The 143,055-nt window shown below is 50.0% G+C and overlaps 2 protein-coding genes across 4 annotated transcripts; both read right to left on the bottom strand.

Annotated features, from left to right (window-relative positions):
- Window positions 1–28,153: 28,153 nt before the first annotated feature.
- On the bottom strand, window positions 28,154–62,859 carry FBLN7 (fibulin 7). Its single transcript, XM_034763960.1, has 8 exons — window positions 62,165–62,859; window positions 49,507–49,666; window positions 41,177–41,347; window positions 35,073–35,198; window positions 34,121–34,258; window positions 32,199–32,336; window positions 30,311–30,449; window positions 28,154–28,924 (listed from the first exon to the last, which is right to left on the bottom strand). The coding sequence occupies exons 1-8, from the start codon at window positions 62,237–62,239 to the stop codon at window positions 28,552–28,554; spliced, it is 1,320 nt and encodes a 439-aa protein (XP_034619851.1). The 5' UTR covers window positions 62,240–62,859; the 3' UTR covers window positions 28,154–28,551.
- Window positions 62,860–78,827: 15,968 nt separating this feature from the next.
- On the bottom strand, window positions 78,828–136,625 carry MERTK (MER proto-oncogene, tyrosine kinase). 3 transcript variants are annotated; one of them, XM_034763957.1, is made up of 19 exons: window positions 135,281–135,415; window positions 125,633–126,074; window positions 123,083–123,183; window positions 122,593–122,766; window positions 116,343–116,429; window positions 113,391–113,506; window positions 106,965–107,148; window positions 105,310–105,461; window positions 98,906–99,059; window positions 97,126–97,279; window positions 92,556–92,641; window positions 91,938–92,033; window positions 90,890–90,970; window positions 87,519–87,611; window positions 86,675–86,793; window positions 84,829–84,938; window positions 84,167–84,326; window positions 83,510–83,646; window positions 78,828–79,700 (listed from the first exon to the last, which is right to left on the bottom strand). In XM_034763957.1, exons 1-19 carry the CDS (start codon window positions 135,381–135,383, stop codon window positions 79,205–79,207), a joined length of 3,045 nt encoding a protein of 1,014 aa, XP_034619848.1. In that variant the 5' UTR covers window positions 135,384–135,415; the 3' UTR covers window positions 78,828–79,204. The 3 variants fall into 3 exon arrangements, with proteins under 3 accessions (XP_034619848.1, XP_034619850.1, XP_034619849.1); XM_034763959.1 differs by lacking the exon at window positions 135,281–135,415 and adding an exon at window positions 136,498–136,625 and having other exon boundaries at window positions 79,205–79,700; XM_034763958.1 differs by having other exon boundaries at window positions 79,205–79,700; window positions 98,906–99,056.
- Window positions 136,626–143,055: the final 6,430 nt, after the last annotated feature.

Below are 143,055 nucleotides of genomic sequence, written 5' to 3'. Positions count from 1 at the left end.
AAACTCTCTCCTGTTTGATGCCTGCTGCGTTCCAGAAAACGGTACTGTGTGCATTCTTTGTAAATGCCCAGGATTGCCTCAAAGAGATACCTGACTCCACCAGCAATCTCTCCTCTAAACAGAAACAACCCGCAAGGGCCTGCATATTGGCTGCTGGCCTCGGTTAAAAGGGGTAACACAGCATTATTAGGATGTGTGTTATTAAAGCTATTTTTGTGTTCCTGGAATTACAGAGACACATGTGCCTGGTATAAATGGAACATCCAAATAAATAAATAAATGGCATTAAATACACTTCCAAAAAGTACCGAGTATTTTCTGAAAGCCCTGATTTGTCAGACTCTTGCCACATCCCCAATAAACTACAAGACGACATTTGTTTATTATTTTAGTTTTGCATTTATAACATTTGGATCCTGGAGAAAGACGAGTTCCAATTGCCAGCTGCTTGCCACACATATGGAAGCCATTCACACATGAGGCGGATATTGGGAAGCTAGAGAGGAGCTTACAGTAATAATTTGTGCTAGAGCAACTAGCTGATGCACATCATGCTCAGTAAATAAATCCAGAGTATTTATGGCTCCGTTATTTTCCATGAGTTATTTTTTATCTTAATTTCCAAGTGCACATAAGTACAACCGCAGCGCCCAAGACGACAGCTGATGGCACTGGTGTGTTACCTTCATCTGTAATGTAGTACACCTCTACCCCGATATAACGCGACCCGATAGAACATGAATTAGGAGATACCGCGGTAAATCTGCGTTCCGGGGGGGTGGAGAGGGGGCTGCGTGCTCCGGCGGATCAAAGCAAGTTCGATATAATGCGGTTTCACCTATAACGCGGTAAGATTTTTTGGCTCCCAAGGACAGCGTTATATGGGGGTAGAGGTGTAATTGGACAGATACAGTGGCTTGACTCTCAAGCATAATGTATCTTTTTTCCTGGACTAAACAGGGAGGTTTAAACTGGAGTTGTTGTCTTGGTGCAATTAACAAAGAGTCTAATGGTTACCAGTCTCAAAGAACAGACCGGACAGTTTAATTTACCTTATGGTACTGAGTCAGTCCCATAGGATAGTCGAGCACAATTGCACTGATGAGTTTCTATATCTGGTCAATTAGCCAAACAGCCGAGATTAAGACAGACAGGGCTTGCCGACCGTTTGGCATGGAACTGGAGCCTGCCCTTCACTCACCACCTGGGCACGCCTGGTGCCAGTTGGTGGCAAAGTCTCTTGCTGGACCTTCATGCTTTCACTTCCTTTCTGCAAAGCCCTTGGTATGTGTTTAGATGAGGGTGAGAGCTGGTGCTGGAGCAAAGATGGAGAACGTGTTTTGAGGTTAGATGCCTGTTCTGCCTATGAGCAGATATGGGGGAGGCAGGAATCTCTGCGTGGAGTTCTCTGTCCCATGCCATGCAAGAAGATCAGACTGGATGATCACAATGGTCCCTTCTGGCCTTGAAAACTATGAAGCTACACTCCTGGGAGGATATGGCTTTGAGAAGGGGCTTGTAGGTGCCTGAAGCAGGAGACACCTGGTGGCAAGGAAGAGAGCGAGCAGAGAGTTTAACAGTGCCCAGATAGCCATCACCAGCAGCGTATTCCCATTGCATTCATGGGCGAGATATTCCTAGGAGATCAGTGCCCAGCACTCCCCGTGCTCTCAGTGGGAGAGGCTGCATGCTAAGTGCTTGTGAAAGTCTGGCCCTGCATGGTCCCAATGAGGGTTTGACGTTCGGTAATTCTTGCTGGGAAGGAGTGGTACTCATCTGTAGCCCCATAATCCCCCGTGGCCTTTGATTAATTAACTCGGGGAAGAAAAATCAAATGCACAGCTACAAAACAGGGACTAGCTGGCTAGGCAGTGGTACTGCTGAAAAGGATCTGGGGGTGGGGTTACAGTGGCTCACAAATTAAATAGGAGTCAACAATGTGCTGCGGCTGCAAAAAAGGCTAATATCATCCTGGGGTATGTTAACAGGAGTGTTGCGTGTAAGACACGGGAGGTAACCGTCCCGCTCAACTGGGCTCGGGTGAGGCCTCAGCTGGAGCGCTGTGTCCAGTTCTGGGCACCACACCACACTGGAAAGGTGTCGATAAACTGGAGAGAGGCCAGAGCAGAGTAACAAAAATGATCAAAGGTTTAGAAAAATTGAGCGATGAAGAAAGGTTAAAAAAACTGGACACGTTTAGTCTTGAGAAAAGAAAACCGAGGAAGGACCTGATATCTGAAGACTGTTATGTGAAGGGCTGTTATAAGTGTAACCCTTCTGCCAGGCTGAGTTGATAGCAGCAAGGGTCGGGTTCAGTACATAGGGGTCCCCTCCCAACAGTGTAACACAAAACCAGCTCAAGCCCCCACCCAGTGACCTGGGAAAATCTTACACACACCCCTGGGCACCTCGAAGAGGCAATACTTCCCCTCTCGCAAGCACAGAGTCTCGGGGTAGCAGAAAATGTTTAATAACATGAGGTAAACGACATAGCATTAAATGGGGAAAACACCACAACTAGAGTTCATAGACCAAACCATGAGCAAAGACCCACCCCAGCAAATTGGGTCATGTCCTTTCCCATTGGTTCTTGAAACCGGCAACCCAAAAATAACCCAAAGTCCCAAAAGTCCAACAACCCCCAAAGTCTCTGTCTGGTCAGTACAGCCCCAGAGTTCAAAGGGGGGCACGCAGGGTGTTAAGGGGCACCTTACGTGATCTGAGGCCGAGGCTGACCGGCCGCCTCTCCGTGGGGGTTCCGCTGCAGCCTTCACCACAAGCCAGTCCACTTCCACCAGCCATCCTGTGAGCTGCTCCTGCTGTCCCACGAACTGCTCTGCTCTACCAGCTGCTCTGCTCCGCTCACTGACCCATGAGCCGCTCCAGCCGTCCCCGCAAGCAGCTCCGCTCTGCTCTGCTCGCCATTCCTTGGGCCACTCCAACCATCCCTTCAAGGCTCCGCTCCGCTCTGCTAGCTGCTCCTCCAGCCGTCCCCGCAAACTGCTCCACCAGCTGCTTAGCAATATAGCTTCAGGCTCCCCCGCTAATTAACACAGCACTCAGTGATCTCAGCTCTTAGTAACTTTAGCTCTTTTGTGATTTCAGCTAGTAGTAGGGGAGCCCCAGTGCTGGTGCACCATTGGCCCAAAGTGAATTCAGCTCAGCAGTCTGTAACTAGACTCCGAATGGAATCAAAGTTAGCTCTGACATTCAACAGTGGAGAGAGGAGGAGGTACAATTGGTGTTTCATGCTCACAAAAGGGGGCCCACACCACCAGGTACAAATACCTGCCCCAACCTCTCTCAATTCACTGAGTTTTGGAACCCATGTTCCTCGTCTAGTGAGTGCTACTTAGGTGATGGTGAGACCCTCTGTCATGAAATAGTTTCATTGTCCTTGATTCCCATAATCAGGGTAACAACACTTTATTCCTTCTTCCCCAATAACAGAGAAACTGGGGATCCCACAGCAGCCAAAGTGACCATTTGGGGCTGCTGTGGGCTCATGCTAGGCGGGGTGGGTGTGCCTATGCAAACAAGTTCAGCCCCTGAAGATATTTTCCACACTAGCCATAATTCACCACCAGATTTCAGGGTAGAGCTCATCCTGACCCTGCTTACATAAGAGGACCATGATCAGTGTTCTCCATGTCCACTGAAGGTAAGACAATTTGCAGCATGGGAGATTCAGGTGAGATATTAGGGAAATCTTTTTAACTACAAGTGTAGGTCAGCTCTGGAACAGGCTTCCAAGGGAGGCTGTAGAATCCCCATCACTGGAGGTTGGACAAACCCCTGCCAGGGATGGTCTGGGTTTACTTGGTCCTGCCTCAGCGCTTAAGGTTCGTTCCAGCCCTACATTTCTACGATTCTTGTCTGTAGCTTAGCTACTCAGGGGGTAGGTAGTTTAGACACAACACAGATAACACCCCATATTGCTTGAGTTTCTGCAACGCACAAGTGGGAACAGATAGTGCCCCTCATTTGGACTGGAATGTTCTTCCCAGAAGATCCAATGTCTGGCAAGGTGAACAGGATTATTTTGTGCTTATTAATTTGGTACACTCCTTATTACTATCTGCAGTCAAGGGCATCACCTTTCATGAAAGTTAATTCTAAACTAGTCCTGGTGAATGTTTGTCTCATGGGCGTGTCTGGAAAATGCAGAAACCACCACTAAGCAGTCTTCTAAAGGAGCAGCAAGGTATGCAGACAAACTGAAGAATTTAAATACAAATCCCATTTGTTTGATGTATATTTCAAGTAAGCTTTCTAAGTGACTGAAGAAATACTTCACAGCTCACTACCTGATTTTATTTAGCACAGAGGTCAATGGTTACATTGGGATGGAGAGCAAATTCATATCCTTAATATAAATATTATTTGATATATTTTATTTCCATTATAAGCCCAGTATTAAGGGATTTAAACTTAGTCATAAATGATTCAAGTGTGGCTAAAACCATAGGGTGTATCAGTGAGTTTGTATGAAAAATGTGTTTACTTTTTTAAATTATGAAAGCGTTGGTCACAACTCCATGTTATGTTTGAGTTCAGTTTCACACTTAAACTGGAATTCAATCTCTATTATGCATGAACAGCGTATCACTTTCTCTTTCAGGACAGAACAAATTTTCTGAGAATTTACAAGTAACTGTTAATTGATTTATGAATGAAAACTGAACTAAGAAGTGGGTGCTTTAAGAAATGTAGCAGCTGATGTCAGACATTTTTGGTCTGAAATGATCTCAGGCACTATATATGTACGCAAAAATTGGCTGAGAAGTTACGTCTTCAGTAGATCTGATACAATGAGTAGTTTTTAAAAAGAAACTGCCTTACCTCTGTCTTGTAGGGAGACCATTAGGAAAAAATATGAAAACAATTCAAATGGGGCTTTGAAAATCAGTTTAATCTAATTTGGGACCACAGTATTAAAATGCATCTATCACCATTGCATGGTTATTGCATAATGTCACTGTTGGGAAGAATTAAGGTTGTTTGTCTGTCTTTGCTATGAATTTCCATACCTCCCCCTGAAGGTGTTTATTTTTAGTTTGGCTCTTTCCAGTTAAGGTTATTCTTAAATCAAGATGGGGCGAGTTGTGCCTTTCTCTCTGCCTTAGGGAGCAGGTTGTTCTCTCTCTGTTCTGGGTTTGGTGTGTCGTCGTTCTAAAGTCTACGAATGAAAGCAGGGCCGCCCAGAGGATTCAGGGGGCCTGGGGAAAAGCGGGTTAACGGACATAAAAAAAGGCGCCACCCGCTGTGGCGCTTGTACTCACCGGGCAGTGCTCCGAGTCTGCGGCGGCGGGTCCTTCAGTCACTCCGCGTCTTCAGCAGCACTGAAGGACTCTCCACCAAAATGCCGCTGAAGACCCGGAGCGGGTGAAGGGCCTGCTGCCGAAATGCCGCCAAAGACTCGGAGCGGGTGAAGGGTCCGCCGCCGAAATGCCGCCAAAGACACGGACCGGTGAGTAAAAATTTAAAAGGCGCCTCTAGCCAGGGAAGGGATTCTCAGCCAAATTGTCCCACTTGCCCCGCCCCCCGGGCGGCCCTGAATGAAAGTATCTTACATTGCAGCCTTCCAGCAAGATTATCTATCTAACATCTCTGTCTATATGATGTGAATATAAAAGAGGCACACTCGTGGCCGTGCTAAGGCTACGTCTACACTAGACACACGTTTGGTGATGGGGTGTCCGCAGTGGAAAGCACACCATGTCCACGCTGCAGTGTGTAGCTACACGGGTCAGTGAAAGGCTCTGGCAGAGGGGAGAGACTGAAGCAGCTGCCCACTGCTGGAGCTTCGCACTGTGGCAAGGAAAGGGTCTGGCAGAGGGGTGGTAGACTCTCTCCGCTGCCTCCCCACTCGCAGAGCTGTGGGGAGCTGGTAACCTTTCCCCACTGCCCCCTCCCCCAGGCAGCTGGAGTCTTTTTCTGCGGCGGGAAAAGGCTGCAGCAGCGGGGTAGCAGGACACTACCCAGCTAACACTAGCAGTGTAGACAGGAGGCTCAGGCCAGTAGAGAACATGTAGGATACTTACTCACGTGCTTCGGGCTTAATCCACGGCTCACGGTCTACATTGCTATTTCTACCCTGGAGGTGGGGTGGAGTAACACCGGTATGGACGTTGCGCACTGCCGCAAGAATCCTGCCCCGTGGAGGCACCCTACGTTCTCCGGGGTTACCTCTTTTAGCCCATTTAGAAAAAGCACATTTATAGCAGTAGGATATGGATGCAATGCCTACATCAGGTCACAGCGAATTCCAAGAAATTACAATCCTGTGAGATCTAAACCAGCCTCTGTGTCCCGTCCAACACAAGTTGGATATTTGCTCCTGCTGCCCACAGTCACGGCCCAGGTCCCCGTCATGAGGCTTTCACGGCTTTAATTTTTATGCTCTAACCTACTTTATTGTGCAAGTATGTGCAGCAGCCTATTTATGGCTTGAGGATCTGAGAGAAATAAGACGTGGGTTGCCGAGTCCTCTGCCAGTGCCCCATGGTCTTGGCTCACCAGCACTGCAGATGTGATTGCGGCTGCTAAAACCTGCTTTTTCTTTTACTAACACATCCGGGGGAGCAATTATTCCAAGAAAAACATAGACCTCGGCTTCCTGAAGCAAAAATAATTTTATACGGGTGTCTTCAAAATTCAAACATTTCACAGGCTCATGTCAACTCTTTTAGTAGGAAGGATGGGCTTGTGGCTGAGGCATGGGACTGGTCCCTCATCTTAGCCCCGAATGTTTTTGTCAGTATAAGCCAGCTTTATCCTGGTACTGAAATAAAGGAGAAAAGCAGAATTTGGCCCCAGTATTTTTTGCAGTGTATTTAAGTTTTCTTTGTTTAGTTTTGTTAATTTTTTTCAAGGGCAAATCATCTGCATTAAAAACAATTCCTTAGTGATCCATTAACCTGAAAATCCTTAATGTCTGACTCTGCACACGTGGGTAGTTAGGTAACGATTCAATTGATTAATTGTTGAATGATAAATCTAGATGCTGTAGACATGAAAGATGACAGGGGCTCCATGCACACAGTTACGGACGACTGAGCCCAGCTGTCCAGATGGAATTCTCAGTTCACAGACTCAGCGCCGTGGACTGCAGAAGAGCTCTAGGTTGGCTGTTGTGATGGGTGAGACCCCGGCGCCTGCATACAGATATCAACAGAGCTTCTTGAACATTTCATTGAGAGACGCCCAAAAGTAACCTGACTCAAGCACTTGTTGCTATCTACAAGGACAGGGTTAGATGGGGATTCTGGTGCATTTCTTTGGCAGTACCAAGCACCAAGGCTGTGCAGGAAGATTTCACAGGGACCAAACTATTCATTGTTCAGAGCTCACGCAGCAAAACCAGACGTTATTTTGATTCTTCTATAATGCCGTCTCCGAGGGAAAGTACTGGGGGAACTTGGGTGCAGGAGACAGAATGTAATTACCTACATTGGAAATTGGCCAGAACATTGGCATTCCCAACTCTGGTTTTATAAACAGTGCAATGAAACCCTGGAGGCTTCAACTGCAAAAACAAAAGTCACCCCTCTGGATTCCCTAAACAAGAAGCTTAACTTTTATTTAACAAAGAAAACATTTTTCAAGGAGCAAGAGGGGCAAAGATAGAAGTGTAACCAGCATCCAAAAAATCTCTTTAGTAGGAACTTTCCAGCATAGCTCTGGTTCCAGGCTAATTAATTAAACACAGATGCAGGCTACATTGTTAGAAACAGGCCTGAGCTGCAAAGTTTGTATCCAGAGCTGAACTTTCCCAATGCAGAGGGGTGTTTAGGTGTGGGGGATGTTGGTCCCTTCTCAGTCACTTCAGAGCCAACTCCCATTGAAACAAATATGGAGCCGATGATTAGATTTAATGGGAGTCGGATTGGGTCTTCAAAGCTGGCAGGAATACAGCAGGCACCTTCTGTTTTAATGAATCCAGGTGCAATAGACTAAAAAACTTGAATCACTAGATGAAAATATAATACACCATGCATAGCAGGACTATGATCCTCCCCTGTAAAACCACACCCTGGGAAAAAGGCATGCAGACCATGGTTTTCTTGTTTACACATTCAATCTGGCAGCTGGTTTTTAATTTATTTTACTCACGGAGGTGGGACAAATTGTTGCAAACAGTCCATCGTCTTTGGAGACCGTGATACAGGCCCAGAATGGGGTGTAGTCTGCTGAGCTTTTGACAAAGCCACCATGTCACAGAAGGCAGTTCTCTTCCTTCGTCCATCACGCAGCTGGAGATTCCAAAGACTTGTTTGCGCCTTCCGAGGTGGTGTTCTCCCCTCCTGAAACGGCCACACAGCACGAAACCTCAGCCCCTTTCGTAGGTGCCAAGGCCAGAAGGGATCATTGGGATCATGTAGTCCAAGCTCTGTTAACTGTGTTGACCGTCGTGTGTGAAGAGCTTCAGTGCCCCAGACATTTGTAGCAGTACAGAGGTAGAACTTACAGTCCCAGGTGTCGGACTGCCCACCGGAAAAGGCCCCAAGAAATCATGTCTCCAAGCAATAGACAAGCACCACTTGTATAGCAGGCCACAGAACCACGGCTGCTAGGATACAGTCTTCTGAGAGGTGTTCAGCATTGCCAGCGCCAAGCGTGCAAAAAGCACAAGTCACGTCCTGGTGAACCCTGAGATTATCTTAGAGAGAGAGAGAGAGAGAGAGAGAGAGAGAGACTCTCAGTCTGTAGCGTGCCAGTTGGGCCACTCACCTGGTCTGGAGGATCCCCAAGTTCAAGGCCAGAGGCGCCGACTTTCCAATGTGCCGGCCGCTGCTCCCCACGGCTCTGCCCCAGGCCCCGCCCCCACCCCACCCCCCGAGGCCCCACCCCCACCCTGTCTCTTCCCGCCCCTTGCCCCAAGCACACCCACTCTTGCTCCTCTCTCCCCCCCAGTGCCTCCTGCACGCCACGGAACAGCTGGTCGCGGCGGGCGGGAGGCGCTGGGAGGGACAGGGAGGCAATGATTGGGGGGGGCTGATGGTGGGTGCTCAGTTGGCACCTATGTTCAAGGCCCTTCTCCAATGACTACAGCAGCTGAGCCCCACGTCGGAGCCACATTCATTTTGACATATTTTAAATCAGGGGTAGCCAACCTGTGGCTCCAGAGCCGCAGGGGGCTCTTCAGAGGTTAATATGCGTCTCCTTGCATAGGCGCCGACTCCGGGGCTGGAGCTTTCTTTCCAATGTGCCGGGGGGTGCTCACTGCTCAACCCCTGGCTCTGCCACAGGCCCTGCCCCCACTCCATCCCTTCCCCTGAGCCTGCCGTGCCCTCGCTCTCCCCCCGTCCCCACCAGAGCCTCCTACGCACCGCGTAACAGCTGATCGCGGCAGGTGGGAGGTGTGGGGAGGGAGCGGGAGGCACTGATTGGTGGGGCTGCTGGCGGGCAGGAGGCGCTGCAGGTTGGAGTGGGGGGAGCTGATGGGGGGCTGCTGACGTATTACTGGGGCTCTTTGGCAATGGACATTGGTAAATTCTGGCTCCTCCTCAGGCTGGCTGCCCCTGGTCTAAATGAAACGGTGCGACTTTCGGTTTTATAACCATGTTTTGGTTTGGAATTTAGGTAGGCTTGTTGAAATAAAAAAAAACTGTAAAACAAAACAAAAACAAAATAATTTTGGGTCAAACAAAACATTTTGTTCCACCCCCAAATATTCCCCCCCCCATTTTGGGTGAGAAAAAACAAAAACGATGATTTGGATTTGACCCTAATTGAATTTTCTTTTGTTCAACCCCTGAAGCGACCGATCAGTTATTCACTCAGCTCCACCGGCTCACGTGCGTTATCAGGGGTTCTCTCTAGGACCACTGCCCTTTGTTTGAGGCAGGGGCTGCTTTTCAGGGCCACTGGGTTCCATTTATTTTATAGTTTCAAATTTGTGCAGTATCCAGTATCCCCACCGCTTGGTGATAAGTGATTTAAAAAAATAATAACATCCACCATAGGGTCAGTTACTGGAGTAATCCAAAATCCCTTTCTTGCTACTTCCCTACATAACACTGCCTTGCTTCTCTTGTAGAAGATCCCCTGTATAAAATAAAAGCTGGTTTTTTTGCACCCCCCAAAAATTGTTCTAAGAAAGCGTAGGCAATTGGATTTTGGCTAGAGAGACCAGACGGGTGAGGTAATCTCTTTTATTGGACCAGCTTCTGTTGGTGAGAGAGACAAACTTTCAAGCTTAAACTAGTTTCCCAGAAGTTGGTCCAATAAAAGATATTCCCTCACCCGTCTGGTCCCTCTAATGACCTGGGAGCGACACAGCTGCAATAACACCGCATACATAATGCAGGAGCCCGACTGGGCTAGGATAACTGTGAGGAGAAGCAGAGGCAAACCAAGACAAGAGGGATAATTTAAAAATTTTAGAACTGTACAAGGGAAAAAAATCCTAGAGTTGTACCAGGAGCATAAACACAGAACATTACCAAGCACTGACTACTTACAATAAACTATCAACACATTAACCTTTGTGAGCTTGTACACGCTTCTCTTCCTCATTCTGAGCAGTGAATACCAGATGCACTGTTATGAATGAGATTACCCTACAATATACTGGGTCACGTCAGAGAAGCATCAACTTTTCCTCTCCTTGGCTGTAGATCCAGCTCCATGCTTTCTGTCCTGTTTCTTTGCTTCTCTTCGGCTTGAAGTGCTCTTTAGATAACATGTTCCTGTGGCTCTACATCTTCGCACTGAATTTATCCACAAACAGGTGTCTTCACCTACTGGGCCCTGACTCTCCCATTAGGCACCTTTGCTCTGTGCTCCTTCAGTAGGTGTTCAACCAACCACTTTCTCTGTTCATATACTTCAGGTTCTTTGTGGGTGGGCGTCTCATGTGCTGTTTTCAGGGTCTGTTTTCATCTAATACAGCTTTCTGATCAGCTCCCTTTTTCACCCGTTCAATTTCCTTTCATGTTTTCCCCTTGACACGCTCTCTGGTACATCAGTAGATTTCACTTCCCTTCTCTAATGGGGTCTGCTCGTGTATCAAGGTCTACTTTTTTTCTGCTTCACCTGTGGATCTGGGAGTCACGTAGCAAATATCAGTGTACGTGGGGGCCAGAGTGAGAAACTCAGACCCTTACAAATGGGAAAGCTGGCAAGGACACAACCTGCCACCAGAAGGCAGCCCTGAATGACAAGAGGAGTAGGCAAGGCACGGAACCCTGGTGCCATGCTCTGCTTCTGCGCATGAACCATTGGCCTGGCATTCTCTAACTGCGCCAGGCTCACAGGCAGGGCCCGGTTTGGCATGAGTCTATGAGTCTATTTCACTGATGGGGCAGGGCAAGCAGGGGAATACAGAAATCTGTCTCTGCAGACCTGGGTTCTATTCCTGGGTCTGCCACTGGCCGGCTTGAGGGCAAGTCTCCATGGCTGTGTTCTCCCCATCTGTAAAATGGGGAGAAGGATACTGACCTCCTCTGTAAAGGACCTGGAGATCTACTGATGTGAAGTGCTACAGGAGAGCTAGCGGGTGATATTGTAGGTTATTGCAGGCCAGTTCCGCTAGCCTCTTGCTTTCAAGAGGAAGAAAGTTCACTCCAGAAAAGCATTTATTTTTAAAGAATTCCAATGGAAAACAAGCTTGCTATTCTCCAACATTCTTTTTAAACAATTCCCGGCTTTATAACGCCCATTCTTGCATCAAATACACGTATATTTAAGATTTATTTGGCCTAATGTGTTAGCTGGCAGCTATTTTGATACATAATGGGGTAAAATGAATGTTCAGCTGTAGTGCCATGAATATGTTTGTGATTCAGGCCTGAGCATGACTTACAAACCAGTTCCTTTCAACCTCACAGACGCCGGGGGAGTTCCAGCCAATCCAAACTTCCTGATGTATCTGAACTCAGCGAGGTAAGCCCTGAATCAACAGTAACGCTCCTTATTTAAGCCAGATACACATAAAACAGTCATTTCAGCACATGGAAGAGGAACGCCTACGCCTTGTGAATTCTTTATTGTCTTCGAGACTGAATGTCCCTCCTTGTGCTGCAATGAAGAGCTCCATTTTCAATTCCAAGTCCAGGGGGATGTCATGGGATAACCCCCATGGAAATCAGGTGCAGAGACACCGAGTGATTTCCCACCCAGCTCCCGCGCTCTCTAGTTACTCCACTGGAAATCTTGGAAATCTCTGCTGCTTAAATTACCATAAAATGCTGACAACTTCTTTTAAAAGCCATGACTTCCACGGATGGGGTCCAGCATTCTGCACTCGGTCCATATTCATTAATCCCAGGGCATGGGGATCAGAGGTGTAATTGCAGCTTGGGTGGGCACACCCACGCTCACTTTAACCGAATGAGCATGGCTAAAAATGGACACAGCAATGCGGGTGCAGCGTGGGCCGTACAACCCCCACCCCCAAGCCCTTGGTACATACTTGCTTTCCTAGCCTGTGCTGGGGTCCATGCCACCATGTGGCATGCTAACTCAGGGAGAACAGGGGGTTAAAAAGCCAGCTCCGAAGGGACCAGAGGAGTTTTGCGAGGAAGCGTGAGAGCCAGATACACCTAACAAACATTCTCTAAATTTATGCCTATGATCCTCCCCCACAAACAAAGAACAAACAGAAAACCCCTGCAAGAATCAAAAGAATGCAGGCAGAAGTCCAGCAGCAGAATAGGGGCGATCTAGTTTATTGCACTGAATGCAGCCTGGGTAAAGATTACCTGCCTTGTGTACTGCATTCAGTACAAGCAGCTCATGGCCCTCAGAGACCCAGTACTGGCTCCTGAGGGCAGAATGGCTGAACTGGAGGAGCACAGGGAGACAGAGAGAGGTGCATAGAGGAGACTTCCCAGGACACAGTAGAACGGTCCCACCCCTGGTCTGACAGCCTCGGTGCTGCTGAAGAGGATGAAAGTCTCATGGAAGGAGCACATCAAGCTGGAGTGGAGAGAAACAATCCAATAGTTGGGACTCTCCTTCCAGATGATGTCATGGTATCTGCAAGCACGGAGGATACCTCTCTGGGGGAGGGAACCCCAGTTATTAGGAAGAGACAGACAGGTAATATTTATGGGGGATGCGGGCATTAGAAATACAGATAGCTGGGTTTGTGATGACTGGGAGAACCACATGATGAATTGCCTGCTGGGTGCACAGGTTGCAGATCTCCCAAGACATTTAGTTAAGCTTATATGCAGTGCTGGGGAGGAGCAGGTGGTTGTGGTATGTGTAGGTACCAGTGATACAGAAAAAGGTAGAAGAAAGGTCCTGGATGCCAAATTTAGGTGGCTAGATAAGAGATAAAAGTTCAGGACCTACATGGTAGCATTGTCTGAAATGCTTCCAGTTCCACGCACAGGGCTAGGTAGACAGACAGAACTGCAGGGTCTCAGTGCGTGGATGGTGTAGGGAGGAGGGGCTTAGGTTTAGTAGGAATTGGGGAACCTTTTGGGAAAGGAGGAGCCTATGCAGGGAGGATGGGCTCCAGCTAAACCAAAACAGAACCAGATAGCTGGCATGTCAAACTAAAAAGGTTACAGGCGTTTTTAAACGAAGGGCTGGGAGAAAGCCAACAGGTGTGGAGGGGCACACGGTTCAGAGGGAGCCATCCCTTAGGGGAGGATCTATTACTGGGTATTCTCTATGTCCTACAGAAGAGGAGAAGCTAGAAATTGATAAAGTACAGGCAGGAACTGAAGAGAAACAGTCAAATAAAAAAGAGAGAGTCCTATTCAGCTACATCGCATGGAGGCAGGCAACTAAATATTGACAAATTTTATAAGTAGTTGTATACAAATGCTAGAAATCAAAATACTAAGATGGGTATTAAATGAGCGCTTGGTATTAAATGAGGATATTAACAGGCATTGCAGAAACTTGGTGGAACAATGATAATCAATGGGACATGGTAATACCAGGGTACAAAATATGCAGGAATGGCAGAGTTGGTCATGCTGGTGGGGGAGTGGAACTATATGTGACAGAAAGAGTCTCAAATACAGAACAAATCTTAAATGAATCAAACTGTACCATAGAATCTCTCTGGATAGGAAATGCCATGCCTGACCAATAAGGATATAGCAGTAGGGATACACTACTGACCACCTGACCAGGATGGCGACAGCAACTGTGAAATGCTTGGGGAGATTAGAGAAGCTACAAAACCAGAAAACCCAACAATAATAAAGGGGGATTTTGGCTAGCTGCATATTGACTGGGAACATGTCACCTCAAGACAGGATGCAGCGATAAAATTTCTAGACACCATAAATGAGTGCTTCATGGAGCAGCTAGTGGAGGACCCCACAAGGGGAGAGGCAGTTCTTGATTTAGTCCTACGCAGCACACAGGGTCTGGTCCAAGGGAGGCTATAGTTGAACTGCTAGGTAACAGCAGCCATAATGTAATTACATTTAACATCCGTGTGTGCATGGGGATACCAAAGAAACCCACCACAGTAGCATTTAACATCAAAAAAGTGTCTATACGAAGGGAACACTCACTTCTTGTGAATGCCTCTTGTGGCTGCATCTGGTACTGCAGGCCTTTCCCTGCTCCAGGCATCCCCTGTAGATTGTTAACCAGGTCTTCACTGCCTTGGCCCTCCGGCCAAGTCACTCTCTCAAAATGGAGAAACCCCTTTCAGAGTAGCAAAGAGTTCAACAAACTGTTGGCCCCACCAGGTCTTCAGCCCCATCTCTGAGCCCTTTCTTTGGCTTCTAAACAAGCCTTGTCCCCTTCTTGGGGTTTAGGCCATTTTCTCAGAGCCTGCCACTGCTCCAGGTTCCAGCCCGGGGACCCTATAAACAGCAGCCATGTACTGCTCCCTTTAATTAGTTGCTGCTGTTTTCGCTGGGCCTCTTCCCACCTGGCCCCTTTATCTTCACCCCTTAGCTCGGGTTACAATTCTCAGGTCCCCACTCCCCCAGATCCAGTAAATGCAACCAGGCAAACTCATGTGGCCACAGGAGACGACGACCACGACGACGACCACGACCACCACCACGACCACGACCACCACCACCACCACCACCCCCCCTCTGGTCCCAGCCAGGAACTGCTTCGCTCAGCCCCTTTGCTCAGTTCCTTTTATCTGAGCCTGCTGGGCTCTGATTGGCTGCTGCTGTACAGACTTTCTAGGCATGAATGGAGGATCCACCTTCACTGCTCCTTTCTTCCTCCACATGGCAGAAGATATAAAAGCTCCCAGCAACACCTCCATTTTGCCTCTTTCCTGCTCAAACCCCTGCACTATGGCGTTCTACTAATGGGAGCATTCTAAACAATGGTCTGAGGTCCTTCCAATGATTTGGAAGCAACCAGAGACTTATCAAGCCAGCAGTTTATCCCATCGCTGCTACAAGCCTGAACCAAGACCTTTGCATTTATTGTATATATTTGATTCCTTTAACCAATTTTAACTCTCACCTTTCTTCTTTTTCTGAACAAATCTTTGCATTTTAGATACTAAAGGATTGGCAACGGCGTGATTTTGGGGGTAAGATCTGAGTTATATATTCCTGGGTGCGTGGCTGGTCCTTTGAGATCAGAAGAACCTTTTATTTGAGGAGATTGGTTTTAAAGAACCACTCATCTCTAAGTCTAGTGTTTTTGGTGGATACAAGGACTGGACTATCTAAGGAAACTGCTTTTCTGAGTGCTTGTTAGCCAGTGTGGTGAAACAGAAGTTTACTTATGTTGCTGGTTTGGTATATCTCATGGGAGAATAACCTCCAGTTTTGTGGTGTGTCTGCCCTACTTCTCAGCCGTTTGTCCTGAATTTGGTATTCTCAGCTGTTACCCAAGAAGGCACGGTTACACTCTACCACAATGGTAAGACCATTAGTGGGTACTGTGGCCAGTCCTGTGTCCCTACTTTAAAAAAGATGTTGAAACATTAGGGAGGGTTCAGATGAGGGTTCGGTCACAAGAATGACTTCGGGCCTGGATATTCTGTTTTCCAATGAGAGCTACAGCTACACTGTGATAAAAGACCCGCACCATGGCTGCAGCTGGCCCCCGTCAGCTGACTTGGGCTTGCGGGGCTATAAAATTGCAGTGTAGACATTCAGCCTTGGGCTGGAGCTTGGGCTCTGAGACCTTCCTCCCTCAGGGGACCTCAGAGCCTGCAGCGGAAGGTCTACCCTGCATCCTGAGCCCCGTGAATCCAAGTCAGCTGACCCAGGCTCTGTGCCTCGGTGCCATGGGGTTTTCATTGCAGTGTAGACACAGCCTTAAGGAGACAGCTACGAGGCAACTTGGCCCAAGCAGCCAGAGGAAGCCGTTTGCAGTGCATAACAAAAACCAGGAGTTATGCGATGTATGTCGCTGGCACCTTATCTATTAACTAACTGTTTACCTGACTACAAAGAAAGCATTCCTGTACCTACACAGGGAGGTGATATCTGTAGCAGAGGGCTCTTTAATCCAGCAGGCAAAAGCGGAATGAGAATCCAGTGACTGGAAGATGAAGACAGCAGAGTTCAGACTGGAAATCAGGTGCATATGTTTAACAGAATAAAATCAACCATTGGGCCAACTTACCTAGGGAGGTGGTAAATTCTCCATCACTTGGCGTCGTTAAAGCGAGATCACTTGTCTTGCTAAAAGAGATGCTAGCATGGCCACAGATTCTGGGCTTGATGCAGGAAATTACAGGGTGAAGTTCTATAGCTGGTGCTATGCAGGTCAGACTAGCTGATCGTAACGGTCCCTTCTGGTATTAAAAATCTATGAGTATCCTGATAAATAAGAACAGTCAAGGCAGCTTTGATCTCTGATCCCAGTCCTGGGAGATGTAGCAAGACATACGAAGTTATCAAAGTCCCTTGGGCCCACATCTCACAAGCTGGCGCACTCCCACGTGATACTCTCTCCTCCTCTCACCTTACCTCTTTTTCCTCTCTCATGCCTTTTCCTTTCCGAGTCTCAATCTCTTCCTCCTCCGGTTTTCATTTCAGGCCAGACGATGACAAGTGGACTGATGCCTTGACAGCCACTCCACTCCACTCCCGAGATACTATCCTGCCTAAAGCATGGCAAACACTTTGACAAGTTTCCCTTAAAGGGCCCCCTGGGAACCAAAGGTTGGGATTGTGACATCACAGTGCTAGGCACAGCTGGGACAGGACCCGGCTAGAGTCCCAGTGAAGGATAACCCCAAGAGCAAAGGGTGCCTCACTGTAATGAAGCCCCTTCTCCTAGATGAAGGCCCATGAGGCTGCCCTGACCAGCATTTAAGTCAAACGTGTTGTTGACTCACAAGATCCGTGTTGGCGTAAATCTGTCGGAGATGCCCCGGGATTCCAAAGGAGGTAGGCTAGTAACAGCAGTCAAGACAGAGATGGGAGGATGTTTTTTGTGCCCAGCCCCCTGCTGCCACGTGCAGCCTCCCAGAGCTGAAGAGATGAGCTGAGGGAGATGTGGGTGAGACGGCCCTGGAACACACGACTGTCACCGCCTAAAAGGACATGACGGGCAAAGGGTGGGAAACAGAGCGTGTTATCCTTCCTGCTGGACCCAAAGCCACACAGCGACTCAGCAGCCTAACCAGGAATAGACCTCAGCTCTGAGTCCCAGGCCAGGCCCCTCCCCATAAGACCAGCTTGCTTAGCAACAATCAACGAGTAATATTTGGACATGTTCTATTTAAGGCGGCACAAGTCTGTAACATTGCATGTCCGTGCACACATCCCTTATGCTTACCCAGAGCTCTCTGTCCCTCTCTAGTGGCTGGGCCGGAGAGGTTATAAGTCTGTCACGGTCTTCGTGCTAACAGAGCTGTGCCTTTTACCTCAGGCAGGAGCGGCTCATGCTTTTAGCTCTAGGGATCCTGAGTTCAGTCCCTACAGCCAACAGCCCACCCAGGGCGTAGCACCACACACACACTCAGAGCACATGCGTGCCTGGACACCCAGGCTCTGATTCCCCACCCCATTACACCTGTTTACCCCCAGGCAGGGGCTAATGACTTCAGAGGAGTTACTCTGGTGTGCAGCTGCATTGACACACAGCTGACCCAAGCCTAGTTTTCACAGCTTTCCCGTCCCGTGGGACACCTTTTGCACTGCTCTCCACACCAGGACCAGCGAGCTCCTTGCATCACACTCTCCCGGAGTGACCTGGTGCCGAATGTTCCCGGGCCCATCAGCACCTTTGGTGGTGCCGGCTGGGGGAATGTTTGATTCCCTCTGCTCCAGCTCAGGGGTGGGAGTTCCAGCCTCCGTCTAGGCCTGCTCTTTATAGCGAGCCCAATAACGGCTGCCTTCAGGCTCCCAGGCGAGACTGAGCCCCTGGGAGAAGGGCGGCTTGCACACTAAAGTGGAAGCATTTGAACGCTTGCTTGGTTAGATTTACCAACTCTGCTGAACAGCTCCTAGAAACTGTGACTGAGGTTCTGTCTTTTCTCTATGGCTGACTTAAGCTCACATTCCAGTGCTGTCAGGCCTAATTTGGAGGGAAATTCACTTTTCTTCCTACTGTGCCCCACATCACTGACTCCTGTCCCATGTGTGCTGAGCTGTGGTATTTTGGTTCCATACAGCCTCTCATGGCAGCTGGGGAGCCTTCAAGTCACATTCTGAGACAAGCGTGTTGGAGAAAAGTGGCAAGGAATTCGCTCCTGCGGTAAAGCTTTGATGGCGGTGACCTGAGAGAGGAACCAAATTTGACTCATCCGGTAAGTACTGATTTTCTTTCCAGAGACAGAGCTGTAAATTTATTTAACAGAGACTAAACGAAGGACAGGCTACTCGGAAACCTAGAGGCCGGCTTGCTCTTTCCAACTGGAAGGTGGTCTGTATAATAGGGTTGTTTACTTTTTCCCCCTTTTGGCAAATAAAGGTTCCCTCTCTCCCAGATAATGGAATTCCTAATATTTTGGGTTGAATTCCAGATAAACCACAAGGTTCTATCCTTTGAAAGGGTTTAAGGTGTCATTTCTTGATATTAATTACAAAGCCCCAGTGCCCAAAGAAGAGGAATAACACATGTTGCCTCACAATACATATTTCTTGTGATTTGACAATAAATAACAAGCACAGTGTCTGTTAAAGAAGCATCCAAACCTCCTGGTCTTACTAAGAGTGGAATGTTCTTGGGTTGAGTTTAACGCAGCGCCAGTGTTTCACCCCGTTCAAATTGCAGCTCTATGCCTTGTCGTGATTAATGGGCCTATTTACGAAGATATTGTTTCAATCTAGTCTCTGACAAAGAGTGACTTTTGTTGTCTCCCACAGCCCATTTGGAAAAAGCGGAGCAGGGAGAAAGAACTGGAGTGTTTTCGATTTCCTACAGTTGATAACTCCCTGCAGATTTCTGGAAGAGAACAGGGAGCTCAACCAGTTTCCTGCCCAGTCTGACTGACATGACATTTCTGAAGCTTTAGGGCCTCTGCTTTCCATAATTAAGGACTTTAATATTTTGGTTTTCAGATCATTTCTGAAAGGAATGAAAGCCCTCCCACCCTCCCCTTTGTAAGGAACCATAAAACCAGATGCAACACTAAACAATTTGTAATCCCAGGTAATGCAACATTTTCAGCATGGAACGTTGGGCCCAGCCCTATGCTCCTTGTTCAGGCAAGTATGTAATTTCATGATTCTGTAACCGTCTCCACCCTGTTCTCTGTTCCCCTCCTTCCTCTTGTCAGTTATACACTCGTTCTGCTCTGATTTTCAGGGCATCGCTCATTGTAAGCAGAGCTGGGTGAAATGTTTCAGATGAATAGCTTATTTGCCGAAAATGCAAACGATTTGCAGATTGGTGCTCAGACCCAACGGGAAAAGTCAAAGTGTTTTGGTAAATGTCCAGTCAAAATGTTTTGTTTGGGTAGGCAACATTTCATTTGGCTTGGCAGGCATTTTCCCAAAAACTAGGGAAGAACGGCTAGTCACCAACCAGCCAAGAAGGAGGAAGTCCTGCCCCTACTGCCTCCCTGAAAAGCTTCAGCCCAGTGGTTCAGGCGCTCATCTGACTATAGACCCCATCTTCCTCTGGGCGCTGGCTACACACAATATGGCTTATGGCTGTGCTTTCCCTCCCTGGGGTAACCTGGGGTTGGCTTGGTGGAGGCAGCTGCCAGACTGCCCCTGGGGGTGATGGGATCAGAGCTCAGAAGGAGTAGGGGTGAAGGGCAGGGGTGATGTGTACAGCATGGCTGGATGGAAATGAATTGCTGTGCAGGGTGGGCCTAGGTGCACATGAACGGGCGGGTGTGGAATGTGGGGATGCATGTGCACGAGTGGCTCGGTGTGTGTGTGTGTGTGTGTGTGTGCGTGCGCGCGAGCATGCACGCAGAATGAGTGGCTCTATGCGTGCAGTGTGTGCGTGCAGAATGAGTGTGGAATGAGTGGGGGCAGTTGGCGTGCAGAGGAATGTGCTTGTACTGAGCGTATGGGTGGAAAGCGAGGGTGGAGGGACAGTAGGAGGGGATGGAACACCAGTTGAAAAGCATGGAGTGCGTCTGAGTAGGACAAACAAGCAACCGGTCTCTCAAAGAGAATCTACTGGCGGTTTGTTGGCAAATGTTGGCGGGTTTGCTTGGAACCCCTCCCAAGGATAAGGAGGTTTGTACCAGCAAGGTAAAGCAGAGGCCGGGCACAGCAGGGCAGATATTCCCCCGGACAGTAGCTGCAGTAACAGCTGTTGTTGGGTGCCGCCTGCACAGCTCCCCCTGCTGTGAGGCTAAGCACTTGTCTACACTTACATGCTGCCTATGTCGACAGGAGAACGTCTCTCGGCATAGGTTCCCCACCTCCCCAAGGGGCGGTAGCTATGGTGACCGGAGAAGGCCTGCCATCGACACAGCTCTGTCCACACCGGGAGTTAGCTCGGGATAACCACGTTGCGCAGGGGGGTGGATTTTCCATCTCTGAGTGACGTAGTTGTACCGACATAGGTCTGTAGGGTAGACTAGTCTTAAGGCAGCTTAGAGATGCCTGGCATTATTGACTGACTTACTCTGCAGATTGCTCTGGGTTTGGATGCAGGGCCTGGTGTTTCCTGGGAGCCTTGGTCACTGCCAGAGGCGTAGCGAGCGCCCTCCGTACCCTCCGACCGGAGGGGGCCCCGCAAGGAAGGGGGCCCCTAAAAGTGGCAAAATAAATACCGCATTCCAGTTTCTGCACTGTAAGGGGCCTCGCCTGGACATATGTTCGGAGGGGGCCACGTTCGGAGGGGGCCACGTTCTTTGTTGCTACGGCCCTGGTCACTACCCCTCATTTACATAAATGAATCCAGTTTTCAGCTTCAGGCTTGTTCCTCAGGCAAATAAACAGGCCAAAGGGAAACACAGAGGGGCCCATGCTAAAGAAGAAGCCAATCAGAATGAGTGACACTTTGGATGTTGCTTGATTATTCGGTCCTGTTTGCATAGCTTTACTCATTGGGTGATCTGGCCAAGGTTTGAATGCCAATCATTGCAACCTTTCACAACTCCCCAGAGAGATTTAATATTCCCGTTCATGATACCACGCGTGCCCTTTTGGGGAATAAATCTCAACCAAAATTTCCAAAAGGTGTGAAGTGTTTTATTCGTTTCTTGCAGCCAAAGACTATGTCATTGTTTAACCACTCTAAGCAGGGGTATTAAAGAAGCATGCACAATGTAGTGTTTTGTGGCTAACATCTGAACACACTGAAATTGAGAAACAGGTGCCTGACAATGGAAGCGGTGATAACTTGTAACTGTACGGTGTATGTGGAAGCATCATATCTACATATGCAAACCATGCAGGCTATTTCTGAATCAGCATTGCTGCCTTCTACAACCGCGTAAACAGAACTAAAAGCATAGGCTGTGGTTTATCAAAAATCAAATATTCACATCTCACGTTCCCTTAGCTCAAGCCCTAAACACGATCAAGATATATTTTTCCAATAAGGGAAAAAATTCATAGTCACTACAAAGTATTTTTGTTATAATAGTCTCATGGAGTTTTTCCTTAGGACTCATCCGTTAGGATAAAAAGAGCAATTAATGAGTGACCTAAATGACGCAGTGGTAGGAAATGTATGTGGCTTAGATTAAAACAAGCTATGGTTGAATTGTTCTGTGTCTTTGCTAAATGGTCAACTAGTGTAATGACTGTCAAGGGAAACTGTCACAATTGTTGACGCACTGGTGGAGATCTTTGATTCCTTAAGAAATCACAATGCTATCAACAATGCAATTCATAAGGCGACTTGGAGGATCAGAAAACAAGGCATACATTGACTTTTCAATGGATTCCATCACCCATTGGTTCATATGGGAGTGAGGTAGCCGATGATCTGGCCAAAACTGGATTGGAGTGACAACAATTGAGGATATTGATGCCCTATCAAAGGAAATATTAGCTGAAATGGTCAAAAGATGAAAGATCCCATGATTGATATCAAAGCAACAGCTGATTCACATGGCTATAAATTATGTACCCATGGTGTCATGTGGAATGAACATCCATCTCAAATGGTCCTTTGCAAGTCTTCTTCCTTCATCAAGATTCAGTCTGTCATCAACTTTCCATCTCAGCAGTTCTGAAGCTAAGAGGATGATGAATTTAAACTTCCATGGCAAGGCAATTGCCCCCAATAATAACCCTCCTTACCTAGGAGTCGCTCTCAGTCGCAGACTTACCTGTCAACAACATGTGAAGCAGGTAAGCCATAATATGAAGATTTGCATAAATATCATCCAAAAGCTAGAGGGTTCTAGCTGGGGTTGTGATCCTCGAATGCGAGAAATGGGAACACTGGCTTGAGTTTATTCCATGGCCAAGTAACGTGCACCTGTTTGGGGAAGGAGCTCACACATGGACCTCATTGATATCCAGCTAAATGTGGTTAGAAGACTTGTAACGGGCACCCTGAAGTCCATTCCACTGTGTTGACTTCCAGTCTTTGCAAACATCCTTCCTCCAACCATCCGGCGAGAGATGGCGACGTTGCACAAGTACAAGAAAGCTCTCACTGACCAAAAGCTCCCTCTCCTTGACAACCTGGTTCACACACCTCACACTCGTAAGTCTTGCTGACCATTCTGGGCAGCTGGAGAAGCTCTTCTGTCATCCAACTTCAACACAGAAGACACCTGGTGGATACAGGCTCTGATGTAAACAACAAGCTCCTCACAAATGATCCCACCTGGTTCCTTGCTCTGTCAAAGACAGTGGATGACCATCAACCATATTAGGATGTCCCATGGAAGATGTATACACCTGATGCACAAATGGAGAATCAACAATTCACCACAGTGTGCATGCGGAGACCTCCAAAGCATCAAACACATTGTGAAGAAGTCCTCCATCTTTTCATTCCCAGGAGGTCTAGCAAAGGTACACTCTGCATCTCCTGAAGCCCTCGAATGGATTTCTAATCTTTATATTAACTTGTAAATTTGCTATTTCCAGCGGAAAGAAGAAAAGTCAGTATGGGAGGATTTAGGCTTCTTAAATCCCTCAAAAATTGCATCTTCCAACCTCATTTGTGGCTGTCCTCGTGCTCTACATCCTTCAACCTCAGCTCTTTAAACCTTCTGTAGAAGGGCACCTTCTTCTGCACGTTGGACATGACCTCACCACTGCCGTCATCTTATTCTGCACTGGTGCAAGGCTTCAACTTGCCAGGATCGCCTCATTTTTGACAAAGCAACTCGGGAAATCACATCCGCTCTTGTGAGATTGCAGACAGGACATACTGCAGGAATGAAAATCAACAGCGAAGGGACCAGGATCTCTCCTCTGTGCATGCTTTAACCCTTGCCCACACTGTTCAATGTAATATTGCAAGGAAAGGGAAGCTTTTCAGATCAAACACCCTTCCAGAGGACCCCATGTGAGGCGCCCAATTCATTCTCAAACGTCACGGCCTGATATGATCATTGCGGGACATGATAACAACTGTCACAAGCCATTCTCACTGGAAACCATTCTAATTAACACACACGCTCTAAACAGACAGAATTGTTTCCCCTGCCCGGTCTCTCTCGCTCTCTGGCCTTAGGATAAACAACCTCAGAACAAGAATGATTTGAATGCTGTCACCTTATCAAGCCCAGAAATTTAATTTCCCAGTGGCTGAGCTACAAAGGCTGGACTCGGAGCCACTGAAGTCTGAATGTGATGCTGCCGTCCCGTACAGCTTACTACCATACGCTCCAGGCTGCATTCTCCTTCCTATTGTCCCAGAGCTGAGAGCGCCAAGGAAGCTCAAACCCCTCCCTGGACCAGCAGGAAGGAGATTAGATGCTGCAGGCTGGCACTGGGCTTCAGGGTTTCTGGGGAGCTTTTTCCTTCTGTCCTACGGTTCCCTTGTCTGCCTGAATCTTTTTACAGTGGGAAGAGGGCCCTTTGTGGACTGGCCCATTGCTCTGTGGCAGCCCCCTGATCTATTGCTATGGGGAGACGCTTGTGCTGATAATCTCATTTCCATTCCAGCACTTCATGGCTTGCTAGTTTCATTCATTTTCATGTTCCTGGCAGTAGCAGCTCATGGGCCTCTGAGCATGGGTGACTCCTCCCAAGGCCTGAGCCCGATCCAAATTCTGGTTGAAACATTGACCTCAGTTCTCCTCCCCTGTTTCTTTCTGAAGCTGTCACTTGTTTCCCCTCCCACCCCCGAGCTGTGACAGCCATCCCAGTGCTCCAGCTATGGCTGCAGTGGCTGCAGGCATGAGCCATGCCTGTCCTGGGGCTGCTCTAGGCTGCTCATGTGGGTGCACAGCTTAAATCTCCCATTCCTCCAAGGGAGGGCCGACCAGGTCACATCTGTCATGGACTTGGTCTCAAAATCAAGTCCAGGGCCACTCTCAAAACCGGACCGATATGTGCTGCTGCTTAGCCAGGCTGGATCTCTCGATATGCAGGTTCTCCGATTGGCACCCAGCCATCTGAGCGCCTCTTGGTTTTATGTTGTCCGAGGGACTGGAAAAGCCGTGCCCGGATATTGCGGGGACATGGCCAAAAGAAGCAGCATGGTTATGAAATCTAGTTTCGCCACAGGGCGTTTGTTCGCTCAGTCCAGCCGACAGTACTTACAGCCGAGTAGCTCTGGGGAACTGGCCTTTTCCTGAAAGGCGGGCGAGGGGTTTGGCTGCATGTGACTGGTTAAGCTCACACGCCCAGGCCAGCAGGCTCAAACGGAGCTCTGATAGGAAACGTGTTTATGTTCTTTCTCCCTCATTCGTTGCCTGGCACAGAGCTGGGAGACGGCGGCCTTCTGAGCAGCCGTGGGAACCAGGATGGGACACGTACAGTAAGTTAAGAAGATTTCGGAGAGCTCAGCCGTGACCTCCATATCCAGCAATGGTGATTGCCGGGGGGAAGCAGTGCTATTTTGTCTCTGCAGTTTCATTTACTCGACGAGTCAGTGAACTCCCTCCAGTGCCACAGAATTGGTTTGAAGCTGTGACACAACTCGGTCCTTGAAGGGGACGTGCCTAGAGCACTGGACTGGGACCCAGGAGATAATCAGCCACTGGCCGGCTGGGTGATTTTGAGCAAGCCCTTTCACCTCTCCATGACTCAGTTTCCTCATCTGTAAAATGGGAGTAAACCTCTTGGAGCTCCACTGATGACAAGTACGATGAAAACTGGGTATTATGATTGCCCACAAGGTGTTGTAAAGGGCCAGGCTGTGCTTTACTGCTCCAGGGATGTGAAAGGTCAAGCAGGGGCCGAGGTGCCAGGGGCTCCCTCATATCCCTGCGCAGCAACAGGGCACCAGTGCGTTCTCTGTACTCTGGTCCCCGGCCTCTCTGTGCTGGAGCGCTCCTGGAGCCCCCGGGGGAAGTGCACGTCTGCCCCACTGGCTGCAGATATCTGTGCTTGAACTGACAGGAGAGAGCCTGTCGTCTGTCTCCAGGGTGGTTGCATCTGGCTCTAACACAGCTGCACAGACCTAAGCCCGGGAGATGGTATCGGGCTGGTAGAAAGCCCACAAAGCAACGTCCCAAGTGCATGTGTATTTAGATTAAACACCAACACGGATTTCAAACTCCGGATGTAAATGGCTTCAGGATTACGCAAAAATAATGGGCCAGAGACTTAGCTGGCGTAGGCGAGCGTCTCAATGGAGCTATCCCCCATCTACACCGGTGGAGAATCTGGCCCAATATTGGTAGCACTTGCCAGGGGAAAGAAACGCCCAGCGTCCGATAGCTAACCACTCCACTACAGGGTTGTTTGTGGGCTGTGCACCAGGGATCTGATCCAAAGCCCACTGAACCCAAAGGCAAGATTCCCATTGCCTTTAGTGGTATTAGCTCAGGCCCCACTTGGGGGAAAGTCTGTGGGTTTGTGTCTCCCATGAATGTGCAGGGGGAGTTTCCATGGGGAATCGCCGTCAGTGAGTAGGTGCTGTGTGTCAGATCCTCCTATGTAGCCATGTGCGCATGGCCTCTAGTCTCCTTCCTGTGTCTGATGATACTATAGCATAAAAGGAAGGCGCATGAACCTCTCACCACAGGCTGCGGGTGCTGGAAAGAAACAGACACATTTCATCTTGTTGATGAAGGAAGCTTGAGAAGCAGCCATTGGAGTAACATGCTGAGGTACCTGAGTGATGAGAGCAGGCTTAAAAAACAAAAAAACCAACAAAAAAACCCCAATCCCTAGCTGGATGGCAGCTGAATGCACAACACTACATTGTTTATCAAGCCACTGAGCCAAATTCTTCCCAGGAGTAGTGCCAGTGATGTAACCTCGGGGCAAATTTGACCCATGAGCTTCTCTGGGGCTGCAGGTGTGAAACTGGGAGCAAAATTTGTCCCAAGCACTGTAAGATAGCACACACTATTCTGCATTCATAATGCAAGACATGGGGCATGGTAATGTCACAAAACCAGCCATTTTTCATTGTCTGATGTGAGCTACGGAAAAAAAAAAGTCTAAAAAGAGGCGGATTGGGTCTAACTTGTGAGCTCAGTACACATCTGGAGTAACTCCATTGAAATCAATGGAACTCTGCTGATTCACACCTGCTCAGGATCTGGCCCGTAGAATTTAATACAGAATGATCTCCTTTTGATAGCTTTTAGAACCATCCAAGGGCTCCATTAACAGGGAGGGGTCCATCAAACTCTATGGGAGGGATCAAAATGTCTATAGAACTCTTAGCATTTATTACAATCCAAAGGGTATTTTCATAAGAGGAGTTTAAACCTTAATTGCTTTCTCATAAATATATATTTTAACAAATACTCTTACTCTGAAATGTTTCTTTAAGAAGGAAAATAGCTTGTGACAGAGAGTAGAACAGGCCTTGATTTTTTATATTTTTTTAAGGACAAATGGTATCTCCATGTTATCTGTGCTGGGTGTTTTCTGATAATAAAGCCACAAATACCGTATCCCTTTTGGGGAGGAAGTCGAGGTAATATATACTGACTGTAATCTGTAATTGTAGCATGTTGTGCTATTGATATGGGTTATTTTGGTGCCATTTTACACTGTGCTAAACATGAGACTTGGATTCTAACTCTGGCTATGTTACGAGTGAAAGCAATCGGCGGTCTTAGTCTACTCCACTGGCGATCCAGCCACCCCACAGAACTCCCACACATTGTGGTGCAATTCAGAACTCAAGGAACTTCATCCTGCACCGTTACACTGACGGCAGCTTCCCCCCTGATTTGAATGGGAGCACGATCATGCCCTTGGTAGACCGCGCTCAGTAGCAACAAACGGAACTAGAACAACAGGAGAACTGGAGCCACTAGCCCGGAGCTGTCTTGCAGAGAATCTTACAGCGCTGGGTACCATGCCCGGCCTGTGCTATTGGCTCTTTGCGCTTGTGTAAGCTCCTATTCAGAAAATTGAGTTTTCTAAAAAATGTTCATGGCCTTAGTTAATTGACATCTACAGACTTCAACCCTTTATTGGGGCAGATGCCTTGGGACGCCTTTTGAAGGGGATTGGACCAGGACAAAGGAGTTATAAGCAACATCCGTTTGTTCAAAGATTTCTCACTAGCCTGTTTTTCCATTGATGGGGAGGCTACTTGTTGTTACGGTGTCACTGATAACTGTTGGGCATGTGGCCCATTGCTAGTCTGACTGCAGGGCAGGCCAGATTTCTGGGCGGGTGCAGCTGCTGGAGACCATGTGATTTCATTCACACTTCGATGGCAGTTTTCCATGTATGTGAGTGTAAAACCAGCCAGGAGACGGAGCAGACAAATCAACCTGAAATCTGATAGAAGGATATTTACTCTATGGAGGTTTATATAGGCTATAATCTGGATTTCATTGCTACATCTCTGTTACTATGATTAGTGTTCCTGGAGGCATGTGCTACAGAAGATGGTGAGAAGCAAAGTCAGAAATGTCCAGAGTCAAAACTTCTCAAGAACAAATGAGTCTGAGATTATTGCAAGCCCCATCCTGGCATTGCCAGAGTAATGTGGTTTGTCTTGTCTCTCAGCACTGGGCTTTTAAGGTCCTGTTTTTTAGAACTGCTGCAGCACCGTGGCCTTTCACCATTTCGAAAGGAAGGAATTTCGTTCGAGTCAGCGCTGAAAGAAAGCGAGGGATGAACAGGAACAGTCCTTGGGGCTGTGTATTTGCTGACTTGCAGAAATTGCGTTTCTTTAAAACTCATAGGGAGACACGAAGACTGTGATCTTGGAGACATGCTTCGCCTGGAAGGTGCGATCCAGATACTCGGACATGTCCACCTCCACCTCGATGGTCTGGGGTCCTTTCAGGCTTTGCACAAGGATCAGTTCTCCCGTCTGCCGGTCGGAGCGCTGCATCACAAAATGCCCTCGGTTGTTGCCCCCAATAATCCCGAAGCGCAGGCTGTCAGGCCCAGGCCGGCCTGGGGCGGAGGCAGTTGCCATGCGGAAGAGAGGGGTGGGGGTTATTAGATTGGAAGGCAGAGGGAGATAATGGAAGGAGATGGACTTTGGGGCATGATGACACAATCTGCTGTCCATTGGGCAGGGGTTGCGTTCACATTGGCTAGCAATGAAAGAAAGGACAAGGGTTAAGGCAGTCCTGGAAGCAGGAAAAGCCTGTGCACGCTTACATTGTCACTGTTGGGCCTTTGTGTTCTGTTCTGTTTCTGATGAGCCATTAATGATCATGTGGAGACCTGACCGTCACGTTTATTGCCCACCCATTTCCTAAAGCACCTTCCCCAAAGTCACCTGGTGATAAAGCAGCACTCACGTACGGACCCCTAAACCACTGGAGACGCATGGCCCTAGGGATCTGAGGCAGCACTTTCATAGCTTGGACTCCTGAAAAGTAGCAGACCAGGGGCCAAATTCTGTTCCTAGTTACACCAATGTAAGTCTACGGGATCTCCACTGAAGTCAATGAAATGAGCTTGGATTTATCCCTCTGTAACTAAGGGCAGAAACTGGCCCCCCAGCGACTGAACTAGGCCCCCCCAACCTAGACGCAGGAGCCTCTCTGGGTACGTCTACACGGGAGGTGGGAGCCAGCCTCCCAGCCTGGGGAGCCAGATTGTCCTAGCGGGGCTTGGGCTAGCATGCTAAAAACGCTGTCTGGACATTGCGACACCAGTGGAGGCTTAGGCGAGAGCCTCCATCCTGCCTGCTGGGTCTGAGCTCCGGGGAGCAGCCCAGGCCTGCACCAGAGCCACGACATCCACATGGCTATTCTTAGTGCGCTAGCTTGAGCTGAGCTAGCAGGAGTCTGCCCGGGCTGGGAGGGTCGCTCCCAGCTGCAGCGTAGACAGACCTTAAGAGAGCTGGAGCTAGAAAGCCAGGCTCTGTAGAGGGGACTGTAGCAGACATCTCGTGTGGCTCAGGCACAGCAGGGGACGTGAAACCCATGCTGACCAGGGTGTCACACACACATCTCTGAGGCATGCCTGGAGGAGACCCAGGCACTTACGAAGGGTTGGGTATTGCCACTGAGATCTGCTAGGTGAAGCTGAGGGTGAAAACCAGGGAAGTCAATGGGAGTTTTGCCATTGACATCAACAGGGCCAAGATTTCACCCGGAGAATGGTATTGAACCCTATATTCATAGATGATACGGCCCGAAGGGGCCATTGTCAGTGACCATTTAGGTTGTCTTCCTGTCTAGCACTGGGCACAGGACTTCCCTGAATTAATTCCTGTTTGAACGAGCGCACCCCTCTGCAAGATGCTCCCTTCTTTTGGATTTAGCCAAATGAAGAATTGAACTAACTTCCAGCCGAACAACCTGGGAAGGGAGGAGCCCTGTCCCCGGGGGTGACAGTGATCTCCCCAAAGCAGGCCTGTTTTAATACTGTCGGTCAAAAAGGTAAATACCCTGTCGAGCTTTTCAGCCATGGGCTGTTTTCTCTGGCATTGCCAGGGGGCTGATTCTTTTGCAGTCCCTACTACTTACAATGGCGATGTTTTCACATAGCTGGCATTGCTGCTGGGCCGAGGGCACTCGGCGCTGACGCACTGGAAGCCTCCTCCTGTATTAATGCACGTCATGCCCCTGGTGCAGTTGTGCTGAGACAGGCTGCACTCGTCTATATCTGCAAAACAGCGAGAATTGAACAGAGCAAGTCAGACGAAACTGCTCAAAGGGCAGAAAAGTGACCATCGGTCGGCACTGAGGGCCTGACATGGCCGCCGGACTCCTATAAAACACGCTCCCTTTTTGAAGGGAAAGATGGGGTCATTTTTAGAGTAGATTTGCCCTTGGAAGACTTCACGCAGCAGCGCGACTCTGCGTTGTCAGAGACATTCCAACTCCCCTTGCGTTATATCTGCCTCATTAGAAACGATTGTAAAGAACGTTAAATGTTGTTTTACTGAGCTGAAAGGGTTAACACTCCGTTGTCACTCACTCTTGTCCACCTACATTTCATCTCTTTACTGGGGAAATTTGATTTTTTGGGTCAGAGGCTGCTCTTATCTCCTTTTTGCCTGTTACCATCATAATAGCTTCTAAAGTGGTTAAATGGTTAAATATAAGTAAGAAAACATGATAGCAGCAATTTTCACCTGATCCCTCTTCCTCACTTAGCGGTCAGTACCTTCTAAATACACATTATCCATCTCCAGCAAAGTGAGTTTAAAAAGTAAAGCTAATGTAAATCATTCAGACTTGATAGAAACACTAGCATTCTCCATCTCTTCCTTTCTTCTGTCCTTCTGGCACATAACGGGATGCTTTTTGTACTATAACCTCTGTCCGTAGATAGGTTAACCCTTGCTAGCCCAGGAAAATCAAAAAAAAGGTCTAAACTAGAGCAGAAAAATTAAAATCTCTTTTTGTGACAAATTTCAAAATTACAGAGTTGCTTGAAACTGACCTATTTTTTTAAAAATATGGATAGAATATTTTAATTAAAATCTTACCAAACCATTATCAAAAATTGTATGTTTTCAGTAACTGCTCCTCCCCCGCAAAAAATATATATATATTAAAAGGCACTAAATTTTTCACAAAAAAACAGATTTTGACAAAACTGATGTTTTTTCATAATGAATTTCATTTTTGAAAAAAGGCTATTCTTTGATGAAAATCTGTTCACCCAAACAATTTCAACCAGATCTAGTCAAATCTTTTAAAATAACCAGCAATGTTTTTCTCCTGTGAATTCAAATTGGAACAGGTGCAGAGAAGGGCTACACGGATGATCAGGGGAATTGAGGGCCTATTTTAGGAGAGGACTCATGATAAAATCTGGAGAGCTGGAAGCATCGAGGCCTTGATTCAACAAAGCACTAAAGCACAAGCTTAGCTTTGAGTGGAGAAAATCCCACTGCCTCTCCCTTTTACCTCTCTCCCCCACTTTGTTTCCACTGGGAAAGGGGAGAAAAAGGTAAAACAAAGGGAGAGAAAAGGATGTTTTTGACCAGCTTTATTAAAGACACACCTTCCACAGGATTCGGGAATGTGTCCATTTTGATGAAATTCCACCTGGTGTCCTGCCAGCTCACCTGCTGTCTCCTCACCTGAAGCCCCAGCTCCCAGGCTCACTGATCCGTGGCAGCCTGGAATTACCACTCTCTACCCAGCTCTAACAACGGATACTGGCAGGGTGAAATCCCGGAGTCAACGGGAGTTTTGCACCATGTGAGGCTTTCAGCCCACTGAAGTCAATGGGAGTCTTCCTTTATAAAATCTCTGCACACGTTTGGTTGGACCCAGCAGGTCTTTGTGACAGGAAGTTACATATGAAATCAGAAAATAATACAGCTTCTGCAAATGCTCTTTTGTTTCCTGTAGCAGGCCCCAGCCTGTGGTGCCCAGCTCTCCAAGCGCGCTGGCTCACCTTCACAGCTTTTCCCGTCTCCGAGGATCTTGTACCCACTGGGGCAGGAGCAGCGGTAAGAGCCGGGAACGTTGACGCAGGCGTACATGCACAGACGAGGGGCTCCCTCCAGCTTGTAAACCTCACACTCATTTACGTCTGCAGAGGAAACACACCGTCTCATACAGCACAGACCCTGCACAAAAAGGTCCACCCCGGCAAAGAATTCCTGCTGACAACCATTTCGCTCTTTGCCAGGACAAGAACACCCGGGAATAGCAGCAAACTGCTCAGGTCCTCCCAAGAATGGCCAGGAGTGGACCACCATGGAGAAACTAGTGAAACTGCAGAGGCACAGTGTTACCAGGGCAAAGATATTTCGGTGCTCAGTAGTGTGTGGGATGAAATCTGACTCTCCCCCGCTTTGGGGCTGGCTGACTTGATTCTAGCCCATGCTATCCGACAATACGAGCGAGCAGTATGCAGGCCACGGGCCATGCAAAATGTGCACGCAAATTGGACTAGTATTTCCTTAATGAAAGGGCCAGTCTGCTGGGTTTTGCAAGTGATGGAGTTCTCAAGATGCCCCCAATTGCAATAGACATACCTAGATTAGTTGGGTTTAAAATGCTTGGCATTTATCCTGTCCCTTTTAGCCACAGACCACAACGCACCGATTTACAGGTAGGGGTGGTTTCATCCACTACTGAAATGCAGGCGCTTAGGGGTTGGGAGGCTGCACTGGGGACACAGCTGATTAGGACGGTAAGTGGAGGAGAACAGCTTGTCATAGAAATGCAGGGACTCTGGCTCCAGGGAATAATGTGGCTTGCAGGTACCTAGGAAGCTGCCCTTGCATGGCCGCGGCCTGAACCTGCAAAGTGAAAGCAAAGCTGTTCTGCTTGCAGGTGTTTCTTGCTAGTGAAAGCAGATTCTAAGCAAATAGTAGGGTGATGGTAATTTATTTTTTATCTTAAAAATGTATTTTGGGTTCCTGGTGAGTTTCCCAGGAGGCGCTGGCTGTCGCCAAGTTTGGGCGTCCATGCTGTAGCCAATAGAAATTGCAGCGCAGTGATTTATAGTAGGTAGAATGCACTGTAATTTCCACTCTGCTTGCAAAAAAATGCCAGAAGATCTTAAATGGCCACAAAGACCTTGATTTTGTGTCTGAGCCAAAAGATGGCACCTGGATTCTCCTCAGCGGTCTCCTGTCCAAGTGCTGGCTCCAAGCGCCTTAATTTATGAAACGAGACCAGAGCACGGACCTGGGCGGAGATCACAGCTTCAGCACAGAGCTCAGTGCAATGTTTAAAAAAAAACAAATAGAAACAAGGCAAAAGAGATGTCTCTGAGCAAAACGAAAGGAGGGATATTCAGTAGGTGCTGCAGTTTTGACGGATGATTGCGGTGGACAGGGCTGCTTGGAAGAGGCCAAGGCTTTGTCTACACTGGACTTTCATCCGCAAAACATTTGTCGTTTAGGGTGTGTAAAAAACCACATCCCCGAACGACAAAAGTTTTGCCAACGAACAGCGCCAGTGTGAACAGCACTGAGCTCTCCTGCCGACAAAAAACGTCCACCCTCAACAAGCAGGGGTAGCTTTGTCGGCAGGAGGAGAGCTCTCCTGCCGACAATTCCTCTTGCTCCTCTCCTAGAGGAGAGCCCTCCTGCCAACAAAGCGCTGTTCACTCTGGCACTTTTTGTCGGCAAAACTTTTGTCGTTCAGGGGTGTGTTTTTTTCACACCCCTAAACGACAAATGTTTTGCCAACGAAAATCCCAGTGTAGACAAAGCCTTAGCCTCTTCCAAGCAGCCCTGTCCACTGCAATCGTCCGTAAAAACTGCTGCACCTACCGAATATTCAGCTGCTCAGATGTGTTGTGTGTGCATTGGGCAGCAGATGGGTGAAAGCTGCTGATGGATATTTCTGCTCATCTCCTACCCTGACATATGCTGTTGTCAGCCGTGCCGCTCATGTGGAAGCCGGCTTCGCAGCTGCAGTGCTGGGTCCTGTCGATTTTGGCACAGCGTGGCTTGCGACTGAAAGCCGGGTCGTTCGTAACACTCCACGCAGGTGGGGCTAAAGGAGAGAAGAGAGGAAACTCTAAAGTGCTTCTTGGGCACCTGGCTCACAGGCCTGCAGTAACATTTTCAAAAGTGCCTAAATCACTTAGGAGACTCAGTCCCATTTTCAAATGCAACTTAAGCACTTAGGCCTAGATCTTTAAATGCACTTTTGAAAATTCCACCAGATGCCTCTATGCATCTTTTGGCACCCAAATACTTTGAAAAATCTATCCCCGAGGAGCTTAAGTCTTATTGAAAATCACTGGGAATTATACTTTTAAGTCACTTAGGGACTTTTGAAAATGTTGCTCTTGGTTCCTACTAGAGCCATGTGATTTTAGTTTATTATTCATATAATTTTACTTGAGTTTTTAATCACAATTCCTCTTGCTCAGGGGCACAGGTGACGGGTAGGGGCAGGCATGCGGGGTCAAGTGCCCCCCAAGATTTCTGGCTGGCCTGGCAGGGGGGGTGAGAGAGGCTCCGTTCTTCTCCCGCTGCGCCTGCCTCCCGGCATGCTCGGCCTCTGTCCCTGGCAGCTGGCCTGGGCGGGGGACTATTTGCTATTCATTAATCATGTTGTGTGACTGGTTACCAAAGTCACATGACATTTTTTCTCCTCCTTGATGAGATGGGGCAGATTTTGGAAAGTGCGTAGTCTTTGGAAGCTCAGGGGCTGTGTTTGTACAGCACCCGGCACAGTGGGAATTACTGTCATTCTGAGGTTAGAAGCTGACATCTGAGAATGGGCAGGGGCTTCTGCCTTGTAATTCGTTGTCTGCCTTGCTCGAGTCTCTTTCTCTTTCACACCTCACCTGGTTACATACCTGTTTGTGATTGGTACTGGCAGTTCTCACCGGTCCACCCTTGAGGACAAGTGCATTTGTACTGGTTTACTCCATCCACACAAGTTCCACCATTCTGGCAGGGATTGCTCGAGCATTTGCTGATCACTAAGGGGAAAAAACATTTTTAAAAACAAACTATACTGGCTCTATCTTTCCTAGCGTAAGACCTGACCCTACAGTCCTTCAGTGGATGTCAGCGGGAGCTTTGCCTGAGTAAGGACCGCGCGATCAAGCCCATCATTTTAATAATTCATGAAATATAATAATAATAATACATTTAAATCAGGATTTTAAAAATGGGTGCCAACATTTAGGCTCCTAAGACTTCCTTAAATGTTAATGGGGGGTGGGTGGGTGCTGGGTGCTCAGCGCTTTTGAAAATCAAGGCTTTAGGAGCCTAAAATAGGGATTTAGGAACTTAAGTTGAGGCCCCCCCATTTTTTTAAATCTCGGCCTTAATTTTTAAGCACGCCTTTCCTTGCCAAGCCACAGTTTGAGTGCCCAACACCATCACCCATGTCGCACCTTGACGGCTTTAGCGCCAGGTGCATGTTTTCCGGTTGGCTGTTTCAGGTCAGTAGGTGTATTACTGCCGATGCAACTAGTTTGTTTAACTGCATCGCCAAAGTCATAAACCTCCCAAAGGATCTTTTCAAATAGTTTTTATTAGCGAGTAACCCCCTTGCGATGACTGGCCCCGTCGCTTGCAGAATCAATCTAAAAGCTATCGTAGACGGTCAAACAAAGACGACAGAACCCAGTGCAGTTAGTCACACCTCCGCCCCAGGATCATGTTAGCCTAAGTTGGGACAACCCCCAGCTTTGGAAACAATAGAGAGTTCACCTAAGCCATATTATCACTCCTGCCCGGCATATTCTCTTCCTAACTCATTAGTTCAAAGGAATGGCCGTGAAGAAGCAGGCTGTGAATGCTACATGGCTAGCAATTCCTAAGCACACGCCAAAAGCCGAGCTTGCTTGGTCATCAATAGCATATTCTAAATATTTCAGGACTGCTAGAGCATGAAGTTATTGACCAAGACGTGAGAGAGTATTAACCGCCCCCGTCCTTGAATTTGCTGCCAGCAGAGATCCAAATCTCTCCTCTCACTTGCTCTCTGCAGCGATTGTGTGCAGTGGGACGCACTAACACCTGGCCTACAAGCTGCGGGGGGAGACAACATGTCTCGAAGTGGAATGCACATCAGTCGCTGCACAGGTGTTCAGCAAAGGAATGCAGGGTTTCGTTGGTTGCCAAGCATTTTCATGTCAAGGAAGGCTACATAAAGCCTCCTTTCTTTCTCATCTCCATACCGAGCCTGGGAAGATTAAATGGCCCTCTGTCCTTATCCCCAGCTCATTCTACAGACAGTCCAGGCTGTCAGCTTATCTAGTATGGCTGAGTTCATCTCTTTAGACACTTCATAATAGACCGCTACAGCGCTCGGTGATTTCAGCAATGCAGAGGGTATATGTTGGGAGCTTAGTAGACCATTAGCATTTTAGACAATGTGGTGGAATTTCCTTAAACAAACCCCACTTTCAATCTGCAGAGCTCCAAGCTATTTAAACCTTGTGATCCCCACTGTGTGAATGTCAACTACCCAGGCTATAAAGAGTATATCGGCCAGAGGGGACCGTTTTAGGATCCAAAAGACTGATACAAACATAGGCTTTATCCAGAACAAATTACATGATGTGTCTCTCATCCAACCTAAATACATGCCTGACTTTAAATTAACAGTCAAAGTCAATCCTTCCCTACGAATTGCCAGGCACGAAAGGGCTGGTACTAGAAAGACTCACACATAGCAGGTGGCAGGGTTTATGTTTCAAACTCTCTCCCATAACCTGAGCTCCCGCAGTGAGCCACTCCACATGCCAGCCGGGGTGAGTTCTGTGGGAAGTTTGTGATGTGGACAAACTCCTTATAAGCTTAACGACAAAATCAAAGGCTCCATATGGTATGAGAAAACTCGCTGTCTTAGCAAAAGGAGAACACAGATTTCTCAGTGAGAGGCACCAAAGATCCCTAAAGATCAGCTGGGGGGGCGGTGCAGTCAGTGACTTTGTGATTCTGAAGTGTTTGCTTGTCATAGGTGTTGCTGGGCCGTTATTCATGTTCTGATTGCGTATAGCTTTGTAGGATTGTTTTTAAATCAATGAACACTTTATAAGCAAAGCAGGTGCCCCTGTTCACAGCCCTCCAACTTTAAACAGTTCATGTTGCTTTTATTATCAGATCATTTACTTTACACCTGGCCAAGAGTTTGGTTTTAGCAGGTCTGTGAGGCTCTGATCTCTTTCTCAGCTTATCTTTGGGGCACCTGGGGAGCTTGTTTTTTTGTTTAAAGAACCCTTAAGCCCACTCCTAAAAGAGCTTAAATACTAGTAATACTTAGTACTTCTCTGGCACTTTTCATCAGTAGATTTCAAAACACTTTACAAAGGAAATCAGTATAATTATCCCCATTTTACAGATGGGAAAACTGAGGCAGAGGGCGATGCAGTGACTTGCCCACATTGACTCAGTCAGTCAGTGGCGGAGCCACAAGTAAAACAGCAGGTCTCCTGAGTCACAGCCCAGTGCTCTAACCACTAGGCAATGCTGCCTTGTCTAAAGATGGAAATATCCAAATCGGGGCGAGCATGTTTCTGCCATTCTAGGTTGAAACTGGCCTGAATATAGAGCAGCCACTGTAAGTTCATTGGCTTCCTGGCTGAAGCATCCATGTTAGGAGTGGTTCAGTGGGAGGTTTATCTAGCATAAATCATTCTTCTCCCATAGGTGTTTCTTAATGGGGGAACCTTTGGCAGGTCCATGTGCATTAAATGAAAGCAGATGTCAGTGTCTTGTGATCGACTTGTGCACAGTTTCTAGAAATGCTGCTCAACAGTGTTTCTTTGGAATGATTCAAAATGTTGCATTTGGAAGGGAACGAAGCCCAGCGCAGCTCTGGGAATGACAAGGGCAAGGGAGCGCTGCGGGGATTCCAGGGTGGGTTACTGTGAAGAGCTGCCAATATTTTAACAAAGGACGCCTCCGAAACGTTCCCTCTTTCTCTGTGATCAGGCCGAGGTGCCAGGGACTGAACAGTGCTGAGACGAGATGTGCATGAGGCACTGAGCAATTCTGGGCATCGTCCTCCGGGGAAATGTTTTTAAACGAGCCGCCTTTTGGTGCGATCTGGGCCATTCCCAATGCAAAACAAGTGATGGTGAGAAGTGGTTCCAAGCGCCCGAAGTGGTCAAAAATCGTGAGCTGGGTCTTCAAAAATCACAAGACTGGTTTAAACAATCACGAGATTTAAAAAAAAAATCCCTAATACGTTTTGGGTTCCTTTTATTTAACCTCTAGTTTCCGAGCCTTCGGGGGACACTTGGGAAGCATTTTCAAACTTTTCTCCCTAACCAGGGGAGCAGCTGGTTTGCTGCAGTGGAGGGGTCCTTGCATAAATTACGTGTGGGCCTTCCCCAGCTCCACAGTGATTCCCCACTCCCAACCGGCAAACAGCCCTCGCTCCACAGGCTCACACTTGCTACTTTGGAGGGTCAATCTTGAAAAGCACTTGGTGCCAGAGGACAAACTAGTATGCAAGTGCCCTTGCAAACAAGCGCCTCCCGCCTGTGCCACATCCCTGAAATCAGGGGCGGCTCTATGTATTTTGCTGCCCCAAGCAGGGCAGTCAGGCGCACCTGCGGGAGGTCCGCTGGTAATGCAGATTTGGCGGCATGCCTGTGGGAGATCCGCCGGTCCTGCGGCTTCGGCGTACCTGCTGCCGAATTGCCGCCGAAACTCGGGACCGGCGGACCTCCCGCAGGCATGCCGCCGAAGGCAGCCTGACTGTTGCCCTCACGGCAACTGGCAGGCCGCCCCCCGCGGCTTGCTGCCCCAGGCACGCGCTTGGTGCGCTGGTGCCTGGAGCCGCCCCTGCCTGAAATACACAGTGTTTTAACAGAAAGCAGATCGAGATTGCCAGCAGATCGAGGAGCGTGATCGTTCCCCTTTATTCGACATTGGTGAGGCCTCATCTGGAATTCTGTGTCCAGTTTTGGGCCCCTCACTACAAGAAGGATGTGGAAAAATTGGAGAGAGTCCAACGGAGGGCAACAAAAATGATTAGGGGTCTGGAGCACATGACTTATGAGGAGAGGCTGAGGGAACTGGGATTGTTTAGTCTCCAGAAGAGAAGAATGAGGGGGGATTTGATAGCAGCCTTCAACTACCTGAAGGGGGGTTCCAAAGAGGATGGAGCTCGGCTGTTCTCAGTGGTGGCAGATGACAGAACAAGGAGCAATGGTCTCAAGTTGCAGTGGGGGAGGTCCAGGTTGGATATTAGGAAACACTATTTCACTAGGAGGGTGGTGAAGCACTGGAATGCGTTACCTAGGGAGGTGGTGTAGTCTCCTTCCTTGGAGGTTTTTAAGGCCCAGCTTGACAAAGCCCTGGCTGGGATGATTTAGTTGGGAATTGGTCCTGCTTTGAGCAGGGGGTTGGACTAGATGACCTCTTGAAGTCCCTTCCAACCCTGATATTCTATGATTCTATGATTCTATGAAAGAATAACCAGTATCCTCGAAATGAGAGACACGTTACATGACAATGCGTTATGCCAATTTTAAATGGGTGAAATTGGATCAGAATTTGGCCCAAAAGGAAGACGAGAGCATGGATCCTGCTGGTAGAAAGCTCAGATGTCGTTACAATAATGTATCTGTGAATTAGAAATACATGTGAGAGCAATAGTTTCAAAGTAAATTTATTCTCCACCCGTTGCACTTAGAGAGGGTCTTTCAGCTGAGGATCTCCCTGTGGGTGTGTCGTCTCCCCGTTATATAGAGGAGGGAACAGAGCCATAGAGACACTAAACGAGCTGAACAAAGTCACAAAATGACTGAGTGGCAGAGAACTGGGAACAGAATCCGTGACCCCACACTGCCCCCGAGCACAGGAATGCCGCATCGGCGCAAAGTCTTTCTTTCATGGAAATTTGGGGGGATTGTATTTCTGTTGAGTTACTTCGGTGGTCAGAGCACCACAATGGGCGCTGTAGGCTTTGAATACCAGTTTCAATCAGTCTTGTGGTTTTGGAAAACATACTTAAAAAAAAATCCTTTTTTGTGCAACCGCATTAAGCCAAATGCCTGTTAACTATCATGAAACATATTTCTGCCCAGGAAATTATTTTTAATAGAGGTAATTAGATATAATTTTCTTGTTTGCCAATTCGGATCAATCACATGTTGGACAGAAAGGCAGCCGTCCAAATAAGCATCTGAGGGGAATTATTATGAATGTGATGCGCCAGCTGCTTCAGACCCTGATATTTATTGTTATGAAATAAACTGTCTATTGAGGAGTTGGTTTTATGCTCAGAGCTTCAGCCCTGAGCACAATAAATGAAACTCACGTGGACTCAGGACAAGAAAAGTGGAACAGATGTGAGTTGACTGTTAGAGCCGGGGACCCCCGTTACGCAGAGCTGGAAACCAGCCCAACTACTGGTACACAACGCAACGGACCCAGCCATTATTATTCAAAGCTGAAGAGGGGGACTTTTCCAGTTCAGTGGAGACTGTCCAAGCACAGCTCCAAGTGTGTGGGCTTGCTGAGGCCTGCAAAGGACCAGCTGTGAGTTCTGCAGGCAGGAGAGGACTAGCCGTGGCATCTCCACATCTCCTCTCCCTGGGAGTTGGTATTTGCAAAGAACAGAACATCACTAAGCTAAATGCCTGGGTCACAGGACCAGCCCGCTACTCAGTAAAGAGTGTAAGGTTGCTAAGATTCGGGAGAAGAGTCCTTAATGGATAAAACCACCCCTCCCCCCTCATCACCACACTTATGCAAGAAGCTGACGTTGGGGAGATAGCTGACAAGCCAAGGGGAAGCAATAGCATCGAGGAGAACCCAGGCGATGCATTAATCTCTCCTGCACACCCACCAGCTGCACTGAGGAGTTACGACATTTTACGGTAGGGTCGCTACACTGGTGTTGTTCTCTCACCGGGGCATGCACGGGCCTGTGCGGTGACATGAAGATGGACTCACACACTCAAACCAAGGGCATGAAAAGGCAAAGTACCTTTGCACCGCGGTGCTTCTCCAGTCCAGCTGCCATTTGCCTGACACACTCGGGTGCTGGAACCCAGGAGCTGAAAACCAGGTTCGCAGGTGAAATGGACTTCATGGTCCACAAAGTACTTGGTACCAAATCTTCTGCCATCCACGGGGGCATCCAGTGCAGGGCAAGACACTGCAAAAGCACAGTGGGAAATGCTGAGGTTAAATACTCAGTATGCTAGCCACCCCTGGAGTACTCGGTACACAGTACTCAGACAGCCAGCTGGCTTACAGCCTTCTGCCTCTCGGCTCAGGATTGTTCCCATGGAGTAACAAAGCCACCTCCTCGGACAGCCTGAGCAATTGTAGTTACCCCTGGTGTTGGTCAAGCCATGCCGTGCCTCCTGTGTTTAAATAGTGAAAGACCTAGAATCTGACATGGATCCTCACAAAGGAGAATTTTATGAAGAACAGGCCAGATACTGAGACCTTAGACCTTCATAGCGAGCGATACTTGAGGCTGGAAGTGGTTCCATTGACTTCAGAAGGGTTACTCTCAGAGTAAGGCACTATTCAACTAGACAAAGGCCCTCAGAATCTGCCCCCAAAATACATGGCTTATTTTACATTAGGTATGAAATAATCAACAGAGAAAAAGTGTATGGAAAATCAGCTAGCAGAGCCCACTCCTCCAGATGCTGTCTTCCCGCTGAAAGCAAGAAAGAAAAGTGAAGTATTGACATTTACAAAAAATCCACAAACCACACGGGGAGAGTGAAATAGCGGTATCATTAAAGAATGCTCTGTCCTCAGCAAAGAAAATCAGCACGTCAATAATAGGTTCGTGTTCAGAGCCCGCTGGCCTATTTCATGACAGAATTATCTAAGTGCCCCGAGGGCTAGTCACGTATGAAAGGAAAGAAAGAATGAGCTGCTACCTCACAATGGACTATAGGACATCCCTACTTGTATGGTCTGGGAGGTCCCTACTCTGAGTAGCCATTGGCCGGATGAAGCATTTGTTAACACGCAATTGTTACACGCTCTGGGCCAAATCTTCTGTGGGAGTAAACCGGTGCAGCACCACTGAAGTCAGTTTAGAGCAGCAGTGAATCTGGCCATCTTTCTGTGTTACATGAAACCTCTTCACTTTCCCCAGAATGAGAAATGCGTCTCTGCAGGAGTAAAATGCCCCCTTGCTAGATGTCAAAAAAGTGCCTCTTAGGGCAGGGGCTGCAGAGCACCATGTAGAGTGATGGGCATAGGTTCCCCCCAACCCTCCTCTTGCTGTCTCATGGACCTCCCCCGCGGCAGTCTGACTCCCCTGGCCCATGAGTCCCTACACCCACCCCCTCCAAATCGGAGTGGTGTCGCCCACCTGCGTGCCAGGTCACAACCTCACTCTTAAAGTTGGCCTGCCTGCACCACTGTCATGACAGAGGGGCCACCAGGTCACGTTTCAGTGAGTGGGGGTGTGAGCCGGTGCACAGTGTGGAAGCAGAGAAAGAACTGTCATGCATTGCATCCCCTTCCTGTCAGTTCTTTCTCTGCTTCCACAACAGGGTCACAGTGCTGCTCAGATACCCATGGCCCGGGAGGCCCGTCTGGCTCTGCGACCTATGCTTTTGAGGACCTGATCCTGCCAACGCTACAGGGCGTAATGCTTCCTGCCACTGACTCCAATCAGCAGGAATCTCACACCTGCACAATGTGTGTGAAAAGCTTAGGTTGCCATGTCGAGCGATCAAATGTCACAAGTGTCAGATCCATGGAGGCCCACGCAAGCTTCATTGTGTGTCCAGCCTGCCCACTGAACGAGGCAGGGATCCGGTGGGTGAGCCCATAATTAAAGACCGTACCTGAACGCAGGGTGATGCGAACAGCGCCAGCCACCATGGAAGGGCCAATATTCCTGTGTCCTAGGCTAGCTCCAGTGCTGTGTGGAAACGTGCCCCCCCATTGAATGCCTCCCTGTAGCAAGCCCAGTGCAGCAGCAAGAGGGACTGTGGAAGGGGTTGGTTTGTCTCACCACGGTGAACGTTTCACACGATGACTGGTAAAAGGTGAGACGGTTTCGAAGGCTCACCCAGCACTTGCGGAGTGGGGCTCTCCGAGGGCGCCGCCCAGCTAGGTGACAGGCGTTGGGAGGCCATTCCAGGCAGAGGGGCAGCAGAGCAGAATGCAGAGAGGTCTGTGAATGAAAGGGCTATTGTTGTATCATTAGCAGAGCAGAGAGTGGGGGAATCTGTGGGGGGTGGTGTTTGCAGGCTCCCAGAGGCGAGTCAGCTCTGGAGAAAGGCTGCTGGGATTTCTTGAGTCAGGTTGACTCCGTTCACTGCTCCGTTGTTTTATTAGCATCCCGGGGCAGCAGTGAATTTTATTCAGCATTCTCAGAAATGTTCTCTGACACTCTTCGCCCCCAGTGGCGAAGCTCCCAGCTAACACTCAGCCAGCTCTCGGAGAGAAGGCAGCTATCCGAATCTTCACCTGAAGTGTGAAGATGTTTGGCCAAAGGCACTTCTGCTAAGTCAAACCTCTTGGTTCTGGGGATGCCATTTAGTGCGGTATCAATTCTGTTCCCTTACAGCAATGTCAGATCGGAAAGTGAATCAGTAACATCCAAACTATACCATGAAACTGAAAAGGAAACTACAGGGCTCTTCATTTACATCTTTCAATGTGGATGTGCAGTCTACTTACAACAGGTGCCGTGCCCTGGCAGCTAGTGCCTGGGCGAAACAATACCCAGAAAAGAACCCTGTGGTGGAAGAGAAATGGATAGTGACTGGCAAGAGTTAGGAGAATGGAGGGGTAACATTTGCCAGGAACATCCGTTGGCAGTTTAATTTCAGTGGGAGCTGGATTGAACCTAATGTGAGACTTTCCAGGGACGTCTGGGAGATCAGAATTAGTGCTACGTTGGAGTTGTTTTGGAGCTCACCATAAGCGCTTCTGAAAGCGGCTTGTAGGCTGAGTTGATAAAATGACCACATCTTGACCATACATGTACAGCTCCCGTCTCTCACGGAAATGCCGGTGTGAGAGACTTTCATTCTGTGCATACTTCTGCTCTGTAGGTGAAAGAGACTTGGACACAAAAGATACAGGCTCTTCATCCGGTAGCAGGGTAGCATCCAATCCCATCTCATTGACATGAGTTAGGAAAAGAACCTAAGTCTCCTGACTCAGAACAATTGTTCTATACACTAGACAACACTTCCCTAGAAAGTTTCATCATATGAGATTGCATTGGAAAGGCCTGATTCTCCACCGCCGAGCTCCTTGGGGAGTCATTTGCACTGTGCAAATGAGGTGCAAGGCAGCTCATAGATTTCAAGGCAGGAAGGTCCATTATGATAATTTACTCTGACCTCCAGCATAGCCCAGGCCAGAGAATTTTGCCCAGTGACTCCCGCAGCCCAATAACTTGCGGCTGAACTACAGTGATTTTTTAGGCAGACATCCAGGTTTGATTTACATACCGCAGGTGACGGAAGATGTTCCTATGGTTAATTCCCATTCTGTGTTAAAACGGTGTACCTTATCTCGCGCTGCATTTAATTTAGCTTGAGCTCCAGCCATTGGATCTTGTTGGATGGATGTAAGGATCAAGTAATAACAAAAGAATGTGAACATAAGAACAGACATGCTGGGTCAGACCAAGGGTCCATCTAGCCCAGTATCCCATCCTCCAACAGTGGCCAGTGCCAGATGCTCAAAGGGAACGAACTGAACAGGGCAATTAGTTAGTGATCCATCACCTGTCGTCCAGTCCCAGCTTCTCACAGTCAAAGGTTTAGGGACACCCAGAGCATGATGTTCCATCCCTGATCATCTTGGCTAATAGCCATTGATGGACCTATCCTCCATGAACTTGTCCAATTCTCGTTTAACTCAATTATCCTTTTGGTCTTCACAACAACCCCGGCAACAAGTTCCTTCCACAGGTTGACTGTGCGTGTGTGAAGAAGCATTTCCTTATGTTTGTTTTAAAACCTGTTACCTACTAATTCCATGGGGTGAGCCCAGATTTGGGTCTTATGTGAAGAGGAAAATAACACTCCTGTACTACTTGTGCCACCCGGTTCATGATTTTATACACCTCTATCACCTTTTCTAAGGCGAACAGTCCCAGTCTTTTTAATTGCTCCTTGTATGGAAGCTGTTCCATACCCCTCATCATTTTTGCTGCACTTCTGTATGCTTTTTCTAATTCAAATATAGCTTCTTAGTTTTGAGATGGGGTGACCAAAGCTATATGCAGTATTCAAGTGTGGGCATACCATGGATATATCAAGTGGTGTTTGATATTTTTTGTTTTATTAACTATCCCTTTCCTAATAAGTTTTTTGAGTGGATGATTTCAGAGAACTATCCACAATGACTCCAAGATCTTTCTTTAGTGGTAACAGCTAATTTAGACCCCATCATTTTGTATGTATAGTGAGGTTATGTTTTCCAATGTGCACTACTTTGCATTTATCAACATCGAATTTCATCTGCCATTTTGTTGCCTACTCACCAATTTAGTGAGATCCCTTTGGAACTCTTTGCAGTCAGCTTTGGACTTAACTTGAATAATTTTGTATATGCAAATGTTGCCACTTCCCTGTTTACCCCTTTTTCCAGATAATCTATGACTATGTTGAACAGCACTGGTCCCAGTACAGATCCCCGGGGAACCTGCTATTTACCACTTTCCATTGTGAAAACTGATCATTTATTTCTACCCTTTGGTTCCTATCTTTCAAACAGTTACTGATCCACGCACGATACGACCTTCCCTCTCGTCCCATGACTGCTTACTTCGCTGAAGAGCCTTTGGTGAGGGACCTTGTCAAAGGCTTTCTGAAAGTTCAAGTGCATTATATCAACTAGATCACCCGTGTCCACATGCTTACTGACACCCTCAAAGAATTCTAATAGATTGGTGTGCCTGTGTGGACTCTTCCCAACATATTGTGTTCATCTATGTGTCTGATAATTCTATTCCTTACTATAGTTTCAACTAATTTGCCTGGTACTGAAGTTAGGCTTACCGGCCTGTAATTGCTAGGATTACTTCGGGAACTTTTTTTTTAAATCGGCAATACATTAGCTATCCTCCAGTTATCTGGTACAGAGACTGATTTAAGCAATAGGTTACATACCACAGTTAGTTTTTCTGCGATTTCATATCTGAGTCCCATTAGAACTCTTGGGTGAATCCCATCTGGTCCTGGTGATTTATTACCATTTAATGTATCAGTTTGTTCCAAACGTCCTTTCCTGACATCTCAATCTGGGATAGTTTCTCAGATTTGTCACCTAAAAAGAATGGCCCGGGTGTGTGAATCTCCCTCACATCTTCTGCTATGAAGACCAATGCAAAGATTTTGTTTAACTTCTCCACAACAGCCTTGTCTTCCATGAGTGCTCCACTGACTACTGGGTAGGCTTCTTGCTTCTGATTTACTTACAAACAACTTTGTTGTTAGCAAAAGACACAAAAATTAGTTGCTCTTCAAATTCTTTTTTGGCCTGCCTAACTATACTTTTATAGTCGACTTGCCAGACTTTATGCTTTTTTCTATTTTCCTCAGTAGGGTTTGACTTCCAATTTTTAGAGGATGCCTTTTTGCCTCTGAGTCTTCCTCTGCTGTTTAGCTATGAACAGACTTCAACGAGAAACTGCAGAACTGGAATTAATTTGCAAACTTGACACCATCAAATTAGTCCTGAATAAAGACTGGGAGTGGCTGGGTCACTAAAAAAAATAATTTTCCCTCTGTTGATATTCACCCCTTCTTGTCAACTCTTGAGAATGGGCCACATCCACCCTAATTGAATTGGCCTCGTTAGCACTGACCCCCCCCACTTGGAAAGGCAACTCCCATCTTTTCATGTGCTGTATATTTATACCTGCCTACTGTATTTTCCACTCCATGCATCTGATGAAGTGGGTTATATCCCACGAAAGCTTACATCCAAATACATTTGTTAGTCTCTAAGGTGCCACAAGGACTCCTCGTTGTTTTTACTGATACAGACTAACACGGCTACCCCTCTGAAACCTGTTTAGCTATGGTGGCATTTTTTTATCCTACTTTTTTTTTATTTGGGGTATACATGTAGTTTGAACCTCTATTATGGTGTTTTTTAGTAGTTTCCATGACGCTTGCAGGCATTTCACTCTTGTGACTCTCCTTTTTAATTTCTGTTTAACTCACTTCCTCATTTTTGTGTAGTTCCCCTTTTTGAAGTTAAATGCTACCGCAGTGGGTTTCTTTGGTATTTTCCACCCTACAAGGATGTTACATTTAATTACATTATGGTTGCTATTGCCAAGTTGTTCAGCTATATTCATCTCTTCGACGTGATCCTATGCATCGTTTAGGACTAAATCAAGAATTGCCTCTCCCCTTGTGGGTAGCAGGACAAAATGCTCCAAGAAGCCGTCATTTAATGGTGTCTAGAAATTGTCTCTGCAGCCCTTCCTGAGGCGATATGTTCCCAGTCAATATGGGGATAGTTGAAATCCCCCGTTATTATTGAGTTTTCCAGTTTTGTAGCCTCTCTAGTCTCCCTGAGCATTTCAGAACCACCGTTATCATACTGGTCAGGAGGTTGGTAGTATAATCCTACTGCTATACTCTTATTGTTCAAGCAGGGAATTTCTCTCCACAGAGACTCTGTGGTACAGTTTGATTCACTCAAGATGCTCTCTTTCACATATGGGGCCTCTCCCAGACCAGCATGACCTACTCTGTCGTTCCAATACATTTTGAACCCTGGTATTACTGTGTTCCATTGATTATCAATTGTTCCACCGAATTTCTGTGATAGCTATTATATCACTATCCTCATTTAATACCAGGCACTCAAGTTCACCATCTTAGTATTTAGACTTCTAGCATTTGTATATAAGGACTTATAACATTTGTCAGTGTTTGGTTGTCTGCCTTCCGGTGATGTAATTGAATGGGACTCTTTTTCATTTGACTGTTTCTCTTGAGTTCCTACCCGTACTTCATCAACTTCTATCCTCTCCTCTTCACTAGGATATTGAGTATCCCTTTTAATAGCTCCTCCCCTAAGGGACGTCTCTGGCCGAACTGTGTGCTCCTCTGTACCTGTCCGCTTTCCCCCAGCCCTTAGTGTAAAAACTCCTCTACAACCTTTTAAATTTTAGATGCCAGCAGTGTACAACGATGTGCAGTGTTGCAGTGAAAAGGCTGGGAAACTTGAAAGTCAATACGGAAATTACCTTCCTTTCAATAGACGTAGGAGAATTAAGTACGAATGATGGGGGCTCAAAAGACCCTAAGTGACTTCAATTTCAATGGGACTTGTTCTCCTAAGATCTTCTATAACTGTCACCTGACAACGCTCAGGGCTTGTCTACACTAGCAAAGTTAAACCGCTGTCGTGGCAGTGCTTTAACGTGGCTTGTGTAGTCACGGCACAGCGCTGGGAGAGCTCTCTCTTACTTAAAAACCCACCTCCACGAGGGGCGCAGCTCCCAGCACTGGGGCACGGTCTATACTGGCACTTTACAACGCTGCGCTCAGGGGGTTGTTTTTTCACACTCCTGAGCGAGAAAGTTGCAGCGCTGTAAAGTGCCAGTGTAGACAAGTCTTCAGTTTCTACACGGTTGTGACACTGCAAACCATGCGTGAGAAGTAAAGCTTTCAGGCGCCATTGCTTTCCACAGAAAAGATGATTTCGGCTTATCATGTGCTGAGAAAACTGAATATCATTCTAGACTATAGAGAGACATATTTATTACTGCGTATGGAGACCAAGCATGCCCCCGAGAGAGAAACAGGAAAGAGGATTTAGCGAGCGAGCACTATAAATATACTGACCTCATTTTAAGATCTAAAATTAAGATCGTGGGCTACTATATGGTCATACGGCTTGAGCTGGTTGTGTGGGAAGAGCAGGTCACACTGAACATGATCTACTGTAGCTACTTTGGGGCAGATTCCTGATCTGTGTGCAAAGTGCCGTGTACAACCATGGGATGAGACTGATGGACAGTCTTGTATGGGGAGAAAAGGTGCATTGGGGCTGTCCCACAATGTATGGAGCTGTTTGAGTGGGACATGTGTTCCCCTTCTCTTCCAAACAGTAGGGAGTTGAGGGGGGGGGAAAGAGAGAGGGGCAGCAGCGCCCCTAGGTCTTGGCAGTCCACAGTGCAGCGTGGCATGGTGGGCAGCGGGATGTGCCAAGAGCTAGCTTGCCAGGCCCTCGCTCTCCCTGCCGGGGCCGGGGGGGGAAGGGGAGAACAGCCTGTCGGCACTAGTGTACATCGGAGACAGATGCTCTATGGCTGCTCTTGTTGCTGAAGGGCCAGCTGTGGGTCTTTACCGGATTGTGGGTCCGGGGCGGCTTTCGTCACCGCGTTCTGCAGGGTTATCAGCCGGTTCTTCATGACGCGCACTCCCTCTGCAAACCGTGTTTCCTGCCCCTTTAAGAACTGCTGCATTTGGCGGATGGCAGCCAGGAGCTGCTGCTTGGTGAGGCAGTTCTGTGAAGAAGAAAGAGAAGCCGTTTCAATGCTGAGCGCACACGTCACGCACTGCGCGTTCGCTCCCTTTATCTGCAGCTGCCAGCAGCGTAGCGACAGCTCATTAAGCACAATTAGCGAGCGATTATTCCAGCGGCCGCTTCCCTGCCTAACACACGAGGTCTATGTACATTCAGTGGGGGGCTGAGCAGTTTCGTTGGCACACCAAGGCCTTTTCAGGGGTACGCTGTCAAAAAACGGCAACACGGTAACCAGAGTGAGCAGCCAGAGGTACCGCACTGAACTCAATGAGCTTGTGAAAATCCATCCATACTTTTAACCGTAGCAACGGAAGTTCAACCCCGTCCAGCATCGTCCCGTTCTGCAATTCCTCCCTGCAGCCCCAGCAGAGCCATGCGCCTAGTGCCCCCTTCCTTGCCAACCCTCCAGGACGTAGAGATTAATAATTAATTAAAGATTATGTCATGTGACTAAACCTCCAGGAATACGTCCAGCCAAAATCAGCAGCCCCTTCACCCACCCTCATTCCCCCCCCCCCCCGTGTCCCCAGCATTTTGTAACCCTGTTTTATTTACACACGAGGGGGATCCGGTGAAGTTTAGTCCCTCAGAAAGACCGAGTCAGTATGGCGTCACCAACGAGTTCCAGGCACTTTGTCGCACAGCTGAGTACCAGCGCTACAGCCCACTGCCCATCTAGCCAGCAGTCACCCCATTGCCGGAGCCTTTCCTAAGCAAAGACAATTGCCAGGTGGATTGGTGAGGTGACCCAGGAGGTATCAAATTCAACGTATATGACAGAAATGGCAGAAAAGCCATGCTCTGATCTGTGAGGGGTTATGTCACCACTTGCCATGCACCCCTGGGGGCCTCACAATGCTTTGCTACGGTAGCTCCCAGCCTGGGCTCCTGCAGGTCACATCCTGGGGGTCTGTGTATAGCCACCGCCCTGGTCTTGCAATTCTGACCCCAGCTGCCTGTGCACAGCCCCACAACCCTACTCCGGCTTCCACCAGCCTGGGTTATAACAAGCAAGGTGACCCCAACACACTCCCCATCCCAAATTTTCCAAAACCCAGGTGCGCTGCAATGTCCAGTCCTCTCCTGGACAACTCAGAGAACTAAAAAGGTTTGTTTGTTCCTCTAAAGACACAAAAGCACATCACAGCTTACTAACTTAACTGGGGTAAATACACCCTTCTATTTAAACAGAACACCGAGCTGGTTTATAGTAAAAACAACAACAACAACACCTGTACTAACAATAGGACACAGGTTAAGGGATGCCAAATAAAAGGAATAAAGTTAGAAAGGGTTGCAAGCAAATAAGCATGAAAATGTGCATCTAAAAGTCTACAACAATCTAGCATGGTACAGATGTTGTTCAAGATGGTTTCTCAACTATATTCAGTATATGAGGTACACCATAAGTTGTGATAGGGATGTGTAGGATCCATGGATCTTGAAAAGTGTGTTGATCATCATGGCATTGGCTATCCAGGAGGGAGGGATAGCTCAGTGGTTTGAGCATTGGCCTGCTAAACTCAGAGTTGTGAATTCAATCCTTGAGGGGGCCGTTTAGGGATCTGGGCAAAAAACTGTCTCAGGATTAGTCCTGCTTTGAGCAGGGGGTTGGACTAGATGACCTCCTGAGGTCCCTTCCAACCCTGATATTCTATGTCTACAGGTTTTGCGTCTGGTGCTGCTTTGAGTTGGTGTGTCCTGGTCTGTGGGGGGCTTGCCTCTGATGAACTTGGAGAGATTGCGGGGTGGGGGTTGTTTGAAGGCCAGAAGACAGAACTGAAAAAGTTTTTTTTCAGGATGGTGTCCCCACTGAGTATGGGTTGTAGTTTGATGATCCCGCATGTAGGTTCCAGGTGGCAGGTGACAACTAGGGGTGTGCAGTTGGAGGGGGATTTATTTCTGTATTAAAGCAAGTTCTCTCAGGGTACTTGGGTAGTCCATTGCATGATGTGATCTACTATTCTGGTGGAGTGTCCTTGTTTGGTGAAGGTGGTTATGTGTGTTTAGATGTGTCTCCTGGACTTTCTCTTTGGAGTACATTCTGTGGTATCTGAGTTCCTGGCCATAGAGAAGAGATTTCTTGGTGTGTTTGGTCACATATAACAGAAGTTGGTCCAATAGAAGATATTACCTCACCCGCCTTTTGTCAGGCTCTCTCATGAGATTCAAGGGCTTTCTCTTCCATAACCCAGGTGGGCAGGGGTCTGCGAAGATGGAAACCAAAGTCACCCCAATTATTTCAGACCTTGTGAAAAGTTCAGTTCCTGAGGTTCCAAATGGGCTCACACCAAAAACTGACTACGTGAAGATGATAGCTGATCGTTCCCAGGGAATATGCCCAGAGACGAGACAGGTGGGGCAAATTTTCAGATCAATGAACAGTGATTTGTCCATCTAAATCCCAATGCTACTAACTTCCATAGTCCCTGCACACTGCTTATGATCATCAGTCCACAGGAAAAAGAAACCAAAGGGGATCCAAGTGTGCTCAAGGGTATGAACCACATGAATATCAGTCATCTCAGTCCAGCACTTAGTACCTTCTGTCTGCTAGGGGCAACCTGGCCAGACCCAAATCCTGAGAGGTGCTGAGGCATTGCAGTCAGTGGGCGCTCTGAGAGTTTGGCTCCTGGGAATTTAGAGGGCCAGCAAGGAGGCGGGATGTTGAGGAGTGGGGCCACTAGCTATCCCCTTAAGAGCACAGGACGCTACTATCACCGAATGTCTGCAGAGAAGGTGAAAAGCCACCCCAGTTCCCATCAATGGATGCTGCATGGGGGGGAAGAGTGTGCCATTTGTGATACTTCTACATTAGGCCCTCCAAATATGGGAATTATCTTGACTCCTAGTCAAGGCAATGACAACCAGAATACTCACTCACAGCAATGCTCATTAAACACCGCTCTATCTGGGAATCCGGCTACAGGTACTAGCCATCATCTCATCACAGGCAACGGCAACTGGGTAATACCACCTAGCTCTTCTGTAGCACTTTTCATCAGTAGATCTCAAACCTGCTGGTACCATTCCATGGAGATGCTCCGTACAATAGCTATCAATAAATCGACCTGTTAAGCGTGCGGTGACTGATAACGGGAGGAGTTCCAAGTGGAAATTTCTTGTCTCACAGAACTCCTTTTCAGTAAACACATGCAGGGCCATGACACTGTGGGAGTTACACCCATGACATGCTGGCGCAGAAGACATGAACCTCCCCAAAAGGAGCCAGCCATTCTGTATTTTGCAGTGTTGTGCAATCACTTGTTACGATGTTTCACACTCCCAGACCCAAATCCGTTCCGATTGCCTTTGATTTGTTAAACCGTCTCTCCTGGTTGGGTTATTACTGTGGAAAAAAATATCTCCTCAGAGAGAGAGAGAGAGAGAGTTTTGGGGGACAGATTGGAGATCCTGTTCCACTGATCAGGAATCTTGGTCATAGGAGAGTTATTTTCCAAGCGCACACAAAGCTGAACAAGAAGTCTTCCTGTTGTAGCTGGAAGTCACTCATGTTTTCTTCCTTTTCCAATATTTTAGTCCTCGTTGGTTAGCACTGCCCTCTAATTACAATGGGCAGACACTAAAATCAACCCTTCTAGCTACATTGCACTCCCAGTTCTCTTGATAAAATCTTCATAAACTTAAAGAAATGAGTTTTCCTAGGATTCACGCTGATTGAATGTGTTCCTGCTGAGCCCAGCATGGGGCTTGCGGGTTGAATCTGGCTCCAGATTTGGGCCTTGATGCTGCTTCCCGACAAACCTTCCAGTGGCTCTGAGGGAACATTCTTTGTAAGATCTGTCTGGGGCAGATCAGGACTTTCTGCAGATTTTGCTTTTCATGTGACCAGACCCTTGAGTCCTTCATCCTAATAAAGAATTTCTTACTTCAAGGACGGCTTCCTGTGAACTACTTGTAAGAGAATAATTCAATGCTGAGTATGACAAGCGAGGGCTGTGATTACTTTGGAAATCCTGGGAGGGATTCCATAGCTCATGTTAAGTCCTTTTGGAACCAGAGCTATATTCCACTTCAGTTTTACAAAATAATAGGAAAACAGATGTCTTGTCCTTTCTTAGAGTGCCAGGAACACTTGTGAGATTTATGCCTGAAAGCTAACAGTTCTGGTTCGGAGCTGGAGGGACTGATTCACCCGGGAGGTGTGGATCTTTGTGACAACATGCAGCAGAACTAACTTAAAACCAAAAAGCCAGCCTGAACCAAACAGGCAATTCTGTAGCTCAGACTCTCACCAAAACTCAGTTTCCCCCACAAATAAGCAACTTCTGTTCTACTGGGACATGCTCCTTGTCAATGGGAACAGAGAGCAGATATGGTTCCTGCCTCTTGTCAAGAGGGTTTCAGAAGGACCACAGGGTGCATAGGGATTGTCATGCAGTCTTTAGCTACCTGCTCACACGCTATTTGCTCAACTTGGCCTCGGCCTCAGTCAGTGCACAGAACAAACAGCGAAGGAAGAGAACGACAGTCTTGGGTGCTTACGGCATTAGCTCGGGACTCAGGTGAAATGGGCTCTAACCCTGGTTCTGCTACAGTCGGTCTGTAACTAGCTTGGTGAGAGCGGGGAAGTACGCTGCACCCTCTCCAAGGCTCTCTCTCCGAGGAACAATGTGAGACCCCGAGCTACTCCTGGGGGTCCCAAAAGCCACGTCCTCCTAGTGCTAGGGAGGGGTCACCAGATGGCGCTGTAGTGTGGTGCAGATTCCTTGGGGAGGCTGATGCTGTCAACAAGGGAATTTGCACTCTGCGTTATTCACTAATTAGAGGCAGTTGGGGCAGAGTCCCTTGCTGGGAGCCAGGCACTGGCGTTTGGGCCAAGCTCCCCGGAAAAGGGCCTGGCCCGCATGCCAGTTGGGACCAGCTCTGTTCAGGAACTGCTGGATGAAAGGAACAAGCTACACCAAGAACATCCCCAGATCCACATCACTGATTTCTCCTGCAGCAGGAAACCTGCCTGCAAGGCCCCAGATCTACTGCTGGGCCGAAGGGTGACTTGTATGGCAGCTTCACTTCTCCCTGTTTGCAGGGTCCATGGAGCAAAGAGGCCCCCGGCCCAAGCCTGGGAAGGGGCAGGAACTGTCCTAGGCTTCTTTGCTGGCACCCCCGTGAGGCAGGCAGATGGGTGAGAAAGGGGGCCTTGGTCGGGCGTCTGTGAGCCAGGACTGCGGCAGAGAGAATGGGAAAGGAGTTTTCGGATTTTGCTATAAACCCGGCGGAGTCAGAGTGAGGAGTGAGTGGAACGACCCACCCTAAGTGGATAATTGTGCCATGGGATGGTACCCTGCGGAGGGGTGGTTTAGTCTGGCTGGAGATCCAGACACAGGCAAGTGGAGGCACTAAGACAAGGATGAAGCCAAGGGGCTGAGCGGAATACCCTGGAGAGAACCAACAGGAATGGCCTTGGGCAAAGGAGCAGAGACGGCTCGGAGACTCAGACCAGGCACCCTCTTCCTTTTCGGGGTCTCCGGGTGAAGCGCCCAGCAGAGGGTGGGTGGGAACTGCCCTTCAGCCCTGCCCTAGCACGGTGGAAGCTGTGCACGTCCGTCTCATGTAGCTGTATCAGGAGGATTGTGCAAAGCTGCCAGTACCAGGGACTTCTCCAGACAGCAGCTGCATTTGTCGGTTTATCTATGATGGTCATTCTTGCTAGGGAACTAGTCCTGCTGCCAACACACGGTTACTTGGAGGCAGATAAGTGGGAAACGGCCCAACTTAATTTCAGTTTAAACAGGGAAAGGTGGTTTCTGAAATCTTCAAGGAACTTTTCAACAAGATCCCCTGATTCAGGGGGATTTTATAATCAGCGCGGGGTTGGCAACTGCAGACTCATCACTGCCAAGGGCACATTGGTTAGTCGTTGAAGAGCACAACGAACAGTGGTGGGCGTCCTTCCAACGCAATGGAATCTGGCCTGGAAATTCTGTATCATTCATTCAAGAGGCTTCTTCGTCAAAAAGAGCGCGATCATCCGGATAAACAACCGGTGCTGCAATCATCCCGAGAACCTCAATGAAGAGCAGAGCAAGGGGTGCGCCATGCCAAAGCCTCTGGCGGAGCTGGAATCCTCCTTCCGCTCCGGTCATGCTCTAGGGTCTCTGTGGGCATGGTGCCTCCTCCCACACAGGCAGGAGGGGTGTGTGCATGAGCTGATGGGTCAGGGAACTGTGGAGCGTTGGCTGGCCCCATCCCTACTCTCATGCGCCCCTACGGCTGGAAGCCCTGCCGAGCCCAGCTCTCAGACACCTGTCTGCCTAGTGAAGTGCAATGACTGAGCCTGACTGCTTTCTCATGCCCAAGAAGAGGAGGAGGAAGGGGGGGAAATGGAGCCTATATGAGTAGTCCTTAAATAAACAACAAAAGAATCCTGTGCACGTCTAAAGCTCCTCCCACAGAGGGTTGCAGTGCAAGCTGGACGGTCACTCGCAGATGTGCATCTTATACCTAGTCTCAGGATGGACAAACTAACGCAGGGCGAAGTTCAACAGTGGCTCAAAGGTGTGAGTGATGGACAGATGGGAGTCATACCCAGAATCTTTGGCTCCCCATCCTGTGCGCTGACCACTAGACTCTCCTTCCCCCACCCCCATCCAGGCCACGCTCCCTCTTCAATCACTGTACAGTTTTGCTAGGGTATTTCACAGAGTGGGAACCCGCCAGCATTTCATACAAATGCCTGTTACACATTTGCAGAGCTGCAAGCCTGAGAGAAGGCTAGTAAACGATAGATCACAACAAAACTGACCTGACCATTGGGGACATGTCTGGCCATAGGCCCACCAGTCTTTTCCTAGCCCCCCTGTGAAGCAGTTCCAGTTACTTTTACTGTCTAAGCAGCCACTGTTGGTTTAAAATAACCTGCTCATGACTATTATGATTAATAAGAGACCCTTCCTTCCCTCCAGGTCTGCTCACCCCTTTCCTTCCTGTGAATACACTCGCGATTGACAACCCTCCAACCAGCTGCTCTGGAGCAGTGCTGTGTGCCCAGAGCCACAGCATGGTAGGAAGTGACCCACGTTCCTTTCTTCCCCCAATGGAGTATTGCTTTTTGGCCTAGATTATGGATTTATCCCAAGCGCTATGTGTGGGGCAGCTGTGCTCCCCTTGCCCCAAGGGGGACAGGAATTTGCTACTGGTCCTTACTAGCAGGGAATTTCTACGTCTATCTGGCAAGGTTCTCTCCACTCCCTGGCCATCTGCTCTTGGGGTAGGGTTGAGAATGGGACATACAGTGCCTCCCTGTGCGTCAGGAGGTCTGGGGAGGCCATGCAGTGTAAGGGGCGGGTTAGGGAACCTATTTCCTATCATGCTGCTGAACAGACTGACTCAAGCCTAGCCCTTCAGTCTTTAGAAAGCTCACAGGTGTTTCCTCATCGACGGACAAGCAGCATCAGCAAGATCTGTGTTGTTCCCCCGCCTCTTTGAAAGAAGTGGGGAACAAAAATACAGGCACAAAATACAGATGGCTACATCCGGAAGACGAGGTGTCCCAGCTCGATCACAGGCAGGGTAGGAAAGAACAATTAAGAACCCAACATTTCAACCCTCAAATTTTGGCAGAAATTTTTAATTTTGACCAAAAAGGAGGGATGATTTTGGGGGGATTGGGGAGTTTTATCCTGTTTTTTTGACTAGCTGTAATCACAGGTAACAGATAGAACATATCTGAAGGAAGGTCTTTCCCCTGCATCTACACCTCACTGAGGCTGCCAGGGGCCCACGCAGAAGCTGCTAGGACATGGGATTTCCTGTCAGGGCGCAGCCAGGAGCCATTTGACAGAGGGGTTCCAGGAATGTGGGCAATGCTGCACACCATGGTGGGAAAGTTCACACTGGCCAGCGTTCAAACACAGACCCCTGCCCCCAGGCACACACCGAGCTCTCCGACAAACACAGGCAGCTGGGACCAACAGACAGGAAACGTCTCTTTGACTCGGCATTGGCGCCGCTCAGCACGACGTTTGCAAAGACTCCAAGGCCAGAAGGAGCCATTGTGATCACCTCCTCGCTGACCCTCCTGCCTAGTACCGGGCAGAGAATTTCATGCCGGGATTCTTGCCTGGACTCCCCGCCTTCTGGTTGAGTGACAGTAAATCTCTTTGAAAGACATCCAGCCTGGATTTACAGATTCCAAGTGACAGAGACGCCATCACATCCCAAATGACTTTGTTCCAAGACTCGATTCCTCTCCCGGTTTAACGATCTGCCCCTTCTTTTCAGTCTGAACGTGTCTAGGGTGACCAGATGTCCTGATTTTATAGGGACAGTCCCGATTTTTGGGTCTTTTTCTTATATAGGCTCCTATTACCCCTCACCCCATCCTGATTTTTCACACTTGTTCTCTGATCACCCTAAACATGTCTAGCTTCCACTTCCCGCCATTAGAGCTCACCGCACCTTCGTCTGCAGAATAAAGAGCCCTCTGTTCATTGTGAGAAATCTTCTCCCCATCTAGGTGCTCTGGGCGAGGGGGGGGAAACGCTCACTGTGACTAGGGAAGGGTAGAGAGAATGGACGGGGGGGTTACTCAGACTCAGGGGCTGACCCCCCCAGCTCGGCATGCCGGTGCCCTTGCTCCCAAGTTCTTCCCTTCCCCAGGGCTGGGGGTTTCCTACCTACTCCCCAGAGACTGGCCCGATCTGGTGCCCCATGGTGGCTGCTCCAGCCCCTCCTCCAGGTCCCGCTCTCGTCTCTGCGCCCCACACACGCGTGCAGGGGCAGAAACACAGCCGGGGCCCATTGTGGGGGTGGGAACATGCATCAGCTCCCCACCCTCCAATATTTCCATTGTAGGGGCGCTAGACCCCTCCGCTTCCACCATGGCTGTAAGTACAGACAGGCCAAGCTCCAGTCGCTTCTTAAATGTCTCTTCACACAAGAAAGAGCTCAGGGGACCAGTGACACTTTAATCCTGCCCCCAATTGCAGGGTCACCCCTGGTTTGTAGTTGTGAGGCAGACTATAGCGGGGATGTCTGAGGGGAGCTGGTTACGCCCGCATAGTGCCACGCCCTTACTCCTGGACTTAGCAGCAGCAAGGAAGGATCGGGGCCGGCTGTTCCCTGGCCTTCGCAGCACATTTTACCTTGTGCTTGTGCCCTGCCACACCCTAGGGCTTTGCCCATGGTGTCTGTCAGAGTGTCCTGCCCCACAGCAAGCCCCACACACAGAAAAGCGACTCACCAGTCAGCGCCCCCATGTGGCTGGGTGAGGGCTGGCGGCCGGCCGGACCCTGCGGCGGTCGGGGTCGGTGACTCCGGCCAGGTCACACTTAAAAGCTCAATCCCCTCGTAGGGTATGTGGTCAGGCCCTAAGCTGGCTTCCCGAAAGCCCCTGAGCCAGCAACAGTCTTTCCGAGTTGTACAGACCCTCACACGAGGAGCCCTCTCCGCCCTCACCCTTTGCGTTAATCACACTCTCCTTCTGGAGTCGCTGGGCCCTGGGCTTCTCCCTGGGGCCCTGCAGGAGAGCTCAGACCTCCCGTCCCTCTGGGCTTCTCCTCAGCAACACCAGGCCCCACACAGCCTCCCGGGAGCCTGGCCTCACCCCAGGGCCTGCCATAGGAACTAGCTCCACTTTGGCCTCAGCTGCTCGGCTTCCTCCCCTTGTAAGTCCCACATCCTGCAGCTGTGGCGGGCCAGGGCTAATTGACCAGAGGCTGGCTAACCCAGGCCTCCTGGTCCTTACAGGAGCAGGCCACCCTGTTACAGGGCCTGTCAAACAGAGCTATTCCTCCTTCCCAGAGCACGACACGTGAACGAGCACCATGCCAATGCAGAGCGTCATCGATAAACAGAGAACACCAAGTCCTCACCCGCAGGCTGCTGCTCTAACCATTAGATCACACTCCCCTTCCAGAGCCAGAAACGGAACCCAGGACTCCTGACTCCTTACATTCCACTGCTGGACAGCAAATAGCGGTGTAACCCGCTAGCAAAATGCGTCTTACGGCTCTCTCTGGGGGGCTGCCCCCCCGCAAGGATAACAGCTTTCTACTGCTGCCAGTCACTTCACTTCTTTAGCTCAACTGGTAGAGGTCGGTGCTGAAAATCTAAAGGTCTGGGATTCAAAACCTGCTAACAACCCAAGAGAAGGTCACTATAGTGGCACATAAGATGATGTCCTTTTTTTAATCTTTTTTTAAAACCTAGGTGATTCCGTTAAAAAACAAACCAAAACTATATTAACAGAACATTAAGGTTGCAATTCAAGCACTCAGAAGTTAAGAAAATCCAGATTCAGATTACCTATGAGACTTTCATAACACAAGGGGGCCAAATTAAACAGTCTTTACTTTCATGATTCCCTCCTATTTCTACAGGACTGCTGCATCATTCAGTGCCCAGGGCAGACAGTAAATAAAGCAGGAGTGTGTAAGAAGTGAACTATTGCCTTGTGATTGAGGCACTCGCCTAGCATTCAAGAGAACTTAGCTTAAATAAAAGAAGGTTAAGGGGTGATTTGATCACAGTCTATAAGTATCAAACAAATATTTAATAATGGGCTCTTCAGTCTAGCAGAGAAAGATCTAACACCATCCAGTGGCTGGAAATTGAAGTCAGACAAATTCAGACTGGAAATAAGGTGCAAAGTTTTAACAGCAAATAATTAAGCAGTGGAACAATTAACTGAGGGTCATGGTGGATTCTCCATCACTGACAATTTTAAAATTAAAATGGGATGTTTTTCTAAAGCTTTGCTCCAGGAATTATTCTGGGGCAGTTCTCGGGCCTGTGCGATACAGGAGGTCAGACTAGACGATCACAATGGTCCCTTCTGGCCGTGGGATCTAGGCATCCCTAGTTCTGCTACAAACTTCTTTTGTGAAGCTGGACAAGGTATTTAAACAACAGGCTTCAGAGGCCAGAGTTACCAGTTTTGCCTTTCATTGAGCTACCTCGCTGGGGCGTTATAAGGGTACGTTCATTATCGTCTGGGATGGGTGCTGATGAGTGCCATAGAAAAGCCCATGGGAAAACAAAAAGCCCCTTCTTTGGGGCAGGTTTAGACTGGTGGGCTGTAAATATGGGACAAGGCCACATAGTGAATGAGGGGGATAAAACAGCTATTGAAGAGCCTCTTTCATTGAAGCCCTGTCTCCTCTCTGCACTGAGAGGGGCTGGGTCAGGTGGAAAAAGGAATCTGTAATTCAAGACTGCATCATACAGCATGTGCACCCAGGGACTGAACTGAATTTGCATGGGCAACTAACTTTTGAACACAACTTTGCAACCCCAATGTTCTTTTCTTTGTGTGGAATACATCTGTAGATATCTAATCCAGCTACGATTTGTTGTCCAACACGGTCATAAAAAATTATAGTGGCTGGATATGATATACAGAAATCGGGGGGGGGGGGGGGAGGGGAGAAAGGGAGTGGATTCCTGGCATGTAGTTTACTTTTATAATAAGTTCTTTGTTAAAAGGCTATTTTTAATTTGAATCACCAGACATACTGCAGCTAGCTTATGCTAACCAGAATAAACAGCACCAGGGAACTGCTCTCAGAAAATTGGTTTTAGTCTTTGTCCCTAACAGGCCAGCAGAGTTTGTCAACGTGATTAAGCATGTGCATTGTATTCAGTATGTAACTGAAAGACCTAAGTATTAACCGTACTATTGTCTGCTGAGAAAAGGCTCGTACATACCCTTTCTGATTCTCCGGATAATTATAAACTGTGTTACAGTCACTGGGTCGTCACAGGACTGCAGAGTTCAGATACTTATGTGACATCTATGCAAGGATCCAAAAATCACTGCCAGCGTGGTACTGTGAGAAAGGTTCTATTACACGTAAAAGCTGAAGGGAAGATCATTACGCTGGGAATACAGGTCCAAAATGTCCAATACCTTTGACTGTGTGTGGTGAAGAAGAAGAAGAGTTTGAGAATGATGCAGGGTGAAATTATGAAGACTACAGCACCTGTAGTTTCATGGATGTGACTTTTAACTCTTACCTTGCCTTTGAAAGAGAAAAGTGTCAGTGACAGAGGATAGTCAGAAGTAATGGCCTGCGAGGGGTAGTATTCCAGTACGTTTATTCACAGGATGGGTCTAGAAAGGAATATCACGAGGCCATGAAAAGAACAAGCTGAAAAGCAATAAAGTCCTGCTCAGGGCAAACTATTCTGTTCCATAAACCAATTTTTAGCAACACAATTTTCTGCAAATGCACAACGGTCGTTGCTCAGTTAGTTCTGCGAACGAAAGCTGGTTAGCACTCCAGGCTACTATGCACTGGGGATCATACACAGTCTCTCACCTACATTACATGGAATTGGCTTGTAAAACACACACATCCCTTGTTTGTCTTCTACACCTGGCTGAGGAGAGGCAGAGTCTCCAGATGCCATGGGAAGACACAAAAGACAGTGGGCATTATAGAGGTAAGAGACAGGAGACAGCCACCTTCTCTGCTGTGGATACTGTAATTATATGATAGAGACGGAGGCTTACCTGAGAAGCGGGAGATCCCTGGCATGCTGTGAGGCACAGGAACAGAAAGAGGCTGTACTGAAATCCAGAAACCATGGTCCTAGTTTCAAGGTAAAAATCTCTTCTCAGACTATCTTCGAATGCGTTCCCCTCCAGAGTGTTTTCTCAACCTGCCTTAGAAGTCCCTGGGAATGCCTGGAATGCAGCCGAGGGACAGCTGACTCCAGCTTGCCAGCAACCAACCTGGCTGCTCCTCTCCCGGAAGGGTTGAAGAATACCGCTCCGTTTTCAAGTCCTCATCTGCTGCCTGCCCTCGCAGCAGCTGCTGCTGCTGCAATCTGCCACTGCAGCTGCCTGTGTGAGCTCTTACAATCCTACACCTAAGCTGTGTGGGTCTGGCTGGGGGATTGGTTTCTCCCTCCCCCTCAAGGTAGTGGTGGAAGGCTGTCTGGCTCGCCGGGTCCTAGCCGTAGGTGTTGGTCTCAGGGGAGAAACACTTGCCAAGTGGAGATCTCCTTGTAGCCCGCACACTGGGCAGTGACCGAAGTGGGAGAGACTCTCCCCATTTGTCTTCTAGGAGAGGTTGGGGCTGTGTTTCCCCAGAAGGCCCCTGAGAAAGGAGCACTCCTTTGGGATCGAATTGGTTTCCACTACCCTTGCTTCCTTCTCGGATGGGGAAGAACGGCCCCATGTGCAATGCTGATCTGCTGCAGAGCAACTGGAGAGAGGAGGATTTGGGTGGAGGTTCATCCCTCCCTCACCCGGCCTTCTAGGGCGCTATGCTGGGAACACAGGGTTCAGGTGCACGTCACCACACTTCTGCCTTCAGCTCCCACGGAAGCCTGTGGACCCATGCATGGGTGTTTATCCAAGGGCAGAACTGGGCCCTGGGCCAGAGCCAGTGAGAAGGCCAGGGTGCACTCAGCTGGAGAGCTCCCTTCCTAGAGAGATTGGGTCTTGTCATACAATACCCGGCAACTGATCTCTAAAAGCTTCTCCGCAAGCCACCTTTGGGGGTTCCCTCGCTATGCAGCCTGCTAGCAGCAGCTCCACCTCGCACACAGGGTGGCCAATGCCCCGCGTTTGACACTGACAAACAGCCACTTGAATATAGCGGTCTTTAGACTCCTCGATCCACCCGGAGGCCTCTTTACAGACACAGGGGGGAACATTTACTCTCCCAGTCCACCTTGAAGCTTTACGAATCCTATAGCTTCGTGATTGATTTGGGGTGAATAAGTGGGGCTGCATTGATGGCTGAGTAATGGCAGTGGCTGGCTCTGAAGGCCCCCTCCCCATCCAACCCCTTCCCCTGGTGGTGGCTGGTCCCCTCTCCCTTCTCCATCTCTAGGCTCACCTGCAGCCCTGGAGTAGAACTAGGAGTGATGGGGGGACATTAAGCAAAGGAAAGTGGAGCTGTGTTGGGTGTGGTGGGACCAGCCCTGGGAAGTGGGGGAAGCCCCGCCACTGAGACTAGACTGGACAAAGCAACGTCAAATATACCGTGGGAAACAATGCCAGCAGCAGAAATGTGGATGAAGTAGGACTGGGCAGGAAACAGTTTTCTTGGCCCCTGAGTATTTTTAATAGTTCAAAATTCTTTTCCATTGTGAATTGAGGAAAAACCCCCAAAATATTTGCAAATCAAACAAAACAAAACAGATTTTTGTGCTGTTTTGGGTCAATCAAAATGTTTCGTTTTGATTTTTTAAAAACTCCTTAGTCTAATTTGCTTAAATTTCTAAACAACCAGAATGGTTTGGTGCAAAAGCATCCAAACAAAAATGTTTCAATAATTTCAAACTCCCCCCCCCCCCAACATTTTTCTGAGTCAGGAAATTCATGGAAAATGACCTTGTTTGGCAAATAGTTTCGATTCTGATTAATTGACCTATTTATTGACCAAAAAACCCACAAAGCATAAAAAAAACCCTCCCACCCAGCTGGAGTGCTAGCAAGACTTGCTTATCTCAGTCCTCTGTTATGGCCAACCCTACTGGGGAAGTCCAGAAGCTAGAGGTTTTGACTAACGTAAGTGGCAGTGAAATGGTTAATAGTTTAAATTGCTACGGGAGTAGAAGCAGGATCATATTAACTCCCCATTGGGATGCCAGGGGGCAGTTTGCAGCTCTCCGAGCCGTTCCTCACATCCCTTGAAAGGTTTTCTTCAGAACCATGGCAATGAAAGACACCAGCCCAGCTCCCAGGATCCGGGCCACCATACTTCAAGTGAAAGCTTAAATTCAACCAGCCAGGTCACCCCAAGAAATGCCCCCTCTTCACATTCCCTTCCAGCCCCAGGTGAGAGATGGGTGGGAGGGAAGAGCACACCCCCTCAGAACTACAGCATCCACTCCTGTTAGCACAGCCACTTCTCGGGGGTAGGAAACCCAGAGAGGCGATACCCCTTCTGACCTCACCGCTGGGAACAGGACTGAGAGTTGCAGAGTCTGGGTTATGTGGATGCATTTAGCTTTGATGCTGGGCGGTGTTAGCAGCCTGTGGCATACAGGGGGTCAAACTGCGTGAGCTGGTGGCCTTAAAGTCTATGACTCTGTGATGGCTATTCCAATAGCTGCTCTTCTTGGTCTCTTTTTTCTCCCCCTAGAAAGTCTGACCACAACAGAAGTCTTAGGTGGGGAACTTTGTCACAGGACAAAGTTATATGTATTTACCCACATCCCACAGCAGTAGTCTGCACTCAGCATTTACTTGTGCTCCTCTGCTTGTGTCTAAACGCACGCTAATTAAAAACCATATACGTCCAATCATAGACATTCTGATATTTGTATTTGTTTTACTCCCACCAGCTTCCCCTAGCCCAGAGGTTTATAACCTGTGGCCGACGGATGCCTGGGGGGCAGGAGACCATGCTAAGATTTCCAGATGAGTCTGCACCGCCATTCAAAAATGTTAGGGGTCTGCAAATTTAAAAATAAAAAAATAATAATAATAATAAAAAAAAAAAAAGGTTGAAAAGCCCTGCCCTGGCTGTCCCTATGTTCCATGTCTAACGTCTAGATCGTACACTCCTCAGCATAGGAGTCGTGCCTTTTTCACCTCTGTGTGCTCCATACACACTGCCGGTGTTATACTAACGGGATTATACAGAACAGGGATATGGCAATTTGAGCAACAGCCATTTTAAATGCCCTAGGTGAGCTTTTACAAGAATAGCCCAGCCCTGACAAAGGGCCTGATCCTGCAACCCTGACTCTTGGGAGCTGACCTACTGACGTCCATGTGAACAAGGTCTGCACAATCTACTGGTACGGGGTGAAAGGTTAGACTTGCCAGCTCCAGTGACCTGGGGGCGGGGGCAGAGGCAGTGGAGAATCTGACCCAAAGATTTTTCTTTTTGGACAAGGACTATCAGAACATCCGTTATCCGAGGCGGTTCGATCAGACTTTACTGAACTAGACCTTGGGACGACAGCTCTAAAGACGGCAGCGTTCACCTGCATGTGCTTCGCACTGTAGGGCCATGTTCCTGTAATGCCATACACGTCTCTCAAGCCAATCGGACGTTTATGGACAGAATGATCCGAACAATGGTCCAGACCAGGGGGACTGGAACAATTTGTATAGTGGGGGCGCTGAGAGCTATTGAACCAAACTGTAACCCCTGTGTTTGATGGAAACCACTTCAAGCCAGGGGGTGCGGCAGCTCCCCCAGCACTCCTAGTTCCAGCACCTGTGTCCCAGACAATCCGGGACCGGTAAAAAATTTCTCCAGAATAGGGGTTTCCCCAACAGAATTCTAAACAGCAGCTAGACATCTGCTGAGCTCTGCTGCCATCTACTGGACAATATGAAAATGTGAAAGTCCTACCTAGCAGGCTGGTGGGGACCCAAACCTGGGAACATGAGCTCTTTGGGGCAAGAGCGGACATCGATCATAAGCTTGTACAGGGCCAGCACAATGGGCTGCGACCTGAGGGAGGTTTTTTGCCACTACCCCACTATAAATGTTAAATAGTAAAGACTGTGTGGGTCCTGCTGCAAACCTTGATGGGGTGGTGGGCTCCCCCTTGATATGAACTGGTCGCTCCCACTGGAACTACCTGAAGAACATATAAATGGCCATACTGAGTCAGACCTGATCCCTCTAGCCCAGCATCATTTCTTCCGACAGTGGCCAGTGCCAGCCAGGTGCTTCAGAAGGAATGAACAGAACAGGGAAATTATGGAGTGATCCATCCCCTGTCGTACACTCCCAACTTCTGGCAGTCAGAGGTTTAGGGACACCCAGAGTATGGGATTAGGTCTCCGACCATTTTAGCTAATAGCCATTGATGGACCTATCTGACCACCAGAAACTTATTTAATATATATATTTTTAAACCCAGTTATACTTTTGGTCTGCACAACATCCCTTGGCAACAGGTTCCACAGGTTGTGTGTGTGTTGCATGAAGTACTTCCTTTTGTTTGTTTTAAACCTGCTGCGTATTAATTTCATTGGGTGACCCCTGATTCTTGTGAAGAGGTAAAGAACACTTTTGTATTTACTTTCTCCACACCAGTCATAATTTTATAGACCTTTATCATTTCCCCCCTTCTTTGTCTCTTTTCCAAGCTCATCAGTCCTAGACTTTTTAATCTCTCCTCATATGGAAACTGTTCCATGCCCCTAATAATTTTTGTTGTCCTTTGCTATACTTCTTCCATTTCTAATATATCTTTTTTGAGATAGGGTGACCAGAACTACATGCAGTATTCAAGGTGTGGGCAGACCCTGGATTTAGATAGTGGCATGATATTTTCTGTCTTCTAATCTATCCTTTTCATAATGGTTTCCAACATTCTATTAGCTTCCTTGACTGTTGCTGCACATTGAGTGGATGTTTTCAGAGAACTATGCGTGATGACTCCAAAATCTCTTTCTTGAGTGGTAACAGCTAATTTAGACCCCATTGTATAGTGGGGATTATGTTTTCCAATGTGCATTACTTTAAATTTATCAACATTGAATTTCATCTGCCATTTTGTTGCCCAGTCACCCAGTTTAGTCCAGTGAGATCCCTTTGGAACTGTTCAATCAGCTTTGGACTTAACTAACTTGAATAATTTTTTATAGTCTGCAAACTTTGCCACCTCACTATTTACCCCTTTTCCCAGATCATTTATGAATATGTTGAACAGCACTGGCCTCAGTACAGATCCTTGGAGGACCCCATTATTTATTACTTTCCATTGTGAAAACTGACCATTTATTCCTATCCTTTGTTTCCTATCTTTTAACAGGTTACTGATCTCTGAGGGGACCATCCCTCTTATCCCATGACAGCTTACTTTGCTTAAGAGCCTTTGGTGAGGGACCTTATCAAAGGCTTTCTGAAAGGCCCAGTACACTATGTCCATTGGATCACTCTTGTCCACATGTTGTTGACCCCCTCAAAGAATTCTAGTAAACTGGTGAAGCATGATTTCCCTTTACAAAAGCTGTGTTGACTCTTCCCCAACAAATCCTGTCCATCTGTGTCTGATAATTCTGTTCATTACTGTAGTTTCAAGCAGGTTGCCCTGTACTGAAGTCAGGCTTACTGGCCTATAATTGCCAGGATCGACTCTGGAGCCTTTTTTAAAAATCGAAGAATGGGATGTGAGGCACAGACAGGACTTCCAGTGGTGATGCCTCTCTGCCCTTGACCAATCAGCACAGAGATGGGTTGGGAAATCCCATCCCTCTAATTCTCCCCAGACCACACCAAAGAGGCATATGCCACAAGTGTTTGTCTTTCCTTCTGGGGGGTGAGCTAGCCCCCATAAGCTTGATTGCAGCCTGCTCACATTCCCCTCCAACAGTCGGCCTCAATCTAGGCCTCCATGTAGGCCTGAGTGGGAGTGAGAGCCAATCAGTGGGGCCTTGAGGGCGGTAGGGTGCCTGATGCCCAGCCCAACCAGAGAGGGTACCTAAGTACTTAACCTTAGTACTTAACCATTGCCTGTTTGATAGCACCAGTCTGGAAACCCATCAGCCCTTGAGGTATGAAAGAGGGTGTCTTGTTTAAAGAGCCCACTTTCAGAAACTGTGAAAATGTGGAGCAGAAACTTGGACTCCTTCACCAACCCCCGTGAGAATGATGGAAGGTGTTTGAACGCTGACCATGCTCGGGCACTCACAGAGAAAGCTCTACATCAGTGGCAGTCATGAAGGGGGGCAGGGGGAGGCTGAGGGGATCTCTGTGACCCAGTTGCTGCTGGGGACTCTGGAAGCCGACCGGGAGACCTGATTGATTGTGAGGCCATCTGACATATGTGGTGCCCGCCTGTTGTCTGAACCTATGGAGGAGGACGCCTCATTCAAGGCTGTGGAGTCTCCCTCAAACAATGTGAACCCCGGAGCTGAGTCATAGGTAAATAGGACATAAAATACCTAGGGGCTGGACATGCTGGGGTATAGGAAGTGACCATGGCTGTGTAAATGTAAAAGGCATGCTTACCAGTGATTCTTTAGGGAAAATCTCTCAAAAGCTGTACGACACCTACTGGAGAACCTGGACGGTGTTAGAGTAGAGGATGCAGATGACACAGGCCCAAAGTGCTTTTCCCCTCCCCAAGACAAGCTGTTTGAGAGGACGTCGAGGATGAGAATGAGAACAGTGTAAAGGGGTCGCACTCATGTCTCGTGAGCGCCCCTGTCCGAGTGCATGGGCCTGCACTCTCTCTGTTTGTGGTGGATCTTCAGTGTCTCAGCCCTCCGGTCAAGTCACACACCATCTGTACGTGAAATAAAACCCCTTATGGGAAACAGTCTGACATGGGAGCCTTACCTCAGAGCCCTGCCCTGGTTGAGTCCCAGCGGCCAATCTGGAGTTCCCTCTCGCTCCTACTGGTCTCTGCCAGCACTGCTCTGTCTGAGGTCCTGTAGCTTCCTCAGCCAGCCAGGCACGCTATCCATGCGCCTCCAGATCCTGCAAGGAACTGAATGCTGTGCTGCACTGCAGCTCCTTTTATATGGGCCTGCTGGGCTCTGATTGGCTGCTCCCTGCAGCCCCTTTTTGATTAGCTGTGTCCCACACAGCTACTCGAGGCAGCTTGGAGGACCCTCTCCATTACCCTTTTCTGGGGCTGGTGTGGCAGGGCCATGAGGCCTCTAGCAGGGGGCCTCAGGGCCTGGTTCAGCTGCCACAAATAGCTATAAGGAGCTCACTAGGAACAGCGCTATCTGAGTCTGTGTCATGTCACAGTACCCTTAAACATTGCCACAGGGAGGAGCTTTTTGAAGATTGAGAGGGGTGTGTTAAAGATGTGCCAGGCCACTGACATCATGGCTGTGAACTGGACCTCAGTGGATATAAACCGTGAATTTCTGGCCCTTAATGTTGATCTTTGTCTGGAAAGCTTATTCAATGCTGTTATTGCCTTAGATTAGTCAATGCGCTGTCTGTGCTCATCCCAAGAAAACTTAGCTGAGGGGGAGGCCTTGCGAAATGCTGTGCAAACTTTGCAAAACAAAATGACCAGACGGAAGGCTGAGTGAGGGTGCAATCCATCCCATCATCCAGATAATTAATGGCTGCACGTCCACACCTGCCAGACCAGGGCAGGGTTTGTCTACCCGGTCACATCCCCCAGATTCTTCTGTGCTTAGAGCCACAGGTGGGGCTGTTGCTGCCAGACCTTGGTGTAAAGGGCATGCTGATAAGATCACACGTCAACTGCGTGTGCATCAAAGGGGCTGGTCCCAGTTACCCTGCTAGCAGGCCCAGAATACAGGCCGGGCAGCAGCTTTGGGTCTGCCTGGCTCCGTGGTGCCTCTCTTCTCTCTCTTGGATCTGGTTAGGCAGCTGTTTCTAGCACTCCCAGAGCCAGGTGTGCATGGGGTCATGCCGCGGGCTGGCAGGCCGAGTGGCCATACAGGCCTGGCAGCCTGCATCCCATGGGACTCCTCTCCATGCCGGCCTGGCGGGGCCACAGCGAAAGGGATGGGGCTGGCGGCAGCTGTTTCCGTAGCTTCATCTTCCTGCACAAGCTGCATAGCGGGGCTGCGGCTGCTTGCCCGGCCCAGGACTGGCTCCAGGGCCTTCCGCGGCAGAATGGAGCCCACCTGAATTGCGCCGGCCTGTGCAGTGCGGTGAGCATGCCGCACCGTGGGAACACGCCGACGGTTTTTGGAAAGCCATGTGTGTCCCTGCAGCACAGCGAGATCTACTGCAGGAGACAGGAGCATTCACACTAAACAGGAGAGGAAGAAGGGTAGCCAGCCACCTCACTGCACTGTATGATCGGATCCAGCAGGTGGTGCTCACGGGATGTAACGAACCCCATCCCAGGACAGTCCCATTGCAATCCCCCAGCCCCATGTTCTGACATGGGCGGCTCAGCTCTTGTTCTAAGAACCAACAAATCTGGATCTCAGTCTCCTGGGTCTGTGCCCCAGCTGGGCATTTTCCAGGTTTCCCCAATAGAAATGGAGTCTCACCCTGAGGGCAGCGGGTGGGAGATGCAGAAAGCATCTGGCCTGGCGAGGGTGGACACAACCGGAAGCTTGTACCGCTGGAATCCCAACGCTAGCTCTGACTGTTCCATCTCCCACTGGGGAGCCGGCCCGTGGGCGAGCAGCGTCTTCTGGAGGTTTTATATAGATCCAGCCCTTTTCCCATGCTGGGCAGCCCAGTCAAATTTTCCAGAGCCACAATGTTTTCACTCTTTGAATCCTCTGCTCGGCCTCTATCATTTTCTCTCTGAACAGAGCAATGACGTGTCCAGTGCAACAACCAGGGCTGTGTTTTGTTCCCATAGGAACTGCCAGACTGGATCAGGCCTGGGGTCCATCCACTCCTGTGTCTGTCTCAGACAGTGCCCAGCGCCAGGTGCTGCAGAGGAAGGGGATATTGTGCCCCCACATTAATTGTCTCCATGATCTCTAACAATTATAGCCTGGCTGAGGCCCTGCCCCACGAGGTTTAATATCCCTTCTGGAATTTTGGTTGCCATTCATTATAATGACGTGGAGATTCTCGGTATCTGTATAAACATCCAGGCCTTTTTACAAGAACCATTTTCAGGGCACAAACCCAGCAATACAATCTGCGTATCTGCCATGTAGGCGCTCTGCGGATTCGGTCTCGCTAACTGCCAGCACCCAGTTCCAGAAATCGAGCACAGCCCCTTCCCCGCTGCCAGGTGGACACACTCCTCACAGCAGCAAGAGAAGTGGAATTGGGCCCCTCATCTCTGGGAAATCATATTTTCCCAATTATTATTCAGTTATGGGATTTCGTCCGCTCAGCCCCATTTGCAACAGCACAGAGCAGAAACAGCACAGGGAGAGTCCTGGAGGCAGAGTCTGCTCTCCGCACACGCAGTGCGCCTCGGAAGAGAACGGCTGATCTCCCCACTGCTGGTGCAAATGGACTTCGCTGTGTTGGAGTTAATGGAGTCACCCATTGCTGAGTTACTCCAACTGCTGCTTTGTCCCAATGGACCCCCGAGAACAAAATTTGACCTTTTCAGACACGTCAGAATCTAACAAACATGCTTCCTTCTTTCCCGTTATCAATAGGAAACGTCCCTACGTTACAAAGAAGGGCCGCAAAGCAGAAGAGGAATATATGTGTTTCAGTTGTCGGATAACCAATACGGACAGCCTTGAGCACATGGTGTTTGAGAACGACATGGGACTGTCACAGATTAGGCCATCTCCAGAATGGGAAGTTAGAGACACTTCCTTGCCCGTCTCGTGGCAGGGAATCTGGCAGTCAGCAGCTTTGAAGAACAAGTTTGCCTTATGCTCCCCGGTTTTGGTGCCTGTTTCTCATAACTGAGTGCACAGTTCCTTTGCCTCCAAAAGAAAATAAACGGATAGTAAAGGGTACTGCTTCTGTCTCTTTATCTTTAACTTGTCGTTAGCCTGGTGGCACCAGTTGCTATCAGCGCCTTTGATGCAAACTGGGAGATTCCATAGCTTGGTCCGTGCCAAGTGTTTATTGCCCAGACCAGAGTAAATGTCTGCTCGCTGCATGCTCCCACCTGTGGGCACAGCCCTCTGGGCCACTCATCTCCCAGAAGCCAGTGCCCATTGCAGCCACTTGAGTGCCATGTCTCAGCAAGGAACACTGTATTAACAGTGTAACACTGTTGGGGGGAGCAGGGGGAAGCAGCGAACATCATTCCGGGCTGTATTAGCAGGAGTGCTGTAAGCAAGACATGAGACGTAATTCTTCTGCTCTGCTCCGCACTGATTAAGCCTCAACTGAAGTATTGTATCGAGTTCTGGGTGCCACATTTAAAAAAAAAAAAAAAAAAAATTGGGTTTTTTTTAGTCTGGAGAAGACAAGGCTGAAAGGGGACATGCTAACAGTTTTCAAATACACCTCTACCTCGATATAACGCTGTCCTCGGGAGCCAAAAAATCTTACCCCGCTATAGGTGAAATCGCGTTATATTGAACTTGCTTTGATCCACCAGAGCGCGCAGCCCCACCCCCCTGGAGCGCTGCTTTACCGCGTTATATCCAAATTCGTGTTATATCAGGTCATGTTATATCAAGGTAGTGGTGTACATAAGAGGTTGTTACAAGGAGGAGGGAGAAAAATTATTCTCCTTAACCTCTGAGGATAGGACAAGAAGCAATGGGCTGAAATTGCAGTGAGGGAGGTTTAGGTTGGACATTAGGAAAAGCTTCCTAACTGTCAGGGTGGTTAAGCACTGGAATAAATTACCTAGGGAGGTTGTGGAATCTTCATCATTGAAGATATTAAGAGCAGGTTGGACAAACACCTGTCAGGGATGGTCTAGATAATACTTAGCTCTGCTGTGAGTGCAGGGGACTGGATTAGATGACCTCTAGAGGTCCCTTCCAGTCCTATGATTCTGGCGTGTTGAGATCTGGGTGCTGGATTCCGCTCATGATAAGGGGCTGGGGTTTGGAGCCAAGATCTTGGAGCTAGTATAGATGAGGCCCAGTGCATGTCTCTGCGTGGGGAACAAACGGGGTCACATTCCACATTACACGCCTGGGGCTTTTTTGCATATTATTTAACCAGAAAGCAAACCCTGGATTCCAGACTCCTTATGAGCAGTGACATGAGCTCCCACTGACTGCCCACAGCCACGCCCGGTAAAATTAATATTTACCTGTCTTCTATTTGCCTGGGGTTACTGGGGATTGCTCAGACATGTGCCCACATGAGTTCAATGGGGAAAATACCTTTTGCAATTACATTTGAGGCAAATAGTTTGACTTGCAGTTCTGGACATGTCACAGTTCAGGAATTTTCCATCCCGATCTGTTTCCCGGCCCCTGTGTGGGTGCAATAAATCACACCCGGTTTAATGCACAACAAATCTCTCCTCAGAAAAGCAAGACAACAGAGTCCTCAGCTCAGGAATGGGATTCGTGCCTCCTGCCCCATTGGCCATGCTGGAGGGGGCGGCTCAGAGTCCGGCCCCTAGACACAGCTGGAATCAGAAGAGGCTATGGACTCTCTCTCTCAAACCCACTCGCTATAGGCCCGATCCTTGGCTATCACTGAGTGTCCCTTGTGCTGCTCCAGCCAAGGGGACTCTGAGCTGCCTAGGATTCCCCAGCAGATGGCACAGCCGACTTTACGGCCCTGCTCACCCCAGCCAGCAGAGCGCTCCCTCGAGGGATGCTCCAGCACAACTGAGAGCAGCCGTTGGAGGAGCAGCACGCTACCCTGACTGCTGGACAGTGCTTGGCCAACACCAGCTGGGGAAGGGCCGTTCCCCTTTGCGAGACGATACTTGTGTTTTCTATAAACCAGTCGGTGACTGGGCTGACTTGCTTAGTGGATCTCAAAGCCAGCCGGAGGCTTGGTTATTCCCTTTGCAGCTTTGGGCTCAGTGACAAAGCGACCAAACAGAAGACGCTAATGCCGACCTTGTAAATGGCACTTCATGCCTGGCCGGTGCAGAGGGAGCGAGTGCCGAGAAGACTGACCAGTTGCTAGCTCTGTTTACAGAAAACAGAAACATGTTCTCACAGAAGAAAAGGCCTCTCTTGGCTGGTCCACTTCGCACTTCCCAGCAGTTAAGCTGGATGTACATTATTTCTGAGGAAGCTGCTGGGAAAAAGGGACAGACCCCTACTCTTATTTTCACATAAATGACGTATTACTGACGTATTATTTGTACTATGCTTGCGGTTTGGCGGAATAAAGGCAGCCTGCGTGCTGAGCTAAGTGTGGTAGTTTTCGGACTGCTACCCCAATGCATTGGTATGTATTGCAATAAACGGGCCTCAGGCTTGAGTCTGTGAACTAAAATCAATGCGTGGGTGACTTTTTCCACGACATTTCCCTGCTGACACAGCAGGTCAGGAGAGCTACAGGCATCAGATTTCTGAATCATTGACCAAGAGTGACCCAAAAGGTTTCAGTTTCGTATACACGCCTGTGACACTTTGGGGAATCTGTCGATGGACAGCTTAAGAATGCCAGTTTGCAGTTATGAACTCTCGGTATATCTGTATCTTTGTCAAACTACAGGCAAACGTGGGGCTTGTCTGTCTCCTGTGCTGTCTTTTTAGCTCCATGTTGGATGGAAGTCACAAGGGGTGGGACAGGCTAACAATGGAGGGTCATTAAACCTGGATGGCCCTCTAGTCACAGAGAAGTCCCCTTGGACAAAGAGTTAGCTACTGACAAGAAGAACCAGTCTGCCCAGGTGGGCTGGTAACTAGGCTATGGATCACCTGGTGAGGGGACCTTGATTATTGTATGAGGCTGCTCATGGAGTCATTTGACAAAAGGGACTGGAGGTTATAAAAGCCAGGGTCTCTTGGTGGCCATTTTAGAGAGAGGGAGACGAGTCCAGGAGCAGAAGGAAGCTGGCTGAAGGAAGGAGAGGAGACTCCCTGTGTGAGGGGAAAGGCCATGTGTTAGAGAGGGACGCTGGACACCCGACAGGACTCTGACCTGAGCCCAGAGAACACTCATGAGCAGCGAGGAAACCATGGCAGGGAAATGCATACAGGTGTTCCATTGATTTGTCTGGATCTGTCTCTCTCTTCAGCTATCTAAAATAAAGAGTGATTGTGCTGGAAACCTTCACAAGCCTGTGTGTTTTGTGCTTCAGCTATGACGAGTCCCTGGTGTTATATTCATGGCAAAGAAGTTAGATAAAAACACAAAATACTCTTGGGGGAAGGTTGCAATGCAACGCTGCATTATTGCTTAGAAGTCAGAATGATAACACCCAAGAACCCCAAACACAGAGAGACAGAGCAGGCGGCTCTGTAAAGCAGAGAGGCACACCTCACCCATCTTGGTCTAGGATGGCTTCTGCAGAGGAACTGCAAAAGACCCCGCCTTTGCACTTCTCTACACAGCCCCCTCGCCGGCAAGCAGGACCAGGAATCCCCTTACACATTTAAACTGACAGCTTGTAAACGTAGTACAGCTTTCAACACACTGCCCGGACCTGGAGGGGGAAGTTAGAAGCTAGAGGGCCCACAGGGGTAGAGCCCTGGGAGAGGGTGTGCTTAGGCTACTGGGATATATGGTCCTGGGGGCCTAACAGCTGGACATGAGGAGGCCCCACTCCCATGAAGGGGGAACACAAGGAGAGTCTGTGCCCAGGAAGTGTGCCACGGAGGCCAAAGAGAGGGACAGCGCAGGACCCTCCCCAGCCCAAGGAGAGCTGAAGAGCACACAGGACCCTACCCCAGCAGCCAGGGAGTGTCCCGCCCAGGAGCTCCCCCAGGCCTGTGACGTCCTGGTGACACACACAGAGGTACAAAAGGTTTCAGTTTCCTGTCTGCACCTTATCCAGGTGACGGCATGCGGACACATGGGACAAGCATCTGGCTGTGCTCAGAGCTGCACAGCACCCTGGGTAGTTGAACCAGGAATCAGCAAAAGGCGGCTACTACTGGAAATAACCAGCCATTGCTACCACCCGTTTGCAGCACTAGGGTGTTGAGCGTCGTCTCAACCAGCTGTGGCTGAACTGTGCACAGCCTGGGCTTTGCTTCGCGGTGCGGCTCCTGAACTCAGGACTGCGGTTTGGCCCACACGGCTTCGGCCACGAACCAACCCTTTAATATTAGCTCTGAGGCTCAAGCACCTGGGGGGCATGTCTGCCAGTCTGCGCAGGGTGAGTGCAGCGCTACCTGCAGGCTGACAGGTGCCCAGCAGGATGAGGGAAGTGCAGACTCGGGTGCAAGGCTGAGCCCATCGACACACTCTCTGCTTCCTTTGTGAAGCTCCTCTTCTCGTCAGACTCAGGAGTGGCGGTCGCATTTGGCCTTCTAGAGCAAGCCAGCCAGCCGGCTTTGGAACCTGGATACATGTGTGGACGTCAAGGGTCTGCCCCCACAGATCCATAGGACTGCACAGCTCCCTGGGGACTAGGAGTCTCCCAAGGACTTTTCCTCTTTTCTCCATTCTTTTCCTGGCCGGCTGAGTGACAGATATTGGCACTGTGCCTCGGAGTCCAGTGATTCTGTTAATGGAGCTGGCCTAGTTTAATACAGGCTATACAGCAAGTCGTACAGGATGGCACAAAACTATGAAAGCTTACTCAGAATGGCACCAGTTGCTCTCACCCCGCTAGCGAGATGGCAGCATTCCTCCTACACTGGGCTAGCTGAGATGCCACAGGAGCTGCAAAGAGCGGCACTGTCTCGGGTGGTGCGACTGGGTAAACACTGACTTTAGGTTGCCTTGCTAACTGTGCATCTTGAAAGGGTGCACTGAGTGACACATCTGGATGGGTTTCACTCAGACGACCTAGGACAAAGCTGCAAACAAATTCCTAACAAGGAACAAAGAGTGCTCTAAAAATACGCCCCTGGCATCTGTACAGTTTCAATATGACCAAGAGGCAACACCGCAAAGATTCCAACATACACTTCACCTTTTTCACACTTAGGGTCAGACTCCACCATGGCCCTGCAGAGGCAATCGCTCCTATTGATTTACAAAGAGTTGGGGACAAACCTAGGGAACAAAAATCACTGCTAGCATTTTATTAAAGAAGAGACATTTGATTCCTGTCAAAAAAATGTGCTGGTCCCATTCGCTGCTTTAACAACTCTCTATAAACTGGACAGATGCAGCTGTGGACAGATGCAGCTGTGATTGCAAGTTTGTAGTGACATTGTTACTAATACATATAATTTAGATTGGGAAGGAAGCATGAATGGACAAACTCACAGAGACGCTAGTGCAGCAAGGTATTTCAGCATATGCTTCACTGTGATTCAGTGAGAAGTCCTATTAACATTCATGCTACTACTCACCTGCTTAAAGTTGGGCACATGCTAAAGTATCTTGTTGAATTGGGTCCACACCAGTGCAGGCTCCAATTCAGCAAAGCCGTTAAACATGTGTTTAAGGTCCATTGACGTCCACGGAGGCTCAGCATGGGAGTTTCATTAAGCACATGGTACAGTGCTTTGCTGAACCGGGGCCTACAACGGGAAGCCAACACCCTCCGACCTGAGTGCCTGAAGTTAGGCCGACCCCCAGAGCCAGGTTTATGCAGAATAAACGCCCTGATTTTCGGGGGTGCCCTGCTCCCCTTGCTCACATGCTGACCCGCCAGGCCACCTGCAAGGGGAGCTGCGGGTGCTCTGGGCCCCTGAAAACTGGCCACTTATTCCATAAGAATGGCCGTACTGGGTCAGACCAAAGGTCCATCTAGCCCAGTATCCTGTCTGCTGACAGTGGCCAATGCCAGGTGCCCCAGAGGGAGTGAACATAACAGGTAATGATCAAGTGATCTCTCTCCTGCCATCCGTCTCCACCCTCTGACAGACGGAGGCTAGGGACACCATTCCTTACCCATCCTGGCTAATAGCCATTAATGGACTTAACCACCATGAATTTATCCAGTTCTCTTTTAAACTCTGTTATAGTCCTAGCCTTCACTACCTCCTCAGGCAAGGAGTTCCACAAGTTGACTGTGCACTGCGTGAAGAAGAACTTCATTTTATTTGTTTTAAACCTGCTGCCTATTCATTTCATTTGATGAGCCCTAGTTCTTGTATTATGGGAATAAGTAAATAACTTTTCCTTATCCACTTTCTCCACATCACTCATGATTTTATATACCTCTATCATATCCCCCCTTAGTCTCCTCTTTTCCAAGCTGAAGAGTCCGAGCCTCTTTAATCTCTCCTCATATGGGACCCGTTCCAAACCCTTAATCATTTTAGTTGCCCTTTTCTGAACCTTTTCTAGTGCCAGTATATCTTTTTTGAGATGAGGAGACCACATCTGTACGCAGTATTCCGGTGCCTGCATGTGGATTTAGGAGCCAAACTCTAGATTTCCAGGTTTGAAATTTTAGCCATGTGCTCTAAAATAAAAAAATAAAAAAGATATGAAAAATACCAGCAGCAGTTGCCCCAGGTCTCCGCTCAGCTGTTCTCAGCAGGACAGCTCCTTGGCACAGGCACGGTTCAAACGTTCTACCAGAAACATATCAACTGACTGTCTCCGAGGGGCGAAGGACAGCGTAGGCCAGGCTGTTCCATGGCCATCTGATCACACCGCACGCTGGTGCACTGTTCAGTCGCTTCTGACCCAGCAGCTCTGGGGGTGCGGCAGGGAGCAGGGGGTTTCTAAGAGCATGAGCTCCGGGAAGGGACTGAACATGGTACTGATTGTGTATAAGGGGACAGTGTAATTACAACTCTGACACTGTTAGCCCTGGGGGGGGGGGGAGACAGTTCATGCAGTTTTTAAACAGCAGAAACATTCCAAGACTGAACTATCAGTTATTCCATTTAATAAAAAAAGAGAAGAGCATGAACACCAGGGTTTTAACACTGAGCTCTAATGTAGGGAACGGCCGCAGGGGAGGGAAAGACTCCAATTCCAAGACAGCAATGGAAGAAGAAATAAAATAGACCCCCCACAGGTTGTGATTTATTAAAACGTAATCCCACCAACTCTCTGGTGTCGATGGATAGAGGCATCACTTTGTACAAATTCAGACAGCTTGTGTTGTCTTGGCCACTCGCTAGCCAGCTGGAATGGCCCAGTCACCTTATAATGCTATTTCCGTGAGACACAAATACGCCAAGTGAAACATTCGCTGCACACGTCTGGCCCCAGAATAGCTCGGTTTTCCAGTTCTCGTTTCACAGCAGAACTTCGGAGCCCTCAGAAGAGTCATCTGCATACGGCAGTTCGTCTGCTAACGAGCTGCCCAGCAGCGTGCTGGCTGGACACCACGCGGCCCCGTTCCGGGTGACGGTGCCCTGCAGAAGAGGAGCACGCCCCTGTTCCAGAGCCAGGGTGCTTGCAGTCTGTTTGTCCGTCTCCCCCTTTAGGATATACCTTTCCTCCTGCTGATTGCTTTCATGGACATCTGCGGAGACAACCGTGGTGTCCGGCTTGGGGGAAGGGGACACAGTTATGTAACCGCGATTGAGAGCCATGTCTGTCTGAGGGAATTCGGACTCTTCCGTCAGCTCCTCGCTCTCCTCTGGCAAGCTTGTGTTGATATAAAGGACGTCTTCAGACCCACTCGCTTCGGGCAAACTTTCCAATAGCTTCTCCAGGTGGAGTTTTAGCTCTGGGAATGCAGGTCGCTCCCGGGGGTCTGCTCTCCAGCAGGAGAACATCACTTTGTACCTGAAAGCACAAGGAAACAGAAGAGTTCTTCAGGAAGCGGCACTGTTCATTACACAGTGCTGAACGACGCACAGGACAGCAGTGCGTGAAAGAGAACATCCTTTTATCCTTCTGGCTCTGCTGAAGGAGAGGCTTTCAGTTACGAAGACTAATGAGAAAAATGACCATTGCTCCTAACCATTTATCTTCCAAAATGGCTGCGATAGGCCTATGCAGTATTGTCGTGGTCCCAGAATGAGAGAGACAAGGTGTACTCCAGAGTCACCCACTTTGGTGTAGCTACAAAATGCCTCAGCTGAGCCCATACAAGGGGATACAGCCCTTAAAGGGTCCCCTGGATATTCATTTTAACTCTGTTTTACCTGTAAATTCTCAGAATAATCCGTCACTATTCCGATAGCGAATGGTGTCACTTGGGGGGAAGATACACTGCATTCTTCACATGTCGACAAAGAGGTCGATTCCGTAATTTAACAGCAAACCTCAACTAGGCCAGCACCTGCCCAACATCTAGAAATAGATCTTTCTCCTGCAATCTGAGTTCCTCTCTTATCATCTTGTACCTTCGCTTCAAGTCCCAGGGGCAGCAGAGTATTTGTTGCCTGAGGGGGATGGGAATGTCCTCTGAGTAAAGTGTTTTGAGGAGGAATCTAGATAAACTCTTCAACCTCGGAGTGACAGGCCAGTGTAGACTTTCCGATGCCACCACCTACAGCTCCGGGCTGGAAACGAAAGGCTGCTGTTGTCGCATTCCCTATTGCTATGAGCTCTGTTGCTCACCCAGGGATCACAGAGAAATCATTGACTGGCTACTTGAGTATACTCAGTCACAAAAGTGGGCAGCAGTAGGAAAAGCAGAATAGTCTAGGAGACTAAGCCCAACACTGGGAGCCAGGAATTGCGAAGCTCTAATCCCAGCTCTGACACAAACTCACTGGGTGGACTTGTAACCCTTCTGTAACTCAGTTTTCCCCTTCTATAAAATGTAGATAACTCCTGCACTGGGGTGCAACTGAAACTGACCCCTTTGGGTTGGCCGAGGGATTTGAACCCGGGACATTAGCAGTGACAGCACACTGCCGGCTAGTACCTTACGGCAGGACCTTCGAGAGGTGTCTTTTTGAAATCAAAGATATGCCTCTGCTCCTAGAAGCAGAGCTCGGTTTTTTCTGCTGCTTTATGGTCATCTGATGCTCTGCCCATTTATCTTCACTCTTTTGGTATAAACTAGAATGTGGAGAGTGTGTTAATCAACCCTTGTTTCTCTCACTGGTCAGCTGAAAACAACCTAAAGTTTAACTATGGGTCATTTTTCCTTTAAAAAAACAACAACTTTCCGGGCTGCCTCTCAATTTGAGAGAGCCAAGGTGGGCGAGGCTGGTGAAAGAGAAGCTTTCGAGATACACCCTCTCTCATTTCCCGGGCCCAACACAACTACAACACTGCCAACATTGTCCAGCTCAATCCCCTTATGCACAGCCATCTAACCCCCAACTGCCCACTTCAGTTCAAATGGCTGCCGCCGCCGTGCGTTACCCCTTCTGCTTAATCTGCCCCCGACCGTATTTAGCTCAGTCACCTGAAGACGACCTCGGTGCAGCTCAGAAGCTTGTACCTCAGCAAACGTTGGTCCAGTAAAAGATATCACCTCACCCACCTTCTTGCTCTCTCCATTTTATAGACAACTGCACTCAGGGGCCCAATTACCTGGATTTCTGTATCATTAAGTTGATGTTCGTTTCTTTTAAGACCTGCTGGGTGAGGTAACCCTAACCCACCTCACCTCTCTCAGATCCTGGGACCAACATGACTGCAAACAACCGTGGAAGATATCGAATCTTTCAAGACTTGACACTTAGTGACCTCAATGCCCCAAATACAATACTAAAAACGGTACTGCCGGATGCCACAAGCGAGACTGTGGCCATCCAGGCCAAGCTACAGGCAAACTGGTCTTTGGGAGTCGCAGCAGCCCTTTGCCGGATCTGCTCCTGATGAGAAACAGTGCAGCAGGTTCCTTTTGCATACGCTGGAGGGTAGAACTAATTGGAAATTAACAGTGACACATTAAAACCGTTAATCCTTGGACATGCACCCTCCTCTGCCATCTAAGAGGTTGAACCCAATCAATGGTTTGTTCATGACTCGCTTCGGGAAGGGCATTTAAAATAGCACACCCACAAGACCACGACTTCAGGGCTTGAATTTCATGCCATGATGCAATAACCTGGCAGCAGTCTCACTTTCCACGCAGCTCTTTTGCCAAACAACTGTTACAACTGCACTGAAAGTGGTGGGGAAACGGTCCGATTTACTAACTCCAAACAAGCCTGCGCACCCAGAGCCAGAGCGTGAGAACAGGCCCTGGCTGTGTGCCAGGCACAGCTCACAGATGGACTTGTTTTCTCTACCAATCGGTGGAGAAAATAATCTGCAGTAGCACAGAGAAGGGGAGAGAGCAGGAGAGACCTTTGCCCAGGGAATGCCTGTTTACGAGGTTGGGGCTTTTGGCTAGTATCTTTGAGCGTGTCCCTTTTAGGGACTGGTATTATGTAACTTCCAGAGGCCTGTTTATTGACATGGCTTCCCCTGGGCCCGTGGGGGTTTTAAACATTTTGAGCTGTGACTGCACATAAGAATTCCTCAGAGACTCCGGTAGCTCAGCCAACCTTTAATACAAACCCTCTGTGAGCTGCCCAGACATTTAAAACGCCTTCAGCTCTCACCCACATTGTAATGTCTCTTCGCCATAGATTTACAGACATCAAGGACAGAAGGGCCCATGCTGAACATCTCTTTGGGCCTCAGTGGGGTTGTGCACAAGAGCTCGAGAGCAGAGCTGGCCCCTTATTATCCACATTTCCTTTTAAAGCAAGAGGATTTTGCACATGAACAATATCACCCAACACGCCCCTGAAGATTCCCTCCAGGAGCAGCTCTTTCTGGAATGCGAGGGAAGCCCTACAGCTGGCTGCAGCCCAGCTCCCGAGAGCCAGACTCCAAGTGCACATCCCCAGACCGGGCTTTACAAAGTTCTTGGCAACTCCAGGCTGGGGTACTTAGCAGACAGAACACCCTGAAGCCGAAACAAAATTTTAAAAGAATGAAGTTACAGACTGACTTGACGTGCCGATTAACTCTACATTCATTTAGAAAACATTCCTCGTGTCCCTCTAAAGCCACTCTTCACTAAACCCATGCGCAATTAAAGACTCCTGGCTTTCAATTTTTAAAACTCAAAAAAAAAAAAAAAAAATTTCCAAGGTTGACGCCGAAATCATCAGAAACCCTAAGAACAGAGGGCCGGATCCTCAGCGGGTGTGAATCCGTGCAAGTCCATTGAAATCAGTGGCTGTACCTCAATTTACAACGGCTGAAAATCTGGCCCCAAATGTTTCTTTTACCGTCTTGTAAAGGAGAAGCAGCAGGGGGTTGGACTAGATGACCTCTTGAGGTCCCTTCCAACTCTGATATTCTATGATTCTATGGAAGTAATTTTTGTCAATAAGCTATCAGCCAGAGCTTTTTATTCCCCAAGTTTCAGCCAAGTTCACGTGTGAAAACTAAGCCACACATCCACGACAGCCGTTAGTTGCTGTGTCCATTTCGCTACAGTGAGCCATAAAAACATGGGAAGAGCGTGACGAACGACGCACGGCGAGGACGCTGCAGCTTAGCGAGGGAAAACGCTGACAGTCTGCGTGTTATTGGAACAGCTGAGACTGACAAGTGCAAACATGTTCCTGTGAATAAAAAGTGAGTCCACATGTGCGAATGTACAAAACCCAGGAATCAACACGAATACTCACAGCTCATCCAAGCAGTCCTCTGGCTGTTTCAGCCTGTGACCATGAAGGAGGTAGTCATAGATTTCATGGTTCTGCACTCCTGGGTACGGAGTCATCCCTCGAGTGGCTATCTCCCACATGGTAACCCCAAATGCCCACTACACAGAACAAAGGGAAAGCCTATTAGGGTGACATTTCCAGAAGGCCTGAATGAGTCGTTTCACTGGAAAAGGTCATTTCCTAAAGCCCATTGGGATCTTGCATAATGTGGATAATTATATGCATAGTGTGAATATGTTCCCAAGCTGGAAATAACATGCAATGTCTTACAATAGCTCACTGGCTCACTCAATAAACCTATTTCAGGAGCCTTTACAAGCAAAGAGAGATCAGTGCACCACTCATCAGGGTGGCCGTGTTTACTGTCAAACCCTCATGCTTTCATTTATTTGGCTTTTCCATTTTCAGAATACAAAACCAAATAAAGCTAATGCAGGTGACATCCAAAAAACAACACAGACTGATTAAAACAATCCAAATATGAAAATCAGAGCGCTAATGAATACCCACAAATACCCGCTGTGATCAACATTTCCAATGACTGGCTGTATTACACACTTCTTCCATGGATTGGAGTTCTGACTTTAGGGTGGGGGACCCTGCACTTGGTGTACCTACCACGTCGCTCTTGGTCGTGTACACCCGATCAGCCAGGCTCTCGATTGCAATCCACTTGACAGGCATTTTAGCAATGCGCCCCTGACGGTAATAATCGCCGCTGTAGATCTTCTTAGACAAGCCAAAGTCCGCCACACACACAGTCATGTCGTCCCGTAACCTGTCAGTGTTTACAAGAAAATGTGAATGCCGAATGAGACTATGTTGACTTGCTCACAGGTGTAAAGTTACTCACACTTCTCCAGGATCAGGGCCTTCGAGCACCCCTCGCCCCCGGTTATTTCTTACTAGGGTAAACGTGCCAAGATTTAAAGCGGGACAGCTGGCAAAAGTCTTATTTCTACCCCCCACCCTCCATCACAGATGTTAAGGCCAGATAGGACCTCTGTGATCATCGAGTCTGACCTCCTGCATAGCACAGGTCACAGGACTTCCTTTCACCTACTACCGTTCCTGTGAAAACTGAGCGAAAGAGAAAGTCTGACAAACCACTTTCTGAGTTAAAACATGAGCCGTTCTCACTTGGCTGTTTCTCAAGGCAGAGGAGATTTGATAGGAAAGTGAAAGGTTTCTTTCTAATGTGAGTGCATCAGAAACAGCACGAAGACGCTACACAGGCTGGCATTTGACTATCTGCAATGAAACAGAGAAAACAAACTCACATGCAGTTTCGAGCAGCTAAATCTCGATGCAGAAATTGCCGAGTGCTGAGGTACTCCATTCCGAGCGCAATATCGACCATGAACTTCAGCAAGGTCTGCAGTGATATGTGCTGGGGAGAGAGGGTGGTGGTTTGAATGGACAGGAAGCATGTGAAGGCTGGAACATTGTGGACAAACACTGCTGCAAGTGGACCCCAGCAGCTCCCATGTAGCCCAACAAGAGTTAAGGCCACTTGAAAACCTCAGCAGAGACCCTTGCAGGCCAGGGCCCCAGGAGACGAGAAAACACATTTTCCATTTCTACAGAGCAGCCAGTCGGACAAGGCTCTCTTTGATCAGTGCGTAATTACACGCCAAGCTACCAGCGAGCTTTCCCGTGGCTCATAGCCCAGGCAGACCTGTTTGCGGTGGGAGCACTGAAATACTTCATTGTTCGGGGCAGCCTGGTAAATCGTATCAGTTTAGTGTCAGAGCTCTTCTTTGTAAGATACGAGGAGTAAATGAAAGAATTTCAGCACCGCCCAATAGGAACAGCACAAGCAACTCCGCTTGCTCACAGCTGCAAGGTTCTCAGCGTCGTGTGGCGCCTTACTGGTGCTCCACAGCGGGTTAACTCACCAAAACAACAGGATCTATTTAGTTAGGAGCATACGGAAAACAATCTGTGCCAGGCATGGTAGTTTAGAAACAAGGGGAAGCATTGTCTACCAGGCTACCACAATCACTGCTGCAGCAAAACGAAATGCCACTGCTGGCTGTTCTGCTGAACGAAAACCAAACCACCGTCCCCAACCCCGCAGTGCGACCCCGGAGACCAGGGGTGTCTGGGCGCTGAACTCGGCATTAACAAAGCTTTTGGGAGGTGGATCTCTCGTGCTTTCCTCGTATGGGGCTTGAAGTTACACTCATTGCAGCCCAATGCAAAGCTCCCACTGACTGCAGCGGGGCAGGACCAGGGCCTTCTCGCTGAGGGGATGGGACAACCTCACAAGCACCCCACAGACTATTTTTTGCATTCGTATGCACTCAGACTAATCTTATCATCAAAATAGTCTTCAGTGACTCTTTGGGTGCCAGCTTCCTTCTTTCAAAGGCATGTATCTCATTGGTTTGTCAGCGTCTAATGGATTTTATAGATAAAGATTGAAACAGGAATTTCCCTTTTTTAGAAACAGACATCTCTGAGCTTTAAACCACGGCAGCAACTCAGGAGCTGGTTCTCAGCGAGCCAGACACGCAGGGCCCAATTCCCCATTGCCCTGCCCTGGGGCAGGCATTCCCACTCAGGCAAAACACTCCTGTTCTATTTGGTAGTGTTGTGAGTAGTGGAAAGGGCGACCCAGAGGCTGAAGAGCTAAGAGCCAATGCAACCGTGTTGCGTTAACGGTGGAGGTTCGTTATCCCCCCTCCCTTTGCTAGGTTTCTTATGGTGAAGCGCAGCTCGATTTTATTTTTCATAAACCATGAAAAGCTCAGACATTCCGTGGGCCAAGTCACTCAGCCGCTGCGTGCTTCAGTTTCTCAGCCGTCTGAAGGGACAGTCAAAACACTTTGCCATCTTTATCTCCAGGGAGAAGTCCTGGCCCCTGTGAAGTGAATGGCAAAACTTCCACTGATTTCGGGGGGAGGGGGATTTCGTCCCTGGCGTTTTGCAAAGTCAGGAAGGACTGTCTCCTTTTTATGTTTCAGAAAAATAAAGCCAGAGTTTTTCTGTGGTTCAATGTAAGGAACCGGAAGGTCTGGCTCTGGGTTGATAATTAAATGCTGAATACAACCTGGCATCAGCTCCTCCTAGCAGCCTTGTCGGTTAAGCGCGCCAGGGCTTTGCAACGGCTGAGTTCCTTACCCGGGTGCCTGTTTCAAACCGCGAGCGGAGCAGGAAGCTGTGCAGGTCGCCGTATTTCATGAACGGGAGAACCACCATGGGCTTCGGGATCTGCCGGGAGCTCAGCTCTATGCACACACCTGGAACGAATGGAAGAGGAGCGTCGCGCACCAGGCCAGGCCATTGCATAGACATTCTGGAGCTGAGTCTAGGAGGGCTCGCTGAGAAAGCTGGGGCTTGCCCTGGGCTGGGGAATCTGTGGGTCCCGTAGAGCTAACGTAGCTGGCTCTTCAATACACACTCCTGCCTGCCCCCTTCACTGGCTACAGGGGAACGTCAGGGCAGGATGCGTGCGCGGGCTCTGGCAAAGCCGGGCCGGCAGATCCCAGCTCCACTATCCTGGTGTCTGGGCGTACCGAGATGCAAGCAGCAGTCACTGTCAGTCAGTCTGATGGAAAGAACCCAAGCCAGGTTTCCGTACGAGAGCCCAGCGTCACCCCACCCAGCGCAGGCTCTGAGCCGCAGCGTGGCTGCTGCCGAGAGCAGAGGCCTAGAAAGGTAAAGGTGCATGCAATACACAGCACCAACTCAGAACTGTTCCCTAGCTGCCGCCACCAGGCCCACACTCCGGTTCTTTCCCTACAGGCAATCGTCTTCTGATCTGGACTGCCGTGCCCTGCTGGAATGTAGACGTGTTGTCTGATGTAACATGCACTAGTCAGAAAACTGTGCATGTCGGGAGAACAAACCAGTGGAAGCAGATGGGCAATGCAGATCGGAGAGGAGCATCACCCTATGCTTTTGCTAATGGCAAAATTCCCTAGTGATAGAAAAGTGACCTCCCTCCCGGGGGCTGTCCATGTACCTAGGAGTCTGATGACGTTTGGGTGATCGAAGTCCTTCATGCACGCTGCTTCGCTGAGGAACTCTTCGATCTCTCGCTGGGAAAAGTTCTCCACTGAAAACACCAGAAAAGGGAGATCACTTAAAACAAAAAAGATTAAACTCCCCAAATCATTTCTGTTGTGATGGGTCTTATCGCCAGGACTTCCTACTCTGGGTAGTTGTCAGAAAAGCCCCCACCTAGGCAGAGGGAGAAAGGAATATTACCAGACTGAAAGCAAGAGATGGGTAGCAGGCCTGCATCTGGATGCTTGCTGCAGCGAGCGTGGGCTTTGCATGGCTTTCACTTTATTCCTGGGTAGCAGTCAGAGCAGGGACAGAGTGATGGAAGGGGAAAGGGTTACTTTGGTTTAGGGTTCATAAACAAGCAGGGAATATTGTGTCCAGCGCTCACACAGCTGGTTGGGTGGGTACGTGCACTGCCTGCTTCCCACAGAGCACACGATGTAGGCTGTGTTAATGCAGCGTGCCGCTGTCTCAGTGCAGCAATGCTTTGGCTACCCTGATCTCCAGCAGAAGAGATCTGTGCTCAGGCCCAGACATGAAGGTCTGTGTGATCTCTGGGCACCTGGTCTATTACATTTCCTGGATCACCTGTATCATCGCTCTAGGCCTGGGTACAACTCCTGCCTGGGGTGCCTGAGGGGTGCTTGGCTTCTCTGCAGGCGCTGCAGAGTGAGCCCGGGCTGGCATTTTCTCTTCTAAACTCTGCCTGGTTTTCCCAATCCTGCCACTGTGCGATGCTGATGTGCGTTCTGTCTCCTTGGCCTACTCTGGCCAATTGGGGAAGCTGTCCACGTACAACCTAGAGAGAAATGGCGGGGGAGGTAAAATCTTTTACGGGACCAACTTCTGTTGGTGAAGGAGGCGAGCTTTCAAACTTACGCACAGCTCTTCGGATCAGAAGAAGACAAGCTGAAGAAGAGCTCTGTGTAGCTTGAAAACTTGGCTTCCTCCCCAGCCGAAGGTGGTCCAGTAAAAGTATTGCCTCCCCCACCTGGTCTCTTTGAAAGAGCCCATCATTAAGGGCATGCTGACCCAGACAGATGGCTGAAGGCTGGGAGAAGCTGGTTTTCTCCCAGTTTTCTGCAGGAGGCTGAAATCAAGAGAGTGGAAAATCTCCAAAACAGCAGAACAAAGAAACCCGGTGTTGGGCCAGCCTTTTCCAAACACCCAGGTTGAGAAACTGGGAAACTCAGCGGACTCAGAGACACACAGGGAAGGCGTGCAGGAGAGGGGGCATGCTTTCATAGTGGGAGGGTGTGTGGTGGTCTTGATTTAACTGCAGGACCAGCCGAGGAAGAAGAAAGCTGGCCGCCCAGTAGAGGGAGCGAAACTCCATAACCAAGAGGAGAATCCTGGACTCCCTGATTGGGTTGCCGCCTGGCTGGTTTTTGACTGGCCTGGCTGGTTTTTCTACCGCCTTGTCGGTTGCCGGTCCAAAGACATTGTTGGCCAGGTTTTTTGCAGCTGCTGGGTATTTCTGGCTATGTGAATGGGTGGCGGCGTGTGCAGCAATCTGGTAACTCTGGGGCCATGCATGTCACAGCTCAACGTGCACCGCGGCCGCCCAAGGGTCCATTCGGCACCCTGGTCCTGCTCTGCATGCATGCAGCGTGCAGGAGCAGACCCCCGCTAATCGGGAAGCAGTGCCCTAGCCCCGCCCTTGAATCTCTTCAACTCTTGGGTGACTTTCCACGAGCCAAGCCCCTCCCCAGGGCTGGGTGGAACCGAGGAACTTTCTGCCTCCCCCTTCCCACAGACTGGCCAGTTTTTCTGTGCCTTGGAGGCAACCCCACCCCCTCGCGGACTCTGACCTAAGCAGACAGCGCTCCAGGTGGTGGGGAAAACAGAGTCAGGGAACCGTTTATAGGGTCTGTCTGGATCTGTCGCTCTTCTGTGCTATGTAAGCAAAGAGTACGTGTGCTTAGAAACCTTTGCAAAGTCTAGCTGCGCATCTGTCTGCTTCAAGTGATACAGGTCCCTGAAGAGTTCAACTCCACAAAGGTCTGGAGTGTGGGACTCGAACATCGCAGCCTGGTGAGTGTCCAGCAAGAGGTGCTCTCGCAGGGCTGTGTGCGACATCTACTGTAAATCCCGCGTCCCTTTAGTTTACGGCACTGCTTATAAAAATGCTGGCAATTTGCTCTCCCCTTTGTTGATGTGGGGAGCTGTGCGGAGGGACAATTTACCCACAACAGACACGTGAGCCCAGGGGTTGGCTCTGGGGAGGAAACCTGGGAAGAGAAGCAGCACCATGCAGCACGTACAATGACATCTCCCAGCATTCTCGCCCACAACACACACCAGAAATGCTTCATGAGATGGCCACAGCACCACTTCCACGGCAGATTCTGCAAGCGCAGCAGTTCAAGCAAGAGGTGGGTTTTGACATTTCCCTAGCGTGGGAAGCAAACACTAACCTGAAATTCTGCAGAAAAGCAAAGCGCCTGGGGGCTAAAGTACTCTGATGAACTGTCTGACGCAGCAAACAAGAGAGAGAAACGGGGGACGTTACAGTAATGCAGATAATCAATAATAACTAGATGAAATCTGTATCAGAGGTGTAGCCGTGTTAGTCTGAGTCTGTAAAAAGCAACAGAGGGTCCTGTGGCACCTTTAATACTAACAGATGTATTGGAGCGTAAGGTTTCGTGGGTGATGATGCGTCTGACGAAGTGGGCATTCACCCACGAAAGCTTATGCTCTAGTACTTCTGTTAGTCTTAAAGGTGCCACAGGACCCTCTGTTGCTTTTTAGATGAAATCTGGAGAACAGGGAGCAAATTCTCCACTCAATAAAGAAGAATATGAAGAAACCCCATCCCCATCCAGCAGCTCCCTGCCCCCAGAGAGAAGAACAGACCCTTTTGCTTCGTTTTCATTTTTCAGGATTTGCAATTCTGGGCTGAGCGCTGAGGGCGCTTTCCAGCAATCTGACTGGCTGATCTGGCTACGGGGCATTGTTCTCTAGAAAGGCAGGACACACGCAGCGACACTGCACTGCAAATGTCTCCCCTAGGTCTTACCATACCTCGGTTCGATCGTCTGACACTGACCCCAGGGGCCCTTTCCTGGGGATTACTGAGGAGGATGGTCCTTATCTCCTCCTCCTACTTATTCACTGATCCCCATAAAATACCCTGCATCCAAGCCGCTATTGCTTAGCTAGGGCTGACAATCCCGTGCCTGACAACGCAGTCTCTAGAACAAACCACGTTAATGGTTGCATGGCCCTGGGCTAGGCCCTCGAGTCCCTGCCCTTGGGTGAGCTGGGCAAATCTTGTGACGAAAGCAATCAGCGCTAGATCTCGCAGCCGTCACCGCTACTTACGCTTCATGGTTTTCACGGCGACTTTCTGCACGGTACCGTTGGGCTGGCTGAGGTGCCCTTCCATCACCGACCCGAACTCTCCTGTACCATGGGAGAGAAGGAACAGTCTCCTTTGTGCACCACCAAGCCCCACACACAGAGACCCAAAGGCCGTCGCAGGGATGCTGGCAGAGCAGTGGGGGCAGAACACATCTGGCCCATGCTGTGCATGGCTCACAGCACACACAGAGGAAAGACGGTGTATTGTGCCGGATACACCACAGCTGCTGTGACCGGCTGTCCCCAGCCCAGGGGGACGATGGAATCGCACACTGGGATGGAGCACGTACAAGCTAAGCACCACTCAGACTGCAGCTCTGCGCGCACACAGCCAGCATGCCGCTTGCCAGCCCAGCGGAGTAAAGGACGTAGCAGCCGGGGACGGCAGCACGGCCTAACAAGGTGCTTCGCAAGGGGAGGGGATGGAGCCTTCCACACCCCCGTGCGCAGCTACAGCCCACACAACATCCCAGTGGGGATGGGGAAGAGACGGGGCCATGCTTCCCCCGGCAGGGCAGTGTGCTATCTATGTAGGAGCAGTCCGGCTGCCTGTGCAGTGAGGGCCTGGGGCAGGCATTCTGCTTCCCCCTTTCCCGAGCTGGCCAGCGGGGACAATGTTTCTGAGCGCACACTGGCCCTCAACGTTCTCCCGTACTACAATAGTCCTCGAGATCCGGGCCCTTTGTGCTGGGTGCCGAATAAACACACAGTGAAAGGCCGCCCCTGCTCCAAAGGGCTCACAACTTAGATAAGGGTGGGAGGGGAAACTGAGGCACGGAGTTGTGAAGGGATTTGCCCAGCGGCAGAGCCAAGAAGAGAACCCAGGTCCCGTGAGTCTCAGCCCAGTGCCTTGTCCTCTAGGCCACGCTGGCTCCCCACCAGGCGCTGGGTCTTGGGAGGACGCAGAGACGACGGTGCCAGCTAACGCCATGTAGAGTCAGCACGGCGTCCACACCCTCTCCAACGCCTCTCTCCCACCCCCGTGCTCTGGACATTCAGCACCACTCACCCTCTCCCAGAATCTTCCCCAGGGCGAGGGAATCCTTGTCGATCACGACATCCTGGAGCTTCTGCTGCAGCTCCTCGCTGACACCCAGGCTGGCCACTGCAAGAGAGGCCCTTGGGTGAGCTCAGCACGTGCTCGGGGTGCTGCAAACCCAGGACGGTTGCCACAGGCGGACAAAACATCAGAGGCACCTTCAGGGCTAAATCCCGCCCTGGTGCCTGCGGGGGAGGGCAGAACTGCTCTCTCCACACCACTCCAGGGACAAGCTGCCCCCCAACATCCCAGCCCCCAGCTCCCATTGAGGCCCATGGCAAGCGAAGGTGCCCAATCCCTCCGCGTGGGCCTGGTCCAGCCCCAGTGCACGCTGGAGCGGGGGAGCCCCCAGGGAGCCAGTTGCACCATTTTTGGTAACTATTCTGTGTGTTGGACCAACACAAGGAGGCTCCCGCAGAGCAGGGATCAGGCCCCTTGTTGTTAATTGATGCCTCGTTTGGTTGCCTGCACACACACACAAGCTCCTTCCCTGGGTTCATGTTTCGCAGTCAGCCAGCTGCCCAAACCCCCACGTATTCCACCGCCCTCTCCACAAGAGCCCTTACAACGGAGTCAATCAGAGCTTACGCGTCAGCTCGATGGCTCTCCTGCTGTAGGACTTCTTTGCTGTGTAGCTGACGGCATGCTCCGAATCGTTGCTGGGGAAAGCATGCCTAAGGGGCAGAAACAGAAGGTGTACCAGGGCGGGGAACAACTTTTCTTCTCTATTCCTGCAGCATACGGCTGCACTACATTCGCATCGCTGAGACAGCGACAGTGAAAAGGAACCGCCCCTTCTCTCCCATACAACGCCCTTCCCTCCGACTGCATTATATCATCCCCTTGTTCACAAGGTCTTGTCAAAAATCGCCGTTCGCTAGGTCTACACTTGATACAGTGGCACAGCCAGTGCGTCGGTGCAGCCACTTACTCCCATGATGGGCGGGGTTCTCCGATCGCTGAAGGTATTCCACCCAGCGCTGCGTACAGCCGGGTTAGGTTGGCATAGCTACGTCTCGCAGGGAAGTGGATTTTTCACACCCCGGAGAGACACAGCTATGCCGACGTAACTTTCCAGTGGCCACCAGTCCTACACGGGGGAAAACACCACCTCATCCACACTAACGGCTCATTTTCCTAATCACACAGCAGAGTAAGTATTGATAATAACACGGCCCTGTGATCACTGTCCTTTCATAGATTTCAAAGCCAGACGACCCCATTGTGATCATCTAGTCTGATCTCCTGTGTAACATAAGCCTTGATTTGAAAATTGTCAGTGATGGAGAATCCACCACAACCCTTGATAAACTGTTCCAGTATTAACTGCCCTCACTGTAAATTGATGCCCTATTTCCAGTGTGAATTTGTCTAGCTTCACCTACCAGCCATGGGTGGCGTTAGATCTTTCTCTGGTAGACTGAAGAGCCCATTGTGAAATATTTGTGTACTGGGTATTTGTTCACCGACATGTCATGTCTCACAAAGAAACCAAGAGCTTCTCTATTGTCAGCAGAGCGGATTCCCATTCTCAGCGTTACCAGATCATCTCAAAACTTCAGCCCCTTCCTCTTTCAGAAACAAAAGTGGATTCTGGCCAAACAAACAGCAAACCCTAGAGCTCAAAATGCTGCAGGCATGAGGGTGAAATGTGCTCTGGAACCTGTCTGACTTGTACTGTAGCAGACCCAGAACCCTACAGGGCCTTTTGCAGGAAGGCAGCGTCCGGGAAAACCAACGTGCTGATTTTAACACGGGTTAGTCAAACAGGCGTGTGTGGGAAGAGCCATTTACAGGATGTTCGCCTTGGGAAAGCCAGAGCAGTTAGGATTCATTTATCCATTTTTGCAAACTCCTTTACTCCGGTGCTCTGCGCCCACTGGAACCCAAGTTGGGTTTCGGAATTGAAAGCTACAATGACCATTCTCATAGAGGAAGAGCTTCTACCATGACTGCAGACGTGCAAAGACAAACAAAAAGCATTACATCAAGATTCCTGTGCGGCTCAATTCCCAGAAGCACATTATGGCACATGCGTAAAGAGCTGGTTATTTAAAAAAGTTTTGACTAGAAAGAATCAAACTGGTTTTGAACGAAAAGTGCCGGGGTTGGCCTCGTTTGAAACCCAGCTTAGAAGGTCACAAGGGAGAATGCGTGCTGTTAATAATGGACCATTGTCCATGTTATAAAAAGCCACCACACACTGCAGCGCTGGCAGTCCCTCTGCTCAGAAAGGCTAAGCATTAGAACAAGTGTGCGAGAAGTGTATCAGCAGGGCTGCACGAGGAAACTGCACAGCCCACAAATCCTGATGCGAGGCAGTACTGGTCTTACTCTTCTGCACGACGGCCGTATTCCTCCGCCTTTGTAAGAACCACATTCTTCCTTCACGGCACAAGTATTGTCAATGCGGCAATGAGGGCTGTTCCACATCACTGAGCTTATGCCGGCCAAATTCTGATGTAAAATGCAGCTGGTTTTTAGAGATGAACAAAACTCCCCCCTCCCCTCCTACAAAATAACCAAACCAAACCCCTGGACTTGCTGTTTTTTAAGTGAGCTAAAATAATCTTGATGAGTTTTTATCGCTGTGTAGAACTTTTTTCATGGCGAGAGCTAGGGAGCTAGCCAGAGCCTCTTAATGCTGGGTTGATAAGAAATTTCCCAAACCCACGATGCAACATAAATAGCAAAGAAAATGATGTTTGCCTGATAATAGTTGACAATCACATACTGAAGTTACTTATGCTGCTCAAGGGTTAGGAGACGGTTACACTGGTGTTGTAGACGACGAGCCAGGGGCTTGCATCGTCCATTTGCAAAACTTTGCTTGCTGCTGAATATTCGCTCTCTTGCTCCCGAGCGGAAGCGGAGAGAGCTGAAGGACCACGGCGACGCTAGGCGTCCCAGGGCTGCTTTCCTTCCAGGCTGTTCCAAAGCAAGGAAAAGAACCTTGAACGAAAGTGAAATGCTGAGGAAGGAGATGAACATTTCGGCCCTTCCCCTCTCGTGAAAGACTCCCCACTACTTCAGAGGGAGTTTTGTCCACCTCAGGAATGCAGCATAGGGCAAAATGGATCCAATGGCATCCCGAGCCTTCCAGGGAGTTACCACGGGGATGGATTTGACTCCAGTGTATTTAGCCTTTATTTTTTTGGTTTGTCCTTTTCAGTGGTGCTGGGTAAATAGTGGGGAAAATTCAGCTGTTGAGGAACGGTGGGGCTTTGCTGAAGGTGCTGGCCCCGGGACTGAGGCAACATTGGCTGGGAGCAGGCTCTGCAGGTGAGGAGAAAGCTGTTCCCCGGGGAGAGCGCGTATTCTGTTACCGAGGAGGCGGCTCTGGCACGCAAGCGGGCTGTGGACGCCCTCAGGGATTACCCGCCGGGCAGCCCCTTCTCCCTAGTGACAGACCGTGCGCCCTCACGGGGGCTGCCCTCTGTGAAGGATTCACCCCCCCAATGACGCGCTGGTGTCTGGCACCCCAGGCCTATGCCTTCTGGTGCCGCACGGAGCCTGGAAGCAGCAAATGCAAGTTCTCTCTCTAGCCGGTTAGGACGGGGGAGGGCTTGGGCAAGAAACATTTGTGGTTGTGTGTGTGTGTGTGTGTGTGTGTGTGTGTGTGTGTGTGTGTGTGTGTGTGCGCGCCCCCGGCCCACTGGCAGCAGCCTAACCAGCATCCTGCACTGAGGAAGGGCCGGTTGGCTGTACCTGCAGCACTTGGGCCACTGGAAACGGGAAGCTTAACAAACGGAACTGGCCACAGGACGGCGGGGGAGGTTTGCCCAAGAGGAGCGGCTGCTAAGAATCCCAGGAGTCAGGGATGCCTAACCCGAGACAGCAACTAACCTTCCCTCCTCCCCCACCCCTTGTTTCGGGCAGACAGATGCTGCAGCCCTGAGGGGGCTCTGGACCTCTGCTCCCCAGGCCCAGCGACAGGCACTGACAGAGCAGACAAGGGACAGGAGGTGACTGGACTCAGAAAAGACCCGGGGAGTGAGCTCAGCTCCTGCGGGGAAGGGTGAGCTTAAACAGAAGGGGCGGGGTCCAGAGGGGACGCAGGGGCAAGAGATACAGAAAGGCGCCGGCCGACAGCGGTGCTGGAAATACGTTCTGGAAACGCGATCAAGGTCAGTCGAGCAGAGAAACGCATTCGACCAAGCCAAAGGAACATGGCTCCGCTCTGCGAGCGGAAGGACAACAGAAGGACATGTCCACTGCAGACAAACTGAGTGATCAGGCTAATCAAAACCAAGCAAAGTGACCAGACGCTGAAAGAAGGAGCTTGCCGCTGGCACCCTGAAGATGAAGCAGCAGGGGACAGGAATTTTGGGCTTACTTTTGAAAGAATCCATTTCCAAGGATTACTGGACTATAAAAAGAAGGGGAGAAAACCCGTTCGGTATCCCCTGAGAGAAGAAAGCAGCCAGCGCTTGGTGTCTCTAATAGGTGGTCCTCCCACCAGAGGGGCTGAAGCACGCAGTCAGTGTGGTGTGAATAAGAAATGGCCACATCATGCTAGAATTACGTTTTGGACACTAGAAAGTGTGTTGCTTTGGTTTGGTTTGGAACCCTTTCATGCCTTCCTTGCTCCATGTTCTTCATTACTCAACTTATTCTTGTTTTCTTCCCAAACCATCTCAGCGCTGTCAGGCCAACGTTGGGGGTGTGTGTGTCCTCGACGCCGTCAGGCCGACGTTACGGGGTAGGGGTGTGTGTTCTCGGCGCAGTCAGGACGACGTTACGGGGTGGGGGTGTGTGTTCTCGGCGCCGTCATGCCGACGTGTTCTCTTTAGAGGCAGGGAACTGAGTAACTTCTACGAGCACCCAGAGAGAGGGATGCTGAGCCCAAACTGAGCAGCTAAAGGCCCCGCGAGGTGGTGACAGGACCCCTGCCCTGAGCAGTTTCTATCACATTCCCTACAACACAAAGATCTGGCGGTGCCCCTCAGCCGAGGCCGTCCATGCGCTGGCACTTACTGGGGCGAATGGGAGAGGTGAAGGTTTATTTAAACCCAGAGGCAGGGCGCCTCCCACTGCTCCCCCTTGGCCAGCCCACTTCTGCCCCCACAGGGCCAGCAGCTAGTCCCATGCAAGGCTTTCTCTGCCAGCCATTTGGCCAGCGCTCAGTGCTCCCGCAGCAGTTAATTGTGGGACTTACCCAAACATGGTTTCCATCCGTCTTTTCCTGACAATCACCGAGAAATACAGGATTAACCCGATGGCGACGATCCCAAGGATAAAGCCAAGGACTATGGCAAAGGAATAGTTGTTTCCTGGCGCTGGAGTCGAGGAAGGCGCGGAGGCTATCAAACCTGATAAAACAGCCCATGGTAAAGAACATAAAAGGGGGTCAGTCGACAACACGTGGTAGGCGTTGTAGGATTTTTAAACAACTAAATCCAAACAAGGCATTCAAACCACAAAAGACATGAAAGAAATACAGAAGCACTAGGGACACATTGCATGTGGATGGAATAAATCAATGCATAGCTTTATCTGAACAACAAACCAAGGTGTACAGGTATTCGGGGATGTGGTTTCTCAGGGCTGCGTGTGTTGTTCTCTCTATTACAGTACAACACGGGGGCCAACCGAGATCAGGGCCCGGTTGGGCCAGGCGCTGCCCAGACACACAATAGGAGACCTGCCTGGGGCAGCTTGCGATCTCATTGGCCAGGCAGCCACAGGGCAGGGGAAACGCTGCCCCCCACACACAGCCAAAGCAGGGGGCGGCTGTGAGGGGCACGGCTGTTTTCTGCCAGGGTGGGCAGGTGAAATCTGTTGGGGAGGGGGCTTGTTAAGAGGGGAATGACAAGGCAGAGGAAGCGAAGAGGGGCAGGTGGAGAGACTGCCGGAGTGGGAGGGTTGGAGCAAACAGCTTATCTGCGCAGGGCATGGAAAGACCCGAGTGCAGAAGGCAGCCTATCTGATGCTCTGCACCCGCCCGCTGGCTCTGTTTAACCACCAGCCCCTACAGGAGTGCCAGGAGGAGCTCTGCCATGCACATCCCACCCAGGCAGCCTCTGGAGCCTGGGCCAAAACCTGCAGAAGTGGTGGGGAGATGTCCAGAGGGCTTTGGACTAGGCCCCAGAGAGGCTCTTTGTGTGTGTGTGTGTATGTATATATGCACACGTGTGTGCAAGCGAGTGACCAGCATCTGGATGACCTCTGCCCCTGCCACTCAACAGAATCCCAGGTGGCGGCAGGTTGGGGAGAACCCAGGCCTGGAGACTGCGCTGGGGGAGGCGCTGGAACAGGGGAATAGCCAGGTCTGTGGAAGGGCAACAAGGGCCTCTGGGAAAGAGGCAATCCGGCTGGAGCTGCCAGGACCTGAAGGGAGGGCTAACTGGAGGATCACAGCTGAGACGAGTGCCTCTCAATCCCACTGCGCTGGGGACTTTGCAGAGCCAGGACCCATTTGGAGAAGGCTTCGGAAGCTCATAAAACCTCGAAGCTGGTCCGGCTCGCTCAGAGAACGGGCCCCTTTGGCAGGGGCAGGAGCCCCCCCCCCCAGTCTGATCTGTAGCTCCTCTCTAGGCTGGTTGCGGCAACCAGAGCAGGAAGAGGCTGATGCCCGCTCCGGCTCGCAGGGAGGCTCCAGCAATGGCAGCCGTGTGCAGACGAGGGCGTGGGCATGTTAACGAGGACACGTTGGTAAAAAACCACATGTAGCCTGTCCACACTATGGTTCTTATCAACTGCTGCCATTGCTGGAGCTGCAGTGGGGGCGAATTCCACACCGACTTGCTGGGGCGGAGGCAATCAAACAAAGCAGTGTGTGTGAACCGTACGTTTCATAGCTAGGCAGATTCTGCAGGTCAAACATGTACTTTACAAGAGAGCTGTTCAGGTTCCAAAGCCAGGAAAGGCCACAAACGAAGTGACCTCTTTGAAATGAAATGCCTCGTTAATGACACGATTGTATTATTTGTTCTTACCGTCCCCTGGGATGAAAACTACCACTGGGTCGCTGAAGGGCCCGATCCCCCCCTTGGTGATGGCGGCGACGCGCACAGCGTATGTGGCGTTAGTGACTACGATCGCAATGGTGGCGACAGTGGTGTTCTGCTGGGCTTCAGAAGAACGATTCTGCTGAAAATGAAAAGAAAGAAAGAAAACAGCTAGCACCGCGGAGAAGCGCTGCTTGTTTTCACTGGACATGCCCAAAATGGAAACTCAAGATTTATTTTAATCTAACATTCTTTCCGGATTCAATTTTCTGGTTGCCAACCCTTAACAGCCAGCAGGAGTTATGACTCGCGTAATCTAACTGGGAGCTATTTATAGAGAATAATTGTTCTTCGAGAACTGGATGAAAACAAAGTAGCTTAACAGGATTTCCTTTTTAGACCACTTCACTGAGCGAGGCATGATTCAACCCAATTGTCACGCAGCCTTCTTGGCTGCAGGCTCTGGGACAAGGTGAACCACCCTCCCGAGGAGCCAGGAAAACCTACACAAGAGAAAATACAATCCCTAAGCAGTAGGGAGCCATGCAACGGCCTGTGTCTCTATTTCGTGTCTTCAGGCTATCCTCTGCCCCTGCTGGAGCCATGTGGCTTGCAGGAGTTACTCCAATACTCCCCCCGGCGCTCCACTACACTCCCTGCAGTACAGAAGGAGTCTACCTCCCATGGAGATTTGTAGCCCCTTACTTGTATTGTTGAAGTTATTTACATCCAAGATACAGACTGACAGAGCAGAGATTACATATGGAGCCGGTCACAGGGAGGCCTTGTCTAGACGAGGGTTTAATGGTATTAGCTGACAGGTCTGAAAAGTCTAGCGTAGACTTTACAATGTGCTGAAAGGGCGAAGGCAAATCCCACGCTCCCCTAACGTCACTTGCCCACCGTTGTGCGTGTCCCAGGGCCTGTGCCTGGCCACACGAGGGTAACCGGCCTGTTACTTCAAAGAGGTTATTGCACCTTTTATCCTAGCCCAGACGCGGTTGTGGGGACAAGAACCCGGCAGCAGTTTAAGTTCTCTGCATGAACCATTTTTTGTGCCCTTCATGTCAGGTTTGTCACACATGGCGCCCCACACTTTGGTCCCAACGGGGCAGCAGGTTTGGCTGCAAGGGCTCCTATCGGCCCCACCTGTGACCATGTTACCACAAACTGACCTTGCTGGTGGGGGGACGGGCTCTCTGGGAGTGTGCTGGGTGGGGATTGTCTTCCTCACTAGGCCCCTCCTCTCTCCGGCAAAGGGGAAAAGGCTTTCCCCACGGGGCAGGCTGGCCCCTCCATAGCACCCAGCCGAACTCCAGACGTGAAGCTCTCAGTCAGAGGACGGGCTTCTTCGATGAACCCAGGCGATACCGCCTCATGCCTGTACGCAGTGCAGCAAGTTATCTGTTGGGATTTGTTTTCTGCGTATCTCTCTCCCTGCTGCCCAGCCACACACACGGCCTGCTTGCTCTCCCCAATCATGGGTACCTTCCTTTTGTTCCTTCTCCTTTTAGGCCTCATCCTCGCTGCCAGAGGTCTCCGGCCAATTTCCCCACCAGGGTAAATTAGCAAAACTCCAAGGTCAGTGGAACGGGGACCATCTGCACCCGTCGAGAATTTGGCCCTTCTCATTTTTCCATGCACAAAGTGCAACCATATAAAATTGTAGTAAGGAAGATCTTTGTTTCACAATTAAAGTAATGAACCGGGGAAGGCAGACTTTGTAGTTGATTGTTTTATACCAATGTGGTTTCATGTCATGCTAATGACATTTCTAGTTTTACACGGCGTTTCCTTTCATGGCCCCAGCACGACGTTAGATTGATTCAATGGTATCATAGATGTTTTTCTTGATCAACCGTACAAGTGATTCCCTTTCCCACAAACTCACTGTTATTTCCTGCATTTCTTGAGAGTCAGCTGGACAGCTGAGAAAGTGACTGGCGTTGCTCCATGACAACCTATTACTGAAAAACAACCGTTCGGTGACAGATCATACAGCTGGCAGACTGACGTGCAGATTACAACATCTGCGGACAGTTTTCAAACAGAGTGTGGTCATGATACAGCAACAACAGGGAAAAAAAAAAAATCGGTGAAGTGCCAGTTCAGCAGGAACCAAGTCTGAATTGCCATTAGACAAAAGAACCCTAAAAATGGAAACAAAATGACTATATTAACATACACGCACTTACAGGCCTCCTCGATGTAGGTGCTGCTAAAATAGCTCTGCCCTGTGGAGCAGCACTGAAGAATACTTGGCCTACAGTTATGCACGTGAATACAGGGATACTTTCCTGCTCTTTGGCAACACTCCCAGGTTTCTCCCGCTTTGCTCCATGGCGCCCTGAGGCAAAGGGACGTCTGCCAGGTGGTGTTTGTATTGTTGTGTCTCAGTCAATGCAAAGAACGTCTCCATTCTTTAATCTCTCGTGCAGCTGCGCTGTGCCACGCGAGCACTCAGACCGGAGGACTATTCAACTGGCCGCGTACAGTACATGCAGGAAGTGCAGCCTTCTCAACTGATGAGACACACCCACCGGGTCCGATCCTCTGTCCCCCTTCAGGCTGCCGTAACAGGACAGCCGGAGAGTCCCCTGGCATAGGGAAGTTGCCAGGAGGCATAAAATGGGCACAGCCACCTCTGCAAGATTCTGGTCCTGCCCTGGCATTTTCGGAGGCGCGTTGGTGGGGGGAGAGGTTTCAGCATAACTTGGCTACTGGAGAGATCCGTAGGGCTCCATGACTTAAAGCAGTCCCCAGACTGCTGCCCCAGCCCCGGCATTGGGGCGGGGGAGAGAGGCAGCTCGGCTGGCTCTGACCAGCTGGATTTAATAACCAAGAAAACCTCAGCCCAGAGCTGCCATGTCACCGTAAAAGCTGTAAACAAACAGGGCTGTGTGGGCCCGCCTGCAGGCAGCCAGCCGCTCCCTCGGCCAACGGCCTGTGCGGGGACAGGGGTCTGCATATGTGATTTAGCATCTCTCCGCTCCGTGGCCCCAGCCAGCACAGTGCTTCAGCACGTACCTAACTTTAAGCACACGATTAATCCCACTGGCTTCAATGGGGTACTCATGTGCTTGAAGTGAGTTAGGCACATGCTTATGTACCTTGCTGAATCGGGACGGCTTTTCCATCTCATCTGACCCGTCCCTCTTGGTGCATCGAAGTCCCTGATCCAGAGGCTGGAGGGAAGTGTCCGGACTGACTGAGACTTCATTTGGATAACGCTATGGTCAAGATTTTCCAGACCGGGTTCTGAATGAAGTTGGGATCCGACACCCACTTTCAGACATCTACCTTGGTGGCTTGATTTGCAAGGCGTTGAGGGTCCTCGCATCCATGCCCCAGTTCTGGCCAGCTGGTGGAGGCACCTGACCCCATTGTTCAGGCTGGACAAGAAAGAGGTAAACCAGGGGGTCCTCTGCAGACTGAAAACACCCTCCCCAGGATTCCACTCTCGCCCGCGGAACTGTCTGACACACGCTGAATGGACGGCATCCCCAAGTGCAGCCCATGGGGGAGCGGAGGGGTAGCCTGCACATCCCCTCTGTGGTTGATTGCAGCGAAAAGTGCATCCACTCCTGCTAAGGCATCCGTGCGAGTCAACAGCCCCTCTCCATCGCGGGAGCTGAAGGCAGCCGCCAGATTTCTCTCTTCCCAACATTTTATGGCATGCTGCCATTACAGCAGCCAACAAAGCACATACATAACTCCCCTCCACGGAGCAGTCAATCGGACTGCTCACACAAGTCAACGTATGCGGCGAAGGAGGTAGGGTCAGGACCAAAGCGATTCCGTAGGTCACCTCGAAACTTTGCCATCATCATTTCTTTGAAAAAACGTGCGTTTCACAGCCCATCAACCCCTTCAATGCAATAAAGAAATCACAGTCTCTCCCCTCCCCCACTAACTGTTACGTGACATCGTAATGAAAGTGGTCTGCCGTTCTCCCCTTGCTTGAGAGCAGGTTGCACATTGCCGGCCAGTGTGGCATTCTGCTGTTACCCACGAGCATCCCACAACAGTACAATCGAGTTGTGCTAGGGACAACCACCCATTTTTCTTACATTAGTCTTGCCGTTTGCCGGGTTGCTGTAGTTGTCTTGGTCCCAGGATATTAGCGAGACAAGGTGGGGGAAGGAATCTCTTCTACTGGACCAACTTCTGTGGGCGATAGCGAATTATTGTTGGTAACGGCCTTTAGGACATAGGCGCTAGGCTGGGAAGGCTGAAATGTTGGCCAAGGCAAGGATTGCTTTGACCGCTTGAGGTGCTGTGGAGGGACACCAGGGACAGTGGTTACCAGGCTCGCTTGGGTTTTGACCTGATGTGCGTGCGCCCTGGAAGCCAGCTTGCGAGTACCAACATTTGGATATTTGTAGGGATGTGTATGTAGGAAAAAAGGCCCTGACATTTGTGTTCTGGGCTGCCTGCATTCCGACCCTGCGGCATTACATGACAGCAACATGATATTTTGCCCTGCAATGAATGTTGTAAGTAGATGGAACGAATCAACCATAAACCACAAAAATAGTCTTCAGCCCCAATTCTGCAAAGAGCTTTTGTCCTGTCCAGCAAAGTCCCATTCTTAGGCACCGAGCCAAGATTTCCTACAGTCAGAAGCCACTCACCCACTAGCAGAGAGTTTATATCTTCCTTTGACTCAGCTGGTTTTCCACACTGAATGCAGGTCACTGAGGAACAGTAAGCAGCTATGGTGTGTAGTTATCCTGACGTATAAAACCTTTTTTATTGCTTAAAAGTCTTATGTTGAAAATTCACCAATAAATAAATAAATAAATAAATAAAAGTCCCTTCTTCCCGTGCTTGTGAGAAGATAAACGTGTCAGCATCTTTTTCCAAGTGTTAGTCACAAGATCATAATATCGTTTTCTCGATTTCATTGTGCGTGAGCCATATAGATAGGATAAAAAGGGAACAGAAATCGCAGTGTCTTAGAAAAAGAGTGTGAATCATTTCTTCCACGCAGATTTCAAAAATGTATGCATTCAGCGCCTTTTTGTGTTCTAAACTTTGGATTATTCAGAAGGCAAGAAACAGCCCAGCAAAGTACACAAGTAAGTAGGCAACCTCTGGATGGAAACATGTGCCTGGCTTGCCGGCTTCCTTTTGTCTGGTCTATAATGGCTCTATTTGCTTCACATTTGTTATGCAACTCCCTTCATTCCCGTGCAGGGATTTCCCACAATGCAATGGCTCCAAGCTCACGTGTTATTCTGCCCATTATCAGCAGTGACCCAGGAGCAGCCGGACTGCTTGGGCTAGTCTGACTTGAAGAAGAGGCCAATACCTCTGGGTCTTGAAGGCGTTTGTAACTGGCATTGCTGTAGCCCAGAGAAAACAAGCAACAACAACAACAACAAAAAGTCAGAATTTTAAACTCAGGATTAGGGCTGGCCGGAAAATAAAACTCACACACAAAAAACTGTGAGGCTTCGGAATTTGTTTCCGTTCCAGTATAGAGCAAGACTGAGACCTTTGGAAATCTTTCATGAAAATCTGAGAGATTTGGAGCAGGGATGTCAACCCTGATCTCCCACTTGCCCAGAGAGTGTCCTCACCACCAGGCTCTTTTGTCTGCTGGGTCCCTCACTTACCCGCCGAAATTCCAGCCTGGATCCGAGAAACTTTCCCTAGGGAAACGGTGTAGAAATCGGTACGTTTCCGTGAAAAGTTTCTGTTCGGACGAAAGGGCATTTTCCACCAAAAAAAGGTTCAATGCATTTTTTTTTTGCCCAGTTCTACCCAAGATCCCAATGCTCCCTTCACTCTGCTCTCCAAACGAAGAGACTCCCCTCCTGCACACACCTCGGGAGAGATCCACCGAGTCACACTGGGATAAATCCCACGCAAACGAGATCCGACTTGGAACCCAAGAGCCAGATTCTCCCCAGCCATGTACCTCGTAGCCATTTCCATCTGTAAAAGCTACCGAATCCCAATTCCCGCTCCAAACCCTCCAGCACAGGGAAGAGCCCCTCAAAATACTAACACGTCGCATGCAAACAGCATCTTATTTGCTTTTTTTTTTTTTTTAGAGAAACCCCATAAAGAAGCGATAATGAACACGCTATTTTTCTTGCTTTGCAGTTCCCCTTTAAGACAAGAACGGGCACAACAGCTCTGGCTAATATTCTTAGTTATGAATTGTAACTGTATTAACACACACCACAGAGCCACTCTCTGCCCCAAAGAGTTTATAAACGCTGTGTATGGCTATAGACAGCAGGCAGATACAGACTGATGGGGGAATACTGAGAGGACACCTGTGAGCAAGAAAGACAGCATCATAGCTGCCTGGCCATCGTCGAGATTTTTGTGGCCATCATGTTACATTTAGTTCTTATTGTATTTCTTTTCATACGCACCGTTATCTTTGAGTTCTGCCATGTGTGCAGTAGCCTGTAGCCCTGCAGTTCTCCATGCTTTCGTCCAAGATGGGGCCTTGCCCATCTGACTTCCAGGGAGGAGCTGGACTCGTTGAAGAACACTGTGACATTCAGAGGGGGAGTAGATGGGGCTACAAGACACAAACAGAATCACGTACAGAGCTAAGCAAACCAGGCAGACGTGCCCATCAGCAACTCACGTGGATGTGGTGGGGCTCCTGGGTCGCAGAACTGAACTTGGGGCCTTCTGTGTCTCAGAAATGGAGGCCCCAATCCTGCCGTGACTTTGGCGCCCATGTGGAGCTCATGGAAGGATCAAGGCTAATTCTTGAATTAACCCCCTCTCTAAGTCACTCTGTCCGAACAACCACATTTTTCAGATTCCCTGAGCACACCCCGGCCAGCCCCATGGCAGGAGAGCCATACGGAGTGGGCGGCTTTCCAGGCTCTGCGTCTCTCAGGTCTAGCTGCTGTTTTCAGCGATGCGATAGCTGCCACGCGCAGGTGTCAGAAGGCTGTGGGAATGGGCAGGGGAGCGATTGAATAGGAAAACGCACCCCATCTTGAAGCTGCACCGTCTCCTCTTTGGGGGGCCTCGGCACTAGGGCGGGGGGGGGGAGAGAGTCCCTGGCTTCCCCCGCACACTTCCCCACTCCGAGAGCAGGGAGCAGCCAAGACCAAAGCCATATTTCATAACCCCATGCGACCCATGACCCCACTGTCCCCGTCAGAGCGCCAGCACCGTGACCGTGGTTTAGCTGGGATTTCTTGCAGATAAGACGTGGACCCACAGCCCCTCGTGAGCACTGAAGAGCCCAGCGCATCTTTCCCAAAGGGCTAACTCCGGCCCGGGTGGCTGGGCCGTGTCTCCCTACAAATGCCCCGCAGCGTGAACCGAGACGCTCCTCTCCTACGCAGCAGGCGCTGCTGGCCCAGCATGGCAGCTGCATGGCCCCATGCACCTGGGTCCCCACAGAGCTGGGACCTCCCTCAGGCCTGAGAGCAAACACTGGGGGTGCCCTGCCGGCTGGGCTTTCACAGCCCCAAAGAGCCAGGATCTGCAGTGTCAGGGGCACAGTCAGGTGCTGGCTGGTAGGGGCAGCAAGTGCTAAACGGGGGAGGCGCTGCTTCTCTCTAAGAGACCCATCCTGCACCCCGATTCCCATGGAGCAGGAGTGAGTCCAAGCCCAGCCGGGCAAGGGCTGATTCCCCCAGCCCTGTGCCGCTGCAGCCAGGGAGCACAGGGGGTGGGACATACTAGCTGTGTAAGTCACTGCACGGGACGGGGGTGAACAGAGCCCAAATACTCCTCCCCACCATGGCCCCCAGCTCCCCGCAGCCGCCCCCTGCCTGGCCAGACGCTGAGGGCAATAGAAGCAGTGGGGAAGCCACCTCCCCCCTAGAGCGGGGAAACACGGCAGTGAGGACCAGCTGGCACACGCCTGCCTGCACTTCCCAGTGCCAGCGACCACGCCGTGCTGCCTGTGTGCCGGTGAAGGAGCTCCTGGTGACCCATCCCTTGGGCCTCGGCATGGAGCTGTCAGTGCCCTCTCGGCAAACTGAACCCCTCGGCAGAGAGCCCTACGGAGCACAGATCTACAGACCGTCCTCCGTCTTATTTGCTCTTGTCCTACCTCCCTCGGTTGTGCTGGCCAGAGTCCAGGGGCTGAATGAAGACCAGCCGACTTCATTCCTGCAGGAAACACGGATGCTATATTCTGCCAGGGGCTGCAGCTGCTGGATGGGATACCGATGAGGTGGCACAGAGGTGTTCCAGGTCAGAAATGAGCCGTTGTTCAGTGGAGCCGCTTCCCTGACCTTAATTGAAAATCAAACGGGGACACGGATGAGTCAGCAAGAACCTGCCACGCCAGAGGCACGTTAGGAATTTGAAGTCTGTAAACAGGATCTAGAATTCTGTCCTTCCCCCTTCCTCTGCTCTTCCCTCCGCACTCTCTTAACTCGTACGGGGAGGAGACTGGGGGGAAGTTTCACGGTAGGCAGCAAGGCTGAGACTTTTTACAAACACAGCCTACCGTAAGAACGGCCATGCTGGGTCAGACCAATGGTCTATCCAGCCCAGTATCCTGTCTGCCGCCAGTAGCCAGGTGCCCCAGAGGGAATGAACAGAACAGGGCAATTAACATGTGATCCATCCCCCGTCACTCATTCCCAGCTCCTGGCAAACAGAGGCGAGGGACGCCCAGAGCATGGGGTTGCATGTGTTCTCATTTTAGAGGAGGACACAAAATATCTATGGTAAAATGCACAACTGCTCTGCTATGTGCGGCCTGCTTTCAACAGAGGAATAAACATAAAGCATAACACAGACGCAATGACTCGGAAGCCGTCGCTCCTGGTTCTGAATTCCCACTCTAAACGCTCACCGAGGTTCTATTCCGAGAAACTTCTTTGTTACTGACAAGCTCCCCAAAACTGCACAGACCCTAAACAAAGAGGATTCTGCAGCGTTATGAGGGAAACAGACCACGGAAGGTGGTAAGTTGATGTATTTAACAAGTTGTTTTCCTTGCACTGAATTACTCAGAACCAAAATACATTGTCAGGTGAAAGGCATGACAGGGGACGAAGCAGCCAGTCATAACAAGAACTAGATGCAGTGAGATTAGATGGGGGGCACAGAAAGATCATCAAAAACAATGAGGAGTCCTTGTGGCACCTTAGAGAAAGCTTATGCCCAAATACAACTGTTAGTCTCTAAGGTGCCACAAGGACTCCTCGTTGTTTTTGCTAATACAGACTAACACAGCTACAACACAGAAAGATCAGGATCTTATCCTGACCCTAAAGGATTTGACTCAGGTGTATTCTGACGTGGACTTTTGGGATACTGCCTCCGGCTGAACGCCCCTTTGTGAGGTCCGGGATGGACTCTTGCAACAAACCCAAACCTCACACCGTATGAAATGTCACCTCTCACTTTGCTCTCCTAACAGCTGCTGCAGAACACAGCATGAAGCCAATTATCACTCTGGAATCTGCTAATGACTTATCCCCTTAGCTGAATTAAAAAGCCCTGCCTTTTACGAGATGGGAAACCTCCCAGTGAAAAGTATCAGGGCTAAAAATGTGAAAAGTCTTCCAGAATTTTTACCTCGAGAGCAGACTGTAGAATGCACACACAGAGTACCCTAAACCTTCGTTAGTGCCCAGAGATTAAAAACAGTCTTCAGCTGGGTTCCTGCATGCAAACCAGCATACTACGCATCACGCTTTGCTTCAGAATTCCCATGCCCAGGACTGCAGTTTTTTAACCGGAAGAAGAGTTTAGACATGTCCGGTCTGAAAGCATGGGCATGGATTTCACCAAAACCACCCCCCAGCCTGGTGCTGCTGTATGGAGAGCCAGCAATGCCATCAAAACCGCACTCGGAAGAGGGACGGATGTTATGCAGTCCTCCACGCACGCTCCACCTTTCCTCCTTTACATGTTCAGCAGAACAAGTTCCTAGTACAGAACAAAACGCTCGCCCAGTATGCAGCACAGCTGGAGTTGTGGGAGGACATCTGAAAGGCGTAAGAATGAGAGGAACCAGAAGAAGTAATCTAATCAGCAATTAACCAGCAGAAAACTCAAGCTACCCGCCAACCTTGCCAACAGTATTGGAATTGTATCATCACGAGAACTACCTGGTCTTGAATGGCTCCCCAGGAGAATATTTCTGAGCGTCAGGCAAGCATGCAATTTCTTCTCTTCCCCACTCTACTTCAGAGAGAACCACTGAATGGGAAGTTCCCAACACAGCTGGTCTTTGAGGCCTTGTGCTCCACATAGGACAGCCAGCAGCACCAGTTTGCATTCAACAAAGAGAGGACCACTGTGTCTAGTGCTTAGTGCGCAGGACCAGGAGACAAGGGCCCTAGAGTCAGCATTGACATTGGCTCACTATGTGGGGGGGGGGGGGGGGGGGGGGGAACATTCATCAGCAGAGATGAGGACAGTTAATGTCAGATTCCCAAACCAGATAGAAATGCAGGGTCAGAAGATCATCAGATGCTGCTAGACGCTTTGACAAGAACGTGTAAAACAGTGATCAAAACCATCTGCTGCTGATGCTGGCTCATTTATTGTCATATAAATACTGTAGTATGTCTCCAGCTGTTGTATCCCCTTGTCTCAGCCCAGGGCCGTCCCTAGACATTGTGGTGCCCTTCTCAACCCCCCCGCCTCCGCGGGGGTGTGTGTGCTGGCCCCAGGCCTCTGCGGAGGGTGGGGGAGCTGCGCACAAGGTCTGGGCGGGGGGTAGGAACAAAACCGCCCCCCAGCACAAGCCAGCGGAGCAGGTTGGGGCCGGGTCCCTCCACTTCCTGCCGCCCGGTGATTGCAGGGCGGGCCCAACCCCGCACTCACGGGGTGGCGGGAAGTGGAGTGAGCCGGCCCCAGCCCACTCCTCTCTGCTCCCTTGGCTCCCAGCCTTGGGACTTGGGGGGAGGGAGGAACCGCCCCCTAGCACTCACCGGCGGCGCGGCTGGGAGCCGGTGGAGTGGGCTGGGTTGCTCCACTTCCCACCACCCGGTGAGTGCAGAACGCGCCCGACCCCTGCTGCTGTCCCCAGAGACATAGCTCAGGGGAAGGGGTGGAGTGGGGGGGAGGCGGAGCAGGGGCAGAGGCTTTGGGGAAGGGGTGCAGTGGGCACGAGGCTGAGGTGGAGCAAGGGTGAGAAGAGGCAGGGCGGAGGTGGAGCAGGGGCTATGGGGAAGGGGTGGAGTGTGCGCGGGGTGGGTACAAGGGTAGTTTTCCTGGCCGGCTCAGCCGGCTGGGGGAATCAGGCCGGCCGCTGGAGTAGCACGCAGCTGCGTAGGGCACCAGGAAATTTGGGGCAACTGATGGTGCCCTACACAGCTGCGTAGCTTGCATATGGGTGTGGACGGCCTGTCTCAGTCCTACACAGTCAAATGTGCTATGAAGAGCCAAAGGGGCAAAAGAAAGCTGCCCTGCTCAGCCCTGCAGTCTTTTGAACCCGTCAGCACCGGTTGTGATGGGCCCGATTCCCAGGGGCGCTGCGTGCCCCCAGCCCTCGCTGGCTTTGTCCAATCAGCCCCTCCGGAAGTTGGGCCCTTTACTGTTTGATCACAGTGAGAGTCAAGCAAGGAAGCGACAGAGAGAAACATGATCTTTGAAAAGCACCTGCATGACAACAAGTCAGATCTTTTTTAAGTAGATGGCAGGGCGAGGAAAGCACATCCCCTGAGACACCCGGACTCCAGACACTGACACCCAATTCTCGGAATATTCTGGGGGAAACCCTGCATCACACAGCATCTTCCCTCAGAGTGCTATCCCTGCAGTGGTGTTACCATTAGCTTCCTGCAGACTGCTCACCGGGGGCCCCCTCAGTACTGGTCAAGGTGACGCACGGCATTTTCCAGGGACTCACTGCTAAAAGGGGGTTGTGGGATGTGATTTACACCGTCTTGTTCAGCGGGGAACACGGGCTAAATTGAGAGGGCCTAGCGCTGCCTTTGATACACATCCATAACTCCTACTGACTTCAACGGGAGGGGGCTGTGCATGTCTGAGGGTAGAATTTGGTTCACAAAATCCTAAGCAAAACCTTAGCAATATTCCTCCAAATAAGGCTGAGATATATATATCTAGAACGTACAATCAGCGACCAAACATGCAAATGGATTTCTAAAATGCAGGCGGACTGGTCACGATTATGAATTCTAAATCCACCTGAGTCTTGTCGATTCTTTCCAGAGAGGGGCCGTCAGGCCCGGCTCATTCAGAACTGGAACGCAGGGCTCAGTTCCTGCTAGCTGGGGCAAGGAAAGCACCCGTTATTGTCACCGACAGGGTCAAAAACGAACTACACATTTGGCAAGACGGCATCACCTGCGCCAGGCTGAACAGCGAAGGAGGTGCGAGTACAGTGGTTGAGTCACCGCAGTCGTTCTTGCCAGGAAACACATCTTGTTTTCGGATTTAAAAGGCTATTTCCTAGTGACGGGTCATGTAAATTAAGTCACAGGAAATTCTTTGTCCCTCCACCCTACTTCCTGAGCTGTAGTAAGAATGGACCATTAAAGGCTGCGCTCACATTATACTGGATGACATCCCCAGAGACCTTTCACTTTCACCAGCCCTCATACAGAGCGGGTTATGACGTGTCGGCGGCGGAGTCATTCAGATCTGACACCGTGGACGTGACTGAGGGCAAATGGACGGAAGGCTGGTCTTACTCACTATTTTTATTATGTACATTGTTCAACATTTTAATTCATCCACAGGCCAGGTGCTCTCAGAGCCGGGACTCCTGGGGGCGCAATGGAATGCTAAAGATGTTGCCTGACCCCGCTCGGATTCCGTCCAAGCCCCAGGCTAGAGCCGAGCGTACTCCCTCAGCCGTGCCGGGTGACTTTTAAAACGCAGATTTTAGCCACCACAATGCGTCTAAGCCAAAGGACAGTTTTCCTGAAAAAGGTGCAACCTTTGAAATGAGCGTCCTAAGCTGTGTGCACCTGACTGAAGGGGTTAATAACGATGGGACATTCTGAATAAGCCACGGCACAGAGTGGCGTTTAGTTATATACCACCCGGCATTTCCCTCAGCAAATCAGTATTCAATAAAACTAGCTATTATTCCGATGAAGAAAAAAAATGAACCCCTTATAAACAAGAACGAAATGACCAAAGAGCAGAAAAAGGACTGGACCCTGGAATGCCCCCTGCCTTTCCAGGTTAGAGCTACATGGGAGCCACTTGCAGGAATGGCCCCAACGCGCCTATAAAGAAATAAATATCGTCACTCACTCAATCATTTATCAGGAAGCCAACTTCCTTCGGCTAGCCAGCGGAGTGCTGAGAGTGGAGAGGTGTCCTAGAACGTTAAGTCTGCCTGGGGGCACTTTGAAAGCTTTATTTTGCTTTTGACCTGCTTTATCGGCTTATCAAACGGGACAGATATTAACACAACGTAAACCTTTTATGGCTTCTAAACCGCTGCAGTGGAAAAGCTGTAGCTGCCAGGTTGGATTCTCCCCACGGCAGGGGGAGTGCCCCACCAATGGCCAGGACCCTGCTTTAAAAGCGCCATTCTTCCCGTCAGTCCAGATTCCAGCAGCAGTAGTGTTGCCTTGAGGCGAGCTGGGCTCTGAGTAGGATCTGTGACCATTTCAGACTCAAACATCTAGCATTGCCTTGTGAGCATCTGTCTGGGCGTCAGACAGTTACTGGCGCCAACGCGCTCCCTCTGCCCAGTGTCCCACCCACACAGCTGAGCTGAACGCTGGGACCATTCGTAGTGAGGGGAGGCCTCTTCCCCTGCTCATCACCGAATGGCTCTGCCACCCGCCCCCACAGGTGCTACTGAAGCCCGGAGGCTATAGCAGCCTCCAGAGGCCCCACGGTGCAATGCAGACAGGCCATGCAGTGGGAAAGCTATTTACACTGCCCACCCCCCGTGATGGGGGTGTAGGAGGGAGTACATACCGGGCACTGCCCTGACGCGGCATCGTGGTACATCACAGCTGAGCCCTGTGCCACGCAGGGATCTACTAATCCCTGGGGAGCACAACCGCACGGGTGGGGCTTCCAGGAAACTCCGAGATGCCCCCAACTCCAGTGCCCACAGGGAAGCTGGCACTGCCCACTGCCCGGCTGCAGGTGTCCGGCCGCAGGTGTCCGGCCAGCAGGGACCTCATGGCTTTGACACCCTGACCCCATGAGGGTCTTGACCCTTCTGGGACCCCAGACCACCAGCCCAGTAAGAGACGAGCAATGTGCAGATGGCACATGGCCTGCCAGCTGCTCCGCACAGACAAGATCCGTGTCTTTCGGCTGGTCCGGCAGGGCCTCCCCACCCGCAGATGGAACAGGAGCCTGTGTTCTTATTTCTCGAACACTGAGACGGCCCGAATCTCCTCTCTCTTCCACCAGCATTGACCAAGTCATCTACCCGAGCGGCAATGCGGCTATCCCTGGCTTAGGCTGGTGCATGTGCGAGGAGAGACAGGCCCAGCCTGGCCTGCAGCCTCCTTGCCAGCACCACGCCGCAGCAAACACAAGTGGCTCGAAGCACGACGCCAAGGCTTACCTGGAGGCGGCAGCTGTGCAGAGGCGAATAGCCGTCGAAGCCCGGCACCCAGGACACCATGAGGCTGTGCGCTGTTCTATTCAGGACACGCACTTCGGCCGGCGCGGCTGGAGTTCCTACAGGAGAAAGCCAGCCCCGGTCAGCTCTAACGCGGGTGAACACAACACAGGCTCCCAGCCGGCTGCGGTGCGAAAACGCGCATGTGCAAGCTTTGTAGGAGAAACACCTGAACGCTGAACTCAGCGCTGTGGAGGTGGCAGAAGCCCCCGCAAGAGAAATAAGCCGTCCCGTCCCAGGGCTGTGTTGGGCCAAGGGGAGCGGCACCCCCGGTGGAAGGCAGATTCAAGCAGTGGCCTGACAGAGGGGTGGGGAGCAATGGCTTGTGGGGGTCCCCAGGGCTGGGAGCTTGCCTGGAACCCACTCATAGGGCACTTCCAGTGCGCACCAGCAGCATCTCCACGGAGTAACTGCTGTGCTGCGGGTGAGTGCGCTTTAGAAATCACCCCTGTGCTGTGCGTGGCCGCCCCGTGCAGACAAGTCCTAGGTGCCGTGCTCATCTCTACAGCACGGGCGTGAGCTCGGGCGTGCTTGGCCCCGCAACATGTGCTCAGCGCGAGAGCTTCAAGTGGGCATCACTGATTTCTCACGCTGTGCTCTGTCCCGTCGCCCCGGAGAGCTGCTCTCCCTGGCCAAGGATCACCTGCCCCTGGCTGCTGCCCACTCTGAACTGCAGGACACAGCTGGGTTGAGCCAAGCGCTGGTCAGAACCCCGGGCAGACCGCTATGGGCAGAGCGCTGGCTGGAGCCCCGAGTCGGGCTGCTGCGGGCTGGGCAGACGTACCCTCGGTGACAGTCGGAAACGTGTCTCCTTTCACGGGCCCGGCGCTCAGAAGCGGGTGACTGGATGGCCTGAGGGGGCAGGGGTGCCAAAGGGGTTAAGGGAAGGCTTTCTCAGAGGAGGGGGACACAGTGCTGTGTGTGAAGGCCGGGAGGGAGAGGGGGGCTGGGAGGGGGATGCAGCAGACCGCTGCCCTCCTCCTGAGCCCATCCCAGCTGCCCTGGAGATACGACGCCCGGCGGGAGGGACAGGTCAGAGGCAAAGCGCAGGGCTCACCATTATGTTTATGTAACAATACACAGCGTCAGCTTGCTGGTGTGTCTGGGTGCCTCCGCAGTGCTAACGGTGAGCAGCGGACTGGGAACAGCACCTGCCCATGCTTTAAGCGTCCCCTGAGGGGTCACGTCCCCTGAGGCCTCTGACCCTCCATGTGGGCTACCTGCTCCCTGCACTCTCCCCTTCCCTGGCCTCCGAGACAGGTGCTGCAGGCTGGGCCCTGTCCCTGCCAGCCTGGGTGCTGCTGCCATCTGAGGCCTGGATATGGCACCCTAGGGGGTGCTGGGACAGGGGGAATGACTTCCCAGAGCCTGCAGCACTATCCCTCGCAGGGAGTCGAACACCAAATGGGTGAGTTAGTCAGATGCTCCCCTTTACAGCCCTAATTTATGGGGCAGACTTAAAAATAGAGGCCATCCAGGCACTCTTCTTCGAGGTACTCGGCCAGGCAGCCGAGCCCGATCGTGTGTGTGTGTGTGAGGGGCTGCTGGCAAAGCCCTAAGGGAGTGACTGTGACTGTTCGCAGCCCTCTGGGTCAGATGAGGGCAGCTGGCTGGGACGAGAGAAACCCAGCTTCGCAGGCTGGGGTGGGAGCGGGGACTCGTTCAGGAGCACTGGACACAAACTCCATGTGGAAACCAGAACGCAACAGACCGTCTTCACCTTTCCTGGAGCCGTCTGCACAGGCTCTGTGTCTGTGAACTGAAACCCGTGCTCTGCCTCGGCTGGGAGCGCGTGGGCTCAGGGAAAACACTCCCTTGGCCGCCAGAGCGACTCCGGCTCGGGAATTTCAGGAATTCCCGTCCCTTCCGATGGAAACACGGAGGCTGGCTCAGACCATGAAGGAAGGAAGGGAGGGAGGGAATGGCACAGCCCTTCTGAAACTCCCCTCGGTTTGACAGCTGTGCTTACAAGCGAGCTCTTGGGTGCTTCCTCCCCCAGTCACAGCCCTGCGGACGCCCAGCTTTCCAGCTAGCAGAATCCCAGCAGGGGATCCTTGCAGCCATAATCGCCAGGGGGGTTTGTTGTTGCAGTGGCCAGCAAGGAAGGGAAGGCAGCATGCCCTGCTGTGGAGGGGAGAGACTCAGACCAAAGCGCAAACACGCTGTGCCTCCATCCAACTCTCAGTGCCTTAGGATTTATGGGGTTGGTGCATCTTGTCCTCTGGGGTAGGGGCAATACCTGCTCTCCCCAACAATACAACCTGCAGGAATCTCTGCCGTGGCCTGGCAGAGGTTTGAGACCGGCTTTGGAGCACAGCTACCAATGCAATGACTAGAGCTGGGAAGGAAACAGTTCTCCTGTCCGACGAGAATTTTTGAGATTTTTGACAATATTTTCCCACCCTGAATTGGGATGAAAACGCGAAACCTTGAAAATGTCACTGCCCAAAAATGCAAAAATATCAGACTGGGTCAAGTGAAACCCGGAGATCATTTCTAAAGGGTTTTTTCTACATTAAAAAAAAACTCTGAAAACAAAAAAATGTCAAACTATAAATCAAATTTTAAATGTTAAGACCACACATCATTTTGACCTGAACAACTATACTTTGTTTTGTAAAATGTCAAAATGGGACATTTGGATGATTTCGAAACTTTGTTTCCCGAGGTTTTTCCAAAACAGATTGAAACTGACCCTTTCCGTGGATAGTTTTGGTTTTGATGAATCGGCAATTTCTAGCACAAAATTTGTTGTCCAAAAATTCCCAACCAGCTCTAACAATAACCTAATTCCACAGTCTCACCGCCACGCGGGCTCAGGTAGGAGCCACAGACGGTTTACTAGGCAGAGGCCGTAGCAGCAGTAGTGAGACAGACTTCATGTTCATCACTTACTTTTTATATTGATCTGCACTTCATTCGAGGCAGTTAGTCCTTTCCGATTGTGAGCTTCACAGCTGAATATTGCAGTTTCACTAAGACCTGCAGGAAGATAAAAAAACAAATTTAAACATTTTATTAAAGCTCATGTTAAAAAAATTATAGAATACATAGGTTGGGAAAAGAGTGTCTGTACACCTGGGTATAGTGCTAAGATCATCCACAAATCCAAAGTTAGTTTTTTAAAAGTCATCTGATACATTGAGTCCACTATAACCGGACAATGGCCAGGCAGTGGTGAACATTCGCAGGACAAAGGGAAGTCCTTTCACCACCCGGTATTTCTTTCAAGCTCATTTAATTTCACACAAAGATACCAATTCCCAGGTGTTGTTCAGCTAGCCAGAATCACGCCTGAACGTCAACACACCTTCACTCACGAGGAAGAGAATTTAAGGGGAGACTTTGCAGCTTCTTTTGTTTTTAAAAAGTTATTTTCTTTTCCCCAGGAACATGAATAACCCATTTTTGCACGAACCACTTCAAATTTGCCGTAGGCTGCATTTCTTCACGTGCAGCACAGTAAGCAGGAGAGGAGAAAGTGGACATCCTGGTCCCAATGAAGCCAGGCGCTCAGATACTATAGTGATGAGCGTGGTATAAAAACCCATGTAGAACTCCCGCTGACTTCAGTAGGGCCCGGATTTCACCCAAATACTTTAACTGAGAAGCAGAGAACATAAGCGTGAGATGAAGGGGGCAGACCCAGTTCTGTAGTCCACAGCAGCGGCTGTTGCCCCATTTGAGAAATGGAGAGGCAGAAAGAGGAAGAACCCATGACAATAGCCTTTAAACCTTTGGTTGGTTTTTAAAGACTGCCCAAGTCATCCAAGTGCGATAGCAGCAGCAGAACCCCCCAGGGTCCCGACGTGACCCCCACCCGGATAACGGTGCCTCACCCAAAACCTCACTTCTTCCCAACGGGAACACAAGCCATGGCCAGAACGGAGCATCCTGGACTGCTGCAAGGGGACTGTGCGTTCTGGGGAACGTCGCAGGATGGCTTTAAACCCCCCACGGGCTGCTGGTGCTGCTAGCTGCTGAAGCCCACGCTGCTCCACGGCTCTGCCCCCTCCTAAACACACAGCAGAGGTGGCTGGCCTGGCAGTTTAAAGAGTCACTTGAAGAACTCCCTACTTTTGCAAGACACGTCCTACAATGACAAAGGCTGGCTAGCCCACCCCGCCGCTGGTTCTGTGGGCACAGGACCAAAGCTCCCCGTGCCCTGTGCAGCAGCTGTTCCTAAAGGCAGGGGGACATTGATGTTAATCTCCACCTCTGTCTGCCAGTCCCCTGACTCCCAAAGAGGAACACTGTGGCCCAGATGCTCAGCTGGGGCGACGTGACGTAGTTCACTGCAGTCAACAGGCTCCGCTAAGACGCACCAGCTGCGGTCTCAGCCCCGGGCTTTTATAGACTGACCTCAGTCTCTGGCCATCCTGGGAGTTTTTAGTCCCCTACCTGCCCTTAAAGTCAGGCCAGGGAAGTTTAAATCTCATACAAATATTTTAGTGCTAGTTTGGAAGGGCCCAGAATTCTGGCCTCTCCCCGCCAATCAAACCGCTCGACCCGCCCAGGCCCACGCGGGGGTCGACAGGGAAGGGGTTTGAGTCGAGAGACCCCTGCTGGGAAAAGGGTCTGGACTGAGGGGCGCGGGTGGGGACAGACAATCTAAGGCTGACTGGCTTCTAGCTAAAACACTGGGATGAAGGCATTGCTTATGATTTGTGTTGGCCTTTGCTGATCATATAGGAATGTCGGCAGTGCCCTTATCTGAACGGGCAGCTCGCCCAGTGGGACGGAGGCCAGAATACCGGGCGTTACTTCCAGAATCCAAGGGGAAGGGAAAAGTATGTGCACAACATGTGGGATCCTCTGGATACCACAGCAGACTCAGAGTCTGGGCGTCCCCTTTCCCAACCCACTTCCTCCTCTGCGTGATCCTGCACGTCAACGCCGGGGACACGCTGTTCTTGGCGTGCAGGACACAGAGACAGGCCACTGAGAGCAGGGCTCTCCTTAGGAGTTTGGGGAGGGTGCCCAACCTTAAGTGTCTCACTTTAAATAACTCTTTAAGCCACTACCAGCCACCTCTGCCGTTGAGGGGAGGAGCCTAGCAACCCCTCTGCAGCCGGGCAGAGCTGCCCACCTACGCATTTTTTGCCAATGGACAATCTAAGGCAGGGATTGTGAAGGTGCCGTGTCCCCGTCCACGACAGGAACTGCAGGGTATTTTGGGGGGAGGGCCTATATTTTCCTACTTACAGTGCCCCTGCTGCCTGCTCCAAGGACGGGGTGGGAAGCTGTAGCCCTCGCTGGTCAGAATGAGAGCTGGGGAAAGGGAACTTCCCACCGCACTGCTGGTGCGTTCTGCTCTCAGACAGACTCCCAGAGCTGCCTGCCAGCAAGCCCTGTTACAATCCCAGCACTGCTACTGCCAGGATCAATCACCTGCCCAGAGGCACGCACTGGGGGTAGGGAAAATGGTCTCTCAGTCCATAGGCTGCTGCAGCACTGAAACACAAGCGCTCGTTATGGGCCAAATCCCGACCCTTTAAAGTCAGTGGACGCTTTGCCATCAGCTTGGCCCTTTGTAAATAGACTATTGCGTAGTGGGCTAATAAACCAGACCTTCATATTCAGAGCCTAGACTACTGCAGAGGGGCCAATGGGTTCCAAACCTAAAGGGTACAGCAAGGAACATAAGCACATAAGAGTGGCCAGACTGGGTCAGACCAAGGGTCCATCTAGCCCAGAATCCTGTCTGCCAACAGTGACCAGTGCCAGGTGCCCCAGAGGGAATGAACAGAACAGGGCAATTAGCGTGTGATCCATCCCGTCGCCCATTCCCAGCGTCTGGCAAAGAGTGAAACAAACCAGTGAGTTCTTAGAACTTGGTTCACTTTACATGTTCCCGAGAGTGGGATCATCTTCCAAGCTGCCCAAATCCAAAGATCTCCCCTTTCCCAACCTCTCTGTATTATTGATCACTATTATCTCTTATTCCCGCCACACCCATATACACAAACCCACATATATATGTGCCACACACTGAATCCTTCCAAAAGACAAGGGCTCATTCAGTTTCTGCGCTGATCAGACTAGGAGGCAGAATATAAAATAAAAATCAGCAATGCTCAAGAGGACACGGCTCATTTTGATGATGGATAAAACTCTCTCTCTCTCTAGGATGGGTATCAAGATTTCATCCACACTTGGATCCCCTTTACGATTATACAAGCAAAAGCTTAATGCTGGGTGTCTTAATGATTATAGGAATATTCCCCTCATTAGATATACATCATATTACATCACCACTAACTAGAGTGTAGTTACAGAACTGTTCTAACTTTTGATATGACTAATTACCACCAATTCTAGCACTGTGCCTGGTATCTCCGGGGGGGTGTGGGGGTGGGGACTGGCGGGTGGCAGCAGCAGAGAGTAACCAGGTATGATCTCAGCTACACTCACACCCCTGTGAAATTCCAGGGTCACGCCAGCCTGTAGTCCAGAGTGACACTCAGCAGGCACCTCTAGGGAACCCTGCCATGTGCTAACACTCACCCCATGGAGCCATGAGTCTGGGGAGAAAGTAAAACGCGGGGAAGATGAGGGCCCTGATCCTTGGCTTGGTGCAATTCGGAGGAGCTGCAGCCCCATAGTTGCTCTGACCTACACTGGCTGCCAGTGGCCCCAGGGGAAAAGCCAGCCCGGGAACCCCAGTGATCCTGCACCCACTATAAACCTCAAAGATCGCTCAATACACTGACGGACTGAATGCACCTCATCCAGCTCCCTTGTGTGCCAGCCTAAGACAGCCCACCTCCCTCCCAGCCCTGCCTGTTCTCATGGAAGCTCACAGCAGGGGTCCCGAGGATCCAGCCCTTGGAGGAAAGGAAATACACGCAGTGACCCTGCCATGGAGAGGACCCAGCTACCATGCAGGAAACGCCGCTTTCACTTCCTCATTTCATTTCATTTCTCCCGCCCAGCTCCGACGTCTACACAGCACTTTTACAGCCCCGTGAGCTTGAGTCAGCTGACACGGCCCAGCTGCATGGAGGGCAGGGGTGCGCGAGGGGGGTTAACTGCAGTGTAGACAAACCCTAGGGAAACTGCTGTGTGGGCTGGTGGGGGAACTGACCCTCAGAAGCAACACAGCAAAGCTAGAGCCACCCGCTGACTTCCCTTGCGATTCTGGGCTCTCTGCACCAAGATGTGCATTTTCTTATCGGAAACAGCCTTCTCCATAGACTCAGCGCTTGCAGTTTCCCAGGGCTGCTGGCTGGGACGGTCTGTTTGTAGATGCAGGGAAGGGGAGTTTGACTGCAAACTTCCTTGTCAGAAGAAATTTCTAACCCTAAACTGAAACCGGCTAGAAGCCCCCAAACCAGCCCGTTTGCTTCACGTGACCAAAGCCAATCTGTATCTCCCAGCGGGGAGACATCACCTCTGTCCCCCCCCTCGGGGTATGACGAGCGTCCCCGTCCATTCCACTCCGCAAGCCACGGCTCCGTGTTCCTGCCGGACTTAGGAATGGGGATTGAGTCTGCTGTCCCGCGCAGGGCCCTGGGACCGCAGCAAGCGGCACTATCAGACAAGCCTGAGCAACGACTCTGTTTTCACCCTCACCATACTGAGCCTGGCGGGAAAGGCAAAGCAGGGACTTTCACCTCATGAACAAGACAACCGAGTCAGCTGAGTTAGGGCTCCCTTCACAGCCTCTCCACGCATTCACTCCAAGCGTACGGCATTGTGCTGCCACGCGAGAGGCCACGATCACAGGGACGGTGCAAAATCTTCTTACCTCCCAAATAATTCATGGTCCAGCTCATTCGAATCAGCGAGTCAGCTGAGCTGACGTGGTTTCATTGTTCACATGTGGGAGGAGATCCCTGACAAATGCTGTAATATCCCTGCTCTCACCACCCACCCAAACTAAACCATGGCGTGCGCCGAGGTTAAAGCCAGTTCAGGTCGCTGGGCTAATGTCTTCACTGCAGCGTTAACTATAGCACTTGGACCAGCCTAGCCCGGGGGTGAGTGTCACGCTGCAAAGCCGCACTTGAGTTCCGGTGTCCTCACTGGTGTGGCGCTCACCTGGGCGTGTCACCAGGACTCCTCGGGGCACATCCCACGGTTCTTTGTGCTGAGCTACTCTCCTGGGAGAATGGGGGGAAAACTTGTCTGTCCTTCTGGCACATGGGGTTGGGGGGAAGGAGGAGTTGTGGGCGGGCCCTGGAGGACTACCAGCCCTAGAAAAATTTAGCCTGCATCCTCGCTGCCAACCAGGTGGGTTATCAGCCTCAGAGGAGCTCTAGCCTATAGCCCCAGATGGGCCAGAGAGCCTGGGCCGAAAGCAGCATCACACTCAGCCAGAGTGCGAGTGGCTGGGACAGGGGTTGGGGCAACACCCCGGGAAGAGCCTGGGTTAACTCTGCAATGAAGACATACCCTTATGGGCAGCATGCACCCAAACAAACTCTCCACAGCCAGCTAAGCCTCCTCATTTAACACACCATGTTCCTCACTTACACTGATGGGTGCTAGAACTGGGTCCCACGTGTGCCAACGTGCAGAGTAACGCAGTGTACGCACCACAGTCCCCACCACCCCGTGTAACAAAGCATCCACCCTGACCTCAGCGGCATCATCACGCCGTCTGCTAGACAGCCCTGCACCGGGGAAGCGTATGACACAGGAAGAGCCCTCGATTTATAGACTTCAAGGCCAGCAGGGATCCGCACAATCTGGACCGGCCAGGCCTCCTGCAGCCCACCAGAGACTCGCAAACCATCATTTCTGCATCACCCCCTGGTGGGGTCAGAGTTCAGGTTTTGCATTCTAAGGTGGTACTGAGGAATGGGACGTGGCATGAACCCTGCTCGGCCGTGTCCATCAGGGCGGGGTTCGACTCTTTGTATATCAGTGCAAGGATGTAACCATCCAGGCAACACGGGAGCGAGCCCTGCAGCCAGATGAGATCACCTCTATTGCAGAGCAGGATGGCTGAAGGCAAGGGCCATTGCGTTCCTAGCTGCTTCTGCGGGCCAGCCGTTAGCCAGGCGCACCAGCCAACCGCCCGCCAGCAAGTTCAGTCGGCGAACGCCAGCCAGCCAAGCCGGGCAGCCACGGAGCTTACCACGCTCCTGTTGCAGTGACAGCCCCCGGTGCGCTGAAACAGCCCCCGGGCGACACTCACCTGGCAGAGTCAGGACAGAGGGGGAAATGTACGGCTGGTCATTCACCCTGCTGCTGTTCCAAAACCAGTAAATCTGCACGGGCTCCGGGGGCCCCATCGCCTGGCACGTGAGGTTGAACGGTCTGTTCCTGGTAACGTTCAGACTCTCGGGCTGCCGAAGGAAGTGGGGGAGCCCTACACAGAAAGGCACGGAGACAGGCACCTTAAAAACACTTGCAGCAATAACACTAACAGCCAATAACGCCCAGATCTGCCAGCATTGCTGCCCATGCAACAGCGGCTCTCAGCACAGGCATTGTGTGCACTGGCACCTGCCTCCCACACTGAGTAGCCCAGCCCACTCCACCATCTCCTGCTCCTGGATTGCTCGCTCCCACTCCAGTCCAGCTCCTGCTCCCAACTGCCCAGCCCCATACACAACCCCTGCCACAAGCTCTCCTGCCAGCGCGCTGGCATTGTAACTAAATGCCTCTTTCAGGCCCCGGCTTACCTTCCATCTGGACGAAGATGGGGTCTGACTCAATTTCCTCATTGTGGATTTTCAGTTTGCAGCTGTAGGACCCGTTATCAGAGCGCTGAGCATTGGTTATGCTGTCAGGGGAGAGGAAAGGATTCACCTTGAGACTTATCACTGGCACAAAAGACAAGAAATGCTGGAACACTTCTACGCTGGATCTCAGTCAGTGTTACCCACAAAAATGGCATTAAAAGAATGCTACGGTTGCAAAGTCAAGCACTCAAAAGATGCAACCTTCTTGTGCATATGCATTATGGTACTGCCTTTAACTGGACTCAGACTTTCAGGCCAGACGGGACCATCATGATCATCCAGTTTGCCCTCCTGGCACAGTGCAGGCCACCGACCCTCACCCACCCACTCCTGTAATAGACCCCTAACCTCTGGCTGAGTTCTGAAGTCCTCAAATCATGATTTAAATACTTCAAGTTACAGAGAATCCACCATTTACATTAGTTTAAACCTGGAAACGACCCGTGTCCCATGCTATGGAGGAAGGCGAAACACCCACCCAGGGTATCTGCCAGTCTGATCCAGGGGAAAATTCCTTCCTGATCCCAGACATGGTGATTAGTTAGAGCCTGAGCATGTGGGCAAGACCCACCATAATTACTGAATCACGTGCTTTTTTCCCAGAAGACCCTGCTTCATTCCGTCCACAGGGTGGCCAGAGCTCACTTACTGAGCAGCTGCCCCGTAGGCGGTTTTATCCTCAGGATTTAATGTGTGGCTCTATGATTGCCACTGTTCAAACCCTGCTCTGAAAACAGAATTATTAACGTCCTTCTAGGCTTCTCTCTGGTGCTCATCGGCATCGCTGCCGTAGTTCAGTGCTTCACACATTTCTTAACGTTTGTTTTCACAATGCCCTGGGGAGGGGGGCACTATGACCCCCACGGGACAGGAGAAGAACTGATGCATAGACAGGTTACGGTCACAAGTGTCCACTAATTCTGGGAGCACAATTTGAGACACCCAGGACCTGATTTTGCAGAGGACTCAGCATTAGATACGTTCCAAGCCCAGCTCCCAGGGACTTCAGTTGTGCTCGGAGAACTCAGCACTTTTTACATCAGTCCCCAGGGTCTCATCAGGCACTTGGTTAACGAGGAACACAAAATTAGTGATCCCCTGTGTAAAGTCTGGTTGATGTGATTTGCCCAGCATCACACAGGAACCATGCGGCAAGGCCCCCCCCACCTTCCCGTCTCCTAGTCCCAGTCTCCTTGCCAAGCCAGTCCCTTTCGTTCAGCCTCCCCCACAGCAGCTCCCAGCCCCTGTCTTCTCCCCTCTCCCTTCCCCCAGGCTCCTTGTCCCAGTCTCTCCCTATGGCCTGGGGATGGAAAGGCCTAGGGATAGTATTTTCCAAAGCACTTTAGGAGCATAACCCCATCCCCTTACAATGGGACTTAAACTCTTAGGTGACTTTAGGGGCTTTGAAAATGTGCCATTGAATCATTTCACGGCAGCGATGCTGAGAAGAACCTGATGCATGCTGGGAAGTTTGCTTTGAGACCGGCACGTGTGTTTGTTTCAGGACTGTCTCACAGCTGTCCTGTTACAAACAACAACGGTGAAAAGCACATCTCTGGGGCCCGCTTGTAAATGACAGTCATGGACAAGCTGGGTTTTTCCGTGGATTCAGAAGCTACACATCCAACATACAGCGTGAGTGGGAGGAGGAGTGCGGGAGGGGACGGTATCTGTGGGGGTCTATGTTTGGCTTAGTGGATCTTCCTTTCCTTCTCCTCCCTGCACTGTGGGTTTCACGCGGCCGATTCCCGCCTACTGAAGGTTATGCCATGCTGCTGGTTTCGCTGCGCCTCCACTACGGTCCTGGGTCCTTGCTGAATGCCATCACCAGTGGATCTGACCCTAGGACAGAGCTCTGTCCCGTCCGAGAGCCAGCCCTCGCCTCCGGGTCCAGCCATCCTGGCTGCAGTGGGACTGATGATCTGCCTTCTTTAAAAAAGAGCCAAGACGGGGGGCTGAGCTGACAGCAATCCCCGCCCCTGCTTCGTGCCGGACCATCCGGGAGCTCTAAGCCCCACCCCCTCTGTTCCTTGATCTGTCACACGCGGGGGTCTGGGTTTGCTTTGGGGACGCTGACTTAAAGCAAAGGGCGTGTGGGTGAGCCTGTGTTTTCTGTCATCACCGGATTCCTATTTTCCATCACGCAAGAAAGGGTTAAAACTAGCTTTTCAAGTCTGCCATTTTACCTGCCTGACAAGTCAGGAAGGGTGTGACACGCCTGTGGTGTTATCAAAGACTAGAACAGCCAAACTTCCACCAGCCCTGACTGTTACCCTGATCAGCAAACACCACAGCCCTCTCCCAGCAGAAATCTATTCCGGGGCCTGACCCCGCTGGCTGAGGGCCAGGGGCACTATTCGCAGTTGTTCTGCAGGGATCTACGGGCAGAGATAGAAGCTACCGGGCTGGGCTAGAGTTTTTAGCTGCTAAGTACTCTCGAACTGAAGATGGCAATCAGTGAACCACCTTTTGAACAGCTGGCTCGTTTACCTGAAGGTAGAGATCATTGTTATTTCATCATCGTCCATGACCTGGTAATGTTGAGCGGACACGGGGCCAGGCTCCTGCAGCTCCTTCCCATCTTTCCACAAGGAAATGCCAGCAGAGTCTTGGTTGAATAAGGAACGGAGTCCCTTAATTGAGCAGTTAAACGTGAAATCTTTATGCTCATTAATTAATATATGGCCTACTGTGGGATTGAATTTAATTAGCGGTAGAGAGTGGGCTGGAGAGGCTCCGTCTAAGAGAGATGCATTGGCCTGGTCAGGATATGACTCCACGGGGGGCGTCCGTGCGTCGGCTTTGGGGGTATTGCGTGTGGAGGTTTGAAGGGAGCGGGGGCGTCGGGGCGCAGCCAGCCAGTCCACCAACAATGCTTGCGTGGATGGCGACAGTTGGGGCGTCCTCCTCTCCTGCCTCGCCTCAGGGTTCTCTGCAAAAGAAGACCCAGGTTTATGACCCCACTCATTGCCAGCAGCGAGCTCACCGCGGTACTCGGCGTTCTGTGTATCTCAGCAGCCCCCAAGTGCCGACGTTTCTATTCTCCGTGGCCTCACCCCAGGCACAGTGGCCTCAGACACACTCCATCCCCCACAGTGGAGCAGACCCAATACTAACGGGACGTCTCCGCAGAGACCCCCAGTCTCTATGCAGCATGTGTTCATGAGCCAGACCCTCGGCTGGTGAAGCTCCACCCACCAGTCTGAAATACCATCCACGGCAGCAGAGACCCCCTTCACCGATACTGCCGAGCCCGGCCCCTCGCTCAGGCAATGACAGCAGGGCTCCTGCTGCAGCCGTACTGCAAGTTGGGGGGCTGGGGAAAAGGGACACAGCTGTGTGAAGGGACTGGCCTCTATGAGTGATGGCTCCTCCCTCTGTGGATCTGTGGGTGCTCCTCCCCACGCAGCCCATAGATCTGGTGGGGTGGAAGGCCTCACCCCCTGACAACTCGGTGCCCCCGAAGCCCCCCCCAGGAGAGATGCGTAAAGAGAGCACTATAAAGGCGAGGTTCAGCATTTTCGCCTCCCGCCATACTCCTGGTGTTTTCCACAGGAGGGGTGTGTCTGGCCCAGATGTTACGGTCAGTCCTATCCACACCCCTCTAGCGTCCCCAAATGTCTCCTTCGCTGCGGTATAAAACCTGACCCAAAACAGTCCATGCAGACCAAAAAGCCAAAGACAGCCACATGCAGATGTGTCATCTAGAGTAGACAACCAGCCACGCTGCAGACATCTGGCTGGCCCTCTTCCCAGCACCCACCGACTGAGATGCCGCCATTAACACGAGGCTCCGCGTCTCCCATGTTCTGGTTCCAATGCACCCCGCAATGAAGACAAAACCGGTATTTCCCTGGCTTTGCAGAACGCCATCCCATTAGAGGGCCTCAAAGCACTGCAGACATGAGCTATTTCCTTTCCTGCCTCACAAGGCCTTTGTAACCACTGGCAGTACCATGGAAGTCAGTGGGGCTTGGGGCAGGGGTTTGCCCGGGATGGACTCGAGCTCCTTCAGGCAGGGAGCACGTCTCCTGGGTGTTTGTACCGTGTCTGACACAGCGGGGGTGTGATTCTGATGGGGGCCTCTGGTGCCCTGCAATGGAAATGTCAGACGATGGGGAGGCACAGACGGACGGAAGGTTGAACCTGCGTGGTCCTGGGGCAGAGTGTTGGGCAAAAAGGCAAGGAGCAGGACAGAGAGGATCCGACCCCGCAGTGCTGAGCGCACGGTTGTACAGCCCCCACGTCACGCCTGCCTCGCAGCAGAAGGAAGGTCTAAGGGGAAACGTGTGCCCTGCTTGGATTTACACCCATGTCTCCTCCACCCACACCCTGCCCCACTCTGACCCACGCACACTAGTGCGAGGCAGGAGCTGCTTACTCAGCGCAGAGGGTTATGCTATCACCAGAGTTGCAGGACCAGCTTCAGAAAACATACCCGCAGGGTGTGTGTTTAGCCCAGTGGGTAGGGCACTCGCTTGGGGTGTAGGAAACCCAGGCTTGAATCCCCACTCTGGAGCAGGGACTTGGCCTCAGTTTTTCCTCTCCCAGGTGAGCATCCTAGTCACCAGGCTCTAGGTCAGGGATCAGCAACCTTTGGCACGCGGCTTGCCAGGGTAAGCCCCCTGGCGGGTTTGTTTACCTGCCACGTCCGCAGGTTTGGCCGATTGCAGCTCCCACTGGCCGCGGTTTGCCGCTGCAGGCCAATGGGGGCCGCGGGAAGCGTCGCCTGCCGAGGGAGCAGCTGGCCACCGCTTCCCGCAGCCCCCATTGGCCCAGAGCAGCAAACCACGGCCAGTGGGAGTCACAATTGGCCGAACCTGCGGATGTGGCAGGTAAACAAACCGTCCCGGCCCGCCAGGGCGCTTACCCTGGAGAGCTGCGTGCCAAAGGATGCTGATCCCTGTTCTAGGTTGTTCTGGGATGGGTTGATCCCTCCAGCTGAAGCTGTTACATTTTGTATAGATACACAAATACTCACTGGGCCAGCCAGGTGACAGAGGCACCCACCTGGATGAGAGGGGATGTGATTCAAATCCCTCCTCTGAATGGAGCAGTCAGACCTGGGTCTCGGCATTGCCCTGCCCAGCGGGCTAACGGGCAGAGCCTGTTTCTGAAGAGGACTGGAATGAAATGTTCCCGAGGACCCAAAACAGGCTTTTCCGATTGACTGCCAAATTCCAAAAGTGTTCAGAACGGAACTGAAGATTTTTTCTGACCAAAATGGGAGGAAAAAAACCCCATTTCTTCGCCCAGCTCTAGCCATGACCGGATGGCAGGCTCCAGGACACAAAGTGACTCTCTGACGCCAGGTGGGAGAAATCGATTTCTGCTGCTGAGCTACCTGGTCAGCTCAGGTGGCTCTCGGAGCTCCAGTTTGGGAGCATACAGGGGCCTGAGTTTTCCCAAGCAGAAAGAATTCAGTCCAGGGCGATTTCAGTGAACGCCCCTAGGAAGAGAGCGAAGCTCAGGAAAACACTTGGGCTGAGGTGAACGTTTTGCAGTTGCTAAGTTCACAAAGGCAAACCCCAGGAAGTCGAGAGGTTTAGACCAAAGCCAACGAGAGCAAGCGCACGCTGTGCTAGGAACAGGGTGGGAATGCCACCTGATTACAGATCCCTCGGGCTGACATGAACATTGGTCCCTGCATAGCCTACGCTCACCCTTTGTGACAGCCTTGCACTTGCTGCTGTGAGCTGCCCAAGGACTTGCAGCATCATAAACTCCATGACTTCTGCAGGGTCACGCGGCAGTTCTCTGGCAGAGCCGCGGAGAGAACCACAACACTGAAGGACGGACTTGCGGCTAAAGCCGGGAGTTGAGGCCTGGAATCTGTAAGTCCTTTAGCCTCTGTGCCCTTATCCCCATTTTATAGATCATACTTCACACAAGTGGTTAGTGATCACAAAGGGTTGAGAGAGCTGTGGTTGGAAGGCAATTGTGGCAGGGTTCTTCTGCTGCGCTACCCCTCAGCAGGGGTTAGAAACCTACAGGGGCTACAAATTCATTCCTGTTGACTTGTTGTGGCGAGTTCAGCTTGTAAATCCCAGACTGGATATAAAGTGCAGTTGGTGGGAGGGATCTAGGGTCTGGGACACAGTCATGTTCCCAGGAGAGACCCCAGGAATAGCCAAGCACAGGCGGAAATGCGTTTTGTTGGTATTTGTTGTGACTGTATTTGCTGGATTTTGTTAAGCGTTTCAGAAGCCAAACCCCTAGCCAGGCTCGGGGGAGCTGACATGGTCCAGTGTCACCAGAGTGTTCAGTGCAGGGTGGGAACGGCAATCCCCCACTCGCAGAAATATGTGAACTCCCAGACCAAACACACACACACTTCACTTAACCTGGAACTGAAGTTGTGTGAGACCTTCACCATGTGCCTTCACCAACAGACCATGCTGCCTGCACATTCCGATCCCTATTTTGTAACCTCAGGGTATGTCTACACCCCAGTTAGACACCCCTGGCTGGCCCGGGCCAGCTGACTCGGCTAGGGGGCTGTTTAATTGCAGTGCAGATGTTCAGGCTCGGGCTGGAGCTCGGGCTCTAGGACCCCGTGAGGAGGGAGGGTCCCAGAGCTTGAGTCCTGACAGCTACAGGGCAATTAAACAGCCTCTTAGCCCATGCCCCTGGAGGTGTCTAACTGCAGTGTAGACACACCCTAAACGCCTGGCTGGTCGATCACAAGCGACTGCTACTTAAAGCTGCCTTAATTGAGCTCCTTTTATGGGAAAATAACTGAAGATTAGGATGGAGAATTGCCTGTAAATGCCGATTACATTTCAGGGTGGATTTAAAAAAAAACATTTTAATTTTTTTTTTTAAAAATAGAATTTTTAAAATTTTATTTGTTATACTAAGTTTTTCTTTTTAAAAATAAACCTGTTTAACATACACTCTAAATTTAATACAAAATATGTTAACGCCTAAATTTATTATAATCTCTTAAAAAACGTTTACAGAAAAAATAAATATGCAAATCCACGAGCCTCTATCCAAAACTCTAAGTTCTATGGAAAAGCAGCCTTTAAAGAAAGAACTGGGGGAGAAACATGGAACTTCTGAGGTCAGGCTTTATAAAAATAGCTCAGTGGGTCAATGTAAGTAACTTTAAGAGACTGTCTCATTTTTAAGAGACTTACGCAAGTAGGAATTTAAGTACCAGTCACTTTCACTTAGACGTATTTGAAAATTTGTTCAGCTTAATTCACTGACTACAGTGAATCCCTCTGTTCCTTTAAGAAATCATTTAGTTGTAAATGCAAATCATGTTTTGATAAGAGAAGTTTATGTATCCAAAACATTTAAGGTCGTTTTGTTTAATAAAAATAAATTGTATTTGCTGTTGTGTGTAATTCCAGTTACCATCCTAATGCAGTTTGACACAAATCATGAGCAAAAAAGTTAATTATCTAGTAAATAAGCAATTATTCACTGTTTTCTAACACACTAAAATATACAGTTAATAAGAATCTGAAGATATTAAGCTATATAATTGCTTAACAAATGTATATAATTATAGTGCACCCTCGTAGGTAGCAAAACAATGTACCAAATCTAATGTAAAGGCTCTACTGAATTGTAAATCAGCATTTTTTAATGGTTATGTCAACCCATGAGAATGCACCTCTCTTTAGAAAATTACACATAAAAATGGAAAAGTTGCTTAAAATTGGTGATTTAAATCATTGCTTTGAATCACCTTGATTTAAATCAGACCACCCAGTTGGTTTAATCTTCCCCAGCCCCACATTCCACCAAAAAAACCAAGGAGTACTTGTGGCACCTTAGAGACTAACAAGTTTATTTGGGCATAAGCTTTCATCGGCTACAGCCCACTTCATCGGATGCATGGAGTGAAAAATACAGGAGCACGTATAAATACATGAAAGGATGGGGGTTGCTTTACCAAGTGTGAGGTCAGTCTAAGAAGATAAGTAGACTAGATTTGCAAACATTTTCCCAAGCAACCCTCATAGCAACCTCCTACAAAGGTTTCATTTCCCTCCATCCTTACATGGTACTTCACCTTTGGAGCTATTCATTTGAGTTTTCCCGAGATTGATGGCACTCCCGAGGCCAACCTGGCATCAAACTAAAAGTAGCATTTTAAAATAATTTCTCAGAAACAAAGTTGTGTATTTTAAGAGACTAGATCTGGAGAATATTCCCCACACAAATCATTTTACTAGATTATTTTTAAAAACTTCTATTGGATTTGACAGGCAAAATACACTACTGACTGGATGAATCTGCCGTGTTGATGGCAATACAGTTATGGCTGCTTACCATCAAGTCATGGAAATGCAGGGCTAGAAGAGACCCCAAGAAGTCATCAGGTAGCCCCCTGCTCTGAGACAGGACCAAGTAAACCCCGAGAGCATCCTGACAGGTGTTTGTCCAACCTGTTCTTAAACACCTCCAGTGATGGGGATTCCACGGCCTCCCCTGGCAGCCTATTCCAGAACTTATCTACACTTGTAGTTAGAACATTTGTCCTCCTAATCTCCCTTGCTACAGATTAAACCCATTGCTTCTTGCCCTATCTTCAGTGAGTCAGGTTTTTTAAAAACCTTTGATCCTTTTTGTTGCTTCTCCTCTGGACTCTCTCCAATTTGTCCACATTTTTCTAAAGTGTGATGCCCAGATTTGGACACAGTATCGAGCGAGACAATTACCTCTCATGTCTTACAAACGATACTCCTGTTAATACACCCAATGATATTAGCCTTTTTCACATCACATTGTTGACTCGTATTCAATTTGTGATCCACTATAACCCCCAGACCCTTTTCATCAGTACCACTGCCTAGACAGCTATCCCGTTTTGTAGCTGAGCATTTGATTTTTTTTATCCTAAGTGAAGTACTTTGAACTTGTCTTTATTGAATTTCATCTTGTTGATTTCAGACCAATTCTCCAATCTGTCACAGCTGTTTTGAACTCTAAACCTGTCCTCCAAAGTGCTTGCAACCTCTCCAGCTTGATGTCATCTGCAAATGTTATAGGCATACCCTCTACTTCATTATCCAAGTCATTAATGAAAATTAATTGAAAACTGAAATGAAAAATGAAAATTGAACTGACGCCCTGCTGGCCCCCACTAGATACACCCTCCCAGTTTGACAGTGAACCACTGATAACTACTCTTTGAGTACATTCTTTCAGCCAGTTGTGCACCCACCTTACAGTAAATTCATCTAGATCACATTTCCCTAGTTTGCCTATCAGAGTGTCACATGGGATTGTGTCAAAAGACTTATTAAAACTAATCATGTCTACTGCTTGCCCCCATCTGTTACGCCAGTAACTCTGTCAAAGAAGGAAAATAGGTTGGCTTAGCATGATTTGTTCTTGACAAATCCATGCTGGCTATTCCTTATAACCCTATTATCCTCTAGGCGCTTACACATTGATTGTTTAATAATTTGTTCCAGTATCTTTCCAAGGATCAACATTAGGCTGACTGGTCTATAATTCCCTGGGGTTCTCTTGGTTCCCCTTGTTAAATAAAAGTACTACATTTTGCCCTTCTCCAGTCCTCTGAGACTCCAGATATCCTCCAGGAATTCTTGAAGATAATTGCTAAAGGTTCAGAGATTCCTCCAGCTGAATCTGCAAGTACCCTTCATCAGACTCCACCAACTTGAATACATCTAACTTTGGCTTCCCCCTTGTTTTTAATACTAATTGTGTTGAGTATCTGGTCATCATTAACCTGTTCAGTGAAAACTGAAGCAAAATAGGCATCAAACACCTCAGTCTTCTTGATGGCATCAGTTATTAGCTCTCCTTCCCTGCTAAGTAGAGCACCCATGCTTCCCTTTGTCTTTCTCTTGTTCCTAATGTATTTAAAGAACCTCTTCTCATTGCCTTGTATGTCCCTTGCTTGGTGCCTTAGTCTTTCTGATTTTGTCCCTATGTGCGTATGCTGTTCTTTTGTACTCCTCCTTTGCAATTCGCCCATGTATCCACTTTTTGTAGGATTCCTTTTTAACTTTCAGGTCATTAAGGAGCTCCTGATCCTGCCACATTGGCTTCTGATTAGTCTTTCTATCTTTCCTTTGTGCTAGGATAATTTGCAGTTGTGCCTTTAATACCGGCTCTTCTGAACTCCTTTTCCCCTTAGATTTTCTTCCCATGGGACCTTAGCTCCCTGTTCTCTGCGTTTATTAAACTTTGTTTTTTTTGAAGTCTATTGTCCTTATTCTGCTGCTCTCACGCCTTCCTTTCCTTGAAATAATAGGCTTCATGATTCTGTGATCCCTTTCACCCGCCTTCAGATTCAATGCCAACTCCTCCCTCTTGGTCAGAATCAAGTCTAAAGTGGCTGTCCTCCTAGTTACTTCCTCCACCTTCTGAAACAAAAAGTTGTCCCCAATACGTTCTAAGGACTTCCTGGAAATGTTGTGTTTTGCCATATTACTTTCCCAGCAGATGTCGGGGGTTTTAAAGTCCCCCATTCCTACCAGGTCTTGTGTTTTGGATATTTCTGTTATTGTTCTAGAAATGCCTCATCCACCTCCTCTTCCTGATTTGGTGGGCTATCCTAGACCCTGACCGCAATGTCACCCCTGTTTTTTCACCCCTTTTACCTTTACCCAGAGACTCTCAACTGGTCTGGATCTGGCCTCCTTCTGGATCTCAGAACAAATGATGTAACACCTCCTCCCTTTTAATCCTGTCTGTTCTGTCTACACCCCTCTATACCAATATTTCAGTCATGCCAACAGTGAATTTGATCCATCTTGATTAACCTGTCGCTTTCCAAAAAAATATTCACCGGGTATAATTATAAAGTAAATCAAAGAATGAGTAGAAAGCTGTGATCGGTTTACCCAACAAGAACATTCAATATGCCTTAACTGAGTCCAGTTTTTAGCTGGTTAGTACTCCTGACTATCAAACACCTCAAAGATTTTAACACCATGTCATTAATTTCCCCATTGTGACTAGCTGAGCAGAATTCGAGGGGACGTTACAGAGAGCCAGCAAACAGGACCCAAGTTTGAGGCTGGATACATTTCTTTGCTAAGCCGATTGCTATTTTTACTCATGAAAAATGATACTTTTAGACAGAAATTTGCAAAGTCACAAAATTGGTTCCCAGTCCCGTCTGTTCTTACAGAGTAAATAGAAATGCTCTCCCGGTTTAAGATGCAAAACAACCGTCTTACGCTGCAAAAATAACTAAGCTTTTTAAGCCTGCACCATAATCTTAACCATAACACAAACAAAGAGCATGTGACCGCTGCTGAACCTTCCCTATGCCACTTGCTGTTTACTTACACGGTACTAAAAACCAGTGACCAGGTGACCCGAGGAAAAATGCCTGAACAGCTCAGTAACAGATTTCTCAAAGAAAAACTTCTTTTCTGCTTGCTAAGCATATCTGAAACTTAAACTTCCTGACACAACCCAACCAGCTACATTTTATCCTTAGACCTTTAGTTTTGTTGTTATTCATACATTTCAAGAGACAATGACGCAGTGGTGTACAGTGTAACGGACTGACTAGCTAACTAGCCATAAAAAAAGCAGATATTACCGAAACGCCCCCAAAGATATCAAAACAGCTCTCCATGCTCTCAGAGGGCTTGACAGTTTCTTTTCTGGTTAACAGACTGGGGAATAAAGCCATAAAGAAGAATATTTGTCAATAAACATATGCAAGAAATTTCACTAAAGGTTTAAAAGTAAATGGGGAAAGCCACCCCACAATTGAAACGATTCTGCTCTACTCCAGTTCTAGTAAGGAGCTATTTGAATTCAATAAGAATTCATGACTTCACTAACTCTATATTCCTCATTAAGGGCCAAAAGCCGTGTGTTTACAAATGAGTCTTTCCCCTTGCACGTCTCCGTTCCTCACACTGAGAATCAAAGGGGTCCATCAAGAGAGCTTACATCTCATCAACAGCTTCAGTCTCTCCATCCCAAAAGACAGTTTTCTAAATCGCTTCGGGGGAAACGTATCTCAGGTAGCAGAACAGAGATACCAGAAAGAATCCAGTCTCTTCGGTGACATTCTCACTCCTGAGTGCCGAGCCATTCCCGGATCACTGTTGTAAATCTAGGAACGTTTCCCCAAATTCTCCGCAGGCTTAAGGTACCGTACCTTTACCCCACTGTACTCACCGTGAATCTTCAACGGGTTACAACCAGGGGTGACCCATCTACCTAGGACTAGCTCCTGACCCACATGCGGGAACAGAATTCCCAGCAGTTTACAACAGAACATGAGGAAGAGACTGCGGTCACCCTCATGTGAGCCCTTAGATCAAGCCCTTAGCGTTCGAGAGGGATAGTTCAGCGCATTCGTGCCCGCAGGCCCGGAGAAGTCCCCCATCTGCAGAACAGTGCAACGCCCCCACTGTTCTCACCCAGGTACTGCACCTGAGTGCTCCAGGGATGGGTGCGTAGTTCAGGCACCTGGCCCATTGGGGCATGCCCTCTGCTGAAATGGCCAGCGAGGCTGGCGCGTCCGATAGGGGGCCAGAACATAGACACTAGCCCATTTGAAACCTGCGCACGGTAGCTCATCACAGCAGTGTGGTCTAACTCATCCCAGAGCACGGAAGGCAGGTCTCCGGCTGGGCTGGTGGCGGGGGCTGTAAGGACTTTAGCAGGGCTGGGGGAGAACGTCCCCCCCCCCACAGCCAGGAGCCTTGGACAACTCTGTTCTAAGGGGCAAGAGTGTCCCTCACCCATCCCACTGATCAGACAGCCCCATGGGCCGCACACGGGGGGAGGGGGGGAGGCTTTGCCAAGCCCTGCAAGCAGCAGGCCTGGGCTCGCAGGGGGTTCTCTGCCCCGGAGACGCACTGGGCGGTGATCAGGCTCCGCTGCCCAGGGACCCACACACTGTGCCCCACCACCTGCAGGCCACACGCTGCACCCTCCCCACAGGCTGGGGAGCCCCACATACACATACACACACATGCAGCCCCCCCTGCGCGCCCACACCCACTGCACCCCCCACACACACTGTGCCTCCCCACAGGCTGGGGAGCCCCACGCGCACATCCACACACACGTAGCCCCCCTGAGCACCCACATCCACACTGCACCCCCCACATTCTGCCCCCATACAAATGCACACATGCAGTCCCCCTGTACACACACAGAGCCCCTCCGCACAACACTCACACACTGTCCCCCACACACAGTGACCCCCCACACGTTCCCAGACACACACAGTCTCACACTGCCCCCCACACACACTCACTCTGTCCCACACTCACACTGCCCCCCCAAACACACACGTTCCCAGACACACACACTCTCCCACACTCACACTGCCCCCCCGTTCCCAGACACACACACTCACACTGCCCCCCGCCCCGGGAACTCACCCAGCGCCGCGAGCAGCAGCAGCAGCAGCAGGTCCCGGCCCATGGCAGCCCCCCGCTGCCGGGAGCCCCCCGCCCCGCCGCCGACAGTCCTGAGGCGCCGGCCGCTCCGCAGAGTCCGCTCCAGTGCGGGGCGGGGCGGGGCGGCTCCGCCTCCAGGTCCGGCTCCGCGGCTGCGGCCGAGCGCCCTCCGCAGGCAGCGCCGGGCCCGGGCTGTGCGGGGCGGGGGCTCCGGGCTGAGCTGAGAGCGGGGTGCGGGGCTGTGCGGGGCAGGGGTTTGGGGCGCAGGGCTGTGTGGAGCAGGGGTTCGGGGCGCGGGGCTGAGCGGGGCAGGGGTGCGGGGCGTGGAGCTGTGCGGGGCAGGGGTTCGGGGCGCGGGGCTGGGCTGTGCGGGGGCTTCTGGGTTTCCTGGTGCCCAGCCGCTGCCAGGTGGAAGCGATACCTACAGGGCAGCTCGGGGGCACCTGGTGCCCAGAAGCTGGGACAGCCATGAATGTGGGCGAGGGCAGAGCCCTCCTGGGACTATGGCACCATCCAGCCCCATCAACACTTCGGGGATGGTAAATACCGTTGCTCTAGGGAATAGACTTTATTCCCAGCTCTCGGCTGTGCCCATTGAGTGAGGGGCAGATAACGCTCCCTTCCTTGTGGGGAAAGCTGACAGTAAATGTGTCTGTGCCCAGCCATGCCCTCCAGCTCCAGTGTGCGCTGCTGCCCTCTCCCATTCCTGGTCGCCAGCGGAGTAAACATGACAAGCCATCCTAGCAATGTGTGTCCTTGAACTGTGGCCACCAGAACTGGATACAGAATTCCAGTAGCGGTTGTACCAGTTCCAAATTAAGAGGCGTAATAACCTCTCTGCTCCTACTTGAGATTTCCCTGTTCATGCATCCAACCATCACATTAGCTCCTTTGGCCGTGGCATTTCATGGGGAGCTCATGCTTAGCTGATTACCCTCCACAGCACCTAAATCTTTTTCAGCGTCCCTGCTTTCCAGGAGAGAGTCCCCCATCCTGTAAGTGTGGCACATTTACATTTAGCCATATTAAAACACATATTGTTTGCTTGCATCCCATTTGCCAAGCGATCGGGGTCAGTGACCTGTCTTCTTCATTATTTACCCACTCCTCCAATGTTTGTGTCATCTGCACACTGTTATCAGTGATGATTTTATGTTAATATAAATGTTAAATAGCGTAGGGCCAAGAACTCATTCCTGTGGGATCCCTCTAGAAACATACCTGCTCAGTGATGATTCCCCATTTACAATTACATTGTGAGACCTATCAACCAGTTTTTAATCTTTTTAATGTGTGCCATGGCAATTTTATATCGTCCTAGTTCTTTATAAAAAGACTGTACCGAGTCAAATGCCTTATAGAAATTCATTATATCAACAGTATTCCCTTTACTAAACTTGTAATCTCATAAAAAAAATACCAAGTTAGTTTGACAGGACCTATTTTCCTTAGACCCATGCAATTGGCATTAAATATATTACCGTCATTTAATTTTTTATTAATTCAGTCCCATGTGAGCCATTCCATTATCTTGCCCATAATCAATGTCAGACTGATAGGCTTATAACAACCTGTGTCATCCGTTTACCCTTTTCAAATATTGGCACAACATTAGCTTTCATTTGGAACTTCTCTGTTGTTCAGAAACTTACTGAAAATCAACTTACTGAAAATCAACATTAATGGTCCAGCGAGCTCCTTAGCCAGCTCCTTCAAAACTGTTGGATTCATAGTTTCCCAGTGGTTTACCAATATTTTGAAGAAGAATCAAGTCACTGAAAGAGAGGTTATTAATTATATAGAAACAATCAAGGATCAGGGCACTTTTGAGCTATGCAGGTAAGAGTCACACAGTAAAGCCTTGTCTACACCAGTGGTTCTCAAACTAGGGCCGCTGCTTGTTCCGGAAAAGCCCCTGGCGGGCCGGGCTGGTTTGTGTACCTGCCGCGTCCACAGGTTTCGCCGATCGTGGCTCCCACTGGCCATGGTTCGCCGCTCCAGGCCAATGGGGGCTGCGGGAAGCGGCGCGGGCCGAGGGACATGCTGGCCACCGCTTACTGCAGCCCCATTGGCCTGGAGCAGCGAACCGCGGCCAGTGGGAGCCACAATCGGCCAAACCTGCGGACCCGGCAGGTAAACAAACCGTCCCGGCCTGCCAGGGGCTTTCCCGGAACAAGCGGCGGCCCTAGTTTGAGAACCACTGGTCTACACTACAGGGAAAAGTCGATCTAAGCTACGCAATTTGAGATACGTGAATAGCGTAACTCAAGTCGATGTAGCTTAGAGCTACTTACCGTGAGGTCCACACTATGTGATGTCAACAGGAGACGCTCTCCCATCGACTCCCCTTGTGCTTCTCGATCCGGTGGAGTACAGGAGTTGACAGGAGAGCGATCTGCAGTCCATTTAGTGGGTCTAGTGAAGACCCGCTAAATTGACCGCCGATGCATCAATCGCCACACCTCGAATGCCGGGTAAGTGTAGACAAGCCCTAAAAAGCTAGTGCTATTGTCTTGTATAAGTGACCATTTATTAAGGTGCCTGTAAGAACAGTAAATTACCTAATCCACTACCAAGGCAAGAACTACATGTAATCAAGTCTGAACTGTTTTCCAAGTGGAAAGTTTAAAAATAACCAAGAGAAAATTCAAAAGTTCAATAAAAAAGTGAACAAATCAATGCCAGACGTCTTTGATTTTGGGAACTGCTTGTTCAGTGTAGCTTCTGATTCATTAGTGGCAGAGATCCAATTTCAGTCTTTCTCGCTTGTAGTCCAATTCAACCTCTAGCATCTTGAAATAATCAACAGCTAAGAAAGGGCACGTGTCCCCCCACAGCCCAGAGTAAAGAAAACGAGAAAAATGTAACACAGCTGTTGCAAGAAAGCTGATAATCTTTCATCTGCTCCACGGGACCAGCTTCCTTTCCTGCACCCCTGCAGGATTCCAGCTTCCTGGAGATTTTGGGGGTGTTTCTCCCACTGTATCTCAAGCCACTGAATAACCAAGACAGAGAGCCCTGCTCGCTCCAGTCGTCTTGGGGCTGCTATTGGAAGCTACAGTCAGAGCCTGTGGTCTTCAGTTAGGTTTACTGCAGGAGGGCAGCTTCTGCTCACTTCACTTCCTGCTGCTGCTGCTGTTTTAGGAGTTCTGATTTGTGTGAGGAGAGAGGCAGGGCCAATTTCTGCCAGAGGGAAGAAAATTCACTGGGCGCCTAAAGGTGGCCTCCATAACTATTGGTTTTAAGTTGGCAAATTTGGGTCATTTATTCACGATAGATTGAATTTGAATCTCAGCTACACTGGTGTAACTGTGGCCCTCTGAAATTTGTCACTGACTGCACTGGAGTCACTCCGGATTTACCTGGATGTAAATGGAGAGCAGAATCCGCCACTGTGACCTTTACTGTCTGTACCGTGAATCTGAGGGGCCCAGCTGCACTTTTCAGTCTTGCAGCTCTCATAGTCACTGTTGCTGTCCTGGGCATTTCCTGTGCATGTCTGGAATATCTGTGCTAACCAGCACCGGCCATTGCCACGGGAAACATGAAAAGATCTCTCCCTTCACCAGCCGAAGGAGGCAGAGATGTCAAATTATGGCCTCTCTCCCACATCCCAAACAACCGCCCATATGTAACGTTACACATAAATATGCTCACGCACAGGCTGATTTTATCCTCATCTTTTGCGCTGCTGTCATGATTTTCTCGTCTCAGCATTATTTATGTATGAGGTGCATATGTGAGCATGGCAATCTAAAGACGAAAGTCACGCTCATTATAGATGGGACTGATCCCGTCCCCTACAGTGAAGGATGCCTGACGCTTCCCATTGTAGGGCCCTAGTTCAATTGCTTAGAAGTTTGTCAAACATTAACTGCCTGGGCTCAATTTGTCCATTCTGGGTGTCTGCTTCAGGGTGATTAAAATAAAACAACCCATAAATTCCAGGCAAAATGGGTTAGGTGTTTCCAGGAGGGAATTCAGGGAAAAATGCATTGTTACCCATGTTAAAAGATTCTGGTGCCCCCAAGCTTTGGAGCAGGGGCTGGACATGTTGCAAAGGGCTATCCTTTGTATCAGGGATGCTTGTTTTGCTGTCCTCAGAAAATCTGACCAAATTTGGCCAGGTTATAAGCCTCCAAGGAAAAAAATCAGTTTGCACATACTCGGGAGAGACTTACTAGAGCTTCACAGCTTAATTCCATCAACGCTGAGCATGCGCCATGCAGGACTTTACCTGCGTTTGCAGTTCTAGGCTGCTCCAGGACAGGGTGGGGCATACGTGGAACTGACAGCAGGGAGACTCTTTCTCCTGTACTCTCAATGACCATTCCCCACCACGGGACTCAAGCAAAGTGGAGGAGGAAGCCATCTGACCTGACTGCAGAGAAGGAAAGATCAAGACCTGTGGTAGAGCGGGGTTGAGGGGTGGGGAGTAGGTTGGGTTGTGGAACCTGGATGGTGGGGGAAGACTGGGACCGGTTGGACAAAGGGACTGGGAGTCAGGGGGCAGAGGAGGTTGGGACTGATTTGGCAAGGTGACTGGGAGCCATACAGGCAAATGGGGAGGATTCGGAGCCAGTGTTTTGGGGGGAGAGACTGAGACTGGATGAGGGGTCAGGTGTAGGGGGCCTAGGACTGGCTAGGAAGGAAGATTAGGACAAAGAGTTGGGGGGGCATTGAGGGGGGACAAGGAGACGGGGAGGAAGACAGGCACTGGGGGGGCAGAGGGAATGGGGAACATGGGTGTGCAGTGACAGGAGGCCATGGGAGGAGAAGCAGCGAAAGATCAGATGGGGAATTGTGAGGTGGGAACTGGGGCTGACTGGACAAAGAGACTGTCTCCCACTTTTGCGCCATCTACAAATTTTATTCGCACACTCCCACTTTTTGTGCCAAGTTCAACAGGACTCAGGATCCTCAGGGTCAGATTTTAAAAGGTATTGAGCAGCCTTAGGGTGCAGATAGGCACCTTGTGAGATTTTCAAAAGCGCCTATCACCACATTCCCATTGAAATCCATCAGAGCTGGGTGCCCAGGCGTTTTGGGAATCCCATTAGGTGCTTATTGTTGTTAAGTGCCGAAGGCTGGAATGTCGCTGCCGTGGTAACGCAGTCCAGGGGCTGCTTTGAGTTTTTCCAGCTGCTCCGCGCTTGTGTCCCTGAGACGCCAATGTTGTTAACACGAGCATAGAATGCAGCTTGCTAATTCAACAGACCTCGATGTTATGCATAAAGAACGACCACCGGCACGGTTCGGTGACAAAGGCACTTGGCCAGGTTTATTGCCCTCAAGACAGTCCTAGCGATGTTAGGAGTTACAGGCCGAGTAACACATCAGTGTCCAGTGGCAAGGAGAGGCTCAGCCAGCAATGGAAATTTCTGCTGTCCCCTCGGGCACACAAAGGGTTACGATGAGGCACCCCAATATTTATAGACCGAGACAAACAACTTCCACACGTGTTTCAGGACACCTGCTTGTTACCTCCCTTTGTATTATGCTCGAGGTGTCCTGGGCAAAACATCCTCTTATCTAGTGTTAGCTCAGGATGTCCCTGGGCTAATCTTCTGGAGTTCTCACATATACCCAGTGTCTGCTGCTACTTAGAAGTGCCTGTGTTTTAGCCATGCTAGCAATACCTTTGCCAGCAATACCTTTACCTTTGACAGTGAACTTATAAACATCTGCTTTAAGCCATGGACTGACTTTGGTTCTCAGCCTCTGGTTCAGGCCTCAGATCCTGCACCAGGCCCTGTGCTCCAGGCTCCCTCTCATACACTTATCTGATCCTTAGGCACCTAAATATTTTACTAATCTGGCCCTACATCATTGTTGAAAATGGGCTTAGGCTCCTAAGTGACTTGGATACTTTTGAAACTTTTACCCTGCTCTCGTGTGTAAGTGTTTGCCAGGTCAGGGTCACAGGCCCCAATCTTGCTTTACGCCCTGTGACAGACCCCCTGAAGACAGTAACATTTGTAAATGACATACTGAGCATGGATGGGAAAAGTATCACTGCATCATTAAATGTGGACTTCCAGTTAGATGCAGGGGTGCGCGCGCACAGGTCTGGAAGTGCAGACATTAAAAATTGGTTTAGAAGCAACCCTTGGGCTTTTGTCTGACTGCTGAAACGCACATGTGTTTCATAGCGCAGTTGGCATAGTGCTCACAAGAATCACTGCAAGGGGTGCAGTAAGAACATCGCAGACAATTCTTTCCTGCCTAACCAAAACGTAATGCAGTGTAGTTAGTTCCAGGTCAATTTCCCTCCTCCCTTTGCACAGGTGCTGAGATGATGGATTTTAAGGGTTGCTAGTTTGGGGGAGACAGAGGAAAAAGCCTATATTTGGGGAAGGGATGGTGCTACAGTAGGTGTTTGTGACATTTAGTTAAATACAATTGCATGTCATTGTATCGTTCTCAAAGAGCTCGCTGGAACAATGACTAGTTTCAGCAGAATAGTGGCTGATGTTAGCTGCCTGACATCTAGTGCTGGAAGTTGGAGATGCAATCGGGTGTCACTATTCCGAGCCTTAT

Source organism: Trachemys scripta, chromosome 3, assembly GCF_013100865.1.
Source record: "Trachemys scripta elegans isolate TJP31775 chromosome 3, CAS_Tse_1.0, whole genome shotgun sequence".
NCBI classification, from domain to species: Eukaryota; Metazoa; Chordata; order Testudines; family Emydidae; genus Trachemys; species Trachemys scripta.
This window is presented reverse-complemented; position numbering and strand designations above follow the sequence as displayed.

What these genes read in the sequence shown, in the direction of transcription:
- MERTK (XM_034763957.1), bottom strand. Translation starts at nt 135,383, where the DNA reads ATGTTCTGTTGTAAACTGCTGGGAATTCTGTTCCCGCATGTGGGTCAG. An exon ending in GGCCAGCACAACCGAGGGAG is followed by an intron (nt 105,462 to 106,964) that starts GTAGGACAAGAG and finishes TGTGTCTTGTAG; the next exon opens with CCCCATCTACTCCCCCTCTG. An exon ending in GGTTTGAAACAGGCACCCGG is followed by an intron (nt 84,939 to 86,674) that starts GTAAGGAACTCA and finishes CTCTCTCCCCAG; the next exon opens with CACATATCACTGCAGACCTT.
- FBLN7 (XM_034763960.1), bottom strand. Translation starts at nt 62,239, where the DNA reads ATGGTTTCTGGATTTCAGTACAGCCTCTTTCTGTTCCTGTGCCTCACA. An exon ending in AGGGATCTCCCGCTTCTCAG is followed by an intron (nt 49,667 to 62,164) that starts GTAAGCCTCCGT and finishes TCTTCTTCACAG; the next exon opens with AACTGCCTCACCAAGCAGCA. An exon ending in TATGTGAAAACATCGCCATT is followed by an intron (nt 28,925 to 30,310) that starts GTAAGTAGTAGG and finishes TTTCATTGCTAG; the next exon opens with CCAATGTGAACGCAACCCCT.